The sequence below is a fragment of the Scyliorhinus canicula genome, chromosome 14 (assembly GCF_902713615.1).
Source record: "Scyliorhinus canicula chromosome 14, sScyCan1.1, whole genome shotgun sequence".
In the NCBI taxonomy this organism is placed as follows: Eukaryota; Metazoa; Chordata; class Chondrichthyes; order Carcharhiniformes; family Scyliorhinidae; genus Scyliorhinus; species Scyliorhinus canicula.
The window spans coordinates 67073136-67217314 of NC_052159.1; the positions used below are offsets into that span (position 1 = coordinate 67073136).

Below are 144179 nucleotides of genomic sequence, written 5' to 3' on the forward strand. Positions count from 1 at the left end.
TCAGATATTGTAGAAAATGCAAGCTGAAAATGTCAATTTTATGCTGATGGTGTAAGAGACTCCCGATTAATTGCCCAAACTGGTAAAATGTCAGGCTGTCGTCTTAAGAATATCTACTTTCTATTTCCCTATCTTATCAATCATTTGGGCAGTTACCAAATCTGTAAAATTATAACGGCCATTAGTAGACAAGGAGATGTCAAATTTTCTGCTGTACCACTTTGCTCATCCTATAGAAAATAAGACATTTTCAATTTGAGTCAAGTTGCCTCGTCAATTCTAATCTTGGAGAGCGAGGTTAATAAAGATCAACAATTTAGAAACTCAATTTTATGAAAGGTCTTCACCATAATACAAGAACATTTGTGGCTCATAATTTAATGCATCAACTTCTTTATGTAGCACAGAGTGAAAAGTTAATGGTTAATTATTACTTAAAGACACTTTTAGTAGTAAAAGCCACGGACACTTTAGTCAGAGGAACAGATCATTCAGATGTCAGAGGGGGTTTGAAATGCTGGTGGAGGTTACAGAGGTAAAGCCATGAGAAATTTAAGCAGGAAAATCAGAATTTAAATTTGGGACCAGAAAACTGGAGTATGCCAGTCGAACTTGGTGCTGTCTAACATATATGCAATAAGCAGCAGAGTTGCAAACAACATTACATATGTACAAGTTGATGAACAGGAGGTTCACCTGTAAAGAATTGGAGTAATGGAATCTGAAGGATTTCAGCAGGAGATAGGTAATATTACAAATACAAAAGGTGTGACAAAAATGACTGGGTTTGGGACATGGCCCCATGGCTGAAAATTATGCTGCTGCCTGAGACAGTGTAGAAGGAGATATATGGTAGTGAGGATGTAGGCATTTATGGGAGGGCGTGAAGTCAATAACTTATCTCTTATCCATTTTATCTGGAGCCAGTTGTGGCTCATCGAAGAATGGACAGCAGTCAATGGAAGGATTGTGTATATGTGGAAACAGACCTCATACCAGTAGATGATGCAGTCAAGGTGCAGCATGCGAGTTAATAAGTTGAAGGAGCTTTTCCCAGAGAGAAATACATTATACTTGAACTTGAGATTTTGAGGAAATGCACTCAAAGTTCATAAGTGGTGTATTATAACACTGCCCCTGAAATATATTACTGACATTACTACATCCCAAGACTACTTTTAAAATGGGGATCCCAAACCAAAATGTTCAGCTTGTTACAAGATTTGCAAATTACAGGTAAACATTCAAAAATGAAAACAAAACAAAATGCTGAACCATGAAACGGTTATATTTTTTTAAAAACCAAGAGTGCAATAAATTTATACTATGGACAAATTAATCAGTTTTATGTTTACACAATTAGCTGCAAAACCATTACAAAGAAAAAGCTACATAAAGCCAGCAACAAAGTTTAAGCTGTGATCGACAAATTAGTCTTCTGGGAAAATAAGAGTACAATTTTCGATGAGAAATTAGCAGAAAACTCTAATCTTTAAATTGCAAACAAAATTATCCTCATGAAAATAAACCAAAATAAGCACCAAAATGTTCACAGTCTATTGCTGGAAACATGCTGATTCTTTATTTCTTGCAGCTTCCTATAGTAGTCATCTCACAAACTGGAAACACTATGGGCGTGATTCTCCACAACGGCCGATGCCGGAGTGAAATTCGGAGTGTTTCACTCCGGCGTCGGAGGCCGCTCCTCGCCCCCTATTCTGACCCCCCCCCCCCCCCCCCCCCGGGGGCTAGGAGCGGCGTTGTGAGAAACTCGGCCGCCGGGCCTTGACGCTTGCGTCAAAGCGGCGCGCCGAGAATGACGTGGCCAGCGGCGCCTAAGTGACGTCAGCCGCGCATGCGCAGGTTGGTCGGCTCCAACCCGCGCATGCGCGGTTGCCGTCTTCCCCTCCGCTGCTCCGCAAGACGTGGCAGCTTGATCTTGCGGGGCGGCGGAGGGGAAAGAGTGCATCTCTTAGAGAAGCCGGCCCGACGATCGGTGGGCACCGATCGCGGACCAGACATGACGAGTACGCCCGTGGTGCTCGATCTTCTCTCCGCCCCCCACAGGCCCTACACTTAACTGTTGTGCGCTGTTCACGCCGGCAGCGACCAGGTGTGGTTGATGCTGGCGTGAAACGGTCGGGGTCGTCAGGCCGCTCGGCCCAGAGAATCGCTGGTCGCCGTGAAAAACGGCGAGTGCCGATTCTCTGAGCGGCGTGTCGTGTTTTCCATGGGGGGGGGGGGGGGGGAGAGAGAATCGCGTGGGGTGCCAGAGCTGCCCTCCCGCGATTCTCCCACCCGGCGGAGAATCGCGCCCTATGTGCTTCTAAATTTGTCAATGAATGCTGAATTTAAATTAACATATTCAAAACAAACTCCAATATTGTCATCCTCAGTACTCTGCTTTATATACAAGACACAAGTCATTATAAACATACAGTAGGAATATTATCTGCACCATAAGACAGACTGATTTCAATCCTGGCAGGTTTTCATATTACATAGGACATTCACTAAAAGTCTATGAATAAATAGTTGGCTTACAGAGACCATGTTGTCATGAAGACGGAGCGTGTTTTAACTGACTTCTTACAATACAGATTTCAAGATGAATAAAATAGGTAAAACATTGAATATTACTGGAGTCATCATGCCAAAGAAGTTTTTGAGTTGAATTCTAACATTCCACAAAATGTCTATATAGCAAAAATATTGGTGCATTAGAGTAACATTGTTCTTGTTTTATTAGAGAACCCAATAATCAGTGGCAAATCACAGCTGAGAGATAACTTGTTGAGTATGAGCTGATAAATGAATGTGGACTATAGAACAGAACAGCATAGAACAGGCCATTCGGCCCTCGATGTTGTGCCAAGTATTGTCCGAAACCAAGCTATCCCACTACGTCATTCTGGTGTGCTCCATGTGCCTATCCAATAACTGCTTGAAAGTTCCTAAAGTGTCTGACTCCACTATCACAGCAGGCAGTCCATTCCACACCCTAACCACCCGCTGAGTAAAGAACCTACCTCGGACATCCCTCCTATAGTTGAATATCTACTTACAAGCCTGCATAAGCACCAAAAAACCTTTGAGATTAATCTTCATGTTTCTTAATTTGGACATGTACAAACAGTATGCCCCTTCCCTATTCCAGTTGAGAGAGATGATCAGAGGTTAATCAGATAATAACTGGCTGTTGGGTATCAATTGAGAGTATACAATCTCAGAGTAAAAGTATGCCATCAGAGATGAAAATTGACTTAACCAGTAAATTAAGCAGAAGAAGGAAAAAATCAACAGGAGTCCCATCACCGTGTAATTATATTCACACACTTCCCAATTCTTTGATGCTGCCGATGACAGGCAGCAAGTTGAGCACATGACCTTTTGTCCAACATTAGCAAGTGGCTTATGGAAATCTGATAAAGGGAAAGTGAAATCAGATCGGCTTTGTATCCATAGATGAAAGCAATAAAAAAAATTACAGAACAATCTTTATATCCCAACTTGTGCAACATGAATGGATACATTTCAAGAAAACATAAAGGAATAATGTATGTGGTATATATTTTAAAAGTAATTAATTTGATCCCTTGACTGAAAAACTCAATGTATACTGGTATCATTTTTAAACAAACCCCCCCCCAAAAAAAAGTGTCATATAATATTTTTTAAATATATATTCTACAGGCTTTGAGGTACCAGAAACCCATTTCATCATTAATAGTGTGCAAACCCTTTAATTCTTTCAGTAAGCATCACTTTAATTGCTCCACATTTTCCAACATGGTTTACTTTTGGTATTGATTTATTCCATTTAGGTTACTGTTTTCCCATAAAAGTTAAATTAATTCAAATATACAGTTGATCCGAATAAACACATGACATGAATTACCAAGAAGCTCTATATATGATATATATAATCACGCTTTCATATACATATATAATGCTCAGGCTTAATTTTGAAATTGAAGTCTGCAAGTCTGAGTACAGATATATAAAGTCAAGAAGTCCTTGTAAGTTCAAATTTTGAATATCTACAAACAATATTTACATTCCAGTCACCTTTTAAACATGTTAAAGTATTTAGTTCCAGAAATCACAACTTTAGTTGAATAGCTCTTGCTATATGTAAATTAACGCTTCCAAAACATCATTTTATATAAGACAACTCCAAACATCATTAGACTTATAAACCTCTTTACAATAGCACAGAGATAAGTGGGCTTATCATGCTTATTTGTCATCACTGAATACTAACATTGCTTTCACGTTATTGGAATTAAATTAATCTTGAATTTAAACTTAAAGATAATAAACTTTCTGCACAAGTCACTTTATAATTTATCCTTCCAGTTGCAAGTTCTTCCCAATTATGTTGTAAAAGTTAGAAGAAAACAGTGAATGCTTAGTGAATAAGGGCATTTACAGGTAAAATAAGAAACATTGTAGATGAATTACTTTAAATAAGTTGGTCATAAGGCAGGTTTTCCCCTCCATAAGGTCAACAATGGTCTTCTCTTCTTGAAAAGGCTGGAATGTCAACTTAAATATTTTATCCCATTGATCTTTATCCAAGTCCAGACCAGCCATGAAAATACGAAACCCAACCTGATGATCGTGAAGCGCTTTCATCTTCTCCTAACAAAAAAACAAAACTAAATTAATGAACCAAATTATTATTAAAATTAGGAGGTGGAAACTATGCAAGTTGGTAGGGAAACAGTGCACAATTTCAAGTAGTTTTTCTTGACCAGGAAAAACTACTCAGCATGTACATCTCCCTTCAGAATGCAAAATCCTTGGTCTGGCAAGTGGGTAACGCACTTGCAAACAACCAATGCGGCTTTGATACTGGCTGATTGGAAATGCATAGTTACAGGACTCTCTGGCTGTCTCTCCCCCACTCCCCACCACTAAGGGGGCAGCATGTGATTTCTGCTTGATGTGTCACTATCCTTGGCAGCACAACTAACTTCAGGAAGTCATAGTAAATTATAATATTTTTACTGATGTACAAGTTACAAAACAAAATACTAAAATTTTATCAGCTTTTCCCCTGACTGCAAAATCTCCTCTGCCATTGACAAAAATCTCATACAAGTTACTTCTTCTGCTCTGCGGCCAGTGGATGAGAGAGATGTAAGTTGATTTGCCTTCTCATCATCTTCCATTTGGAGAGATGCGCCTCTCCAACAAAAGACTGAGAATTCACTGTATGGGGAACAAATGTGATCCTTTTTTAACAGTCCATGCACAACATATTGCATACTTTGCTCAAAGTTGACTTCTTTCAAGTCTTCAGTATTCATATTTTAGAGGGCAATGCAATCCTAGGTGATGAAATTTAGAATGTTTAGTATGTTCCTTCTGTATTAACATATTAATAAAATAGATTTTCTGCAATAATAGCACTTTGGGTAGCTGACATTATTTGACTGGACAGTAGTCCCTGGGATGAGTTAATGGTCTTGATGTTTCAGTAAAATCATCAGGTCCGTTGTGGTACCTATTCATTAATAATTCCATTCAAATTTTTTACTGTGATAAGTTTTGATTATTACCAAACTGCCTCTCTGGTACTGAAAATACACTTTAGTAAGTAAGGAGTTTCATTCCTCAGGTTTTAAAAATGGTACAAAAAATGCATTTAAAAAAATATTTTATTTCTTATTTCTCTTTCAAATGTAGTTTTCTTTACTGTTTTAATTTTTGTACATATTTAGCCATTGAATTGACCATCCTAACTTTCACTTTCTAATTCAGACATTACAGTGCTCAGTTACACTTCTCAAATCTGACTGTTTAAGGAGATACACAGTTGCTTGCTATGTTCACAAATCCAAGATCCTCATGAGAGGGCCGTGCACCCAACAACTTTCTCATTACTGCAGGTTTGAGTGGAAGAACCTATTAAAATTCTGTGGGCAAGTGTAAATACAACATATGGCTTGTGCTGCTGTTTCAATGCTGAGAGCTAACTGCAAAGTCCAGCCTAATAAGGCGCTGGAGAGAACAAATAGGAAAAAACTGTTTCATCAATACATGGGTCAATTACCAGAGGTCATATTCTAAAATAAAAGAGGGAAGTGGGAAATTCTTTCACACAGTGGATTAAGGGTGGTGAAAGCAGATTCTATAGCAATTTTCAAATGGCAATTGGACATGAGCTTGAAGTGTTCTCATTTGCAGGATTATGGGCCTGGCTAAGGAAATATTGTTGCTTGCCCTATTCACACAACAACCAGGTCCAAGCCTCAAATAACTGCAGCTTCGCATGCAAAAGCCCATAGAAAAGCTGTGAGCATTTGTGTAGTGAATAGCTAATGCAGTTTATCACTGAAAGTCCAAGCCAATATTTGCAAAGGCACTATAGATAGAAAAGTTTGAAATCCATTGATTTAATATTCAAATGATGGTTCAAGCGGCATGGAGTTCGTACTTATGGAAACATGCGATGTTAAGTTTCAAACTTTACCTTGAGCTATAGCAGCCAGCTTATTTTTCTCCTCTGGGCTCATTTGTAGCATTGTGTCAATTACTGGGAGAAGGCTTTGTTTCTCACTACCTGCATTTAGGAATATGAATTTTAACATAACATTCTTCAAATACTCCAGGTTTGCGATAGACTTCTCCCGTTCCTGGTTCCTTTCTAGCCTTCTCACTTCATTTTTCAGCAGCTATGTAGGAAAAGAACATTCTTTTAAACTGTACATTGAGTTGGAACACATCAGAAAAGAGCTTCCAAAGAACTTTATTCCTTGTTATAACATTTTCGGTCGCTTCACAAAGCACCATCACAGATTTCACAACCGTCTTTTTTCACACTGGCAGAAGTCCAACAAATGGGTTTATTGCTAGTGAATCTGGCAATCATAAAGGGGCAATTCAATTTTTATTCAGGACAAAGTTGAAATTAATACAAAATTATTTTATGCCAATTAATTAACTGAGCTCATTTCAGTCGAGGCAGCAATTGGGACTTTATAATTGGCCTCAATACCCCATCGTAGGAATCGGCCAGCATTTCCCACTAGCCTGTGACTCCTAGTGAAAAGTACTTGTGTGGATAGGAGGTGATGAAACATCCAATTTATTGATTCTGCCTGTGACCAAGAGAAAGCTTACCAAATTGTATAAAACAATTGCAAAAATAAAGCAGGTCACCTCAATTAATTGCAGTGCTCTGAACATCGGAAGACACCAGTGTAAATCCATTTCTAGTCTGTAGGTTAGCCTGAGCCAAAGCAATCTCTAAAACTGTCAAAAGCTCATCCATTCCTCAATCCAGGGTGTGCACCAATGTTTGGAGCACGATCAGGCATGGACTGACTTATATTGGGTGCTGCGGTCTCATGCCCAACTAAAACGTCAGGGGAGAGGTAGGGTGGTAGGATAGTCCGCCAAGCGGAAGAACCAATTTCCCGCAGTCATTTAATGACTTAAAGCCATTAATAGATTGGAGTTGGGAATTCTGCCCTCAAACACAGGTAATCCTGCCTCAGAGCTGCCAACCCAAAGCCAGCAGCTCTCAATATACCTGTAATACCAGCGGGGAGTGGTGACTAGCGCTGGTTCTGCACTTGGATGATGAGGTACGCTGTAAATGGATTGGAACGTTGCAAGTGTTGGCACCAGGGTTTGTGAAGCCTGTGGGGGAGGACACCTAGGGGTGGTTGCAAAAAATTAAAGTGGACTGAGCTGGCCAAGTGTAGGCAAGCTCACTCCCAAAAGGGGTGTGAAGAGCCCACCCTCAAGTTTATTATTCTGCAGACGGCTAGATTTTAAGTCATTTCTGAAAAGCTGCCATTTTGTGTAAAGTGATTCATAAATTTACTGCATTAAAAATCTGTGGCATGGAAGAACTTCTTACAAATAAACCGCAGCCTAAGTTCTTAATAATAAAAATAACTCCCAAGCACCAGAAGTTACATAAAATAAAGTCTATTTTATATTTTTGTTTTCTAGTGACATGAATTTTTCACCATGGTACAAAGCAAACATAGAAAAGCTGAGAGATTAATCCCAAGTTTCAGAGGACCAGTGATATAAAAAATTTGAAAATCATAAACTTGCCAGTCTTGAAGAGACTGATTAGGGATCGAAGAGTGAAAAACATAAATGGCTTAGAAATGAAACTAAGGCGACTTGATTCTTACTTAATATAAATCAAATTTAGGACTACTGTTGGGAAGATCTCCGCAAAAAGGGGGAATTTATGTGTGAAATGGATTACAAATAGGTGTGCAATGGATTACAACTAGGTTGGTGGAGGTGAAAACCTGAAAATCATTTAAGGAACACTTTGACGTTCAGTTAGAATGAATTAAGGTGGGATGAATGTTATTTCTTGTGGCTTGGGCAAAAGGCCCTTAGAATCAGCTGGATAATGAATTTCTCTGCAGGACAATCGGAGTGGGAGTCTGATGTTGCAACAAAAAGGTGAAATATCAGAACGAACAGGCGAAGCTGGAGAAGAACTGGATGGGTGGACATTATCAGAAACTGGATGGAGGGAAGAATGAGAGCATCAAGCAGAATTTCAGTCAACAGAGAGAGAAAACTATGACCCCTCATGGGCTGTGGCTCAATATAGGTGGATAGAATAGGAACATAGGAAGAATAGGAGTAGGCTGTTCAGCCTCTCAGGCCTGCGCCACCAATTGACTGATTGTCTATTAACGGCCATTTTCCGTCATGTACCCATATCCCTTGACGTCATCAGTCTCTAGAAATCTATTGATCTCTGTCTTGCACATACTCAAATTACTAAGATTCCATAGCCCTCTGGAGTAGAGAATTCCAAAGCTTCATGACCCTCCCAGTCAAGAAATTGCTTCTCATCTAAGCCCTAAATGGCTTTTACCCTATTCTAAGACTGTGTCCCCTGGTTCTAGGTCAAGGGAAACATCATCTGCATCTACCCTGTATAGCCTCTTAAGAATTGTATAAGTTTCAATGAATTAATTAATTTCATAAACAAATTCCACAAAATTAATAGATAATGCACCATTTAACCAGTGACTTTAGTTCTCCATCCCACTTTGTGCATGCACCCACCGTAATTTGTTCCATAAGAATGGCATTGGTAGCTTCAGTTTCACGTAGGAGCCCATTTAAATGGTCAATGCTCTTAGTAGCTGTGCTTAATTTCTGTGTTATCTCTTCCTTGGTTGGCTCTGGTTGCCACTGAGGAACATCTGCAAACCATCAATAGAATAGTAAGAACAGTTTTTCGGTTAACCTGGATATAAAAATATTTTAGTTGCTTTTTTAAACCTTTTTCCTAAAAGAGAAAACCAATAATAGTTTCCCTAAATCTTTGATTCCAAATCTGGTAAGATGAGCAGGTATTTTTAAAGTTGCAATTTTATACATTTCCCAATTTCCTCCCCTCCATAACTTACACCAATGTTGATTGAGGGAGAAAAGCAAGTGATGTGCTTCTAGACATCTCCTAATACCGTTCTCAATCTAAACTTTAGGAAATATACTAGGGAGGCCCCAAATGGTTCCTCCTGAGGTTTGCCTTTCCTTTTGTTGAGAAAATATTTGTCTTCTTTTGCAGTTTTGAGAGACAAAGAATACTGTTAGATACTGATAATTTTAATATATGAAATTCAGTGTATAAAAACTTGTGGTACCATTTAGTAGGTATTGAAGGTGGTTGCCCTTTTTGATACCATAAAAGTAATTAAATATGACAAACTAAAAATGTTGAAATAGTTTTCTGTAAATAATCACTAAAAGAGAAAATACAAGAATAAGTTCAAGGCCTTAAATCTTTTGATAATTTTTTTGTCAGACCTACACAAATATACAGGTCTAATAAGGCAAGTTAACATATTAACCAGCATTCTCGGTTAACCAAAATTCACAACTGTCAACTAACCTAACAGAGTCGCCGGGGAAGTGAGCAATTGCTCAAGAGATGCAACTTGGGTACCGGTAGAAGATACCGATTCTGTTTCAGTCATCTCCATTCCTTCTCCTTCTCCACGGTCAATGGAGTTTATATCTAACACTGATATGTCCATGTTTCTTCGGTCACGTAAAGTCTTCCCGGATGATGGCTCAAGTGATAGAGGATCTTCAGCAAGAGGAAAAAGAACAAAATCATATTGGCTCTTCCATATGTCAATGTGTAATATGAGGAAATGAACTATTGCTTGGAACACTAAATGGATACTATGGAAATTCATGCAAGATGTGTAGGTGACATTGTAAAGGAAGTGATGAAAATGATTCTCATCCTCTCAGGGGCATTCTATACAATCACTACAGTGTTTAACTTTAGTTTTTTGATCTAAAGTTACACTGGCCATTGAGTAAATGTTCTGATTTATATTAATTTAAACATTAAATACCTATCACCACATTATCTGTTCTTGGTGATATCTGCAACACTTAGTTGCAGACGCTGGCCATTGAATGGAGCATTTATTTTGTTTTGTCTTGGGATGTGGACATTGGTGAGAAAAGCCAACATTTACCACCCAACTCTCATCACCTTTTGAGGTGGTGGTGTGCTGACGTTCTGAACCACTGCAGTGCTTGTGGTAGGCATACACACAATGCTATTAAGGAAGGAGTTCTTGGAGTTTGTCCCAACAACAATGAAGGAAAGGGGATACATTTCCAAGTCAGGATGGAGTGCAAGATGCAGGGGTACTTGCACATGGTGGTATTCCCATGCACCTTCTACTCTTGTTCTTTTAAATGGTAGATCCTTGGTAAGCTGCTGCAGTGTATCTTGTAGATGACACATACTACTGCCACTGTATGTTGGTGGTGGATGGATGAGGTACTGGTCTAGTGGGCTGCTTGCAATAGATGATATTATGATATTAAGCTTTTTAAGTGTTGTTGGAGTTGCACTCATCCAGGCAAATGTGAAGTCCTCCATCACACACCTGATTCGTGTCTCTTAGATAACGGACAGGCTTTGGGGAGTCAGGAGTTGTGCTATACACCACAGATCCCCAGCCCCTGCTCTTGTAGCCACAGCATTTATGTGGCTGTTCCAATTAACATCTGGTCAATGGTAATCCCCAGGATCAGCAGTTTCGATATGCAAAGAATACAATTGCAGTTAGATCATTTTAAGATTATGCAATTCAGTTTTATAATTACTTTTAGAAATGTACAGCCCCAAATCATTTTAGATTTTTCTGTCAATTGCATACAATAAATGGATTAGTGTCATAAAGAAAGTTAACAAAATAACTACCATGTTAGCTAGGTCTGTTGTAAATTCACTACAGTCAACCAACCTAACTTAGCCTTAGGGGAAAACAGTGTGATAATGCTGTTAATGCCAAGGGGAGATGATTAAATATTCTTGTGTTGGAGATGGCCATTGCCTGGCACGAATATCACCTGTGCAGAGAAGGCGTTCGATTGGATAGAGTTATTCGATGGCGGTATTGGAGAAATTTGGGATTAGACCGAAGTTTGTGGCGTGGGTACAGCTGCTGTACAAGGAGCCAATGGCGAGCACGCGCACATATAGTATGAACTCTGGGTATTTTGCATTGCATTGAGGTACAAGGCAGGGATGCCCCATGCCCCCTCTTCTGTTTGCATTGACTACAGAACCTTGACCATTGTCCTTATACGCAGATGATTTGCTGCTGTACATTCTGGAGCAGAGCTCTACGGTGGGAAGGTTAATGGGACTGCTCCAGAGATTTGGGACGTTTTCAGGGTATAAATTGAATTTAGGGGAAAGTGAGTATTTTGTGGTCTCCCCTCCGGGAATGGGGGAGGGGGGGGGGGGGCTGCCAGTTCGCCTGGTGGAGTCTCATTTTAGATATTTGGGGTGTATGTAGTGTGGGATTGGGCAGGGCTTTGCAAGTTTAACTTCACTAGCTTGGTGGGGAGGATGAAGACTGATTTGCTGAGGTGGGACAATCGTTGGTGGTCCGGGTGCAGGCAGTAACAATGAATTTATTGCCGCGATTTCTGTTCTGGTTTCAAAGCCTGCCAGTCGTTTTGCCCAAGGCATTTTTTTTAGGTGGGTGAACAGGCTGGACTCACTCGTTTGTTTGAGCCAGGAAGGTGACCAGGATTAGGAAGATGATACTACAGGAGGCAGGCAGAGGGGAGGGGGGGGGAGGGGTGTTTGGCCTCCCAAATTTATTGTATTTATATTGGGCGGCAAATGCAGAGAAGGTTTGGGGTTGAAGGGGGGGGGGGGTGCTGCTAAGTGGGTGAGGATGAAGGCAGACTCTTGCAGGGGGTCGGGGTTGCAGACGTTGACAATAATTCACTCCCGATGACCCCAGGGAAGTATACGGCAAGTCCGATGGTGGAGGCCACTTGGAAGATCTGGAGACAGTTTAGACATCATTTTAGGTTGGGAGCTGGGGGCGGGGAGGGAGATCTGCTGATAATGGGGAATCGTAGGTTCGAGCCGGGATGGATGCAAGGTTTTGGGGATGGAAAGATAGGGGGATTAAGGAGATTAAGGATTTGTTTTTGGGAGGACAATTTGCAAGTTTGGAGGAGTTGGGCCAGCGCGAGGTACATCTTTAGGTATATGCAGGTGCGGGACTTTGAGGCAGGTCTTCCTGAACTTCCCGATAGCACCCACCTCCTCATTGTTGGAGGCAGTGCTGTCGGCAGGGAGCTGTCTCAGCAATTTACAAGAGGATCCTGGAAGAGGACGCGGTGTTCCTGGAGGGGGTTAAGGCAAAGTGGGAAGCGTTGGGCGTTGTGTTGGAGGACGGTTTGTGGCGAGAGGTGCTGTGGAGGTTAAATCTGATTTTCACATTCACTGTAACTATCTACTATTCTTTTTTTTTGTCTATGGTGTACATTTCTTAGGCTGAAGAAAAATACTTTCACTGTACTTTGGTCCATATGACAATAAATTAAATAAAATCAAAATCAAACTGTGTGGAGTTTGCACTTTCTCCACGTGTTTGCGTGGGTTTCCTCAGTGTGCTTCAATTTCCTCTCTCAGTCTAAAGATGTGCAGGTTAGGTGGATTGGCCATGTTAAATTGCCCCTTAGTGTCCAAAATTAGGTTGGGTTACTGGGATAGGGTGGTGGCGTGTGCTTAGGTGGCGTGCTCTTTCCAAGAGGCGGTGCAGACTTGATGGGCCAATTGGCCTCCATCTGCACTGTTAATACTGTGATTCTATTAAATGCCTCGACTTCATGCGGGAGACTGGGGCTGATGCACCTGAAGGTAGTGTACAGGGCACAACTCACAAAGTCTAAGATGAGCCGGTTATTAGAAGGGGTGGAGAGTTTCTGTCAATGATGTGGGAGGGGCCCTGCAAAACACGTGAAAATGTTTTGATCCTGCCCATAGCTGGAAAGGTTTTGGAAGACAGTGTTCAGCACCATCTCGGGGTTTTACATGTGGACGTGGAGCCTGGGCCCCTAGAAGCAATATTCGGGGTGACTTCAATTTTGCGAGGGCTCCTTGATGTCACACTTGGTTAAATTCTATTTTGATGCCAACGGCAGCCAATCTCACTGTACATTTACACTTCTAGGCTTCATTATTCCATTCAGAACACTATTTCAGGCAAATAGCATAGCTGCTTTTAAGGGGAAGCCATATAATCATATAAAGTAGACAGTGTGCAATAGAAACACTGGCATTGGCCAGTATATATATCTAATATACTTTTTAAAATTTAGAGTACCCAATTCATTTTTTCCAATTTTTTTTTTAGGGGCAATTTAACGTGGCCAATCTACCTGCCCTGCACATCTTTGAGTTGTGAACTGAAACCCACACAAATACAGGAAAAATGTGAAAACTCCACATGGACAGTGACCAAAAGTCAGGATCGAATCTGGGACCTCAGCACCGTCAGGCATCGATGCTAACCACTGTGCCACCCTCATCATATCTAATATAATCTTGGCATTTCTTCTCACTTTGACGGTGTTCCTGTTTGATCTTTCAATCACCTTATGGCTTTCAAGATAAGCATGTATCACCTCCCCACATCAAATACCTCATCACCTGCACCCTAGGGTATTAAGGGAGGTAGCAGCAGTGATAGTGGATGCATTGGTTAGAATATTTCAGAATTCCCTGGATTCTGGAAGTGTCCTGATGGATTGGAAATATGACGCCCCTATTCAAAAAAAGGGAGAGGCAAGAAGTAGGAAACTATAGAGCTGTTAGCTTAACCTCTGCAGTGGAGAAGTTGCTGGAATCGAGGAGATAACTGAACATCTGGTAAGACAAAGCTCAATCCACAAGTGTCAGCAGGGTTTTATGAAGGGTAAGTCATACTTGACAAACTTGCGCGAGTTCTTGCGGATGTAACCAGCAAGGTGGAGAATGGTGAACCTGTGGATGTGGTATATCTAGACTTTCAGAAGGCGTTTGACAAGGTGCCGCATAAAAGACCGATTCTGAAGATGAGATTGCAGGGGGTTGGGAGTAGAGTACTAGATTGGATTGAGGATTGGCTGACTGACAGATAGCAGAGGGTTGTGATAAATGGGTCCTTCTCTGGCTGGTGAACTGTAACTAGCGGGGTGCTGCAGTGGTCAGTCCTCGGACCTCAACTGCCACAATCTATATAAATGATTTGCAAGAAGGGACAAAGTTGGCCGAATAAATAGAAAGGCAAATTATCTAAATGGAAAGCCGATTCAAAATGCACCTGTGCAGAGGGAGCTGGGTGTCTTTGTTCATGAATCACAGAAAGTCTGCATGCAGGTACAGCATGTAATTAAAAAAGCAAATGGAATGTTAGCTTTTATTGCAAAAGGATAAGAGTATAAAAGTAGGGAAGTGTTTCAGTTGTATAGGGTGTTGGTGAGACCACATCTGGAGTATTGTGCCCAGTTTTGGTCTTCTTATTAGAGGAACAATGTGGTGGCATTGGAGGCATTTCGGAAAAGATTTACCTGATTGATTCTGGGGATGAAAGGGTTGATATAGGAGGAGAGATTAAACTTCAGCTTATACTCGCTGAAGTTTAGAAGGATGAAAGGGGATCTGATCGAGGAAAGATACGAAAAGGGTTTGATAAAGTAAAGGTAGACCAAATGTTCCCCCTTATAGGGCAATCGAGAATGAGGGGGTCACAGAAATAGGTTGAGAGGTGGTAGATTTAGAACTGACATGAGGATGAACTATTTCTCGCAGAGGGTGATGAATTTGTGGAATTCGCTGCCCCATAGTGGGGTGGAATCGGAGGCATTAAATGGTTTCAAGAAGGAGATTGATACATTTCCGTTAAAAAAATGGGTTCAAGGGATATGGGGAACAGGTATGGAGGTGGATTTGAGACAAGGAAGAGATCAGCCACGATCTGATTAAATAACAGAGCAGGCTCGGAGGGCTTAATTGCCCAATTCTGTTCATACGTTCCAGAAGAACAAATAGGTCCTCCTATGGTCAGTTGCTAGGTGACCCAAAGAATAATGACCATTTTAAAGCAATAAATAAGCTCTTACGTATATTCTGGTACTTGTCTTCCCTAACCTTGGTCCAGTTGAACCAAGCTCATTATGCACTGGGAGTCAAGAACAAGTGGGGTTACTATCAGAAGAAATTAACAGAGGAAGAGAGAGAGAGACAAAGGGTAGGATTTCCTGCACCCTTGTGGCGTGTTTCACAACAGTAGGCTGGCTGGAGGTGGGATCTTGTGTTCCTGCCATTGTCAATAGGGTTTCCTGCTGAATGCACCCCCTCTCTCCTCCCGGGTGGGGGAAGGCCCGAAAAGTACGGCCGAAATTCCTCGTACAAGAACTATTTTGAAACAGATTATATGATGGTATTATTTAAACAATACTGTAATGGTACAAAATTAATAAATGGATAAAGGCAATGAAAAATACTTTAGAGGGAGAAATTTGTCAGCTATAAATGTCAATTTCAAATAATGCTCTGAAAGACATGCAAAAATTAACACTGAAATCAACCTATAGGGAAATGGAAAGAGGCACATCATGGGAGCAATTCTCCCAAAGGGAAACAAACAGCTGACGCCGGAGTGAAACCCAGAGTGTTTCACTCTGGCATCGGAGGCCGCTCCTCGCCCTCTATTCTCCCTTCCCAGGGGGCTAGGAGCGGCGGCGCGTAAATTTTGCACGCTGGGCCTTGACGGTCAAAGTGGCATGCCCGGAATGACGTGGCCGGCGGCGACTAAGTGACATCAGCCACGCATGCGCAGGTTGGCTGGCGCCAACACGCGCATGCGCGGTTGCCGTCTTCCCCTCCGCTGCCCCGCAAGACATGGCAGCTTGATCTTGCGGGGCGGTGGAGGGTAGAGAGCGCGTCTTTTAGAGACGCCGGCCCGACGATCGGTGGACACCGATCGTGGGCCAGACACCTCCTGAGCACGCCCGTGGTGCTCGATCCTCCCTCTGTCCTCCACAGGCCCCACATGCAGCTGTCGCGCGACGTTCACGCCGGCAGCGACCAGGTGTGGTTGGCGCCGGCGTGTACCGGTCGGGTTCAGCAGGCCGCTCGGCCCATCCGGGACGGAGAATCGCCGGTCGCCGTTAGAAACGGCGAGTGGCGATTCTCCGAGCGGCCTGTCGCAAAACTCGACACGCCATTTGGGGGGGGGGGGGGGGGGGGGGGAAGAATCACGTGGGGGTGCCAGGGTGGCGTGGCGTGATTTGCCCAGCCCTCCCGCGATATTCCCACCCGGTGTGGGGGTCGGAGAATAGCGCCACATATATTTCAATTAGCTTGTAAAGAGAAACATATATCTAAATGATCTGTACCATTTACACAACTTTTAAAAAAATAAATTTAGAGTACCCAATTTTATTTCCAATTCAGGGGCAATTTTTTTTAGTGTGGCCAATCCACCTACCCTGCACATCTTTGGGCTGTGGGGGTGAAACCCACGCAAACACGGGGAGAAAGTGCGAACTTCACACAGACAGTGACCCAGAACCGGGATCGAACCTGGGACCTCAGCACCATGAGGCAGCAGAGCTACCCACTGCGCATCATGCTGCCACAATTTTCACAACTTAAGACAAATCAATAGTATGTTCTGTAACTAACAGATATTAAAATAGAAAGCATTTCTTACATTAGAACAATTTTGAAATAATTGCAAGAAGATGTTCTCTCTCCTTTTAAATCAGCAGAGTATGGTTTTTAAATTGATCAAAAATGATATGCTGTATAATGACTGCAATTTCACATTAACAGATGGTTGTTTTAATGGTTCTATATCGAGACTCACTTGCCAAATTGTTTTCAGATTGAAACTGGAGAATCTGTGCCTCCATTTTGGTTAATTGTTTCTGCAACGTTTCAACGGTCTTTCTGTGATCTTCTTGCAGGTGCCGGACTTGGTCACGGAAGCTTTGGTGCGCTGCTTCATTCTGGGCAATCATCTGACTCACGGTTTGAGCATGCTCTGATTTCAGCAGTACATTTTCAGACTGCACACAGCAAAGTCTGTAAAGTTTTAAAATGCAAGTGTCAACAAGTTCACCTTACTGCATTTGTGAAATGTTATATAAAATTTCAAGACTGTTTCCTCCTATCCCAGCTTCTGTTCATGTTCCTTGGAGTTACGATGTGTGTAACAGTGGAACATCTCTCCATTTTTTGTTTTAAATATTTTTTTGAATATCACACGCCTGGGACTTGGGTTCAATTCTGACCTCGGGCGACTGTGGAGTTTGTACATTCTCCCCGTGTCTACGTGGGCTTCCTCTGGAAGCTCCGGTTTCCTCCAAGAGACCAAAAGATGTGCAGGTTAGGTGGATTGGCTGTGCTAAATTGCCCCTAAATAGGGATAGAGCCTAGGTAGGCTGCTCTTTCAGAGGGTCAATGGCCTCCTTTTATACTGTAGGGTTTCTATGATTCTATGTTTTCTGGCTGAAATTGTTGGGTTGAATTGAAGAATTCACCATATTTAGATTTATCAACATATACTGCGGTATCATTAAACTCTAGCAAAGAATAAACAAATCTAGAATACTGGTAAGGTAATGTGTTGCGCAAGTAGACAAGAGAAGGGGCTGGTTTAGCACAGTGGACTAAACAGCTGGCTTGTAATGGAGAACAAGGCAGCAGCGCGGGTTCAATGCCTGTACCGACCACCCCGAATAGGCGCCGGAATGTGGCAACAAGGGGCTTTTCACAATAACTGAATTGAAGCCTACTTGTGACAATAAGCGATTATTATTATTACTGTTAGTTTAGACAATACAAAATATATAGTGTTAAAAATCTCAAATCAAGCATCATAATTTGATTATGATCTGGATTTAAATGAACTCAAAGCCGACAAAATTTGTACACTTGCATGCAACTACCACGAATACATATGTATTTCTGCATGAAATTTCATTTTTTAAACTGCATATTTCTGGAACACAATTACTTGTAATCACTTCCAAATGTATCAAATAGGTTGTTAATGCTCACTTTGAAATAAGTCACTATTAAATAATTCATACTTCAAATAACAGACTATTCACGTGCACACAGAAACATTATGATAATTCCGATTGTAAACAGTGGGACACAATGGGGGAGGACAAAAAAGGTCCAAAATTAGTTTCATGAAGTAGGTCTGAATATCCAATGTTTGCTTGTGAAGAGCAAAATGGACTAAGTTACTTGTAATTTATTTACATCAAGTTTGAGCTTGTTTGGATTAGTCTAGTTTGCAAAAATATTCCGTTCAGAGTCATTGAAATTAACTTCTTAAAATCTTGTGTGGTAGCACCTCAGTGCTTAAAATGATTTTCACAGTAATGTCATTGCAGTGTTAATAAGAACAAAGAACAATACGGAACAGGAACAGGGTCTTCGGCCCTCCAAGCCCACGCTGACCATGGCACCTGCCTAATCTAAAACCGTTTGCACTTACGGAGTCCATATCCTTCCATTCCCACCCTATTCATATATTTGTCCAGATAGCCCTTAAATGCCACTATCGTACCTGTGCCCACCACCTCCCCAGGCAGCGTGTTCAATATATTTACCACCCTCGGTATAAAAAAAACTTGCCTCGCACATCTGTTCTAAACTTTTCCCCACGCACTTTAAACCTATGTCCCCAGTACCTGACTCCCCTACCCTAGGAAAGAGCATCAGACTAATGTCAGCCTATTTGTGACAATAATAAAGATTATTATTATAAGCACAATAAAAGCGCCTGAAGAATTTTAACTGCAACTCCAGATTTACTGATATTTAACTACTTAACACTCCTCTCATATTGGATGTGCAAAAACATCAATTCATCTTCAAAGTTCAAGAGTGGTACTGACAGAATTTCAGCCCTATCGGTGAGTAATGGAAAAGTCTCTGGTTATAGAGTATATACAAGATGCAAAGGGCTGCATGTGGAAGCCCTGCAGTCTCATGGCTCCGAGGTCCCAGGTTCGACTCCGGCTCTGGGTCACTGTCGGTCTGGAGTTTGCACATTCTCCCCGTGTTTGGGTGGGTTTTGCTCCCACAACCCAAAGATGTGCGAGGTAGGTAGATTGAACACGCTAAATTGCCCCTTAATTGGAAAAAATGAATTGGGTACTCTAAATTTAAAAAAAAAATGATGCAGTATCAGAAAATTACATGAATTGTAACTGAACCAAAAGAATACAGTAAATACTTGAAACTACACAATCAAATGCAGCAAGAGATTTTATTTCAGAAAATTAATTGCAGTACTTATACCTACTTAAGAACTACTTGTGGAGCTTGAAAAACAATAAAAAGACATACTTTTCTCGAATCTCAGCCTCCTTGGACACAGTTTCCTGCAGAATCTTGTTATGTCGCTCCAGCAGCATATCATGCTCCAACTGTAGAGCCTGCAGCTCACCCACATTGACTTGTAAGTTGCACTGAGTCTCCTGCAACTTAGCCTTGAGTTGGTCAACCACCTTTTGGAGATGTTCTCTAAACCAAAAACATTTTACATTTATTCAGAACAATCACACTTCATTGGCACATCCATGTAATTAATTATTAATTTAAATGATCATAGTTAATAGTGTTTCCGCTCAATGCTGAAATGTTTTATTGGGATTCTTTGTGAATTTTGGATTATAAATTTGGCATCTCTTTAATTGCAAAATACTGTTAGGTAGTTTTAAGAAAGAACATATTTGGGCTCCAGCAGGTCTAGCTTTGCAGTAAAGAAAAGCCAAATGGACAATGTTGATGGGCCAGCAAAGTAGCTTCAGGTTAGATTGTTGTGGGGATGCTGGGAGCTCTCTTCTATTGGTCAAGAGCTGCAAATGTTGGACTCGAAGATGTATGAAAATGAGGGTGTATCGCTGACATTTTTGAACTTGCCCAGGGTTAGCATTTGTCACAGAACACTTGGGCATTTATCTGGAGTTAGGAGTAGAGTAGATCATTTGTCAGTAGGACACTTGCTAGCATTTGCATTGGACATTGCCAGTCATGAGTTTTTGTCACAGGCTGCAGGAACCATGCATTAGACCTAGTTAGTGACTAAAGTAACTACCACAGGGCTGAGGACTGCCTTAAGAACAAAGAACAAAGAGAAGTACAGCACAGGAACAGGCCCTTCGGCCCTCCAAGCCTGCACCGACCATGCTGCCTGTCTAAACAAAACTCTTCTACACTTCCGGGGTCCGTATCCCTCTATTTCCATCCTATTCATGTATTTGTCAAGATGCCCCTTAAACGTCACTATCGTCCCTGCTTCCACCACCTCCTAGGCACCCACTACCTTCGGTGTAAAAAAAAACTTGCCTCGTACATCTCCTCTAAACCTTGCCCCTCGCACCGTAAACTTATGCCCCCCTAGTAATTGACCCCTCTACCCTGGAAAAAAAGTCTCTGACTATCCACTCTGTGTCTGTCCCTCATAATATTGTAGACCAGGTAGAAGGAACCAAAAAGAGAAGACCCTAGAAGTCCCAGGATCTATGGGAAAGACAGGCAGACACGTGTTGAACTTAAGTATTGTGCCATGTCACATTTAATGAAATGTTACATATCAATGGGATAAATCTTTATTGTCTGATAAACCTCGATAGTTTGCATTTTAAATTAGTGATTGTCCTTTTTGCTAATATGGTTATACCTCAACAAGATTTTTCTTACTCTGGGGTTTATTATACAGTCCAAATCCCGACATCTGGGATACTATTGGCCAAGCAACCCCATATTAAGCACATTGCAATTTCACAAAACAAATCATGGAATAAAAGTCTTACTTTTACTAGGTTAATGATTGTGGCAAAGGCTGCTGCAACACATCCCCATACACTACAATTTCACTCCAAGACATGGCACAAACCAGTGAAAGGCAAGATATGACTGTTTGGCCTTTCACAATCTATCTTCAAACATTTGATCTTATCCAAACGAACAACCAACTGTATTTTGAAAAGCTCTGTCTGAATCCAATAAGCTACCAGTAGATTAAACAAAGTGTCTTTAATGAAATATTTTAGTGGAAAAAAGTTAAAAGGAAGATTATTCCAAATTATTTTCATTCTTTGAATATACGATCTATTGTAATTTACTCGAAATTACATTTAATTTCTCTGATCTTATTGGTCAAATTCACCATGAAGCAATATTCTGTTTTAACTTCTGTATCCACCTTGATGCCATCCCTACCCATCCTTGAACCTCCGTCTCTCTAGACTGCTCAACTTCAACTTTTCTCATGTTTGCCCTTGAAACTGGAGTCATTTTTTTTGTTGTTTTTTCTGTGAATCCACCCTGGTGCATGTTTTTTTTTAAAACATAGAAATCAAAATTGTAAATAATACTCCAGGTTGGTCTGGCACTATATTGATTCAGAATAATCTTTTATTGACTTAAAATATTTTAGATAGGTATACTTCCATTCTATTTACTTCTCCAATTTCAGATATGAGCCGACAGTTACTTCCTTGTCCCCATAAGCCACACTTATGTTGTTGAGGTTTGTTGCTCACTACTGAATGTAGTATGGTCTTATCCTGGTGAGTTCCACAACACTGTTCCAGGCAACTGTCCATACCCAATCCAAAGTCCTAACTTGTCTGATATGTTGATAATGAGCGTACCAGGAGCACTGCTGAACTTGTGAAATTATTATAAAGTATCCAAGCAGTAATTCTGAACTCAAATTCTACCTTTACAGGCATTGGTCAGAGTCATAACAGAGTAGAATGAGGCCTTTCAACCCACTCAGTCCATGCAAGCGGTCTGTATAGCAATCCAAAACAGATCCATCTCCCTGTTCGATCCCCATATCCCTCCCAGTTTATTTCCCTTCAGTGCCCTTCCAATTTTGAAATCATTCATTGGGGTGCATTCTCCCTTTGGGAGACTATGGCCATCGGGATTCTGCGTTTTGCCGGCAGCCCAGGGGTTTCCCGACTGCTTGGGGCTGCCGCAAAATGAATAACCCCATTGACCAGCTGGCGAAACGGAGACTCTTGCCCTATGTTCTCCTGGCGAAGCAGAATTGCACCCGATTTATATTCCCCCGGGAGCGCAAATTGGGAAGCAATTCTGTAACCCTTACCATGCAAATGAATCATGGCAAGGACTATGAGGGATTCCCTCGGGCTGACATTTTGAGTGAGTGGCCTGATAACAAAGTCCCGCAGCCAGCCACCGCGGCCCCGCCTGATTGCTCGGGTGCCCCCACCTTCCAGAGTATGGAGGTGACCCAACCCGCTAGCGCCAAGGGTCCCTCTTCATCAGGAGCACACCCCCCTTGCCAGGGTCTCCCTTCATCAGGAGCCCCTCCCCCTTCCCAGGGACCCCCTTCAACGGGAGCCCCTCCCCCTCCAACGGGAGCCCCATCCCTTCCCAGGGTCCCCATCAACAGGAGCCCTATCCCGTCCCAGGGTTCCCCTTCAACAGTAGACCCCCCCTTCCCAGGATCCCCTTTCAACAGGAGCCCCTCCCCCTTCCCAGGGTTCCCCTTCAACAGTAGACCCCCCCTTCCCAGGATCCCCCTTCAACAGGAGCCAGCTCCCCCCAGCGAGCCCTCCCACTCCCAGGGTCCTCCTCCTTCATAGGGAGCCCCATCCCTCTCAGGGTCCCTCTTCATTCGGAGCTCCCTCCTTTCCCAGGGCCCCCATCATAGGGTGACTCCCCCCTCCTCCAGGGACCCCATGCACAGGGAGACCCCCTCAGGGACCCCATGAATAGGGAGATCCCCTCAGGGACCCCAGGAACTTGCAGACCCCCCCCTTAGGGAACACATTAATAGGGGGGCCCCATTAATAGGGAGACTCCCCTCCATCTGGGACCCCATGAACAGGGAGACCCCCTCAGCGACCCCACAAATAGGGAACACCCCCCCCCTCAGGGATCCCACAAATAGGGAGACCCCCCCTCAGGGACCCAATGAATAGGGAGACCCCCTCCCTTCAGGGATCCCACGAATAGGGAGGCCCCCCCTCAGGGACCCAATGAATAGGGAAACCCCCCTTCAGGGACCCCACGAATAGGGAGGCCCCTATTCCCACGAATAGGGAGACCCCCCCTCAGGGATCCCACAAATAGGCAGACCCCCCCCTCATCGATCCCACGAATAGGGAGACCCCCCTCCAGGACCCTACGAATAGTGAACACCCCCCCCCCCCCCCCTCAGGGACCCCATGGAGAGCCCCCTTCAGGGACCCTATGAACAGGGAGACTACCCCCCCTCAGGGACCCCATGAATAGGGAGACCACCCCCCCTCAGGGACCCTGTGAATTGTGAGACCCCCTTCCCCACGCACTGTTTGGAATGCACTTAGTGATTGGAATGCACCGACCTCTTTGATGGGGTTGAGGTTTGTAAACATTGGAGTTTCAACACTTAAAGCCTCCGTTAAGTGTTACAACTGCAATCTTTTGCACTATCCCTGTCTAGACTGCTCTCTAACTTCCAGACAGGGGTCTCTATTCTGGGTGGGGGGGTCTCCCTATTCATGGGGTCCCGGAGGGGGGGGGGGCTTCTCCCTATTCAGGGGGTCCCTTACGTTAGGATGTCTGGGTGGAGCCTTCCTTCAGTTACAGGGTCCTGTGTCATTAAGACCCATTTGCATTCATTTACATCCTCCTGCATGGTCGTGAACCTCAATCTCTGCACCTGTGTGAAGTTGGACCATCGCGTTTGGATTGGCGCCATGTGCAGATCCCGATTTCCCCCCGAAGCCCGATTCTCCGTCCCATTGGGGAGTGAACTTTGGGCATTGCTGGACAGAGCATCCAGGTAATTATCTCGGATTTCAGGTCATTATCTCGACCTTTGTAGGCAGTGAGTTCAAGGCTATTACCAATCACTGCATAAAAATACCTTTTCTCACATCTTTCCAGCATTTCGTGCCGAAAACCTTAAATTTGCAACCCCTAGACCTTGTACTATCAGCTAGTGGGAACACTTCATCTTTGTCTACCTTATCTAAACCTGACATACTTTTTTTCACATCTATCAGATCTCCCCTTCAATCTTCTTTGCTTCAGGGGGAACTGGTGGGGCTTATAACAGCTTTTGACAAATGGGGATCTTGTGAAGAGAGTCCACTGGGCAGAGACAGGTAAATACAAAATACAGCCCAGATGGGGGCAGGTGATGCCCAGCCAGTATCCTGGCAGTGTCAGGAAGGGGGGCTTCAGTGTCCGTGGGGGGAGGGGGAATCTCTCTCATTTTTATTTTGTTGTTTAGATTGCGATACCCTTTAAAAACGGTGCCCCAATCTCTTGAAGGTTCATTCATCCAGTGGGACATTGTGGGACTCTTCTCCAAGGTTAGCCCATCCCTCCAGCATGACAGCGCGGGACCCATCTCCAAGGTTTTTTTGACTAAGTGCCAAAAAATATGGTGCAAAAAGCTGGCAGTGAAGCCACGGGCTGCACACCTGCTTTTCCTGCCTGAGTTGATATTTAGTCATAAAACACCAAATGCTTCTATTTATGAAACCAAAGATCCACTTGCATTGCTAAGTACTCTCTCAATATGTCCTGCCATTTTTGAAGATCACCTGAATCACCAGATCAGTCTGTCCATGCACACTCTTTAGAAATTTGGTCATTGAGTCTCCATTGCCTCTCCCTATCCCTTTTCACAAAATGCATCACCTCACGCTTCCCTGAATTAAATTCCATTTGGCCCTTGTCTGTCCATTCTGTTAGCTTATTTATGTCCTGTTGCAGCTGACTGGTATCACCCTCACCATTTGCCAATCCTCCAAGTTTGATTTCATCAGCAAATTTTGAAATGTTACTGTGTATTCTAATACCAAATTCCCGTACCAGCCTCCCCAAACAGGCACCGGAATGTGGCCACTAGGGGCTTTTCCTAGTAACTTCATTTGGAGCCTACTTGTGACAATAAGCGATTTTCATTTAATTTCATTCTGTCAAAAAAACTCTGTTCCCAGCACTGACTCGAGGGAAACATCTCCAATCTGAAAAAATGACCATGTACTATGACTCACTGTTGTCTGTCTTTAAGGCAATTCTTTACCAAACTGACACTGACCCTATTATTTCATGAGCCACAATTTTGTTAACCAGCCCTTCACGTGGTACTTCGTCAAATACTTTCTTAAAATCCATACAGACAACATCTATTGCATTCAACTTTCTATGCTGCCTCATCAAAAAATGTAATCAGATTAGTCAAGTACACGTTTCTTTTACAAAACCATGCTGGCCCTCCTTAGTTAATTCAAATCTCTCCAAGTACCATGTAATTTTTTCCATGTTTATTGTATCCAAAACCTTACTGTTAAATTGACCAATCTGTCGTCATTATGAATGGCCTTGCACCTTTTCATGCATGAATATATCATAATTACCACTCTCCCGTTCTCTGGCAACTCCCCTATAACTATGGAAGATTGGAGGATTTGATAAAGGCAGCTGGGCCAGACAGCTTGTCCACTCGAAACATAGCCTCCTTTCAAATGCATCCATCCTGTCAATCTTCAACCCATCCATTACCTCTACCATCTCAGCTTCTAGCAATATTATGTGAACACACGCCTAGTAAACAACAAGTACTCAGTAAGTCTCAGTAGCCATGCCCTGTGCCTCTAAGAATATCATAGAATCCATACAGTGGAGGAGGCTATTCAGCCCATCGAGTCTGCACTAACCCGCTGAAAGAACACTGTATCCACGCCCAATCCCCCACTCTATCCCAGTAACTCCACAATAGGGCAATTTATCATGGCCATTCCATCTACATCTTTGGACTGTGGGATGAAACCGGAGCACCTGGAAGAAATCCACGCAAATATGGGAAAAATGTGCAAACTCCACACAGTCAGCATATATCACAATATATCCCCCTCTTTCTCCCTAATAAGCCTTTTTATAGAATTTACAGTGCAGGAGGCCATTCGGCCCATCAAGTCTGCACTGGCCCTTGCTCATTACCATATACCCGCCAGTGGAGAGTTTTAATTTCCTTTTATATTAACTGCCACTCTATTTTCATCTACTCTCTTGTCCAGTATTATTTCCCTCTTCATTTTCCCTCTCAACTTGTGTATGGGTATAGGTTACCATTAAATAATTTATGTGACAAGCACCACACACACCCTCTCTTTTTTGCTTCATAATTTTTTCTATCTCCCTCATCATCTAAAAAGCTATGGTTCCCTAATCTTTCACCCTTGTTGGGATGCGCATAGTCTGTTCCCAAAAGACCTCCTCCTTAAAGATCATCCATTAGTCCATTACCGTTTTTCCTGTCAATCTTTCCACCTTACCGGGCTAGATCTCATTCTATTGAATTTAGCCGTCTTCCAATTTACAAGTTCTACTTTATTTTTTTTTAAAATAATTTTTATTGAAAGAATTTTTTACATGAAAAAATTTACCCCAACTAACTATAAAATATTACAAAATATTCCCTCTTAACAAATATCCCCCCCCCCCCGCCCGAACTCGCGCGCGTTGTCCCTCCCCCCCTCCCCCCCCTCCCCCCTCAACAAACAAAGCAACAATCAACATCAGACATGAACTGCGAGCAAATTTGCCCGTGTTTCAACCGTAAATAACCCACCACAACCGTTGTTGCCACCCCCCCTCCCCCCCCGGGTTGCTGCTGCTACGACCTCTGTACCCTATCTCTGAGTCAAAAAGTCGAGGAACGGCTGCCACCGCCTGAAGAACCCTTGTACCGACCCTCTCAGGGCGAATTTGACCCTTTCCAACTGAATAAAGCTTGCCATGTCATTAATCCAAGTTTCCACGCTTGGAGGCCTCGCGTCCTTCCACTGTATTAGTATCCTTCTTCGAGCAACTAGGGACGCAAAGGCCAGTACTCCGGCCTCTCTCGCCTCCTGTACCCCCGGCTCCACCCCAACCCCAAAGATTGCAAGTCCCCATCCTGGTTTGACCCTGGATCCCACCACCCACGACACCGTCCTTGCCACCCCCTTCCAGAACTCCTCCAGTGCCGGACATGCCCAAAACATATGGACATGGTTCGCTGGACTTCCCGAACACCTGACACATCTGTCCTCACCCCCAAAGAACCGACTCATCCTTGTCCCCGTCATATGGGCTCTGTGTAGCACCTTGAATTGAATGAGGCTAAGCCTCGCACACGAGGAGGAAGAATTAACCCTCTCCAGGGCATCAGCCCATGTCCCATCCTCTATCTGTTCTCCCAGCTCCCCCTCGGCTTTCAGCTCCTCTACTGATGCCTCCTCCGCCTCCTGCATTACTTTGTAGATGTCCGATATCCTCCCCCCTCCGACCCAGACCCCCGAGAGCACCCTATCACTCGCCCCCCTACTGGGGAGCAAGGGAAACCCTTCCACCTGGCGTCTAGCAAATGTCTTCACCTGCAAATGTCTAAACATGTTTCCCGGGGGGAGCCCGAATTTCTCCTCCAGCTCTCTCAGGCTCGCAAACCTCCCATCTACAAACAGATCCTTCAGCTGCCTGATGCCCACCCTGTGCCAGCTCTGAAATCCCCCGTCCATGTTCCCCGGGATGAATCTATGGTTCCCTCTTAACGGTGCCTCCATCAGACCTCCCACTTCCCCCCTGTGTCACCTCCACTGCCCCCAGATCTTGAGGGTGGCCGCCACCACCGGGCTCGTGGTGTACCTCGTGGGAGGGAGCGGCCATGGCGCCGTTACTAAGGCCCCCAGGCTTATGTTGCCACAGGACGCCCTCTCCATTCGTTTCCAAGCTGCCCCCTCCCCTTCCATCATCCACTTGCGCACCATCGATACATTTGCCCCCCAGTAATACCCCGAAAGATTGGGTAATGCCAGCCCTCCACTATCCCTACTCCGCTCCAAGAAGACCCTCCTCACCCTTGGGGTGCCGTGCGTCCACACGTAGCTCATGATGCTACTCGTCACCTTTTTGAAGAAGGCCCTAGGGAGGAAAATGGGCAAGCACTGAAATAAAAACAAAAACCTCGGGAGGACCGTCATTTTAACGGACTGCACTCTGCCCGCCAGCGACAGCGGCACCATGTCCCACCTTTTAAATTCCTCCTCCATCTGTTCCACCAGCCTGGAGAAGTTCAGCTTGTGGAGAGTCCCCCAGTTCCTTGCCACCTGCACCCCTAAATATCTAAAACTCTTTCCTGCTCTCTTAAACGGGAGTCTCCCGATTCCCTCTTCCTGGTCCCCCGGGCGTATCACAAATACCTCACTCTTGCCCAAGTTTAGCTTGTACCCCGAAAAGTCCCCAAATTCTGCTAGCAGTTCCATCACCTCCGGCATTCCCCCTTCTGGGTCTGCCACGTATAGCAGCAGGTCGTCCGCGTATAACGATACCCGGTGCTCCTCCCCGCCCCTTGTCAGCCCTCTCCACCCCCCTGAGCCCCTCGGTGCCATCGCCAACGGTTCAATTGCCAGTGCGAAGAGCAGGGGGGACAAGGGGCACCCCTGTCTGGTCCCCCGGTGGAGCCCAAAATATTCCGACCTCCTACCATTCGTCACTACACTTGCCATCGGGGCCGAATAGAGCAGCTTCACCCATTTAATAAACCCCTCCCCAAATCCAAACCGTGCCAGCGTCTCCCACAGGTACTTCCACTCCACCCTATCAAATGCTTTCTCCGCGTCCAATGCCACCACTATCTTCGCCTCCCCCTCCACTGCCGGCATCATGATGACGTTTAGCAGTCTCCGCACGTCCGTATTAAGCTGCCGCCCTTTCACAAAACCCGTCTGGTCCTCGTGTATCACCCCTGGCACACAATCCTCTATCCTGGTAGCCAGGATCTTTGCCAGCAACTTGGCATCCACATTCAGGAGCGAGATAGGCCTATATGACCCACACTGCACGGGGTCCTTGTCCCGCTTCAAGATTAGAGAGATCAGTGCCTGCGACATTGTCGGGGGCAGAGCCCCCCCCTCCCATGCCTCGTTGAAGGCTCGTACCAGCACAGGGCCCACCAAATCCGCATATTTTTTGTAAAATTCAACCGGGAATCCGTCTGGCCCCGGCGCCTTCCCCGTCTGCATATGCCCAATCCCCTTGACTAGCTCCTCTAACCCTATCGGCGCCCCCAGCCCCTCTACCAGCTCCTCTTGGACCTTGGGGAACCTCAATTTGTTCAAGAAGCCCTCCATCCCCCCTCCCCTCGTCGGCGGCTCTGACCGATACAGCTCCTTGTAGAAGTCTCTAAAGACCCCATTTACTTCTGGCCCCTTCTGCACTGCGTTCCCACCCCTCTCCCTCACTCCCCCAATTTCCCTAGCCGCCTCCCGCTTGCGGAGCTGATGCGCCAACATCCTACTCGCCTTCTCCCCATACTCATAAATCGCGCCCTGCGCCCTTCTCCACTGTGTCTCTGCCTTTCTGGTGGTCAACAGGTCGAACTTAGCCTGCAAACTGCGCCGTTCCCCTAACAGCCCCTCCTCTGGTGCCTCCGCATATCTCCTATCCACGTCCAAAAGCTCCCCCACCAGCCTCTCCCTCTCCTGTCTCTCCCTCCTTTCCCTATGTGCCCGTATGGAGATCAGCTCCCCCCGGATCACCGCCTTCAGGGCCTCCCAGACCATCCCCACCTGCACCTCCCCCGTGTCATTAGTGGCCAGATATCTTTCAATGCTCTTCCGGACCCTCTTACACACCTCCTCATCCGCCAGCAACCCCACATCCAGGCGCCACAGCGGACGCTGGTCTCGCGCCTCCCCCATTTCCAAATCTACCCAGTGTGGCGCATGGTCTGAGACCGCTATGGCCGAGTACTCCACTTCCCGTACTTTCGGGATCAGTCCCCTGCTCAGTACAAAAAAGTCAATTCTAGAATAGACTCTGTGGACATGGGAGAAAAAGGAATACTCCCTCGCCCTCGGCCTCCCAAACCTCCAGGGATCTACCCCTCCCATCTGCTCCATAAACCCCTTTAACACTACTGCCGCTGCCGGCCTCCTACTCGTCCTTGAACTCGATCTGTCCAGCACGGGGTCCAGCACTGTGTTGAAGTCCCCCCCCATGATCAGGCCCCCTGCCTCCAGGTCCGGAATGAGGCCCAGTAGGCGCCTCATGAAGCCAGCGTCGTCCCAATTCGGGGCATACACATTAACCATCACCACTTTCTCCCCCTGTAGCCTACCCTTCACCATGACATATCTACCCTCTTTATCCACCACCACCTCCGCCGCCACGAACGACACCCACTTCCCTACCAGGATCGCCACCCCCCGGTTCTTTGCGTCCAGTCCTGAGTGGAACACCTGTCCCACCCACCCCCTCCTCAGGCGGACCTGGTCCGCCACCTTCAAATGGGTCTCTTGTAGCATTGCTACATCCGCCTTCAGTCCCTTCAAATGCGAGATTACTCTCGTTCTCTTGACCGGCCCATTCAGCCCCCTCACATTCCAAGTGATCAGCCGGGTCGAAGGGCAGCCCGCCCCTCTCCCCTGCCGACTAGCCATATCCTGTCACCTGCTCGCCCCGAGTCAGCCCTCCCCTTCTGACCCGCTCCCCATGGCGATGGCGCCCTCCCCCCACCCCTCCGGTCCTCAACTCCTCCTCCCTGGCCTTTTCAGCAGCAACCCGGTAGCCCCCCCCTTCCCCCCTCCCCTTCCCCCCCACCACCCCCCCTCCCCCCCCAGGCTAGGACCCTTCCTAGCCGCGATGCACCCTCCATAGTACTTCCGTAAGTCAGCTGGTTTACGCTGACCCGGCTGCCCCTGCCACAATCCGACTCCTCCCGGCATGGGGGACATCCCCCCCCTTACCACCCCTCCTCGACTCCGCTCCAGCGCGGGAAAGGGAGCCATTGCTGACCCCGCCCCTTCCTCCCACCCTCCTCCCTCCTCTGCCCCGCGTGCGGGAAACCAGAGGAAAGCCCGCGCTTTCGCCCTGCCACTCCCCACCCCTCCATCTTCAGTTCCACCCCCGTCCCCGATCCCACCCCGATACAAAGAAAAACCCCACAAGAAACACATACCCCGGCCCTCCCCCCCCCACCCCGCCCCCCCAACATAACATTATAAATAACAGAAAAAAGAAAAAAAAACCTGGTAGAGAGAAAAAAAAAAGGGTCCAAAAATACAGCCAAGTGAAAATCCAACCAAAAGAAAGCCACGTGTCCAGCTTAAAGTACCAGAGCGGCAACGACCGCCAAGTATCCCCTGGTTCTAGTTCGAGTCCAGCTTTTCTTCCTGGACAAAGGCCCACGCCTCCTCCGGGGACTCGAAATAGTGGTGCTGGTCCTTATAGGTCACCCACAAGCGCGCTGGCTGCAGCATCCCGAATCTAATTCTCTTGGCATGCAGCACCGCCTTCGTCCGGTTGAACCGGGCCCGCCGCTTTGCCACCTCCGCACTCCAGTCCTGGTAGATCCTCACCGTCGAGTTCTCCCATTTGCTGCTCCTCTCTCTCTTGGCCCACCTCAGCACCCTCTCTCGGTCACTGAATCGCTGGAACCGAACCAGCACCGCCCTCAGGGGTTAGTTTGCTCTTGGCTTCCTGGCCATTACTCTGTAGGCCTCCTCCAGTTCCAGGGGCGGAGGGACGGCCCCTGCCCCCATCAGTGAGCCCAGCATTTCTGCCACATACCTCGGGAGGTCCGACCCCTCCAGCCCTTCTGCCAGGCCCAGGATCCTCAGGTTTTTCCGCCTCATGCGGGTATCCATCTCCTCCAGTTGGTTTTGCCATTTCAGGTGGAGTGCCTCGTGCACCTCCACCTTTCCCACGAGGACCGTGGCCTCCTCCTCCCTCACAGCCATCTCCTGCTGCAGCTCCCGAATTGACGCCTCTTGGGTCGCCTGGGCTCCCATCAGCCTGGTGGTCGTCGCGTTCATCGACTCCAGCAGCTCCACTTTCAGCTCCGTGAAGAAGCGCAGGAGAACGGCCTGCTGCTCCTCCGCCCATTTCCTCCAGTCCTCGGGTGCGCCGCCGGCCGCCATTTTGGATTTCTTCCCCCGCTTTTTTCGGGGCGCTGCTGCCGCTTTTTTTCCTGCCCCACTTCGGGTGATGACCATAAATTTCACAGGGTTCTCCTCTGGGGACCTTCCCCCACCGGGAATCGTCGTTCCAGCGCCGTTAGGGGCCCTCCAATCGGCCCGAAAACACCTTCCTCGCAGGAGCAGCCAAACGTGCGACTTAGCTGGTCATAGCCGCAACCGGAAGTCACAAGTTCTACTTTAGATAGTTCCTTGCTCTTCTCCCATTATTTAAAAAAAAAACAAAACAATTTTTAATGGGGTATTTTTGGCATAACAAACAATCACAGTACAAAAAAAACAACAGAGTACAAAGAACAGTAATCAAAAAGAAAGCAACCGCTGACATCCATCCCTCCAAGGCCCGCCTATTTAACCTCCTACTCTATACCCCCCCCCCCCCCACCGCTGATGATTAATTTCCCCGTAAAAAGTCAATGAATGGTTCCCACCTCCGGGCGAACCCGGACATCGACCCTCTCAAGGCGAACTTGATCTTTACCAGGCCGAGAAAGCTCTTCATGTTGGTTAACTAAGCCTCTGACTTCGGAGGCATAGACTCCCTCCAAGCCAGTAGTATCCGTCGCTGGGCTACCAAAGAGGAAAAGGCCAAAACATCTGCCTCTCACTCCTCCCGAACACCCGTGTCCTCCAATACCCCAAAGATCGCTACCCCTGGACTAATTTCCACCCTTGTCTTCCATACCCTGGACATGACATCCGCGAACACCTGCCAATATCCCCCAAGTTCTGGGCATGCCCAGAACTTGGGGACATGGTTTGCTGGTCCACCTGACACACTTGTCTTCCACCCCCAAAAATCTACTCATCCGGGTCGCTGTCATGTGCACCCGGTGCACCACCTTAAACTGGATCAAGCTGAGCCTTGCACATGTAGCAGTCGCGTTGACCCTGCTCAGCACCTCCGCCCATAGGCCGTCGTCCACCTCACCCCCCCAGTTCCTCCTCCCACTTACACATCAGCTCCTCAGTATGCATCACCTCCGTCCCCATTAATTCTTTGTATTTGTCCGAGGTGCTCCCCTCCCCCACCCATCCCGTAGACACTACCCTATCTTGAATCCCTCTTAGTGGCACAAGTAGGAAGGATGGTACCTGCCTGTGCAGAAAGTCCTGCAACTGTAGATATCTGAAATCATTCCCTGCTGCCAGCCCAAACTTCTCCTCCAGCGCCCTTAAGCTAGGAAAGCTCCCTTCCAGAAACAGGTCCCCCATCTTCTCAATCCCCGCCCTTTGCCATACCCGAAATCCCTCATCAAAGCTCCTCGATGGTTGTCACATATTGGGGACCAAACCGATGCCCTCGCTGCACCAACAAATCTCCTCCACTGACCCCAGATCCCCCAGATGGCAATGGTGCTGTTATCAGCGCCCCTAAGATGGTGCCCCTGCATCAGGCCGCTTCCATCCGCTCCCAAGCCGTCCCTGTCCCCACCACCCGCTTCCTTATCACTGCAATATTGGCCGCCCAGTAATTACTAAAATGTGGCAGGGCAAGCCCCCCTCCCCCGATTCCTCTCGAGCATCATCTTTTTTACCCGTGGGGAATTACCCGGCCAAACAAAGCCCAAAATGATTTTGTTGATCCTCTTAAAAAGACCGCAGTATGAAAATCGGGAGGCATTGGAACACAAATAAAATTCTCGGCAATATTGTCATCTTAACCGTCTGCACCCTCGCCTCCAGTGATAGTGGGAGCGCATCCCATCTCTGAAACTCGCCCCACATCTGCTCAACCAGCCGGGACAAGTTCAACTTGTGTAACCGGCCCCAGTCGCGCACCAATTGTATCCTCAGATATCTAAAGTTGTCCCTCACTAACCTGAACTGTAGCTCCCCCAGCCAACCCTCCTGGCCTCTTGCCTGGACTATATACATCTCACTCTTCGTCATATTCAGTTTGTATCCTGAAAACCGTCCAAATTCGCCCAGAATCGTCAATCTCCCTCATCCCTGCCCCTGGATCCGCTACATATAGGAGTAAATCACCCACATACAGCGATATCCACCCCCTCCGAACCAGCCCTTTCCAGCCCCTAGAAGCTCTCAGAGCAATTGCCAGTGGCTCTACGGCTAGCGCAAACAGCAGCGGAGAGGGGGGACATCCCTGGCTTGTCCCCCGGTACAGTCTAAAATAGTCCGAGGTAGTCTTGTTTGTCCTCACACTAGCTTCCGGGGCCTGGTATAGCAGCCTGACCCAATCGATAAACCCCTACCAAACCCAAATCGACCCAACACCTCCAATAGATAGCTACACTCTACCCGGTCAAACGCCTTCTCTGCATCCATGGCCACAACGACTTCTACTTCCCTTCCCTCCGGGGGCATCATAATCACGTTAAGCAACCTTCCAATATTGGCCACCTACTGCCTACCCGTGACAAATTCGGTTTGGTCCTCCATAATCACCTCTGGCACACAATCTTCAATCTTGGAAGCCAACACATTGGCCAGCAGCTTAGCGTCCACATTGAGCTGCGAGATCGGCCTGTGGGACCCACATAGCTCCGGGTTTTTGTCCCACTTCAATATTAACAAAATGGCGGCCTGTGACATTGTCGGGGGCAACACCCCTCTATCTCTCGCCTCATTAAAAACCTTCACCAGCAACGGCCCCAATATTCCTGAAAATTTCTTGTAAAACTCTACCAGGAACCCATCCGGCCCCGGAGCTTTGCCCAACTGCATTGCCTTCAAGCCCTCAGAGATTTCTTCGGCCCTAATCGGAGCCCCCAACTCACCCACCTGCTCCCTGTCCACCCTTGGGAAAGTCAGCCCGTCCAGAAAGCGTTTCATCCCCTCGGGCCGCATGGGGGCACCGAGTGGTAAAGTCCGCTATAAAAATCCCTGAACGCCCTATTTAGCGCAGCCGAATCCCCTACCAGGTTCCCATCCCCGTCGACCACCTTATCAATTCCCCTGGCCGGTTCCCTCTTCCTCAACTGCTGTGCCAGCATTCTGCTGGCCATCTCCCCATATTCATACAGCGTCCCCGTCCCCTTTCTAAGCTGTTCCACTGCCTTGCCCATGGACAGTACCCCAACTCAGCCTGCAGCCTCCGACGCTCCCTTAACAGTTCCACCCCTGGGGTCACCGCATACCTCCCATCTATCCGAAGAATCTCCTTGATCAGTCGGTCAGTCTCTGCCCTATCCGTCCTGTCTCTATGAGCTCGGATTGAAATCAACTCCCCTCTCACCACTGCCTTCAGCACCTCCCAGACCACCGCCGCCAACTGCCCGCCTCCAGGCAGCCCCCGCCCCCGACCTCTCCATCCCCAAACCCCTCCCTCGTCAGCAGAACAGCTCCCTGCCCCTAGCAACATCACCCTATAGCCTAACCCCTGCCCTGTATTGAACCAATATACATCCCCCATTGTGCTTCAGTGGACTAGCTCACCCAGCTAGCCTGGTGACCCTTGCCTCCGGTGCCACAAAGTCTCCCACCTATTGTTCCCAACTCCCCTCCCCCCAGCCCATCAAAACCACTTCCCTCATCAAACCAAGACCGAACAATCTCCTAATTACCATAGGAGACAACCCAAGACAGACAGAGACCCCCACAGCACACCCCTCAATAGTGCAAATTAAAGTAATATGAAATAAAATATAGAAATCTCCCACCAACCACCCCCATCAGAACACAGAAAAACCCAACAAAAACCAAATATCTTTTACTCCCCAGTCTTCACCAAACTTCAAAAACAAAAAAAAATGACAACAATCAAACCATATATACATCGTTCAAAAAAGAAAAGAAGAGAAAGACGCTGCCGCTTAAATCCAAAAAAAGTCTCAGTTCTGCGCCAGACCCTTCTTCTTGACAAAGTCCATCGCCTCTTCAGGCGACTCGAAGTAGTGGTGCTGGTCCTCATGAGTGACCCAGAGACGCTCCGGACAGAGGAACCCGAATTTTACTTTCCTCTTAAACAGGATCTCCTTCACCTGCCTGAAGCCTGCCCTCCTTCTGGCCACCTCCATACTCGGGTCCTGATAAGACACGCAGCTCCTGGTATTGCCGCGCCTGCAGCTCCTGGTATTGCCGCGCCTGCAGCTCCTGGTATTGCCCCACCCCCAGCTCCTGGTACTGCCCCACCTGCAGCTCCTGGTATTGCCCCACCTGCAGCTCCTGGTACTGCCCCACCTGCAGCTCCTGGTACTGCCCCACCTGCAGCTCCTGGTATTGCCGCACCTGCAGCTCCTGGTACTGTCCCACCTGCAGCTCCTGGTACTGCCCCGCCTGCAGCTCCTGGTACTGCCCCGCCTGCAGCTCCTGGTACTGTCCCGCCTGCAGCTCCTGGTACTGTCCCGCCTGCAGCTCCTGGTATTGTCCCACCTGCAGCTCCTGGTACTGCCCCACCTGCAGCTCCTGGTACTGCCCCACCTGCAGCTCCTGGTACTGCCCCACCTGCAGCTCCTGGTACTGCCCCACCTGCAGCTCCTGGTACTGCCCCACCTGCAGCTCCTGGTACTGACCCACCTGCAGCTCCTGGTACTGCCCCACCTGCAGCTCCTGGTACTGTCCCACCTGCAGCTCCTGGTACTGTCCCACCTGCAGCTCCTGGTACTGTCCCACCTGCAGCTCCTGGTACTGTCCCACCTGCAGCTCCTGGTACTGTCCCACCTGCAGCTCCTGGTACTGTCCCACCTGCAGCTCCTGGTACTGTCCCACCTGCAGCTCCTGGTACTGTCCCACCTGCAGCTCCTGGTACTGTCCCACCTGCAGCTCCTGGTACTGCCCCACCTGCAGCTCCTGGTACTGCCCCACCTGCAGCTCCTGGTACTGCCCCACCTGCAGCTCCTGGTACTGTCCCACCTGCAGCTCCTGGTATTGCCCCACCTGCAGCTCCTGGTATTGTCCCACTTACAGTTCCTGGTATTGTCCCACTTGCAGATCCTGGTATTGTCCCACTTGCAGATCCTGGTATTGTCCCACTTGCAGATCCTGGTATTGTCCCACTTGCAGATCCTGGTATTGTCCCACTTGCAGATCCTGGTATTGTCCCACTTGCAGATCCTGGTATTGTCCCACTTGCAGTTCCTGGTATTGTCCCACTTGCAGATCCTGGTATTGTCCCACTTGCAGATCCTGGTATTGTCCCACTTGCAGATCCTAGTATTGTCCCACTTGCAGCTCCTGGTCTCTTTGCCATTATTAATCCAAAATTTATAATAGCGATCACTCTCTCCCAAGTGTTCTTCACAGACACCGTGGCCGGATCCAACTGGGACTTGGCAAACAGAACCCACCAGAAGGCCGCACAATAGGTCACAGATCCTGGGTGGGCAGGTGTTGAAAAGATGGTCATGCCTAGGCCATACCCTGGCACTGCCCCTAGGCACAGAGAGCTTTGCTGAGGTTGCTGGCAGGATGGGCTTAACTAAGTGTCAAAAAATGGCAGGAAAAACCGGCAGGCAGCACACCGATTTTCCCGCCTAATTTGACAGTTTAAAAAATGAAATTCCACCGTTAATCCACGAGTATTCCAGATCCAGCATTGCCTTCTTTTTAATTGGATCAAAAATATTATGGTCAAGGAAGATCCCCTGAATAAATTTCAAAAATTCCTCCCCCTCCTTATCCGTTACTTGAACCTTACCCCCATCGATATTTGATAATTGAAGTTTCCCAATATCACCACTCTTTGGTTCTTGAACAGTACGCCACTCCACCTCTCTGTTTTTCCTTCCTTATCTTTACTGAACACTTTGTATCCTGGACTATTATGCGTCCAGCCTTGACCATTTTTAATTCATGCCCCACTATTGCCACTATGTCATATTCCCACACAGCTATTTGTACTTGTAGCTCCCCAACCTTATTTATTACATGTACCGCGTTTACATACATGCACTCAAAACAAATCTTTGCATCCCTCTTACTTCTTCTCAGTCTGCTCCTTTTTAATGCGGTATTACTTCCTTCTCAGTACTAACAAACACTCTAGCACCGTATCCCGCTTTCCTACTTGTAAATGCTGGTGCCCATCTCCCTGTCAATTTTGTTTAGACACTCCATAACCACACTATTGAGCCTCCCCATGAGGACATTGGTTTCAGTCCTGTTGAGTTGCAATGTTCCATGCCTCCTGCACCATGCCTCAAACCATGCAGCAATTCTTCCTATTTCTACTCACCAGCAGATGACACTGGGAATACTCCAGATATTATTACCAAAGAGGTCCTACTTTTTAAACTTTCTAAAACTCTGACCAGTGGATCTTAATACCTGCTTTCTCTGTGCCATTGATACTAATATTACTGTTTGCTATGGCCATAGAGCCATGTCGTTAAGAGCATCGAGGAACTGGAAAGGACTGGTTCGGTGGGTGGGTGGGTGGGGGGGTGGAGCACCAGGTCTCGCTTTACGCAGATGACCTGCTCTTGTATATTTCAGACCCGTTGGAGGGGATGAGGGAAGTAATGCGAATCCTAGGGGAATTTGGCAATTTTTCGGGGTATAAATTGAACATGGGAAAAGCGAGATGTTCGCGATCCAAGCAAGAGGACAGGAGGAGACTGGGAGAGCTGCTGCTTAGAATGGTAGGAAAGCGCTTTCGGTATCTGGGAATCCAGGTGGCCGGGAGGCACTGCACAAGTTAAACCTTTCCCTGCTGGTAGAAAAAATGGAAGGAGGCTTCAAGAGATGGGACATGCTCCTGCTATCACTGGCAGGGAGGGTACAGACCGTGAAAATGACGGATTTCTGTTCGTCTTTCAGTGCCTCACCATCTTCACCCCAAAGGCCTTTTTCAAGCGGGTGAATAAGGTTATTTCGGGCTTTGTGTCGGCGGGTAAAACCCGCGAGTGAAGAAAGTGTTGCTGGAGCACAGCCGGGGGGAGGGTGGGTTGGCGCTGCCAAACTTCTGCAATTACTACTGGGCAGCTAATACAGCCATGATTAGGAAGTGGGTAATGGGGGAGGGGTCGGCATGGGAGCGGATGGAGGCAGCGTCATGCAACGACACCAGTTTGGGAGCACTGATAACGGCACGTCTTCCGTTCTCGCCGGCCCGATACTCCACAAGTCCGGTGGTGGTGGCGGCTCTGAGAATCTGGGGGCAATGGAGGAGATATAAGAAAGTGGAGGGAGCATCGGTTTGGACCCTGATTTATAATAATCATCTGTTTGTACCGGGTAGGCTAGATGGTGGATTCCGGAGATGGCAAAGGACAGGAATTAGAAGGTTGGGGGATATATTTATAGATGGGAGCTTTCCCAGCTTGAAAGCCTTGGAGGATAAATTTGAATTGCCAGCAGGGAACGGGTTTAGGTATTTGCAGGTGCGAGACTTCCTGAGAAAACAGGCGTCGACCTTTCCGCTGCTGCCACCACGGGGGATACAGGATAGAGTGGTCTCCAGTACCTGGGTGGGAGAGGGGAAGGTCTCAGATATTTACCAGGAGCTTTCGGAGATGGAGGAGCTTAAGGGAAAGTGGGAGGACGAGCTAGGAGGAGAGATAGAGGCAGGTCTATGGGCGGATGCCCTAAGCAGGGTTAATACCTCCTCATCATTTGCCAGGCTTAGCCTGATACAATTTAAGGTAGTCACCGGGCACACATGACAGCCGCTAGGACTACGTTTTTCGGGGTAGAGGATAGATGTGTGAGGTGCGCGGGAAGCCCAGCAAATCATGTCCACATGTTTTGGGCATGCCGAAGCTTAGAGGGTTTTGGAGGGGTTTTGCTAAGGCGATGTCCACGGTGCTAAAAACACGGGTGGTGCTGAGTCTGGAGGTAGTGATCTTTGGAGTGTCGGATGAGCCGGGAGTTCAGGGTGCGAAAGAGGCTGGCATCTTGGCATTTGCCTCCCTGGTAGCCCGGAGACGGATATTGTTAATGCCCCCCCTCCACCCGAGTGTAGGGACTTGGGTTAGTGACATGGCTGAGTTTCTCAGTCTCGAAAAGATAAAGTTCGCCTAAAGAGGATCAATGGTCGGGTTCACCGAGAGGTGGCAGCCAATACATCGACTTTCTCAGGGAAAATTAAAATGTCAGCAGATGCAGTATTCCGGGGGGGGGGGGGGGGGGGGGGGGGGGGGGATTGTTGTTTTATGGTTGGGGTGTGTGAAGATTGGGATGGGATGCAGTGGGAAATGGTTATTACACCATGTTGATGTCATTGTTAATATTATTTTTATAAAGATTTTCCAAATACCTTAATAAAAATGTTTTTAAAAAAAAGATACTGATATTATCACAGTTTCTGGCTCGCTCCCTCCCCATGATGTCCTTTATCCTGGCACCAGAGAGGCGAGACACCAATGATAATGGTTACAGGAACGTTTGTCTGTTGCTTCACTATGGAATCACCTGTAACAACTGTATTTCCACTCATTCCTGTTTCCTCCTGTGCAGTCCCTTCCCCAGTGGTGTCATGGTCTGCGTTGCACTCCTTCAAGGTTCTCTCTCAGCTGTCTCCAAAGTTGAGTACTGGGTTGCGGGTGACACGCACCGAAAGATTCCTGCACCTCCTGCCTCTTCTTACTCTTCAAAATAGCCACTCTTTTACGATCCTAATCTCCTACTGTCCATGGAAGGAGCACCTCCTGGAACGCATGATCCAGGAATCTCTCATTCTCTCATGTGACTTCGGGAGCAAACCGGGACACCCGGTAAAATCGCCCGGGGCCTACAACAATTCCGCCCCCACCGTGTCCCGAATTCTCCGCCCCCCCCCCCCCCCCCCCCCCCCGATATTCGGCAGGGGCGGGAATCGCGCCACGCCGGTCGGCGGGCCCCCGCACCGGTCAGTGGGCCCCCCCGCGGCGATTCTCCGGCCTGTGATGGGCCGAAGTCCCGCCGCTGACAGGCCTCTCCCGCCGGCGTGGTTTAAACCACCTACCTGACCGGCAGGATTGACAGTGCGGGCGGGCTCCGGGCTCCTGGGGGGGGGGGGGGGGGGGGGGCGATCTGACCCCGGTGGCCTGGCACGCGATCGGGGCCCAACAATCGACGGGCGGGCCTATGCCGTGGGGGCACTCTTTTTCTTTCGCCTACGCCATGGCTTTCACCATGGCGGAGGCGGAAGAGACCCCCTACGCCGGTATGACGTCAGCAGCCACTAACGCTCCGGCGCATGCGTGGACTTACGCCGACCGAGGTCCTTTCGGCCCCAGCTGGCGTGGCGCCAAAGGCCATTCACGCCAGCTGGCGGAGTGGGAACCACTCCGGCACGGGCCTAGCCCCTCAATGTGAGGGCTTGGCCCCTAAAGGTGCTCCGCACATTTGGGGCGGCCCGACGCCGGAGTGGTTTACGCCACACCGGCATGCCGGGACCCCCCGCCCCGCCGGGTAGGGGAGGATCCCGGCCCATATTTTACAAATCACAATGATGTAATAGTAATAGAAACTACAGTGAGAACATTTACTGAAGTTCTATAACTCACTTTTCCTGCTGGGTCAACTCATGTTCATTCTGAGCAGCTGATCGGCTCTTCTGTTGTTTTAGGACATTATGAACACGAACTTTGTAACTTTCAAAATCCACAGCAGTTGCATTTTGCTCAGCCTGTTAAGAGCAACATGAAATCACTTATGGAAGAACATGAATTTCAAATAAACTCAACTTCACCATTTCTAAGTAATTTGTATAGCACATCAGAACAAATTCTCAATTCATAACATTCAAACATTCTCCCCTCCAATCAGGATGATTACTGGCGACTTCATTGTTTGTAATGCTGCAAACCTCCTGATCTATTCCCAAAGGCAGTAAACCACCCATAAGAATAAACTTTGCAATATGAGATTCCCAGCAGAGAGCCTCTTTTGACTGGTGCATGGATTGGAGAATTAAGGGCTCTAAATCATGCAAGGGTCCTTCCTGTTGATTTCCATTTTTCTGCCCGTTATTTTTGCTGTTATCATTTTGATCTATGGATGCTTAATGGACATATATCTTTAACACTAACAGAGAAAGTGGTGAACTCAAAAGTTACAAAAGAGTACACTGTGCTGGCCTTCAGACAGTAGAACTCAGACTTTGTGGTACCCAAAGAAGATTGGAGATACTTGGTTCGAGTGGTTGACTGGTAACCAATTAATTGACCAAAAGGCTGTAATCTGCCCGGTAACAGGCGGTGATTGGATCCTGCCCGAGTAGGATGATTTTTTTCAGAGAACCAAGAAAAGAATAGTTGAGTCCTGGATGCTGAGAGGAAAGGACCCGCTCTCTCTTTTTCTCCAGAAATGCTGCGTGGTTGCTTTATTTTTGAAACAGCAGAGACCTGATTGAATCTACTGAAATCCAGGAACATCGAACTGAAAGCCTAAATTGAAGGAAGGTGTGCTCGTAGACCACCATCGGAAACAAAGACTTTTATCCTTTTACTTATTATTTTACACACCTTTTTACTTGTCTGTATATAAATATATGTTATATACAAGGATGGAGTGAGTTTAAGTGGGGGGAGAGGGGGTTAGGAATTAGATAATAGTTAACCTGTTGCATTTGTTGCATATTTAATCATAGTTATTGATATTAATAAAATTAATTGAGTTTAAATTTGCAAACCTGGGCAGCCAAGGGCCAAAGACTTTGGGGTGTTTTTCTAAGAATTATTTATTCATTTCAATTGTGTTGCGACTCTGGGTCAAGTGGGGAACTGCCCACGCACTAGCCAAGGGGGGTCACAGTGTTGTGTGCCGAGAGTCGATGGAAGGAACATTCCTTGACACATGCCGTCATTGAGTAAATTTCTACTTACTAAGGCTTGGGAACAAAGCACTGCAAAATATGCCCCATAACTCAAAATTAAGTAGAAAATACATTCATTTACTTATAAGGAAGGGATATGAAAATGAGCATGTTAAAGTATTCATGCTTAGATGTTGAACACATCTTACCCCACAAAACAGACAAGAGTGAGGTAAAGAAGTGAAAGAGAGGGAAGGAGATGGAAGGAGAGAAATACAACTTACGAACGCGAAAAATGAGAATGAACCAAACAATGTAGATGTAAGTTAAAAGAATGACTAATCAATGCGAACACATAAATATGGCAGCTACCAGCTTAAACCCTTGTATTATCAATGGCACACAGTGAAAGTTAATTTTTCACTGATTAATTTTCCTAAAAAAGCTTTTAAATCTTTTTGTAACTTGTCTTTTCTTTTAAATCTCAATATCCAACTTGAAAACTCACATTATCCTCAGAAAATGAGAATATGTTATAGTTTTCACGTTAGAAAAGACTGGAATAGCAAATAATCTTCTACATCAACTACAGACAACTGAGAGACTGAGTTACAGGATGAAGAGACGCTGCATTTATAGCTCAAATAAAAACAGTAGTTATCTTGATGGTGCCAAGAGACTTCTAAACTTATAGCTCAAATCTACATTAAAGATAATGTTTCAGATCTGTTGAGAGACTTCTCTGGATGTATTCAAGATTGTACCTTAGCGATACTGCACTCTTCCTGAAGAGCTGCCATCTTTTGTGTAAATGCACTCATTGTACGATGATTCTGCTCATTCACTTGACGCAATTGTTCCTGAAACTTGTGGTTTTCAGCAGTTAACTCTGCCACTTGAATCTGCAACATTTAGCAATAAGAGTCTATGGCTTTTCTGCAATAATGGTGTTCTGAATTGCACACGTATAGAGAAACTTCAAAATAAGATACCATTTCCACATTTTTATCAAGTCGCTGTCCTAATTACAAGCCCCTAGTCACCACATTCTGGCGTCTGTTCAAATAAACAGAGGGAGAATTCAGAATGTCCAAATTACCTAACAGCACGTCTTTCGGGACTAGTGGGAGGAAACTGGAACACCTGGAGGAAACCCTTGCAGACACAGGGAAAAAAAGTGCAGACTCCACACAGACAGTGACCCAAGCTGGAATCGAACGTGCGAACCTGCAGCTGTGAAGCAACGGTGCTAACCATTGTACTACCGTGCATCTTTTCACAGTAACTTCATTGCAGTGTGTAAGCCTACTTGTGACAATAAAGATTATATTATACTTACATTGATTTAAAAAAGCAAAAATGCAGAACTAGATTTTGAAAAAAATTGTGTTACTCTAATGGTTAGTGTTGTATTATTGGCCCAAAATGGAGGCAGTTTAGATTTAATTCCTTGTAGTTGAGTTTGCTGATAGCTTCAGGGAGGTGGGTATTTTCCATTTCTTGTTGCCTGCAAGAGGTTTTCAGAGGGTCTTCCTAACTGCTGCAAGAGTTTCGAAACACTGGTTTGTTGACCTCTTTATAAGACAGTTAAAAGTCAGTCAATCACATTGCTATATGGCTAATTCAAATATAGGCTAGATAAGATTAGGATGACAGGTTGACAGGCTTCCTCAAAGAACGAACCCTTGAGACCCCTATCCTTGAAAACCACTGTCTAATTTACAATCTCCCTTGGCTCATTTAGCATGGCCAATCCACCTAACCTTTGGGTTGTGAGGGCGAAACCCACGCAGACACGGGGAGAAATATGCAAACCTGGGACCTCAGCGCCATGATACAGCAGTGCTAACCACTGCGCCACTGTGCTGCCCTTGCACATCCCACTTCTTAAAATCTGCTTTCATCTGCTCCACCAACCAAGCCAGGTTCAGCTTGTGCAACTACGCCAAACTCTGTGCCACCTGGATACCCAAATATCTTAAACTCACCCCCACCACCCTAAACGTCAACTCCCCTAGTCTCCATTCATGCCCTCTATTCTAAATTGGGAACACCTCACTTTTTCCCCACATTCAATTTGTAACGCAAGAACCGGCCAAACTCCCCCAAGATCCCCATGATGCCTTTGATGCTACCCACCGGGTTCAAAATATACAGCAGCAGGTCATCTACATACAATGAGACCCAGTCCCTCGACGCCCTAAGCATCACTGCCAGCGGCTCTAATGCCGAGGCAAAAAGCACCAGGGAGAGCGGGCACTCCTGCCTCATCCCACGATGCAGCTCAATGTACCCCAAACTCACTTGGTTTGTCCGCACACTCGCAACTGTCGCCTGATAGAGCATTCGGACCCAATCTTCAAATCCCTTCCTGAAGCCGAACCGCCCCAGCACCTCCAACAGATATGCCCACTCCACATGATCAAACGCCTTTTCCGCATCCATCGCCACCACTATCTCCACATCCTGCCCCTCCGAAGGTATCATTACATTGAGTAGCCTCCTCACACTTGCCGACAACTGCCTCCCCTTCACAAAACTCTTTTGATCTTCCCCATCATCCCCGGGACACGGTCCTCAAATTGATGTTGGCAAATTGCGATGCCAACATCTTCACCACCAAAAACTTGGCATCCACGTTCAACAGTGATGCTGGGCGGTACGACCCACACTGCTCCGGATCCTCATCCTTTTTTAAAGCCAGGGAGATGGAAGCCTGCAAATAATGTGTGTGTGCGTGCATCTCCTGTCCACCCTCAAAATCTCATCCTCCTGTCTAGCCCTCTCCTCCTGCTCCATTTTCTCCCTTTGCGCCCGGATTGATATAAACTCCCCTTTAACTACCGCCTTGAGTGCCTCCCACAGCATCCCCCATGTAATTTAGCTCCACATAGCCCCGAATGGCTGCGCTCACTCGCTCACACACCTCCTCATCCGCCAGCAACCCGACATTATGCCTCCACTGCGGGCGCTGGGCACCCCTCCGGACCACATGCAAATCCTCCCACTGCGCCGCGTGGTCGGAAACCACAATCGCCGAATACAAGTCGAAATGTGAACTAGCGTTCTTCTTCCTCTCCACTGGTCTGCAGCCTTTAACATAGTTGATCACAGCATCATCCTCAAATGCCTCCCCACTGTCGCCCAGCTGGATGGGCCTGCTCTCCCCGGGGCCCTTCTTATTCATCAAATTATAGCCAGGAAACTACTTGTAATCATTACTGTTCTTCTCAGGAACTGTAACCTTTAGTGTCCCCTAAGGGTCTCTCCTTGGCCCCCTCCTGGGCGCGATTCTCCGACCCCACACCGTGTGGGAGAATCACAGGAGTGCCGGGCGAATCACGCCACGCCGCCCTGGCACCCGCACGCGATTCTCCCACCCCCGCCAAAACGGCGTGTCGCGTTTTGCGACAGCCCGTTCGGAGAATCACCGCTCCAGTCGAGCGCCGATTCTCCGGCCCGGATGGGCCGAGTGGCCTGCCGAATCCGACCCTTCACGCCGGCGCCAACCACACCTGGTCGCTGCCGCCGTGAACAGCGCGCAACTGCTACGTGTGGGGCCTGTGGGGGGCGGAGGGAGGATCGAGCACCAGGGGCGTGCTCAGGAGGGGTCTGGCCCGCGATCTGTACCCACCGATCGTCAGGCCGGCGTCTTGGAAAGACGCACTCTTTTCCCTCTGCCGCCCTGCAAGATCAATCCGCCATGTCTTGCGGGGCAGCGGAGGGGAAGACGGCAACCGCGCATGCGCGGGTTGGCGCCGGCGAACCTGCACATGCGCGGGTGACGTCATTTAGGCACCGCCTGCCGCGTCATTCAGGTCGCGCCGCTTTGACGCAAGCGTCATGGGAGAATAGGGGGCGAGGAGCGGCGCATTCCGGGTTTCAGTCCGGCGTCGGCACTTTGTCTCCCTTTGGGAGAATTTCGCCCCCTATATCTCATCTACATTCTGCTCCTCGACATCATCATCCAAAGGTCCACTATGCTGTGGCAAGTCTTAGAGAGCCCTGCCTGAGCAGTCCAAACATCAGAAACTCATCTTCAGGAGGCCTATCATCTGCGCTTTCAGGTGCTCAAACAGGGACGTGGTGGAGGCATGTGGAGCTTTGTACTTCTCATCAGCAGCACTAGATGGATGGAGCATTGGCATTATCAGCCATGTCTTCCAGCAGTATCACTCTAAGGAGACAGCCCTTCAAATCGCTGAGGTCCTTCAAAAGACCTGTGGCACCTATCAGTGCTCCCTGGGTACCTAGCACAAACATATAGGATTTTCCTCCTGTGATCACAAATAGCTGAACATTTAACAAGTGAAGTCCTTTTCGATTGAAGAATCTAAGACTGATGCCAGGGAACTCTGCGGTCCGCATTCTGGTGAACAAATCAATTTGACGCATTTATTGGCATTTCTTTAGCAGGGTTTCCTCCATCTTCAAGCCAGCAGGACAGGGCAAAGTCCTTGCACCGGCCTCTGTCTAGACTTGGCACCTCAGCCTACCCATTTGAGGGGAAGGACATCTTGAAGGACCACAGATGGGTGTTCCTCCCATGCATACAAGGCTGCATATGCAGACATTGCACCTTGACCTGGGTGATAACAGCCATGTGCGAGAATCCTCCATCAGGCAATTGTCAGCTTGCCTCTATAACCGCAGACACTCTGTAGAGAGAATACAGCCTTGGCACAATGGAAATATTTTCTGCATTATCCCTAGTTAGCCATGACCATTTAGCTGACAAATGGATGTTTGGACTGTGTATCTTGCTGTTGCCCAGCAGATGTGACCTTTGAATGAATTCACTTCCACCCCTTCCTGCCTCTATCAGGCACATATGGCCAATAACACCGACTCAAATCCAGCTCCAAACCTTAATGCATTCTTGCAGGAATTCGGCCCATGAGTAATGCTCCTTCAATACATTTGAACCTCAAGATCAGTACTCAGCTTCGTTCTCAATGGCATGAGCAAATTAACAGGGTTAAGTGCCCAATTATTTTCTTTTCCAATTAAGGGGCAATTTAGTGTGGCCAACCCACCTAACCTGCATATCTTTGGGTTGTGGGGATGAAACCCACGCAGACATGAGGAGAATGTGCAAACTGCACACAGACAGTGACCCAGGGCCGGGATCAAACCCGCGTCCTCAGCGCCGTAGGAAGCAGCGCTAACCACCGTGCTGCCCTATAATTAACAGGGTTGCCTTCATCGGCCCAACAAAAGGAGTCATTAACTCCTCCCACCTGCTTTGAGACCCCTCCCATATCATTTCTTTCTGAATCTTCCTTTTTAAAAGGGCCAATTTAGTGTGGCTAATCCACCTATCCTGCACATCTTTGGGTTGTGGAGGTGAGACCCACATAAACATAGGGAGAACGTGCAAACTCCATACAGAGTGTCTCCCTCTCCCTCTCCCCCCCCCCCCCCCCCCCCCCACTCAAAAGGGACCAGTGAGCATGGCCGGAACCTGTCTATCCTCAGGTCCAATACCATATTCCAACCAATCCTCCCCAGTGGTCAGTATCCAGGTCATGTATAGCTGTCAAATTCTTCCTCACAAACCCAGCGTGGTCTCAGTTTGGAGCATATACGCTAATCAACACCACTAACATCTCCTCCAAGGCACCAGTCACTATCACGTCCCTGTCCCCTGGTCCGTCCCCACCTTCTCCATCTGAAACCTCACCTGTTTACCCACCAATATCGCCAACCCCCGTGCCCTACTATCAAAGCCAGAATGGAACACCTGACTCACCCAATCCTTCCTCAGCCTCATCTGGTCCCTTACCCTCAAGATGGGTCTCCTCCAACAGCACCACGTCCATTCTCAGGCCATTTAAATGCAAGAAAACCCTTCACCAGTCCCCCCAACCCTTGCATGTTCCACGCCACCACTCTGACTGGGGGTCTCTCGCCCCCACCCTTCCTACCCTCCATGACCATCCTTCCAGGCTAGGACCCAGCCCCCACTCTAGTCACCGTCACCCCCTCTCCCCAACAACTCTTTAAAATAACTCGAAAACAAAACCACACCTACCCCAACGTTCCCCTCACCCCTCCAAACTTCCTGTACCCTACTTCCTAACAAAACCCCCACCAACCTCGAGTCCCAAACCACACCGACCCAAACCCCCATTACATCAAAAACAGAGTTAACCATAACACCTGTGCAAGAAAAAAAAAACCAAAAGAGAAACAAAGTAAAACCAAGTCGAAATCTGTCAAAAGTCAAAATTAAATCCGATCCCAGGCCTTCAACCTTCACAAACAACCCCCCCCCCCCCCCCCCCCCCCCCCCGTCGTCTCCAAATAATAGTCTCTGCCATTGTGAGTGACCCACAGTTTCGCTAGGTAGACCACAACCAACTGCATGATGCGCTTGTACAGCGACGCCTTGGCCCACCCGCCTCTTTGCCAGCTCCACCATCAAGTCCTGGTACATGCGTAACCCTTGCTTTCCCACGCCACCTCACGCTTCTGCTTTTCCCATCTCAGCACTTTCTCCTTTATCTGCAAATTATGGAAACAGGTGATCTCCATGATCGGTGGTTCGTTTGCCCATGGTTTCAGCTGGAGCAACCGGTGGGCCCTGTCCAATTCGTACTGGGAAGGGCCCTCCCCCATCAATTTCGCCAGCATGTCGGCGAAGTATTCTGTAGGCCCTAGCCTTCCACCCCTTCAGGCACACCCAAAATCTTCAGGTTGTGTCTTCGCGACCCATTCTCCAGAGCTTCCACCTTGGCTCTCAGCCATCTGTCAATCTATGACACTCTCCGCAGCTCCACATCCATCGAGGTGGGCTGGTCACTATGCCCAGACAAGGGCTCATCATCCTTTTTATTTTCTCCCCCTACTCCTGCACCGCACAAGTTCTCACAACTCCTCTCTCACTGGGGGAAGAGTCTCACCCACCCATGCCTTAAGCAAAGCCATTATCACTGTCTGATGCTTTTCAAAATGCTTTGAAAACAACCGTTCGAACTCTCCAGCCATTACCTCCATCATCTTCGCCAATGTGATGGGCGCGGCCCCACCCAACAGGCTCTCTCCCACTATCATTCATATTACTGCCCCCCTCACCATGCTTGGCGGCGGACTTTCGCTCACTGCCTTCTTCCCTGGACTCTTCTTTCCGGTTTTTGACATTCTATAAATGCCCCAAATCTTCCCACAGATTCTCACTGACAAATCTTCCCCAAAAACTAGGCTTAGAGGGCAGAAAATACTAACATGCAATCTCCATTTACATGCTTCAAATGGCGACCTCATTATTACTTACATTGACATTCCTGCTTTCTGCCTGTTCCCTTCAATGCTAATGTCCCCATGCCCCTTATGAATCTGACCCCTCCGGTACTCGAGGCCAACTGCAGCCTTGCCTTCAAAGAACTCCCCCATGAGACCATCCACTACTCCCATGAGACTCGAATTTCCACCATACCGGATCCAACTGCCTCCCCTGCATGTGACTGCGATCTGCGTTCCAATACCATGCTTCCAATCCACAGGAGGAGAAAATGATGGCCCATGCTCTTTACACTTTTTCTAAGACTGTAACTGCCCAGAGAAGCCTTTCCCCACCAAAGACTAGGACAAAGACATGCATGCAATGCTGAGCCCTCTAACATGCCTCAACAGTCTGGCTTAATTCCCCTGCCAGTCTCTCTCTCTTCCCACTGGGCATTTTCCCACCACTCCTGCTCCCATCCCCCACTACCCCGTTCCTATTGCTGCCTCTGTCTCTGCCTTCTCCTCTGGTCCTTCGTCCCCCTTGGTCTGCTTCTGTCCCATCCCCGCCCTGCTGGTCATGCCTCCTGTACACAGCCTTGCCGCAGCTTGTGCTACTCGCACCAGATGTGAAAGAATTAATGGTTAACAGCAAGGCGAAAGCAGCTTCCACTGACCTCAAAAGTCTTACTTTGGAGAGGGAATTTGTTCCCATGAGGTGGCCGCTTAATGACCATTCTAAACATACTAATGCATGCAAATGGAGCTCTTGACATTCGTCGTCAGGAACTTGAACTTTAACCCACCTTTAAAGCAGGAAGAAAAAAATTCTGACAGCTTATCCTGCTGTCAGTAAACTGAACTTTTTATCGCCATGCCAACTTAATGCCGCTATCCGCCATAATTACTACTGCTAGCAAAAGTGGCAGATTCTGCCCAACATTCAGTAAAGTTCTGCTGTCAGCTCGGCTTCTTTAGGAACTCCAAAATAACTCCCTCCCATAGTTCTACGCTGATTCCCTTTGAACACACTGCACCTATATAGGTGTTCATTGTTTATTTTATCCGATGCCTTGAATACTTTTCCTACATCAGATCTTGGGCTCCTTGATCTGTGGTTTTTCGGATCCTCACTTTTGTGTTATTTTATACAAGAAAAATTCTGCAGACACACTAACAAGGTAAGGCCCATTATCTAATAATAATAATCGCTTATTATCACAAGGCTTCAATGAAGTTACTGTGAAAAGCCCCTAGTCACCACATTCCGACACCTGTTCGGGGAGGCCGGTACGGTAATTGAACCCGTGGTGCTGGCATTGTTCTGCATTATGTTATGGGCTAGGGTTTAGAGAACCCCAAAGGGTATCATGGAGTTTGCCTAACCCACAACTTTTAATAGATTGTGGTATGGGGAGCACACGGCCCACTCTACAGGTGTGGTACAGCAGAAATGGAAAAGTATTTTTTAAAGCAAAACAACGTTTATTCTATGAACTCAATTTAATCTTTTAAAACATACAATGAACATCTTAGCAACCATCAATTCAAATAAAACCCCCAAAGAATACAACACTAAGTAATCCTCAAACTGTCCTTTTAACAGCCAAAAGACTTTAAAAAAAAACCTTTAAACAGAAGCACATAAGGTTAAAGTCACTACTGAGAGCAGTTATTAGTTTTAAATCACCAAAGGATCAATTTACAGTCTTTAGATTAGAGAGAGACTCATACACATTCTGGCTGTGACTGCAGCTATCCAGCTCAGAAAACGAAACTAAAGCACACCCTGCAGCAAACAGCCTAAAATGAAAGTAAAAAGCTGACAGACAGCCCAACTCCCCCCACACTCTGACATCACTGATAAACACTCATTTCTTAAAGGTACATTTCTTAAACACTAATTTCTTAAAGGTACTCTCACATGACAATTACAAGCCAGCTGTTTAGCCCACTGTGCTAAACCAGCCCCATGACATGTAAAGGAAAACACTGTACAAATCTCAGCGCTACAAAAGTCACTTCCACTTCCCGAATCCGACGTATGGGACAGGAAGGTCAAATATTCCACAAAAGTAGAAAAAGTTGAACAAGGCCAAACTAATTGCTGTTCATAACAACTATTTTGAAAGGGTTCAATTCCAAGAATTTAGTTGAAAATTTTCAGATTAAAAAGGTACCTTGTAATTTTCCACTTGCTGCTGGCTTGCTTCCAGTTCACCTTTAAAAGAAGCTTGTAGAGCCGATTGTTCTCCTTCCTAAAACCATAATACCGTGTCAGTTATATAGATGTTTGTCAAATTACATGAGTCAAATTTAAAGGATAAACTCCTTTTGATGATGAGATGTAATTAAAATCTGTATAATGTGTAAGATTGCCTTTCGTATTCTACATTATTTAGTTTATACCAATATCCACTCCTCCCCACAATCTGCCCAAATTTTGCATTTTTAAAACATTTTTTTAAACACATATGCAGGGAAATGGTTTATACGTAAAACATGGTCAACTTTAGACGTCTATTATCTTGGAATTATGGTTAAATTGAATGTGAAATACTAATTTTTTGCTTTAGTTTTTCTGTGGTTGTGCCCAGTGTTTCACCTAATTGGGTATTCCTTTGTGTATTTCTTATAACCCCACTCCCCAAAGCCGCAAACTGCTTTTGCTTTCTTATAAACACCCACATTTAAGAATAAAGAAAACTTGTCATATATGTAAGAGCTTCCTGCAGAACTGTAGATATTCCAAATCTCAGCAACCATCCTATTGCAATTAGATCCCATTGCACAGATATAAATCACTTTCTGAAATGTGACCGCTTGGAAACTAAGATGCTATTTCTATATTGTACTTAACTATGAATAAATTTACAAGCAGTAAATTTCTGTAGTCAAAATATATTTTCGGTGATTAAGAGTGTGTTGGACCTATTCATGTTACTCACTGCTCTTTTTGAATCTGCAAGTTCCTTTTTTGTTTTCACTAGGATCTGTTTCATCTTGGTATTTTTCTCTTTGTGCTCCTCCAAGGTTGCCTGAAGAGATTCTGCAATATAACCATATAATCATACTTCTCTTACAGGGATCATATTGTGTCATCTGTTGAAAAGATTAACGTAGATCCTAAACAGGGCAATAGCTTATTTAATATAATCTGTCATGGGAATGTCACTTTAAGAAATGTTCGTCTTCTCAAGTGGCTGCAGTTGTGCCAGTGGAGCTGGGCTCTGGCTCTGCTTTTTACTTTTGTTTTGAGCTGGAAGCTGTTTTTGACTCCGAGTTTTAGTTTCTTTTTAAGTTGAGAGAGCTGCATTCAAACCAAGGAGGTGCATTTTGGTCTCTCTCTCTGCATGTTAAAGAATGTCTCCAGATTGCTTGATGATTCAAAGAAATACGTGTTTCTGTAAGGAATGCAAACCTACTGTCTTTGTTAAAAAGGGTCTTTGGCTTATGGATGTTGTTAGGAAAGTTATTAAGGGTTACCTATAGAGTATTGTATCTGTGTGGAGTATCAGTGTTGGTAGTTGAGAAGCTGTTTACTGTCGTGTTTATAAAATGTTAACTGGATTCATAGAATAAACATTATGGGGCTTGTTTAGCACAGTGGGCTAAACAGCTGGCTTGTAATGGAGAACAAGGCAGCAGCGTGGGTTCAATTCCCGTACCAGTCTCCCCGAACATGTGCTGGAATGTGGTGACTAGGGGCTTTTCACAGTAACTTCATTGAAGCCTACTTGTGACAATAAGCGATTATTATTGTTTTGTTTTTTTAGTTCTCTGTTGCATCACACCTGTAAAGTGGACGCTTGTGCTCCCCATAACCAAAATCTATTAAAAGTTTTGGGTCAGGTGAACTCCATGATATACTTTGGTGTTCACTAAACCCTGGCACATAATAAATCTTAAGTAATGATTTCTAGCAAACAGCGTTTTTGGAAGAAACATCAGAAATATTGTCAAGCTCCATGCACATTGCATATTTAGCCCTTTCCTAAAAACAAAATAAAATATTAGACTTTGCATAAAAATAAATTCATAACAAGTATAAAACTAAACGTTGAAGAAAAGTTCAGATTCACTACTCAAGGAGAGATCTGTTTGTGAAGCACCACTTGTAGTGGCACTACGCAGACTATGTTGATTCCCTGGGGAATCTGCAGCTCGCGTACCTGCCACCAGTTTTCCTTTATTTGACTTTGTCACTCAGTTTGCACTATTGCCAAAGACTAATTTCACCCATGCGTTTTTCCTAATTTTATATGGACTTGCTGTTTAGAGCATAGAAAATATCACAAGCTCAGAGGGGAAGTGAAAAATTAAGTAAAAGCAGCAAAGAGAGTATGTGCAGAGATTGACAGTCAACAGAAAACCATTCCAAAGCCTTCCATACACATATAATAAAATTGTACTTAAAGGAGTATGGCTGATTTCGGACTACAAATGGGATTTACCCATGGATGTAGATGCCATAGTTGAGGTACAAAATGTGCACTTTACCAAAGAAGGTGCTGCTGCTAAAGTCAGTGTGAAAATGGGAGGCAGTTAAGACATTCGATGGGCTAAATATTGATAAAAAGGAGGTATTAGAATGACCGCTGGTACCTAACGTTGTTAAGCCACCAGGACTGGATCAGATGTATGAGGCAAGTAGGGTGAAAATTGCACAGGCACAGGTCATAATTTTTCAATTCTGTTTAGATACAGGGGTGGTGCCAGAGGACTAGAGAATTTCAAAAGTTACACCTCTGTTCAAAAAAAAGATGAAAGGATAAATCCCAAAAATACAGGCCAGTTAGTTTAACCTCGATAGTGAGAAAGCTTTTAGAAACAATAATCGGAGATAAAACAAACAGTCCCATGGACAAAATGTGAAACAATTAAGGAAAGCTGATACAGATTTGTTGAACATAAATCACGTTTAACGAATTTGATTATATTTTTCAATTAGATAAGAGAGTGTTGACGAGGGTCATTGAGGATTCACGTCATTGCGGGCCACAGCCTAGGAACAGCCTGTGAATTGTTGAAGACATTTAGGTATTCTAATGCTCCATTATGATATACAAGTGGAAACCAGGAAAGTGTGTGAATGTAGCATGTTGTTCAAAGTTTCTTTTTTGACTTAATGTTTAATCAGTAAAAGAAAATGTTCAAAGTACTCAAACTACTGAACTTACTTATTTCACATTCCATGGTTTCTAGTTTCTGTTTGCATGATGTCATTTCTTCTACTACTTTGACAATCCGGTTGTCTCGATCAGTAATTTTCTGATTCAATTCTTTCACAAAACGCTCATAGTCTGCAATTTCCATGTCCATTAAAGTGCTTTTTTGAGCATCCTAGTAACACATTTGAAACAAAGAAAAGTACAGCACAGGAACAGTAAGTGTTTGATTGGAACATTCAGAATATCAGCTTTTGAATGGCATTTTTAGATTTCAAATCGTGTGTATTGCATGAATAGAGATGTATTGATGGATTTATTTCACAAATATGAAATTGAGCCCCATTAAGGAGTTTCAGCAAACAATCTAGATCGAGCTTTCAGTGCAGCCTATGGAGCACCAGAGGTACCAATTGGTGGATGAAATATTAAACGGAATCGTGGGTTTGAGGGGGGGGGGGGGGAAAAGAGAGAGAGAGAGATAGATAGTGTATGCAGGAGGCGGAGGGAAGTGGGGCTGGCCATGGTGACGAATCTGTATTTGGAGGAAGGGTTCGCCAGTCTGGAGGAACTAAAGGAAATGGTAGAGCTGCTGAGTGGGAGTGAGTACAGGTATCTGCAGGTTAGGGACTTTGCGCGAAAGGTGGTGGAGGGGGTTCCCCAGGTTGCAGGGATATACCCTGCTGGAGCAACTGCTGCTTCCGGATATGGAAGGGGAGGGAAGAATTGGGGACATATACAAGTGGCTGGGGGAGCAGGGAGGTGAGCGGGTGGTGAAGATCAAGGAGAAATGGGAAGAGGAGTTGGAAGGGGAGATCAATTGGAGAGTATGGACTGAGGCACTGCGAAGGGTAAACGGGACCTCCTCTTGTACAAAGATGAGCCTGATACAGTTTAAGGTGGTGCACAGGGTGCATATGACTCAGGCAAGAATTTTTTTCATATAATTTACAGTGCAGAAGAGGCCATTCGGCCCATTGAGACTGCACTGGCTCTTGGAAAGAGCACTCTACCCAAGCCCATACCTCCACCCTATCCCCATAACCCAGAAACCCCACCGAACACTAAGGGACAATTTGGACCCCGAGGGCAATTTATCATGGCCAATCCACCTAACCTGCACATCTTTGGACTGTGGGAGGAAACCGGAGCACCCGGAGGAAACCCACACAGACACGGGGAGAACGTGCAGACTCCACATAGACAGCGACCCAGTGGGGAATCGAACCTGGGACCCTGTGAGGCATTTGTGCTATCCACAATGCTACCGTGCTGCCCTAAATGAGTGGGTTCTTTCAGGGCGTGGCATATGAGTGTGAGAGGTGTGGACGGGAGCCAGCGAATCACGTGGACATGTTTTGGAGTTGCGAAAAATTGGTAAGATACTGGGTAGGTGTGTTCGCGGTCTTAGCCAGGGTAGTGGAGGAGGAAGGCCGATGTCGTGGCCTTCACCTCTCTAATTGCACGGCTGTGAATTTTGCATCACCACCGGGGGTAGCAGCATGATTGGGTGACCTGAATTACTTCCTGCAGTTGGAGAACATAAAGTACGAGTTAAAGGGGCTCAGCATGGGGGTCTGAGAAAAGGTATGGGATGTTTGTGACCGTGTTTGAGGAGCTGTTTGTCGCCGGGTCGGGGGGAGGGCGAGAGATGAGAGTGAAGAAGGGGAAAAATCTGTACAGACTGTATAGTTGATTGTTGGGAAGTGTTTATGTGCTGTAACCTGCTTTGATACATGTTTATGATAAAATACATTTAAAAAAAAAGAAATATTAAACTGAAGTGCCACTTGCCTGTTTAAGTAGACTTAAAAGGTTCCCAAAATACAATTTGAAGAGGAGCAGGTGGGCACCCATTATCCGATCAACACACCATTTAACCAATAGCACCCAAAAGGACAGATTAATCTTGGCTGTGGCTCAGCTGGCAGCATGCTTGCATCTGAGTCAGACAGTTCTGAGCTGAAGTCTCACTCCAGGAATTCAACACAAACGATCAATGGTATGGTAACAGCTCAGTCCAAGATCGCAACAAACTGCAGACTGTGGTGAACTCAGCCCAACGCATAACATAAGCTTGCCTCCCCCACATTGATTCTGTATACACCTCCCACTGCCTCAGGAAGGCTGACAGCATTATCAGAGACCCCTCCCACTCCAGCATTGCCTTCTTCCAGACCTTTCCATCGGGCAGAAGGTACAGAAGTCTGAAGACTCGCCCATCCAGACATAGGAACAGCTTCTTCCCCACAGCTACAAGACTCCTCAACGACTCCCCCTCGGACTGATCTGTTCCCTGTAAGAACACTATTCATGATGCCCTATGCTATGCTGCACTTGCTCATGTATTTGCTTTGTTTGGTCCCTTGTTCCGCACTGTAACCAATCACTGTTTGTCGATGTACCATTTGTCAATGTTCTCTGTTGATTATTCTTTTGTCTACTATGTACGTACGGCGTACGTTCCCTCGGCCGCAGAAAAATACTTTTCACTGTACTTCGGTACATGGGACAATAAATCAAATCACAAATCAAAATCAAAGGCTAACACTCCAGTGCAGTACTGAGGGAGCACTGTTGGAGGTCTTTCAGATGAGACGTTGAACCAAGAACCCATTTAGACATAAAAGATTCCATAGCCATAATTCAAAGAGGACCAGGGAAGCTGCCTTTGTTGCCTGTCCGATATTTATCCCTCGATTAATTTCACAAAAACAGACTGCCTAGTCAGTACAACATTGCTGTTTGTGGGAGCTTGTTATATACAAATATACTACCCTTTTTCCTAGAACAGTGATGCACACAGTGGGGGTGATTTTGAACCCGCTCTCTCCGTCCATGAGAAACTCAGCGAGTGCTCAAAAGCCAGAGAGAATCAAAAAACTGGATTCTCTCTGGCGTGATATTGGAATTCCCCTCCCGCTTCACTGTCAAAAGGGGTGGTACCAGGGGATTGGAGAGTGGCGAATGTCGTGCCCCTGTTCAAAAAAGGGAATAGGGATAACCCTGGGAATTACAGGCCAGTTAGTCTTACTTCGGTGGTAGGCAAAATAATGGAAAGGGTACGGAGGCACAGGATTTCTGAGCATCTGGAAAGACACTGCTTGATTAGGGACAGTCAGCACAGACTTGTGAGGGGTAGGTCTTGCCTCACAAGTCTTACTGAATTCTTTGAGGAGGTGACCAAGCACGAGGATGAAGGTAAAGCAGTGGATGTAGTGTACATGGATTTTAGTAAGGCATTTGATAAGGTTCCCTATGGTAGCTTATGCAGAAAGTATGGAGGCATGGGATAGTGGGGAATTTGGCCAGTTGGGTAACAAACTGGCTAACTGATAGAAGTCAGAGAGTGGTGGTGGATGGCAAATATTCAGCCTGGAGCCCAGTTACCAGTGGCGTACCGCAGGGATCAGTTCTGGGTCTTCTGCTGTTTGTGATTTTAATTAATGACTTGGATGAGGGAGTTGAAAGGTTGGTCAGTAAATTTGCAGATGACACGAAGATTGGTGGAGTTGTGGATAGTGAGGAGGGCGGTTGTTGGCTGCAAAGAGACATAGCTAGGATGCAGAACTGGGCTGAGAAGTGGCAGATGGAGTTTATCCCTGAAAAGTGTGAGGTTGTCCATTTTGGAAGGACAAATATGAATGCGGAATACAGGGTTAACGGTAGGGTTCTTGGCAATGTGGAGGAGCAGAGAGATCTTGGGGTCGATGTTCATAGATCTTTGAAAGTGGCCACTCAAGTGGATAGAGCTGAGCAGAAGGCCTATGGTGTGCTAGCGTTCATTAGCAGAGGGATTGAATTTAAGAGCCGTGAGGTGATGATGCAGCTGTACAAAACCTTGGTACGGCCACATTTGGAGTACTGTGTGCAGTTCTGGTTGCCTCATTTTAGGAAGGATGTGGAAGTTTTGGAAAAGTTGCGAAAGAGATTTACCAGGATGTTGCCTGGAATGGAGAGTAGGTCATACGAGGAAAGGTTGAGGGTGCTCAGCCTTTTCTCATTAGAACGGAGAAGGATGAGGGGCAACTTGATCGAGGTTTATAAGATGATCAGGGGAATAGATAGAGTAGACAGTCAGAGACTTTTCCCCCGGGTGGAACAAACCATTACAAGGGGACATAAATTTAAGGTGAATGGTGGAAGATATAGGGGAGATGTCAGAGGCAGGTTCTTTACCCAGAGAGTAGTGGGGCCATGGAATGCACTACTTGTGGAAGTAGTTGAGTCGGAAACATTAGGGACCTTCAAGCGGCTATTGGATAGGTACATGGATTATGGTAGAATGCTGGGGCGTAGATTGATTTGTTCTTAATCAAGGACAAATTTTCATCACAACATGTGGGCCGAAGGGCCTGTTCTCTGCTGTATTTTCTATGTTCTATGTGGTTCCGTGTTGTCCCAAAAATTGGGTTCTAAACCTTTCGAGCAAGTCTCAGGATCACCCCGCTACAGCAGGAGACCAAACTAAGTCAGATTGCAGGTCCAGTAGGTTGAGCTTCTAACATTGGCTGAGCTTTGCTGTGGTTTAGATCAAAGTTTATGTGTAATCAAATCAGTTCCAGTTCTAACTCTTCACTCCAGCTCAGCCAAATTAAGTTTTTATGGTAAACACTTGGGAGGGATGCACTTCAGTCATTGTCTGCTCTAAAACTATTGTTCACCCACTCTTGGTTGAAATAAAAAGAAAAATTACTGGAGATGTGTGCTGTAAATCTGAAATAAAAGGAGAAAATGCTAAAACCCAGGCAGCATCTGCAGAGAAAGGAAAAATGTTCATATTTCAGATCAGAAGACCTGATTTACAAAATGTTGTGACTTTTTGGACTTTGGTTTAGAGGAGAAATCCACCTTCAACCAACTCTCACTGCCCTCCTCCCACCGCTGCCCCACACCTGTTAACATTTATATTTCTAACATGTGGGTGACAACTCGACCTATGCATTTATCCAGACATGTGTAAAGCTCACTTCCAAACAAAACTAAACTCTAGTCAAGCAGAAGTCAAGTAATTGAAATGATGCTGTCTGCCCACTGACTGCAGTGGATGTGTTATTTGAAGTTTCCTACCTTTCTGACAAGTTCCAGTTCTTGCGCTGTTTGATGCAGCTGATGTTTCTCATTTTGAAGTTGCTTTTTAAGTTCTTCAACTTCTTTCAACAGTGCATGATTTTCCTGAAGAATACATTTGAACATACATATTGACAACTTGGGGCGAAAAAGTAAATCCTTGTGAAAATGACTTGGACAATTCCATACAATGCTTCTAAAAACATAAGGCATATGTCGAGATGATGTTTCCATTACCTTGGATGCCTGCTCCTTAAGATGCTTTAACACCTCAAGCTCCTTTTCGACAGCTACCTTGGCTTTCTCAGATTCTAATATTTTTGTTTCCAGTTGTCTGGCATTTGATTGCAAAGTTCCCAAATGAGCAACCATATCTTCCTTATCTGAAGCCAACTGTTTGTGCTGAATAGAAGGCATTAGAAAGATAACATTTGATTAATTCAGAAATAAGACAGCAGCTAATTTGTCTAACTTGTAGCCAGAAGTGTCTTTTGTAGTTTATTTATGCATTGTATCAAATCAGGAAGTATTAAATTAATTATACCTTTCTATTGTTGTCCCTACTGCAACTGTTTACTGCAAATAAACGTCTTGTTCAGATAAATTCCCCCTCCCAAATGTTGAGTAAATAGAATTTTTAAAACATCTATATATTCTACCAAGGCTGCAGGAGAGATAGATTAATGGGTCTTTTGGAAGAATTAGAATGGGTTAAGCAACCTTTCTGATCTGGAATGATCTGGAGCTGGATTACATAGCCTCAAACATCATTCAAGATGGACTGTTCATTTTTTGCTTCTCTTACCCACATAGTGCCACAGCATTTAGATCAGGGGTGGGCAAACTTTTCCGTGCAAGGGCCACATTCAGAAATTCACAATTCACAAAGGGCCGCATAGTATATTAAGTAAAATAATTACTTCACCCGGTTATGATTCTGGGCGCCTCATATAGAACATAGAACAGTACAGCACAGAACAGGCCCTTCGGCCCTCGACGTTGTGCCGAGCAATGATCACCCTACTCAAGTCAACGTATCCACCCTATACCAGTAAGTAACCCAACAGCCCCCCCCCCCCATTAACCTTTAAAAAAAATTTTACAAAAAAAAAATAATAATTTTTTAAAAAAAAAATTTTTATTATTTTTTTTTTTTAATGACTTGGTGGGCCGCAGAAATACCTTTGGCGGGCCGCATGCGGCCCGCGGGCCGTAGTTTGCCCACCCCTGATTTAGATACTGATATCAATTGCAGTGATAGAGGAAATTGTTCAAACAAAGATGAAACAAGATTTGTTGTATGGCAGGATATACCTCTTTTTCCAGCAGCCTAGAAAATCCTAGGAATGGGCAGTACACTACTACAATGTGTGAGAATCCAAGAAAAAAAGGTTGTTTCTCTCATTAACATTTCTAACTTTCTAAATTACTGCACCTTAAAATTAAAGAATAACAATAAATATTATCTATGATTTATTTCACTGCACGAAATGTGCAGTTGCCTGACATAGCACATGCATCTTAAAGAAGAAAGAATGTCGGAGTGCTTTTCACTATACAAAATTCAGGAAGGTTGATCTGCACATCGTACTTCCAGTGGGTAAGAGAATCCATCTTCACTAAAATTTGGAGGTCATATAATCCTGAAGATTGTTCCAGATAGATCACTTTGTCCACCTTAATTGATCCATTCTGACAGACCCATTAAACTCTCTCTCCTGCATCCATGAAATACCGATACATTTTGGGCGGAATTCTCCACTCCCGGGAAAAATCGCGAGGGCCGTCGTGAACTCGGCCGAGTTTCACGATGGCCTCGGAGACCGCTCCACGCCCCCTATTCTCCCCTCCCGGCAGCGCTCCGTAACTCTCGGCCGCCGGGCGGCTCGCCGAGAGTGACGCGACGGCGGCGCCTATGTGACGTCAGCCGCGCATGCGCAGGTTGGCCGGCTCCAACCCACGCATGCGTGGCTGACATCACGACGGCTGACAGCTCGAACCCGCGCATGCACGGTGGCCGTCATCACACTGTGCTGCCAAGATCCAACCTCCATAAATTGTCCAGAACTCCCTGGTTTACACCGTATATATATTTGCACTGAAGATATAAATCTTTATTAAGTTCCTCCGCAATTTCTCGCTATCTTATTCCACTCTGCCACTGCAACCTCTCACTCCCTACATCACGGCCTATGCCCTCCTTTCCTGTGCACCCTCTAATTTCTCTGTTCTGCTACTTCTGATCTGATGTGTCTTTCAACAATCTTAGTTTCATTATTTCTAACTCTTTGCCTAAATACTTTCCCCCTGCCACTTCTTCCCCCACCTCCCACGCTTGAAAAATCCGAGCATGTCAATCATACTTTGATATCTTTCTTAACTTATATGTTATATAAGGATGTGGATGCTTTGGAGAGGGTGCAGAGGAGGTTCACCAGGATGTTGCCTGGTTATGGAGGGTGCTAGCTATGAAGAAAGGTTGAGTAGATTAGGATTGTTTTCATTGGAAAGACGGAGGTTGAGGGGGGACCTGATTGAGGTCTACAAAATTATGAGAGGTATGGACAGGGTGGATAGCAACAAGCTTTTTCCAAGAGTGGGGGTGTCAGTTACAAGGGGTCACGATTTCAAGGTGAGAGGGGGAAAGTTTAAGGGAGATGTGCGTGGAAAGTTTTTAACGCAGAGGGTGGTGGGTGCCTGGAACGCATTACCAGCGGAGGTGGTAGAGGTGGACACGATAGCATCATTTAAGAGGCATCTAGACAGGTATATGAATGGGCGGGAACAGAGGGAAGTAGACCTTGGAAAATAGGAGACAGGTTTAGATAAAAGATCTGGATCGGCGCAGGCTGGGAGGGCCGAAGGGCCTGTTCCTGTGCTGTAATTTTCTTTGTTCTATATTGGTGCACATCCTCTGTTTTTATCTTTGTAAAAGCAACATCGCTTTTTTTCTATATGTTAAGGGGCTACAGAAATGTACATTATTGCTCTATCACCACTACTGACTAGATTGTACAAGATCTTGGGCACAATTTAACTATAAGGGAACAAAGTCCCATAGCAAGCACGTTTAATAATAATAACCATTATTAGTGTCACAAATAGGCTTATATTAACACTGCAATGAAGTTACTGTGAAAATCCCCCAGTCGCCACACTCTGATCGGGTAAGCCGAGGGAGAATTCCGAATGTCCAATTCATCTAACAAGCACATCTTGTAAGACCTGTGGGAGGAAACCAGAGCACCTGGAAGAAACCCACGCAAACACAGGGAGAACGTGCAGACTCCTCACAGATGGTGACCCAAGCCGGGAATCGAACCTGAAACCCTGGCACTGTGAAACAACAGTGTTAGCCCCTGTGCCACCATGTCTCCTGCGACATGTTTCCCAGAGCTCGCAGCAGCTACAAAAACATGGCTACAGAACACCATTCGCGTTAGACAGGGGCCCTCAGAGGGGAATGGGTTGCCGTGGCTAGACATAGCCTCGTTTGTGCACTGAGGAGCTCTGGTCGCAGCGAGAGATCAGGACGGCATTTTAAAAATGGTGTCCTGATCTCCAAGGACTCTGACACAACCCCCAACGTACTATGGGAGGATCTCCCCCCCCCAACACCCGCGCAGAGCTTCCTCGGCCCGATCACTGGCACACAAAAATGCCAGCTTGGCAATGCCAACCTGACACCCTGGCAGTGTCAACCTGGCAGTGCCCCTGCCGATTATCAGTGCCAGGGTGCCCAGCTGGCACCAGCAGTGCCAGGGTACCACCCTGCTGAAACGGCATGCACCTGGGGGCCTCCGAACGCCTGAAGACCAGGACTGAACGACGCTCACCCGAGGTCTCCGAGGCGAAGGAGATTGATCCCATGCCTCAGGTACCTTAGGAATCTGCACAAAGTGAGACTAGCTATTTGTCTTTAATATGCAGATTTGCGAAAAAGTGATTCCGCCCACAATGGGTGGGATTTACATCGCAATGTCTTGTGAGATAGTGCTAAATCATGCGAGGCATGTGAGCCAGGTAGATCCCGGGAGCAAGGTCGCCCGGCTTCTATCAGCCACGCTACGCCGTGGCAAACTGCTTTTCGGGTTCAGCGTGGCCATTCGAATGCGCCTCTTGTTATTGTTTCACAGCAGTTCTTTGAATTTCATAATCATGTGGTTGAAATAAATGAAGGTGCATTGTGAACGTCTATATTTTACCAATGAAAAAATGTTGCTCAGTAGGCAGCAGCACAGGAAAACAGCATCACACCTGTTGAACACATCCATGTAGGTGTTGTGTAAGCTCTTCCACCTGACGTTCACAGTTATTTGCTCGCTCCTTTTCTATATCCAGTTTCTCTCCTTGTTTCTCATATTCTAGCAAAAGGTTCTGAGCCAAAGAAACATTATCTTTAATAAACTGCAGCATTTGAAGAGGTTAAAGTTACTCTGTACTATAAACATTATTTTTTTGTCAATTTAGTTGTCTGTTATTTTAAACAGCAAATACTTTACTAAGCTTTGCTGCTGAGTAGCTGAGTCATAGAGACAAGGCTCGAAACTGGTCTGACTTAGCAGTTCCTATTGGAGCAGTGGTAAGAGTGTCTCAGGGTCGTGTGTTGGGAAAATAAATACAAATAAAACTAAAATGAAAAATCAGGCAAACCTTCCGACTTTGATTTCTATTCAGTTGGATGCACATTTGTAGGCGTTGTTGAGGACAGAATATTTCTGGCTGCTCCTGACCCCAGGTAGGCTGCCATTCAAAGTTTATGCATGGCTAATTACCATGTAGGTGAGGCACCAGACTAACTGGCATGTGTGGGATCGTGGCTCAGTAAAGAGTTAACAATTAAAACATTTTTGGAGAAGATTAGTGAAAACAAAAAGTAAAATAGCAAGCACTATTTCTTTACATGGAGAAGGTACCTTTCGAAGTAGTGCAAAGCTGAGACTGTGTTACCATGTGCAAGCCTCAACACACTTGTGATACTTTAAGTATCTCATACCCTGAACAATGTATGCTAGAAAACATGCAATTAATCATCAGCAAGGAATATGTTTCAGGGTGAAACTGACATTCGGAGCAATATAAGCAATATAAATTTAAATTGAAATAAATGAAGGTGTATTGTGAATGTCTATATTTTACCAATGAAAAATTGTTGCTCAGTAGGCAATTTAAAATTGGCCATCCCAGTGAAATGTCTTGGAATGATGACTATCTTTATACCCAGTGAATCTTCCAAATTTCTTCAATTATTATAATACTTATCCTTCCAACAATTATAGCAGCTGATGAGATTATGGCTAACTTGGTATTTTTGGATCCATTGCTAATACAGTAAATAACAGCTATCCAGCAGTGATTAGAAGTAGGAAATTTACAGTGGGGCTCAAATCACTATCATTGGTGAGATAAAAGCTGCCGTGAGCTGTAACTTTAAATCTTGGAGGAGAAATTACTTAAATAAATTATGCCCTTTTATTAATTGTCGTAACGGAATTGGTAGGGGTGCTTTTTTAATTCTCATTCTTTTAGACAGCGCATGCCATGGGAATTTTAACAATCTCAATTAATCAGTTTTCAAATTTAAATAATTGATCCAGATCAGAAGCAATTGGAGAACCCTACTCAGTATGTCTTCTCAGTTGAACTACTACCTGTGCTTACTCCTTTTGAGTAAATTCCATAACCATCTCTAAGTTGTACTTTATGTGCTTCCCTAAGCTTACATAACAGCAACTCATGGGGAGGCAGTGGTGTAATGGTGTTGTCACGGGACCAATAATCCATGAGACCCAGGGCAATACTCAGGGGACCCGGGTTTGAATCCCACCAGGACAGATGGTGGAATTTGAATTCAATAAAAAAAATGTGGAATTTAAAAAAGGTCTAATACAGACCATGAAACCATTGTCGATTGTTGTAAAAACCCATCTGGTTCACTAATGTCCTTTAGGGGAGGAAATCTACCAAATCTTCTGGCCTACACTTGACTCCAGACCCACAGCAATGTGGTTGACTCTTAAAATGCCCCCAGGATAGACAATAAATGCTGGTCCAGCCAGCGACGCCCATATCTCATGAACACATTTTTTTTTTTTTAAATGTGGAAATGTATTAAAGGCTTTCTGAATGCCACTCTCTCAAAAAGGAAATGCAGTTAGAGACAAACAGACTCGCTCTGTCACTTGCCATTTTCCCACCCACAATTTTAAGTAATTAATCACGTACCTTGTAGCTTTCTGCTCCTTGCATAATGTCTTTTACGGAAGAAGACAACCTGTCTCGCTCTGATTTCACAATCTCTATTTCTTCTGTTAACTGTAGAACCTAATTGAAAATAGACATCCCTTTATATAAAAAGCATACTGTGCAGACACTAATTTTAAATGGAAACAGAAAATTTGGACTGGATACTTTACCTGTTTTTTACTTATATCAAGTTCTTTTTTAGCTTTCACAGCGACAGCTTTAATCTTGTTTATTCGGTTTTCTTTGTCATTGTTTACTTTTTCCAGAGCAACTGTTTAAGATTAAAGCATTACAAATAAGCCAATTACAATTTTTTTTTGAGTTCTATTTTGTTACCATTACTCTTAGAAAATCACTTTCACGGGTTTCTCAAATCAAAGTAAATATTGCTGCAGGTCAAGAGTTTGCTTTTGGGCCACACAGAGAGGTCATAAATGGAGTGCAAAGTAAAGAGAGTGTAAGAGTTGGGAGTTTGACAAGTGGGGAATTTGGTTCAAAGAGTGAAGGGGGTATTTTTTTTTGCCTCCAATGCTTGCAATTTAAACTTGAAGCTGTATGTAAACATTTTGTCTAGAGTTTTAATGCTTAGTGGAAGTAAGTGTATAGTTAAAAAACATTAACTAAAAATAATAAATCTAGACCGAGATATGGCAGTGCAGATTGCATGTCTAGACTGTAGTATGTGGGTGTTTTCAGGCAGTGAAATTGTTCAAAGTGAACATGACCGCAGTAGATGTCTCTATCTCAAATCTCTGGCTCAGAAGCACTGAATTGGAGTGTGTACTCTGAGGCAGTCTGACACAAGGGAGGGGAAAAGTATCTGGAAAGCGTGTTCTCGACATTGGTCACAACTTGTAGAGGGGTGCAGGTTCAAAGCAGGGTTCGTATGATCTATATTGTACAAAAAAGGCTGAGGTAAAGAATGTGGATTGGCAAAAATGGATTTGGTCCAACAGGTATAATTTATTTTCCACCTGTGATGTTAAGGATGAAGGCTGTCAAAAAGACAATCAGAATGTTGACCATGATAAAGACACAAACACAGAGAGAACATAAGAATTAGGAGAGTAGGCAATTCAGCCCCTTAAGCCTGCTCGGCCATTCAATACAATCATGGCTGATCGCCTCTTGGCCTCAACTCTACTTTCCTGCCCGTTTTCCATAACCCTTCAACCCATTATTAATTAAAACTCTGTCCATCTCCTCCTTAAATTTACTCGTGTCCCGCCATTCACCGTACTCTGGGGTAGTGAATTTCACAGATTCACGGTCCTTTGAGAGAAGTAATTTCTCCCCATCATGGTTTTAAATCTGCCAATCCTCAACCAAAAACTAGATTGCCCCACATGAGGAAGCATCCGCTCTACATCTACTTTGTAACTACCTTTTATCATCCGATATCTCTATTACATCTCCTCTCATTCTTCTAAACTCAAGAGAGTATAGGCCTAAACTGCTCAATCTCTCTTCTCAAGATAAGAGAGCATTGTAGATAGAAGCAGAAAATTACAAAGAGGTATGAACTGAAAGGATTAAACTGTGGCAAATGGATTGCAATGTACACAAATGTGAGGTCATCCAGCTTGGGCCCAAAAAGGATAGAACAGAGTACTTTCTGTAAGGTAAAAGCTAGAAACAGTGGGAGACCTGGAGATCAATGTACAGAAATTAGTGTCAGCCATGTCACCTCTTAAGTCGCAAGGTTCTGGGTTCAAGTCCCACTCCAGAGTTTGAGCACTATAAACAAGGCTCACACTCCGATACAGTACAGGAGTATTGCAATATTGGAGATGCCACCTTCTGGATGCGATGTTAAACTGATGCTGCATCTGCATGTTTCATTGGATGCAAAAATATATCACAGTCCAATTTTGAAAGACAAGTGAGATACATCTGTTGTCCTTCGGCCAGAATCAACTTGCCAACCAATCAACACTCTTTTCTCCCGTAGTATAAATTGTTGTGATCATTTGAAATTTGGCAGTCTTGTGTTTCAACTGATGAGGTAAAAGAAAAAGCTTCGGCAACATATCTCGCCTTTCAGCAATATTTAACCAAAGATATTGGGCGCGATTCTCCGCCCCCCACGCCAGGTGGGAGAATAGCGGGAGGGCCTCCCGACATTTTTCACGCCCTCCCGCTATTCTCCCCCCCCCCCCCCCCCCCCCCACGCCCGAACCACACCACGGCAGTACCATGGCCGTGCCAAGGGGGCATAATAACGGACGCACTCTTTTCCCTCCGCCACCCTGCAAGATCAAGCCACCACGTCTTGCGGGGCGGCTGAGGAAAAAGACGGCAACAGCGCATGCGCGGGTTGGCGTTGGCCAACTTGCGCATGCGCGGCTGACGTCATCGACCGCGTCAGCCGGCGTGACGCTTGATGTGCGGCCTTGATGACCGTCGTCAAGGCCGCGCCACCATGACGCACGGGGCCGTGCTCCTAGCCCCGCCCGGGGGGAGAATCGGCCCCGGAAGTGGGCGTGAAGGCTGCCGTTGGTCAGCCTTTACGATTCTCCACATTTGTGGAGAATCTCGCCCATTAAGCGGGATGTGGTAAAGACAGATAAGTGGAGTTAGTTTACGGATATGGGGGGTGGGGGGCTGCAAATTTAAACTGTGCTAACTTTCAAAAATGTTTTCCTCCTCAATTTTCCAGTCAAATTAATTTGCCCATTATCAAATGTAAATTTCATTAAAAGTGGTAACCTAGTGCAGTTTTATTATTGTATATCATACAATTTTTAAAAATTGGTGCCTGGTTCATTACTTGTAAGTAATACAATGTTAAATAACTGAAAATAACTTTAAAATTTAGCCAGATTGCCATTTACTAGTTACAGAGGTCAGTTTCTCAGTAAATTAAAATATATTTGAAAGCTTTTAAAATTGATCTATTGGTGTTCTTCTGCCTAAATAAGTTCAATTCTAAGAATCTCTTTGAGGGAAAACAGGTACAATTTGTGGAAACCCGCCATGGTGGTTAACTTGGTCTGGGAGTATGGCCAAATTTGCAGAGTGTCAATGTGATGTTTCTAACCTAGTGCAATGGATTGCAGAAATTCTATTTGTGTGGAATATATAATTTGTGCTTTGAATTCCTCCATCTTAATTCCGGTCAAATTACACTAAAAGATCCATCCCATGCCAGCGGAAACTTCTGTCCAATTTGAATAGTCATAGCTTGTTAAACTTAGTAAGACTGAAATAACAAAGTTGCATTAACAGAAGGTTCACACAAGCCATTTACAAATCTCTCCACACAAACTAGATATTGTAAATTCATTAAAAAAAAAACTAATTCTCAATAAAATATATTTTAGTGACTATGATTACTTTTAGACTGCCAGAAGAGGGCACTCAGTAAAGCACACAACACCACCCCATTGTGTTAACTGAATGTTCCAGAGCTTGAGCCCAGGTAGCTGAAGGCACAACTACCAACAGTACAGTGATTAAAATCAAGAATGCTCAAAAGGTCAGAATTAGAGGCAGCACGGTTTTCTGAAGGGGAGGTTGTGTCTCACTAACTTGATAGAGTTTATAGAGGAGGTCAAAAAGATGATTGATGCAGGTATAATAGTGGATATTGTCTATATGGACTTCAGTAAGGCTTTTGACAAGGTCCCTCATGGCAGACTGGTACAAAAGGTGAAGTCACACAGGATCAAAGGTGAGCTGGCAAGATGGATACAGAACTGGCTAGGTCATAAAAGGCAGAGAGTAGCAATGGAAGGGTGCTTTTCTGATTGGAGGACTGTGACTAGTGGTGTTCTGCAGGGATCAGTGCTGGGGTCTTTGCTGTTCGTAGTATATATAAATGGTTTGAAGGAAAATGTATCTGGTCTGATTAGTAAGTTTGCGGACGACACAAAGGTTGGTGGAATTGCGGATAGCAATTAGGACTGTCAGAGGATACAGCAGGAGTTAGATTGTTTGGAGACTTGGGTGGAGAGATGGCAGAGGGAGTTTAATCTGGACAAATGTGAGGTAATGCATTTTGGAAGGTCTAATGCAGGTAGGGAATATACAGTGAATGGTAGAAGCCTCAAGAGTAATGACAGTCAGAGATATCTAGGTGTACAGGTCCACAGGTCACTGAAAGGGGTAACACAGGTGGAGAAGGTAGTCAAGAGGGCATATGGCATGCTTGCCTTCATTGGCCGGGGCATGGAGTATAAAAATTGGCAAGTCATGTTGCAGCTGTATAGAACCTCAGTTAGGCCACACTTGGAATATAGTGTTCAATTCTAGTTGCCACACTACCAGAAGGATGTGGATGCTATAGAGAAGGTGCAGAAGAGATTTACCAGGATGTTGCCTGGTACGGAGGGCATTAGCTATGAAGAGAGGTTGAATAAACTTGGTTTGATCTCACTGGAACGACGGAGATTGAGGGGCAACCTGATAGAGGTCTGCAAAATTATGAGGGGCACAGGCAGGGTGGATAGTCAGAGACTTTTTCCCAGGGTAGAGGGGTCAATTACGAGAGGGCATAGGTTTAAGGTGCGAGGGGCAAGGTTTAGAGGAGATGTACGAGGCAAGTTTTTTTTTTTAAACACAGGGTGTAGTGGGTGCCTGGAACTCGCTACCAGAGGTGGTGGTGGAAGCAGGGACGATAGTGACATTTAAGGGGCATCTTGACAAATACATGAATAGGATGGGAATAGAGGGATAAGGACCCCGGAAGTGTAGAAGATTTTAGTTTAGACGGGCAGCATGGTCGGCACAGGCTTGTAGGGCTGAAAGGCCTGTTCCTGTGCTGTACTTTTCTTTGTTCTTTGTAGAGAGGTGCAGATATTTCTGAAGGTGGTAGGGCTGGAGGAGATCATGGAAATAGGGATAGACCAGGATATGGAGGAATTTGAAAACAAAAAGGTGAGAATTTTTAAATTGGGGGAGTGCTTAGCCAGGAGCCTGGGCAGGTCGGCGAGCACAGGGACAAATGAATGAACAGGATTTGGTACACATTAGGACACAGGTAGCCGAAGTTTGGATTTCCCACTTTATTCGCACTGTAAAAATCCCCACAGTAATTCTTAGCTTTGACAAGCGTTTTTTGGCCCAACACATCAAAATAACAATAGATACAGAAAATATGATTCTGATTACGTCAAGGAGTGCATGGATGCCATTCCATTCTCCCAGATTCCTCCATTGCACCTATCTTCAAATGAAAAATCCTGTCCAGTGTAGTTGACAGGGTCCTCTACCACGCCCAATCCATTTTGTGCACTTCTGCACACATTCTTTCATATTTCTTCCATCCCACTATAGCGTATAGGAGCAAGAGAAGGCCATTCAGGCTACCGGGCATGCTCCAATATTCAATATGGAATAAGGAATCCACTTCAATGCCTTGTTCCTCACACTATCCCCATATATCTTTATATTAGTGGTATTTAAGAAATCTGCCAGTATCTGCTTTAGACATACACAACAATTGAGCTTCCACAGCCTTCTGGGGTAGAGAATTCCAAAGATTCACAATCCTCTGAGTGAAAGTATTTCTCCTCATGTCAGTCTTAAATGGCTTCCTCCTTATTTTGAAATTGTGTCCCCTGGTTCTAGACTCCCCAATCTGGGAAAATATCTTCCTTGCATCTACCCTGTCTATCCCTTTAAGTATTTTGTAGAATTTCTTTCAAATTCTGTGGATACAGGTCCACTTTTCACAATCTCTCTTCATTGGATAGTCCTACCACCCTGGGAACAAGTCTGGTTAATCTTGATTGGACACCCACTGAGGCAATATTTTTTGTAAAAATCCCTCATAACTATAAGTGTCACAATTAAAAGACAAACATGAAACCAAAGGGGTTGTATCATAGAACAGTACAGCACAGAACAGGCCTTTCGGCCCTCGATGTTGTGCCGAGCAATGATCACCCTAATTAAACCCACGTAACCCAACAATCCCCCCATTAACCTTACACTACGGGCAATTTAGCATGGCCAATCCACCTAACCCGCACATCTTTGGACTGTGGGAGGAAACCGGAGCACCCGGAGGAAACCCACGCACACACGGGGAGGACGTGCAGACTCCACACAGACAGTAACCCAGCCGGGAATCGAACCTGGGACCCTGGAGCTGTGAAGCATTGATGCTAACCACCATGCTACCGTGAGGCCCCAAATGGAACATAGCACAGGAAACTGCTAAATACTATGTTTTATTTGCTCATGAAAAATCCTTAAATCTACTTGTTTTTTTTTCAATTAAAGTTTCTTCCAAAGTAAAAGTGCATAAAAGGATAAATTGCACTACTCTAACAAGATTAGACATATTGGACACAGAGTGCGGTTTATTACAGTTAGATCAGTTCACCATGGCTCAACGTCACAGAGTAAAGTTGCAGGACAACTGAACAGCCAAATTTAGCTGTTAATGGGGAAAAATATTAAATTCCCATGATACAATATTGAAACCTTACACTTTAAATGTCAATGCAAGTTCTATGAACCAAGAGGAAACCATACCTATTTTTTGATTCAGTTCTACAATAGTGCTTTGTAAGCTATTTTCCTCATTGGATGTTTCTTGCATCAAATCCTGTATTAAATACAAGAAAACAAAGCTTATCCCCATTCTTTAGCTGTTTCATAGTTCAGTATTAAAACATTATGAAATTTCCTGAACAAGCAAAATATCAGTGCAATTATCCATCAAACGGCAAGATGCTAACTATTTTCCTCTATAAGATATAACATTTACTACTCAATATTCAATTTCAAATGTGAAAAAAAATGATTATTCAAGTGTAGACCAACAACAGCTTCAAAATGTCATTTGGTTGAAGTGAAAGAAAACTAACTTTATTCCACATTAAATTAATATAGCAAGGCCAATTCCTTATTTAAATATAGATCAAAACAAATTGCATTTAACAGCAAATTTATTTGTAAATGTTTTTGTCCGGTAGTTGCAGGCAGACTCAGATTCTTAGCAAGTCAGACTCAGATTCAAAGTTTCCAAACAGACGGCATTTTTCATCTTTGGAGAAATTCAATTAATTGATAAAGTTAATCTGATACACTGACATGACTTGGGGGTGGCAGTAGGTGGGCAAAGGCTTAAATAAAATAAAAAATCATAACAATGCAAACAAACAATGAGCGACAAAGGGTTTTGAATCTGAAATGAATCATTTAAATTCTATCAAAATTCCTTTTACCGTCTAAGTTATTAAATAAAGGAAAAAAACAAAACTTAAGAAGAAAATAGCTTCAAATCAATTTGGCTATTGTGCACAGATGGTTTACTAACATCTGCTTTCCAAACACAAAGAGAGTTACTCACAGTATGAACTAGATTTCAATGAAAATTTAAACATATGCCTCCTGCAGTTACAACATCATGGCATGACACTCTATTATATTATTGAACATACCTGAGCAAGATATCTTGCGATGTTTGAGGATGTACATATAATCATTCCAAGTTCCCAGTTAGATAACACCATAAGACATAGAAGCAGAACTTGGCCCATCGAGTCTGCTCCGCCATTCAATCATGGTTGATATTTTTCTCATCCCCATTCTCCTGCTTTCCCCCCATAATCCCTGATCCCTTATGGTAAAAAGCATTCCACACTTCCTGGATGCTCAGCTTAAACCCAGATTCTCAGGTAACAAAAAGACTTTAACATTTATAATGATAATAATAATCAGACCCCACAAATTTGTGGAGAAAGAGAAGATTCTGCATCGGCCAGGGAGAAGCGTACCTGCGAGTGGGAAGGGAACAAGGTCCGAATTTATCAGGACATCGGAGACAAGTTGGCAAAGCAGCGGGCAGTGTTCAACATGGCCAAAGTGGTGCTGTATTAGCAGCAGATCAGGTTTGGGATGCTCTACTCTGCAAAATTATAGTGATGATCGGAGGCATTATTTTGAGACCCCAGAAACGGCCGAAGAATTCATTAGGAGCATAAACTAGGGGAGAACTGAGTGGACAATGTTTGGAAACCAGGGTACTGACATTTTGTAATGGTTGGGAACATGTTCGAAGCGGAGGTGGGGATTGGGGGATTTTCGTCCCCTCTGGTTTGGAGGGGGTCCTTTTTTGGGTTTGTTGTTTACTGTCGGGATTGTAAGGAGTGAAACGTTTCTGTGGGGATGGATATTCCAACACCCCCATTCTGATTTAGGAGACTGTTTGTGTTTAGCATTTGTTTGTTTGCTTTTGGGGGAGGCAGCCTGGGATTCAGGAGAAGTTGTTTGATTCGGTTGGGGGTGTCAACAGGGAGCCTTGTTCCTTGAGCTGAGGAGTAGGGGGAGGGATAACTTTGGGAAGGAGCTGCCACGCTAGCAATTGATGCTAGTGAACGGACGCGAGTTGGTGGGGGAGATGGCTGAGAGGGGTGGCCGAGAGAGGGAGAGGGGGGGGGGGGGGGGGGGGGGGGGGGGGGGATTGTTGCAACGTGGCAGGGGGTGAGAGATGACATGGTCAGGGGTGGAGAAGGGAACTATCTGGGAGGGACTAGGTAAAGGGCGGCTTTTAATGAGCAAGCAAATGGGATTTGACAGTGCGAAGAAGGTGAGGGATCCAGGTGGGAGATATGTGATTGTGAGTGGGGTATTGGAAGGGGCACCGGTAATGTTGGTAAATGTGCATGCCCCAAATTGGGATGATGTGGGTTTTATGAGGGGATTGCTGACAGCGACCCCGGATTTGGCCACGCACTAGTTGATCATGGATGGAGACTTTAAGTGTAGAGCCGAGGGTGGATAGGTCGAGCCTAGATCGATGGATAGGCTATGAAAGGCAAGGGATCTGGACGGGGGTTATGGAGAGGATAGTATGGTGGATCCATGGCGCTTTCAGAACCCTGAGGGGAGGGAGTATTCCTTCTTTTCACAAGTCTAAATGGTGTATTCGGGGATTGATTACTCTCTCGTGAGTCGGGGGATTTTGGTTGGGGTGGAGGGGGGCAGAGTTTGCGGGGATAGGTATCGAGGACTCCGCAGGCTGGAGATTTGGTTTAGATCGGGCGAGAGCAGAGGCCAGGGTGGAGGTTTGATTTGGGTTGTTGGCGGATGGAGGTTTTTGTGATAAGGTGCGGGGGGCAATTAAGTAGTATGTGGAGTTGAAGCAGAATGGGGAGGTATCGGCAGCCATTTTTGGGAAGCACTGAAGGCAGTGGTCCAGGGGAAATTATTTTGTTTACAGGTCGTGCGGCTCGGGAAAGGAGGGAGGAACATGACCGTCTCGTGAGTGAGATAGTGGAGATTGACAGGGAGTATTTGAGGGTGCCCACCGTAGAGGGATTAGCCAGGAGTAAAAAGTTGCAGGGGCAATTTGACAGGCTGACAACGGGGAGGGCGGTAGGGCAACTGCGTAGGGCAAGAAAGGTGCAATATGATTATGGGGAGAAGGTTAGCCGCATGCTGGCGCACCAGCTGCAATGGTAGGCCACATCCAGGGAAATATTTCAGATACGGACTGGGGCAGGAGATGTGGTGTCGGAGTTGGGGAAATAAAACAAGGCGTTTACGGAATACTACCAGGGACTGTACAAGGTGGACCCAGGCCCGGGGTGGCGTGGGAAACATGGCGCGGTTTCTGGAAGAGCTGAATTTCCCCAGGTGGAAGAAGAAAAGAGGCAGGCGTTGGAGGACCACTGGGTCTGAGGGAGGTGCTGGATAGTATCAGGAGTATGAAGTCGGGGAAGGCCCCAGGGCTAGATGGGTACCCGGCCGAAATTTAAGGAATTTGCGATGGACCTGCCACCTCATCTGTTGGGGGCGTTTAATGAAGCACTGGAGATTGGGGAGTTGCCGGATAAGGTGACACAGGCAGTAATCACGCTAATCCCAAAAAAGAGGGAAGGACCCGGTGGAATGTGGGTCGTATAGACCAATATCACAATTGAACACGGATGTGAAAGTATTGGCTAAGTTGTTGGCGGGGAGGATGATTGTGTCCTGGGTGTGGTTGCAGAAGATCAAATAGGGCAGGCAACTCGCGAGTAATAAAAGACAATCTGTCAGGACCTCTGGTACCGGAGGTGATGGTGTTCATGGATGCCGAGAAGGCATCAGATTGGGTGGAATGGCGGCACTTGTTCGAAGTTTCGGGAAGGTTTGGCCAAGGTTTATGGCATCGGTGCAGTTGCTACATGTGGCACCAAAGGCGAGTGAAAGGACAAATAATATGAGTTTGCAGAGCTTTGACTTACACAGGGGTATGAGGCAGGGGTGGGTGCCCACTGTTGCCGTTATTGTTTGCACTGGTGTTAGAGCCTTTGGCGATGGCTCTCAGGGGGTCGGCAGAGTGGCAAGGGATTATGAGGGGACAGAGGGAGCATCAGATGTCGCTCTATGCCGATGACCTTTTGCTATATATTTCCGATCCGCTGGAGAGTATGGGAATGATAATGGGCCTGCTGGGGACGTTTGGAGGGTTCTCGGGGTATAAACTGAATGTAGGGAAAAGCGAGGTTTTCCGAGTAAATGAGCTGGTCGATGGGCAAATTCAAGGATGATGCCATTTACGGTAGCTTGGGATAGGTTTAGGTATTTGGGGATTCAGGTAGCGAGGGAATGGACGGGGCTCCTTAAGTGGAACTTAACGAACATAGAACAGTACAGCACAGAACAGGCCCTTCGGCCCTCAATGTTGTGCCGAGCAATGATCACCCTACTCAAACCCACGTATCCACCCTATACCCGTAACCCCCCCCCTTAACCTTACTTTTTAGGACACTACGGGCAATTTAGCATGGCCAATCCACCTAACCCGCACATCTTTGGACTGTGGGAGGAAACCGGAGCACCCGGAGGAAACCCACGCACACACGGGGAGGACGTGCAGACTCCGCACAGACAGTGACCCAGCCGGGAATCGAACCTGGGACCCTGGAGCTGTGAAGCATTTATGCTAACCACCATGCTACCGTGCTGCCTACCGAAGCTGGTGGAGGAAGCCAGGGAGGATCTTAAGAGGCGGGATACACTGCACTTAACATTGGCGGGGAGGGTCCAAGTGGTGAAAATGAATATTCTGCCGAGGTTCTTGTTTATTTTTCAGGCTCTCCCGATCTTTATACAAAAGCCCTTTTTTCGGAAATTGGACAGGATCATTTCCGATGTTGTATGGGCGGGGAAGGTGCCGAGGGTGGGGAGGACCCTGCTATAGAGGCAGAGGCAACAGGAGGGATTAGTGTTGCCGAAACTGCTTCATTATTATTGGGCGGCAAATGTGGATAAGGTGCGGCGATTGTCGGAAGGTGAAAGGGTATAGTGGATTAGGATGGAGGAGAAATCTTGCAAGGGGTCTAGTTTGACGGCAGCATTATCAATGGCTCCGAGTAGGTATTCAGGGACCCGGTGGTGCAGTCCACGATGAAGACATGGAATCAGTTGAGGAGGCATTTTAGGGTAGAAGGGATGTTGGTGTTAACACCACTGTGCGAGAATCATTGGTTTGAGCCAGGGGAGGGATGGATAGGGTATACAGGAGGTGGAGGGAAGTGGGGCTGGCCAAGGTGACGGATCTGTATTTGGAGGAAGGGTTTGCCAGTCTGCAGGAGCTAAGGGAGAGGGTAGGGCTGTCGAGGGGCGAAGTGAGTTCAGCTATCTGGTTAGGGACTTTGCACAAAATGTCTGCAGGGAGTTCCCTCGGCTGCTGGGATACAGGTTGCTGGAGCAACTTCCAGATGTGGAAGGAGAGGGAAGAATTTGGGATATATACACACAAGTGGCTGGGGGACAGGGAGGTGAGCGGGTGGTGAAGATCATGGAGAAATGGGAAGGGGAATTGGGAGGGGAGATAAACTAGAGAGTATGGAGTGAAGCACTGCGTAGGGTAAACGGGACCTCTTCCTGTGAAAGGATGAGCCCGAGACAGTTTAGGGTGATGCACAGGGTGCATATGACTCGGGCAAGAATGAGTGGGTTCTTCCATGGGGTAGCAGATGAGTGCAAGAGGTGTGGGCAGGGGCCAGCGAATCACATGCACATGTTTTGGGGTTGCAAAAAATTGGGAGGATTCTAGGCAGGAGTGTTCGCAGTGTTAGCCAGGATAGAGGGGGAGAAAGTGGACCCGGACCCTTTGGTGGTGATATTTAGGGTTTCAGAGAAGCCGGAACTCCTGGAGAGGACGAAGGCCGATGTGTTGTGGTCTTCACCTCTCCGATTGCATGGCAGCAAATTTTACTGGCGTAATGGTCGGCATCGCCACCGGGGATAGCGGCATGGTTGGGTGACCTGTACGACTTCTGCGGTTGGAGAAGATAAAATATGAGTTAAGGGGTTCTGCAGAGGGATTTGAGAAAAGATGGGGAATGTTTGTGACAGTGTTTGAGGAGCAGGGTAGGTGGGGTGGGGAAGAGAGTGAAAAAGGATAAATTTGTACAGACTGTATTGTTGATTGCTGGGAAGTATGTTCCCTGGGCTGTTATGTGTTGTAACCTGTTTTGATACATGTTTGTAATAAAATACATTAAAAAAGTAATCTTTATTAGTGTCACAAGCAGGCTTACATTAACACTGCACTGAAGTTACTATATTAGACTATACCACACACTATTCAGACAGGTCAATTATATACTTTAGTCTCATTTAATATAGAAGTTTAATATAAATGCTCACCTTCAATTTTTGAAGCTCCTCTTTTAAATTTGATAGCTCAGACTCTTTTTCATTCAACTGGCACTTTAACTGTTCCTCTTTTTCTTCTGTTGCTTCTTTTCCAGTTTTCTCATCCTGTTCTTGCTTTTCTGTGTCCACGTTCTCAAGTTTCTCTGTAACATTCTGAATTTGAATGAGCAGATTCTCATTTTCCTGGGTGATTTTTTCACTCAGGTTCTGTAACTCTAACAAATCTCTTTGCAATCCTTCCTTATCTAATAGTGCTTCATCCAGATGCTTTTGCAAAAGAGCCCTCTCTTTTCTGAGGTCATCAATTAAACAACTGAGTTCAGCCTGTTGATCTCTATATGCAGTATTTTGTAATTCCAATTCTTGTTGCAAATGTAGTATGCGCTCATTGCACTGCATCACTGCAGATTGCTTTTCTTCCCTAATTTTTGTCACAGATTTCTCCAGTAATTGCACTGCCTCAATTATGTCCAACTCAGGACCATCGTTTGTAAAACTAAAGACTTCTTGTTCAATAATATTAATTATTGCAAGTCTAACATCACAAAGTTTCTGTTCAGCAATTTTATCTGCCAGTTGGAGATCATCTCTTTCCCGAGTCAGAATTTGTAGCTGTTTATTGAGATCTTGAAGTTTTTCTTCATTTTCGCCCAAATTTTCATTTTGTAAATTGAACATAGCTACATCTTTTTGTAAAGCTTCCTTTTCTTTTTCTAACTTTGTAATAAAGTCTTCCAGATTCTGTGTTTGGGAGTCCAAATGTTCTTTCTCAGTTATAAGAGCTCCTAGTTTGTTTTCCATATCACCTAACTTTTGGAAAGTAGACTCCTTTTCGGAAATTGCCTCTTCCAATTGACATGCAATTTCATCTAATCTTTGCTGCAATTCATATTTGCCCTTATCAAGTGCTTGGATTTGCTGTTGAAATTCTGCACATTTACCTTGTTCCACCACAAGAGATTGTTTCAAACTATTAACTAACTCTTCAGAGTCCTTCCTTGTTGTGACTAGTTCCTCTTTCTCTCTGATTAAAGTGCCCACTTGTTCATGCAAGTCATTTAAGTTTGCCTCCTTCGTCTGAATTAAAGATGTCAACTCTTGATTCTTCTCTTGAAAGTTACTTACAGTTTGCTTCAGTTCTTCAGCTTCCTCAACTTCAGCTTGCAGCCTGTTTTTAGTTTCCAGGAGGGAATCATTTTCATTAAAAATTCTTCTCAGTTTCTGCTGCAGGTCATGAATTTCATCAAATTGTTGCTTTTTCATAGCTTCAAACTCATAACTGATCTTTGAAGCAGATTCCCCTAATTCAGTCTGCAATATTTCCATTGTTTTCCGCAAGTTTTCATATTGGTACTGTATCTCCACTTTCTCCTCCAATAATGCTTCACACTGTTTATTCAGATTGTCTATTTCAAGAAGCAATTCTACTTTCTTTCTTTCAGCTGCAGTAGCTAAATTTAGCTCGAGTATTGAAATATCTTGTTCATGTTGTTCTGTGATCATCTGCATTTCACAGGAATGCTGAGCTACTGCCATTTCACAACGGTCATTCGCTAATTGAAGTTCTTCTGTCAATTTTGTAACCATATTCATAAATTCTTCTTTGGTTAGTTGAAGTTCATTTATCTTAAACTCCCAGTCTTCTCGCTCATGGAAGAACTCCTCTTTAGTGTGGTATAGTTCCGTCTCTAGTTTCTCTTTTGTTTCTTTTATGTAGGAAAGTTCATCCTGTAGCAAACTTTGCTGCAATTCTAATTTTTTCACATAATTCTCAAGATACTTCATTTGTTCACTTGATTCAGAAGCTGTTTCATTTGGGATTTCTTTTCGGACCTCATTTTGCTCTTCTATCATTTTTCTTAACTGTTGCTCCAGTCGATTCAGCTGATGTTCATAGTTGGTCCTATTAGTGATTGCCTCATTCTCAAGACTTTTTTCTTTTATTGTATGTTTTTTTGTTAAATCTTGTTCCAACTTCTTAAGTTCCTCATCGTGCACTTTGACGGCAGATTCAAACTGTTGCTTCAACGTTGTCACTTCTTCATGACGGGAGACTTGGGTTACTCGCAACTCCTGCTGAAGTTCCTTCATTTCACTTTCCATTTTCTCAACAGAATCCCCATTATTTTCTTGTAGACTTCTGATTTCTTCCTTTTGCTTCTCAGCACTAGCATCTAATTGTTTTTTCAATTGTAATATCTGATCCTCAGAGGCAATTTTAACTGCATCTAATTCTTCCCTCAGTCTCTTTGCTTCGGTTTGCTGAGCTGAGTAGATTTCAAGTTGTTGTTCAAGTTGGCCAATGTGGGCATTATGCTTCACTTTTGACGCTTGAAGCTCATTTTCTAACCTGGTTACGTCCTCAGTGTGTTTTGCACAAGCAGCTTCCATTTCCCCATACAAAGCTTCAAGTTTGTTTAAATGCTGATTTTTTAACAATTTCATCTCCTCCTGGAATTCTGTTGCTCTTGATATTGCATCCTTAAAAGTATAAAATATGTTTCAATCACAGTTTATGGAAATATGCTCTGTTCACCTCAAACAGAAGTTGTATTAATATTCATCTAAACAGTTTCAAAATATAGAAGAATATGATATTCCATAAGATTAAAGTAGAAGGCTATTTTTAATATTACACAGAAGCTACAATGATCCTCACGGGTTTGGAGCTCTTAACATACACACACTTGATTACATTGGTAACCACAGAACTGACTAACGTTAAAGTCTACAAAGTGTAACATTTTGCCACGAAATGCAAAACAAAAAGGCAATACTTTTCTCCGTCAAAGAGAAACTATGATATTTAAAAGTGGAATATTTCTGTTTTAGCAGGGATAGTCACCAACATCAGAGCATGCACAAGATGACGTTACTGAGCCAAAACAAGCTACAGCAGTATTCATCTAAACCAGTTCACTTAATGTGGTAACCACTTAGTAACAAATGCATGAAATACATGTCCCAGCATTTTCAAAGATGGACTAAAACTGTCTCTAGATCCTTTGAATGATCATTTGTCCTTTTCAGATGCATTGTGACATTTTCTAAAAGGACACAATAACAAAACTTGCGCATCAGAGACAGAAAGACAAAAAAGGATGTTACATTTTAAAAATCTACTTGTTTTTAAAAAAAATCTTGCTCGAGACAGAATTACAGTTGCATTTTTTAGGATGGGAGGTACACTGACAAACTCTCTTTGGCAGCAGTAACATAGTGGTAAAGTTACTGGAGTAACATCCAGAGGCCCGGCTAATGCTTTGGTGACACAAGTTCAAATACTACCATGGCAACTGGTGAACTTCAAATTAAATAAATAACAATTTGGAATAAAAGTCTGATCTCAGTTATGGCAACCAAGAAGCTACAAGACGGTTGTAAAAACCCACTTGGTTGACTCGTGAACCTCAGGCAAGGAAATTTGCTCTAAAGCCTGGTCTGCTTTGCACATGATTCATAGCAATATAGTAGATTCGTCATTGCCCACTGAAATGGCCGAGCCCAATCAAGCAGAAGAACAGCCAGATAGCCAAGAACCAGGGGAAAGTAGCCAAAGCATGAGAGGGAGCAATAGAACAGGAGAGGGCGGGGGTCAGCTAAATCCTTCCCCCCCCCCCACACAAACAGATGCCTACTTATGTGTGTAAATAATTTTGCCAAGTGTACAGAGTTGCTGCTGTTGAGCGGGTGCATAATACCCTACCAGTTACTTTATTTGATTTTGTATTTCTCTCGTGTTGTTACTTTTTTTTCCCCTTTGTGATTTGTGTGTGTGCGCCCTTCTCATGTCCTGTGTACATAACGGCAATATGCTTGGTTCAAAACCCAATAAAAAACATTTATAAAAAAAAAGAAATGGCCGAGCCAGTCACTCAGTTGTAGCAACACAAATACAGAAAAGTTGAAAATGAATAAAACCGAAAGGCAGCCCGGCATCAACCTAGACACCAGAAACTGCAACGGCATACCTTACCTTTTGATCATGCAAAGCCCACCTCACCAACATTTGGGCAATTGTGTCTAAATTGCAGACAGCCCACAGACAGACCATTCCTAGATATATCCTGTCCCATGGGCAGGGCAGATCCACCGGAGATGATGGCACAGTAGTTTACAATTCTCCACACTGACTCTGAACTTCATGATGTCTCATTGTACCAGGTCAATTATGGGCAAGAAAATCTCCAACTATGTACCACTCTCCGTCGGCTGATGAATCTGTACTCCTCCATGTTGAACACTACTCAGAGGAAGCATTGGGGGAGCAAATGCACTGAATGTGCTCTGGGTGAGGTAATTCATTCTCCACCACTAAGAGAGGCTCAGTAGCACCAGTACTGACCAAGTCGATCTAGTCCTAAAGGGCATATCTGTCAGACTGGGCCTGAAGCAGGTGAGAGAACCAACAAGAGGGAAAAAAACTACTTGACCTCATCAATCAACTGTCATAAATGCATCCACCATGACAGCGTTGGTAGGAGCGACCACTGCACAATCTTTGTGGAGATAGATTCAGTCTTCACATGGAGGATGGCACTACCAGTGTGCTGAATGGAATAGATTCAGAACAGATCTAGCAGCACACAACTGAGCATTCATGAGGTGCTGGAGGCCATTAGTAGCAGAATTGTATTCAACCACGATCTGTAATCTGACATATTGTTTACTCTACCATTCCCATCAAGACAAGGGTTAAATCCTTGGTCAATGAGGAATGCAGAAGAGCATGTCAGGAGCATCAACAGACATATCTAAAATTGAGGTACCGGGCAGCACGGTGGCACAGTGGTTAGCATTGCTGCCTATGGCGCTGAGAACCCGGGTTCGAATCCCGGCCCTGGGTCATTGTCCGTGTGGAGTTTGCACGTTCTCCCCGTTTCTGCATGGGTTTCACCCCCACAACCCAAAGATGTGCAGGGTAGGTGGATTGGCCACACTAAATTGCCCCTCAATTGGAAAAAATAATTGGGTACTCTAAAATTAAAAAAAATATTGAGGTACCAACCAGGCAAAGCTAACACACAGAATTACACATCCACTAAACAGAACTCAATGGATCAGATCAAAGCTCTGCAATTCTGCCACATTTAGTCGTGAATAGTGGAGGAAAATTAAACAACTAACTGGAGGAGGAAACTCCACAAATATTCCCATCTTGTATGATGGGGAAGCCCCGGGTCTGGAAAAAAATCTGGAAGTTGTACTGAAAACCTGTTTCCAGAATTAGCCATGCCCCTAGCCAAGGTATTCCAGTACAGCTACAACACTGGCATCCTCCCAACAATTTGGAAAATTGCCCAAATGTGGCCTGTTCACAAAAAGTAAGACAAATCCAATCCGGACAATTACCACCTCATCAGGTTACTTCCAATCATCAAAGTCATGGCTGATGTTGTGGACAATGCTATCAAGTGGCACTTACACAGTAACTACCTGCTCGCAAGTGCTGAATTTGGGTTTGGCAAGGGGCACTTGGTTCCTGACCTCATTTGGGAGCCTTGGGTCAAAAAAAAAAGAGAAAAGTGTGGAATTTTGGTGAGAATGAATGCTCTTGATATCAAGGCAGCATTTAACAAGGGTAGCGTGAAGGAGCCCTAGAAAAAGTGAAGTCAACTGGAATCACAGGTCGGAGTCACATCCAGGACAAAGAAGTTGTAATTGTTGGAGGTCTATTATCTCAGCCTCAGGACGTTGCTACAGGAGTTCCTAGGCCCAAAGAACTTCAGCTGCTTCATCAATGACTTTCCTCCATCACAAAATCAGTAATAGGACAATGTACTGATGATTTCACAATATTGAGCATCATTGGAGACTCCTCAAATACTGAAGTACTCTGTGCCCATATGCAGCAAGATCTGACCAACATTCAAGCTTTGAAATGAAAATGAAATGAAAATCGCTTACTGTCACGAGTAGGCTTCAATGAAGTTACTGTGAAAAGCCCCTAGTCGCCACATTCCGGCGCCTGTCCGGGGAGGCTGGTACGGGAATCGAACCATGCTGCTGGCCTGCTTGGTCTGCTTTAAAAGCCAGCGATTTAGCCCAGTGAGCTAAACCAGTCCCTGGTTGATAAGTGGCAAGTCACATTCATACTACACATGTGCCAGGCGATGACTATCTTCCACAAGAGTAATTCTAAACATCTCCAATGGTTCAATGATATCAACATTGCTAAATCCCCCAATATCAAAATCCTGGGGACCACCATTAACTAGAAACATTGGACCAGTTATATAATACTTCTGCTGCAAGAGATGGTCAGAGGCTGGGAATTCTGAGGGGTGAAAGTTGCCTTCTGACTTCCCAATGTCTGTCGACCAACTACAGGGCACGTCAGGAGTGTGAAGGCATTCTTTCCAATTTTCTCGACTAGTGCACTCCAACAACACTTAAAAACAAAGCAGCCTGTTTAATCAGCAACCAATCCACCAATTTAAAACATACTCCACCACCAGAGCACAGTGACAGAAGTACGTACCATCCACACGGTTTGTGGATTGCAACATGCTAAGGCTCCTTCAACAACACCTGCATGATCTGTACCACCTTGAAGAGTCTGGGCAGCAAACACATGGGAACACCACCACCTGCAACTCCCCTCCAGGTTGCACATCAACCTGACTTGGAACTACGTTGCTATCCTTTCACTGCTGCTGAAGGTCAAAAACCTGCAACTTCATTTCTGACAGCACTGTGGGTATACCAACAACCCATAGACTGCAATGGATCAAGGAGCTCATCACCATCTTAAGGGCAATTAGGGATGGACAACAAATGCTGCCCTTGCCAGTGATGCTTAATCTCAAAAGAAACAAGAAAAAAAATTGCCAGGCAAATCTTTCTGAATGTGCGGGCAAGTAGTCAAGATGACAAAAGTACGAAAAACATTCAAGCAGGTAGATTTGAACTCACTCATAACACCATAGACAGGAAAGGGGTTACAAACTTGCAAGTTAAAATCCTGCTACCCTAGCCACCCTACTATTAACAGGAAGGATTTAGGAAATCAACAAGGCTCCCACTAAAAAATGCCTAGTCTACAAAAGATGCTGAAGTCATGGCCTGATGAGATCATTGACATAACATAAAATTAAGGTTGCGCCAGGAGCTGTTCACAGCAGAATAAGGGTGGCAGCAATCACGAGAGGGCTTCCAACACAACCTGATGAGGGAAATCCCCCATTCTTCATCACGAGGGAAATCATCCTCACATCGCCCCCCCATTCCCCAATGATTGACAACACTTTTAAAAATATTAATTCATCGGATGTGGACATCGCTGGCTATGCCAGTATTTATTGCCTATTGCTAATTGCCCTTGAGAAGTTACCTTCTTGAACTGCTGCAGTCTCTGCGGTATAGATACACCCACAAGTTTGATTATGAAGGGAGTTCCAGGATTTTGATCCAGGGAGTGAAGCGACAGCGATATACTTTCACGAGTGGCTTGGAGGAGAACATCTAGTTGGCGGTGTTCCCATGTGTCTGCTGCCCTTGCCCTTCTAGGTAGTAGTGGTCATGGGTTTGAAAAGTGCTCTCTAAGGAGCCTTGATGAGTTTTTGCAATGCATTTTGTAGTTAGCATGATTGCCCATGAGCTCCTCCTTCCACTTGCAGCTGGAACCACTCTCAGTTTCTTGGGTGTAACCCCAAGTGCTGCCGAATTTGCGATATTGCTTTCTGGCCAGGTAATTACTCTGGACAAGTGAGAAACCAAGACCTTTCATTTAACTGAGGCCCTGCAGTGGACTTTATACACACATCACCTGCCAACAGGCGAGTATGCACTTATCCCACCCTGGCCCCTTCCCAACCAGTCACAACAATGGGCCGGGACTAATCACTTGGAGACACGAGTTAAAATTCTAGTACAACCGGTGAAATGAAATTCAAAAGAATTCTGCTGACCTTTCCTGGTCTGGCCGATATGTGACTCCATATCTAATGTGGTTGGCGTTCCCTTGAATTAATTAAACAGGGTCTGTTGTTAGACCTTCAACCAGTCTGGAGCCAAACGAGGAGCATTAATGTGAGAGGCAGAAATAGCTTCAGTACAGAAGAGGAGAAATGCAGTTAACTATTTTAGAGGCAACACTGTAGAATTACAGGATAGGAGAAAGTGAGGGAAGCATAGTCAAGGCAGGATTTCCTGCATTGTATGTTAGGAGGGTCAATTAAAAAGTTGGTCAAAGATGTAAATTTTAAGGAGGGTGTTCAAGAAAGAGGACTTGGGATGAAATTACAGAACTCAGGGAACAGATAGACAATTATCACTTTCTTAAAAATAAACATTCAATCATCAGTCACTACCTTCAATTCTTCTTTATTTTTTTCAATCTCCTTTTGAAGAGAAACTGCACTTTGCTGAGCTTCTGCTTTTTCCAAAAGCAAGGAATCAAGCCTAGTTGTCAGTTCCTGGTCAAATAAGCAGAATAGTATAAATTACAATAATGAATCAAATTTAAGAAACAAACATTTTAAAACGTTATATAAAAAGTTCTGATTTATTATTGCATTCAGCTAGACAGAAGTAATTTCCTAATCACTAAAGAAATGAAGGTCACTTGTTGCATAATACAAAGTCTTAAAAAATATAAACAGATACTTAATCCAAAAATTAATTCTGTGCAATTTCATTAGTCAAAGTTGCTTACTTACAGAATATGCACTTAACGTGTGTGAACAGCACACAAATAAAAAGGTTAACATTATCCAATTATGATAGGGCAGCACGGTAGCATTGTGGATAGCACAATTGCTTCACAGCTCCAGGGTCCCAGGTTCGGTTCCGGCTTGGGTCACTGTCTGTGCGGAATCTGCACATCCTCCCAGTGTGTGCGTGTGTTTCCTCCGGGTGCTCCGGTTTCCTCCCACAGTCCAAAGATGTGTAGGTTAGGTGGCTGGCCATGATAAATTGTCCTTAGTGTCGGGTGGGGTTACTCGGTTATGGGGATAGGGTGGAGGTGTTGACCTTGGGTAGGGTGCTCTTTCCAAGAGCCGGTGCAGACTCGATGGGCCGAATGGCCTTCTGCACTGTAAATTCTATGATAATCTATATTATTTACTCAGACTATGTAAATAAAGCTCTTTAACAACTTTATAAAGCAGCCAACACCATGATAGAGCATAGACAAATTTTCTCCCACAATGTGATTAACTACTATTTTTCTTATATTATCCATATTTAAACTCTTACTGCCCTTCAGCCAATGTAGTATTCAATGAACAGTAATGCCTATTTATTTTCCTCTGAGCACATGAAGGCACAGCACAATGAGCAAAAGCTTAAAGAAGTCTTGATGCCATTTTGAAAACTCCGTGAAAGATTGCAACTCTCTTGATGATTCAATGAGTAAATGCACATTGTGATGTGGCACTATATCATCCAGACGAGAAGGACTATAATCTATCCTGCATCCTGTGCTATAGTAGTGTAAACATCAGTCACATTTTGCATTCCCGACACTGCACTATAAGTGGACACTCAGCAAGAACAGGCTTTGAGTACTCGGATGACATTTGCTATCTAAGCTCAAAGAACAAGAATGGTTAACCAGACAAGTGTTTAAGGGCCACCTGCACCAAAGAACTATATTTTGGCAAAGATGTCTGAGGGAAAGTGGAGGAATGAAAATAGGCACAAAATACAGATGATGGAAAATAATGCTGGCAAAATGCTACAAGTCATGAAAAGGAAGAGCCATTTTCACTATAAAATGACCAGGACAAATGATTTGGTATAACCCATCATTTTACAACAAATCACATTCACATCTACTTATTGCAAACAAAACAATTTGCAGTTGAAGTACTGCAATTTTATAGGGCAGCACGGTGGCGCAGTGGTTAGCAGTGCTGTCTCACGGCGTCAAGGTACAAGGTTCGATCCCAGCCTTAGTTAATTGTCCGTGTGCAGTTTGCACGTTCTCCCAGTGTTTGTGTGGGTTTCACCCCCCGCAACCCAAAAGATATGTAGGGTAGTTGGATTGGCCACGCTAAATAGCCCCTTAAATTAGAAAACATTTACTGGGTACTCTAAAATTTTTATTTTTTTTTAAACTGTAATTTTACAAAAAAAGTCCGAAAGACAAAAATCTCGTTTTGGATGGACTTGTGCAACTACCAATCATTTTCTTTACAGATGATTATCACTCAAAACAAAATTAAAACAATCATTGATCTGCTTCATGTTTATTACCTGGAGGACTGCATCATTAGTTTCAATAGTTGATTTTGTTTTGAGCTGTTCAATTTCGTTTTCCAGTGCTGAAATGATAATATGCATCGTAAAACCATTGAAAAATAAACTGCTCGATTAGATCTAAATCTGCCAAAGTAAAAATTAAACAATACATGCATATTTATTGGATTATCAGTAATTAAATATACTCTCCGGCGCCTGTTCGGGTACACTGAGGGAGAATTCAGAATGTCCAATTCACCTAACAAGCACATCTTTCTGGACTTGAGAGAGGAAACCGGGGCGCCCGGAGGAACCCCACACAGACACAGGGAGGACATGCAGACTCCATACAGACAGTGATCCAAGACGGGAATCGAATCCGGGTCCCTGGTGCTCTGAAGCAGCAGTGCTAACTACTGTGAAACAAGTGCACAGCTGCCACTCTCTGCAAACTAAACTTCGCAAGTGATCATATTTTCAAGGAAAGAGCACGGATTACCAAGAGCAAGGTTGTAAGTTTTTACTTAGGTATGCTTATCGGAGTGTACAATCCGAATCATGTGCCATCTTAGCACATTACACAGGCAGCTTGTACTACAGATGTTATTGAATTTATTACTGCATCCACAATGCCAGGTGATGTGGAGTTAAAATGACAGGAGGCGGGACCACTAAAATGGAATGATCAGTTCCTTATTTAGAATTAAACTATTCAATGAAGAGGAACAAGAGTACAAAATAATAATTGTAATTTTCAGCTTCCCATGCAATGGGTAGCGTAGCCCTTCCTATATAGCCTTGTGAACCAGCATTCACTATATAAGCGAATAAACAATGTACATCTTAATTGTTTTTAAAAAAGGGGGCTAATAGTGAATTTTCTATTCAAAGATCTGTATTGACTATATACATTACCAGTGCATTTTGACTTTGTCTTCTGTAAAAGCATAACCTGTTTCTTTGCGAATTTTATGAGGTCTTCCTTTGGTAGAGTGTCGAGCTGTAAATACAGTAAAACATAAATTAGTATGGACTCAACATATTGCAATGTCAATTCACAATGAATTTTTAAAAACAAGTTCTGAAAAATTGTGTAGCTTGTTATGAATGCGAGGTTTTATAAGATGGTTATGTTTTGGACTATCTCATCAAACTCATGGTAAACAAATGACATTTTTAAAAGGGTCATGTGATCTGCTGCTAGTTATACCCGAAGATAAGCTGATGTGACCTGTTTATCATGGGGACAGGTGGTCCAGGGCAAACTGCATTGAAATCTACATGTCAGCTTTAAGAGCTGAACACAAAGGACAGAGCATCTGGCTTTGTCATGGGTAGACTTCCAGACTCTGAGGCAGCTGTTTCTGCTTTGTGTAAACTCCCAGGAACTCTGAAAAATACCCTTAACGAAGAGAGGGAGACAGCAGCTGTTGCAAGCCGCAGGAAAAAGCATATCTTCACTAGCTACCATGCAGAATGCTAGTGAACGCTTGTCTTCTGGGTAAAGAGAAGGAACCTGAAGAGATCGAAGGCATTTTTCCTGGCAAGGGGAGGAGAATAAAACACTAGAGCGAACCTTTTTGCTGGAGGATGGTTTGGGAATTTTCAGAAGTCTGAGGAACAAGGCCCTACCGATCATTGGACATTATGACTCAGCAAAACAGACGTGAACTCACGGGAAGCTGGGACTGTTTACTGCAAAGACTGCAATTCTGCAGAGAATATGATTTACCTTATTTATGTATGTAAATGGGGTTATCTGTCGTGTTAAGGATTATCTGTTCTGTAGTTGAAAGTATTAGCTGCCTACTAAGTAATGGTCAGTTGATATTGATTTTAATTTGTTTATTGCAGTAAAAGATTTAAAATTTTTCATGTGACTCCTTTAAGTCGGTCATTAAGAATTCAAATCTTTTTTAAGTTATCAGTGATGGGTATTGTAACAAGTTAATATTTAAGAAAATATATTTTTATTTCAAACCTTAGATTTTCCTGTTCCAGGGGTTGCTGGTGAAGGCACACCATCCTGACTGCTCTCCTGTTAAACAAAAACAGAAGCGTTACAATTTAAAAGTTGGTTGCTGTGTTTTAATATGGCATCAATAGTCACAATAACCACAACCATATGTCGTCAATACCTCATTTTTGCACCTCTAACAGATAACTGGGAAATCCTAAACTAAAGTTCAAATTCAGCATATAAATATCACATTTCTTATTCCAACTAATCCAAATTAGCCCCGGGGTTTCTCGGGCTAGTTTAGCACAATGGCCTCATACTCGGCTGCAAGGGTGCTCTTTCCAAGGGCCAGTGCAGACTCGATGGGCCGAATAGCCTCCTTCTGCACTGTAAGTTCCATGATTCAATGATGCTTTAATAATAATTATACACTTCATTACCAAAATCAACTGGCCGAACTACAGTTCTACTCAACTTAAACAATACAGAGGAGAAATTCAAGCAATACATTTTATACTGAGAGGGCATTCAGCAGAATGCATTCCCACGTCACACTGTGTTTACCCAGCTTTATTACAATTATGCAGCTTTTCCTCAAGCTTAATCCTGCCTCACTGATGCCCTGTAACTAAAAAGCTGAAAAACGAAACCTTATTAGCTTCCATCTCAGGAGGCTTCAGGCCAATTCGTATCCAACAAACCATTCTGAAAACTCTGCTCACATTATGACAGCTGTGGTAAATTGTCCCACAGCAACTGGCACAATTCACGACACTCTAAATCAATTGAAGAGCGCATACTCTGCCACACTGTGTTAATGCAACATTATTACAATTTTACAGCTTTTCCTTGATGTTTTCCCTGCCTGGTTGATGCTCAGTAATTATAAAGCTAAGAAAGGATAATATTTTATTAAACGTTTTTATCTTACTGAGGAGGCTTCAGGCCAATCCACATCTAACAACCTGCTCTGAAAAAGCTGCTCACATTTTGACAACTGTGACAAATTACACCACAACAGCTAAGACAAGCCACACACGTAAAGCAAAACAACTCAACATTCTAACAAAAAGTCAATTCACCCTATCTCCTAATGTTTCTATGCAACCCGGTGCTTTATAATTCAACATTATGCAGATTTGCGATCCTTTATCCTGGACCCGTGTTCTTTCTCGGTGACTAAAAGATACTTTTACTTGGATAAATGGACAGTGTGCACTTAACTATCAGGCAAACTGAATTTCTACCTGTGGAGAGTTTTAGTGATTTATTTTGGAAATTCGTAAGAATGGTGATGTAGCTTATATCAGACACAAGAAAGTAATATTTAAAAGTCCTCCATGCAACAGTGGGATCTTTTTGCAGCATATCCACCCCATGGCAATGGAAATTTAAAATCCACCATGGGCCAGGTTTGTTCAATTCCAACCTTGGGTGACTGTATCAAGTTTCCACATTCTCCCCATGGCTGTGTGGGTTTCCTCTGGAAGTTCCAGTTTCCTCTCACAGTCCAAAGATGCATAGGTTAGGTGGATTGGCCATTCTAAATTGTCCCTTAGTGTCCAAATGTTTAGGTAGGATTACGGGGATAGGGTGGGGTGTGGGCCTAGGTAGGATGCTCTTTCAGAGGGTCAGTGGCAGGATGGCCTCCTTCTGCATTGTAGGAGTTACGACTCTATAAATAAGAGCAAATGATACCCATTGGTTATTTCACAGAATCATGCTGTAGGATATGAAAACCTGTAGAAAAGCAGTTCAAAGTAATTTTCTGCTTCCTTTTACAGCTGATACATGAAGAAAATCTGTACGCTGCAACTCCGGCAGAATACATCTAAATGATTGTTGCTGTAGCAACATTTTTTCCTTCGATACGATTTTCAGTATTTCGTTTAGTTAAAGCAGTAAAAATAACTGAAGACTGTACTATGCCTTGTCAAACTCCTGCTAGTATACAAGTATAGCACTTTGTGCATTCATCCAAATTAAACAACATCTAACTATTAATCCTTACCCTACATCCTGAAGTTGGTTAGACAGCTCCAAAACATACCTTGGCATTCGTTACAAGAAAGTACTGTGCAGCACAGTCCTTTATATAATGCAATCTTTGAAATACATGCTTAAGGGTTATCGTGAAAAATATCACGCTTTCTTAGTTGATACAGAAACTTCTCAGGTTACAGAGATTAACCATTTACATGCTACATTTTTCTTCTTTTATGCTACATATCTGAGCAGTGTTATAGCAAAAAATTGAACTTTCTTACAAAATGTAAAAGATACTTTTGAAATTTGTCCAAAACAATAGTTGATCGACTTTTCCCTGACTGAGACTGCCATAAGTTGCTTTATTCACTTGTAAAAAAAGTACAAAAAATAACGTTACATATCAGCCAACATAAGTCACATAATTTACCTCCATTGCCCCATCTTACTGTGTATTGTAAAATGTTGATGGCGACAGAAAAGGAATTGGCTGCCACTGTTATCGGTTGATTTCAACATTGCTGCCACAACATCTTTTTAATAAATGGAAGATTCAAAACACAAAGAACGAGATCATTTTGCACTGTTTTCCCATCTATTAATAGTTTGGCTCATTTGTCAACACTCTCAGCAGAATCAAAAGGTTCGGGATCCCCCCACTCGAGGATTTGATTGCATAATCTAGACTGACACTGGAGATACAACTAAAGGTGTGCTGCATGGTAAGAGGTGCCATCTTTCAGATGAGATATTAAGCCGCATCTACCTTTCCAGGTGACGTACAAATTCCCATTCCATTCTGTGAAGGGCAAAAGGAAAAATCTACTCAGGCCAGATCCTTGCACTCATTATCAACAGTGAAGCAGGATTCCAGCAGCAGTTGAGACTGGAGTTCATCATTGGCATACAACACCAGCGTAATGGCCTGGTACTGAAGCTTTCATCTATCATTATTATATGTTGTACCTTACACTTACCAACATCATAATGAGGAACCATAAATTCTGCATTATCTGGGTGACAAGATCAACTTAAACATTCAATATTGGTCTACCACGTGGGTTGGTTCTCCCATTGGCACTTTCCAGTATGTTTGTGGTGGATATGACCTGTACCAAATTCTGGAAGCTCATCTATTCCAATAACATAACACTGATGATGCAGGCATCAATGCCAGACGCCTGGATCGATTGGAATGTCACTTCCAGAGCTGACACCTTTGTCTCAATCCAGAGGAGACATCGGTGTCAACATCTTATCTCAACAACAATGCCGCTGGGAAAGAACTCGGTTTTCTTCTGTGGAGGGCAACTTGCTTATGCTCACCGCAGGAAATACCCGGTCAGCCGTATCTCATCAATACTGGTAAAGTAAAAACCAGCGTAAACCACGCTGGAATTTCATGGGGGAATGCAGTCAGGACATTTTGCATTGCGGAATTGAGACTGGAGCGAAGTTGGTCAATGTTACTTCAAAACCAAATAAGACAGCCCATTCTAAGACTCGACCTTCATATAAAAGCAGTAGTGATATGAGTGAAAGGAGTTTTCCCAGTGTCATAACCAACACCAAGCTGGTGGCGGCATTTGCTGACATGGTTGATATCCCCGACACCTTTGTCAATCTCTCCCCAGCATCCTTCAATCACTCCCCAGCATCCATCTATTGCTGGCCCACTATCCAGCCCTACTGCTCAGCCTGCACACCCCCTCCCTCAAAACAGTATAAATCTCACCCTATTTCCAGTCCTATTTAGCTCTGATGAAGAGTCATCCAGACTCAAAACGTCAGCTCCCTTCTCTCTCCACAGATGCTGTCAGACCTGGTGAGATTTTTCAGCATTTTCTGCTTTTGTTTCAGATTCCTGCATCTGCAGTACTTTGCTTTTCTAATTGATAATTAGTTAGCTATGGCACTGTGCCATGTAAATGTAAGTATATTCCATCTTTAATTTATAACGCAAATGGAGAATTTTACATGAGATCACAGTAAGCTGTAATGCATAACAAAAACCTTACTGCTTGATTAATATTGCAGAATCACCCTACATCCCTATAGCGGTGGGATTCGTCGTTTGTATTGCAAGAGCAGTTTCCACAACACCAACAACACGTTTTTGTAACCTGTTCGATACAATTAATTTTTCAGTTTATTATTGATTGACTCAGGAAATACAAACTGAACAGGAAGTAAAACGTAGTCTGCTCTGTAGACGTGTGCGGAATGCCTATAGATCAGGAAGATAACTTCAGCCTCTGGAGTTTGCTACCAGAGGCTATGAACTACCTTGAGAAACGACCTGGTACCGCGAAAGATAGTGATATCGAATAAAGATGACTGTAAATTAGACATCTGATAGCTGGCCAGAGTTTGCTTTGTAAACATCCTGCTTGGTGCTGACACCGCGAATAACCACTACAAATTAAATATTTACTCGTGATTAATGTTTCAGCTCACTTTGTTACACGGCAGCTTTAGAAACTAGATTTAATGACCATAATAAAGAAGTTCATCAGGGCAGATCAACATCGATAAGTGATCTGTTTAGTTTTTCCGCTTATTCTCAGTCAAAGCCTTTACTGGGCTGCAAATTAATTATAAATAACTGAATGAATGATCGCTAATTTCGTTCGCCCAAAAGTTTCCATTTCACACCGTTTAGGTAGAGTCCAGGGCCCAGTGACACCATCCACTCCACTCACCTCCATCCTCTCAATGCTCCGGTCTTCTCCTCACTGCAATCAAACCAACTGCGCAAAACAAGCAAAGCGGCAGCGACTTCCTTCCAATCACCTCCTCTGGCCTCGACCTCCAATCACCAGCTCTGGCCCCTCAACCCCGGCCTCCAATCACCACCTTTGCCCCCTTCAGCCTCGGCCTCCAAGCACAGCATCCGCCCCCCTCAGCCCCGGCCTCCAATCAGAGGCTCCGCCCCCCTCACCCCGGCCTCCAAGCCCGGTCCCGCCTGTTCCGGTCTCGTGTTCCTGCTGACGTCCCCTACCGGAAACGAAGATTACCATGGCGACGGGCCTGCTTTCTGAACCAGAGCCTCCTCATTTTTTCTGATGTCTGAATTCTGATCAGTCCAAACAGTGTTTGGAAGTACAAAGCTCCCATTGTACTGTGGTGCTTTGACCACCACCAGAAAATGTCAATTCCACAGTTAGGGAAGGCCATCCATTCCATTCCACCTTGGTTCACGTACATAAAAAGCAAGAGGGTAGCCAGGGAAAGGGTTGGCCCACTGAAGGACAGGCAAGGGAATCAATGTGTGGAGCCAGAGGAAATGGGTGAGGTACTAAATGAATACTTTGCATCAGTATTCACCAAAGAGAAGGGATTGGTGGATGGTGAGCTTGGAGAAGGGTGTGTAAATAGCCTGGGTCACATTGAGATCCAAAAAGACGATGTGTTGGGCATCTTGAAAAATATTACGGTAGATAAGTCCTCAGGGCCTGATGGGATCTACCCCAGAATACTGAAGGAGGCTAGAGAGGAAATTGCTGAGGCCTTGACAAAAATCTTTGGATCCTTACTGTCTTCAGGTGATGTCCCGGAGGACTGGAGAATAGCCAATGTTGTTCCTTTGTTTCAGAAGGGTAGCAAGGATAATCCAGGGAACTACAGCCCGGTGAGCCTTACGCAGTGGTAGGGAAATTACTGGAGAGAATTCTTCGAGACAGCATCTACTCCCATTTGGAAGCAAATGGAGGTATTAGTGAGAGGCAGCATGGTTTTGTGAAGGGGAGGTCTTGAGAGAGTTTTTCAAAGAGGTCACAAAGATGATTGATGCAGGTAGGGCAGTGGATGTTATCCATATGGACTTCAGTAAGGCCTTTGACAAAGTCCCTCATGGTAGACTGGTACAAAAGGTGAAGTTACACGGGATCAGGGGTGAGCTGGCAAGGTGGATACAGAACTGGCTAGGTCATAGAAGGCAGAGAGTAGTAATGGAAGTAGTATTCTAATTGGAGGGCTGTGACTAGTGGTGTTCCGCAGGGATCAGTGCTGGGATCTTTGCTATTCGTAGTATATATAAATGATTTGGAGGAAAATGTAACTGGTCTGATTAGTAAGTTTGCAGACGACACAAAGGTTGGTGGAATTGCAGATAGCGATGAGGGCCGTCAAGAGGATACAGCAGGATTTAGAACGTTTGGAGACTTGGGCGGAGAGATGGCAGATGGAGTTTAATCCGGACAAATGTGTGGTCATGCATTTTGGAAGGTCTAATGCAGGTAGGGAATGTACAGTGAATGGTAGAACTCTAAAGAGTATTGAAAGTCAGAGAGGTCTAGGTGTACAGGTCCACAGGTCACTGAAAGGGGTAACACAGGTGGAGAAGGTAGTCATGAAGGGATACAGCATGCTTGCCTTCATTGGCCGGGTCATTGAGTATAATAATTGGCAAGTCATGTTGCAGCTGTATCGAACCTTAGTTAGGCCACACTTGGAGTATCAATTCTAATCGCCACACTACCAGAAGGATGTGGAGAATTTAGAGAGAGTGCAGAAGCGATTTACCAGGATGTTGCCTGGTATGGAGGGCATTAGCTATGAGGAGCAGTTGAATAAACTCGGTTTATTCTCACTGGAACGACGGAGGTTGAGGGGCGACCTGATAGAGGTCTACAAAATTATGACGGGCATAGACAGAGTGGATCGTCAGAGGCTTTTCCCCAGGGTAGAGGGGTTAATTACTAGGGGGCATAGGTTTAAGTTGCGAGGGGCAAGGTTTAAAGTAGATGGACGAGGCAAGTTTTTTTACACAGAGGGTAGTGGGTGCCTGGAACTCGCTGCCGGAGGAGGTGGTGGAAGCAGGTACGATAGTGACATTTAAGGGGCATCTTGATAAATTCATGAATAGGATGGGAATAGAGGGATACAGACCCAGGAAGTGTAGGAGATTGTAGTTTAGTCGGGCAGCATGGCCGGCACGGGCTTGGAGGGCCAAAGGGCCTGTTCCTGTGCTATACTTTTCTTTGTTCTTTGTAATTGTTCTGGGTGGAATGTGCCTCCCAACCCTCTGGAGAGCCATAATATTGAGAAAAAAACAGAATGCAAGTCTGGCAGCATCTGTCGGTGAGTGAAAGGTGTGGATATAGATAACTGCTTGGGCCCCAGTTATGCCTGTCTTTGTGGGTTATGTAGAACATTTATTATGGGCGGCATGGTAGCACAGTGGTTAGCACAGTTGCTTCACAGCTCCAGGGTCCCAGGTTCCATTCCCATCTTGGGTCACTGTCTGTTGGGAGTCTGCACGTTCTCCCCATGTCTGCGTGGATTTCCTCCGGGTGCTCCGGTTTCCTCCCACAAATCCCTAAAGACGTGCTGTTAGGTGAATTGGACATTCTGAATTCTCCTGCAGTGTACCTGAAGAGGCGCCGTAGTGTGGTGACAAGAGGATTTTCACAGTAACTTTTTTTAAAAAATAATTTTTATTGGGGATTTTTACAGAAAATATAAAATATAACAACAAACAATGAAATGCAACAAAATAACCCATAACAACTGTAACACCCCCCAGACCGTATCAACGCATGTATCACATCCCCCCCCCCCCCCCACCCCAACAAGAGAACTTAAAAATAAATTAAAATTAAATAAACAAACATAGTCATCGTCTCCCCCCCCCCCCCCCCCCCCGGGTTGCTGCTGCTACTGTCCAAGTACCCTATCGTTGAGCCAGAAAGTCGAGGAAAGGTTGCCGCCGCCTAAAGAACCCTTGTACTGATCCTCTCAGGGCGAATTTGACCTTCTCTAGCTTAATAAAACCCGCCATGTCATTGATCCAGGTCTCCACGCTTGGGGGCCTCGCATCCTTCCATTGTAGCAAAATCCTTCGCATGGCTACTAGGGACGCAAAGGCCAGCACACCGGCCTCTTTCGCCTCCTGCACTCCCGGCTCCACCCCAACCCCAAAAATCGCGAGTCCCCATCCTGGCTTGACCCTGGATCCTACTACCCTCGACGCCGTCCTCGCCACCCCCTTCCAGAACTCCTCCAGTGCCGGGCATGCCCAGAACATATGGGCATGGTTCGCTGGACTCCCCGAGCACCTGACACACCTATCTTCACCCCCAAAGAACCTACTCATCCTCGTCCCAGTCATGTGGGCCCGGTGCAGCACCTTGAATTGGATGAGGCTAAGCCGCGCACACGAGGAGGAAGAATTAACCCTCTCCAGGGCATCAGCCCATGTCCCGTCTTCGATCTGTCCCCCCAGTTCCCCCTCCCACTTAGTTTTCAGCTCCTCTACTGCCGCCTCCTCCACCTCCTGCATAACCTTGTAGATATCAGATATCTTCCCCTCTCTGACCCAGACCCCCAAAAGCACCCTGTCACTCACCCCCCTCGCGGGAAGCGAAGGGAATCCCTCCACCAGCCGTCTAGCAAATGCCTTTACCTGCAGATACCTGAACATGTTTCCCGGGGGGAGCCGAAATTTCTCCTCCAACTCCCCCAGGCTCGCAAACCTCCCATCGATAAACAGGTCCCTCAGCTGTCTGATGCCTGCTCTGTGCCAACTCTGAAATCCCCCATCAATGTTTCCCGGGACGAACCTATGGTTCCCCCTTAACGGAGCCTCTATCGAGCCCCCCACTTCTCCCCTATGTCGCCTCCACTGCCCCCAAATCTTGAGGGTAGCCGCCACCACCGGACTCGTATACCTCGTGGGAGGGAGCGGCCACGGTGCCGTTACCAGGGCCCCCACGCTTGTATCTCCACAGGACGCCCTCTCCATCCGTTTCCATGCTGCCCCCTCCCCCTCCATCACCCACTTGCGCACCATCGACATATTGGCCGCCTAGTAGTACCCCGAGAGATTGGGTAATGCCAGCCCCTCCCATCTCTACCCCGCTCCAAGAAGACCCTCTTACCCTCGGGGTCCCATGCGCCCAAACAAAGCTCATGATGCTGCTGGTCACCCTTCTAAAAAAGGCCCTAGGGATAAAGATGGGCAAACACTGGAAGAGGAACAAGAACCTTGGGAGAACCGTCATTTTGACGGACTGCACTCTACCCGCCAACGATAGCGGCACCATGTCCCACCTTTTAAATTCCTCCTCCATCTGCTCCACCAGCCTGGTAAAATTAAGCTTATGGAGAGTCCCCCAACTCCTGGCCACCTGCACCCCCAGGTATCTGAAACTCTTCACTGCCCTCGTAAACGGGAGCCTCCCAATTCCCTCCTCCTGATCTCCCGGGTGTACTACAAATACCTTGCTCTTGCCTAAATTTAACTTATAGCCCGAGACGCCCCCAAATTCCACTAACAGCTCCATCACCCCCGGCATTCCCCCTTCTGGGTCCGCCACGTACAACAGCAGGTCGTCCGCATACAGCGATACACGATGTTCCTCCCCACCCCGCACCAGACCCCTCCATCTCCCTGACTCCCTCAACGCCATAGCCAGAGGTTCAATCACCAGTGCAAAGAGCAAGGGGGACAGGGGGCACCCCTGCCTGGTCCCACGGTAGAGCCTAAAGTACTCTGATCTCCTTCCATTTGTAACTACACTCGCCATCGGAGCCGCGTAGAGCAGCCTCACCCATTTGATGAATCCCTCCCCAAATCCAAACCGCTCCAGCACCTCCCACAGGTACCCCCACTCAACTCTATCAAACGCTTTCTCTGCGTCCAGCGCCACCACTATCTCCGTCTCCCCCTCCACTGCCGGCATCATGATAACATTTAGCAGTCTCCGCACATTCGTGTTGAGCTGCCGTCCCTTGACAAATCCTGTCTGATCTTCGTGTATCACCCCTGGCACACAATCCTCTATCCTGGTGGCCAGGATCTTCGCCAGCAACTTGGCGTCAACATTGAGGAGCGAGATAGGCCTGTATGATCCACACTGCAAGGGGTCCTTATCCCGCTTTAGGATCAGAGAGGTCAGTGCCCGCGATATCGACGGGGGCAAAGCCCCCCCCTCCCATGCCTCATTGAAGGCTCGCACCAACAGGGGGCCCACCAGATCCGCACACTTTTTATAAAATTCCACCGGGAACCCGTCCGGCCCCTGGGCCTTACCTGACTGCATTTGTCCAATCCCCCTGACTAGCTCCTCCAACTCTATCGGCGCCCCCAGCACCTCTACCAGCTCCTCTTGAACCCTTGGGAAACATAGCCTGTTCATGAAGCTCTCCATCCCCCCTCTCCCCATCGGAGGTTCCGACCGGTACAGTTCCTCGTAGAAGTCCCTAAAGACCCCATTTACTTCTGTCCCCTTCTGCACTACATTCCCACCCCCATCCGTCACTTCACCAATTTCCCTAGCCGCATCTCGCCTATGGAGCTGATGCGCCAACATCCTGCTCGCCTTTTCCCCATACTCAGAAACCGCGCCCTGCGCCCTCCTCCACTGTGTCTCCGCCTTTCTGGTGGTCAACAAGTCAAATTTGGCCTGCAAACTGCGCCGTTCCCCCAGCAACCCCTCCTCCGGTGCCTCCGCGTATCTCCTGTCCACATCCAGGAGCTGCCCCACCAGTCTCTCCCTCTCCTTCCTCTCCCTCCTTTCCCTATGGGCCCGGATGGAGATCAGCTCCCCTCGGATCACTGCTTTCAGAGCCTCCCAGACCATCCCCACCCGGACCTCCCCCGTGTCATTGGTATCAAGATACCCCTCAATACTTCTCCGGACCCTCCTACACACCTCCTCATCAGCCAGCATCCCCACATCCAGGCGCCAGAGCGGGCGCTGGTCCCGCGCCTCCCCCGTCTCCAGATCAACCCAGTGCGGAGCATGGTCTGAAATCGCTATGGCCGAATACTCGGCATCCTGCACCCTCGGGATCAATCCCCTGCTCAGGACGAAAAAATCTATTCGGGAATAAACCCTATGGACATCAGAGAAAAAGGAATACTCCCGCGCTCTCGGTCTCCCAAACCTCCAGGGATCCACCCCTCCCATCTGGTCCATGAATCCCCTCAGTACTTTGGCCGCTGCCGGTCTCCTACCCGTCTTGAACTGGACCGGTCCAGTGGGGGATTCAGCACTGTGTTAAAATCTCCCCCCAAGATCAGGCCCCCTGCCTCCAGGTCCGGAATGCGACCCAACAAACGCCTCATGAAGCCAGCATCATCCCAATTCGGGGCATATACATTAACCAGCACCACCTTCTCTCCCTGCAGCCTACCCTTCACCATAATATATCTGCCCTTCTTGTCTGACACCACCTCAGCCGCCTCGAACACCACCCTCTTCCCCACCAGAATCGCCACCCCCTGGTTCTTCGCGTCCAATCCTGAGTGAAAAACCTGCCCCAGCCACCCATTCCTCAGACGAACCTGGTCCGCCACCTTCAAGTGGGTCTCCTGGAGCATAGCCACGTCCGCCTTCAACCCCTTCAGATAAGAAAATACCCTAGTTCTCTTAACCGGCCCATTCAGCCCCCTCACGTTTCAGGTAATCAGCCGGATCAGAGGGCAACCCGCCCCCCTCCCCCGCCGGCTAGCCATGGCTTATCAACTGCTCGCCCCAGGCCAGCTCGCCCCGCCCGACCCGTTCCCCATGGCGATAACGCCTCTCCTCTACCCCCCCGGCCCACACCAGCTCCTTCCTGGTCATTCCAGCAGCAACCCGGTACCCCCCCCCCCCCCCCCCCCCCCCCCTTACAGGCTAGGACCCCTCCTAGCCGCGACGCACCCTCCATGTACTTCCGTGAGTCAGCTGACTTCTGCTGACCCCGGCAGCTCCCGCCAAAACCCATCCCCTCCCGGCATGGGGTCATCCCTCTCTTGCCACACCTCCTTGGCACCGCTTCAGCGCGGGAAAGAAAACCAGTAGAGGCCACGCCCCCACCGCCAGCTCCGCCCCCCCGCCCCGCAGCGCGGGAAACCAGAGGAAAGCCCGCGCTTTCACACTGCCACACCCCACCCTTCTGACGCAGCTCCCCAAAATCCAGTTTCACCCCAACCCCCAGTCCCGTACAGAAGAGAACATATAAAATACAAACCCCCAACATTCCCCACATACCCCACATCCATACCCAACAGACAGACCCACCCGGAAACAGAGCAAAAAGAAAACCAGCATAAAAACACACATGTCAAAGTTGAAGAACAGCAACAGCGAAAACAGCAACGGCCATAGTGTGTCCCCAGACCCTAGTTCGAGTCCAGCTTCTCCGCCTGTACAAAGGCCCACGCCTCCTCCGGGGACTCGAAGTAGTGGTGCCGGTCCTTGTATGTCACCCACAGGCGCGCAGGCTGCAGCATTCCAAATCTGATCTGCTTGGCATGTAGCACCGCCTTCGTCCAGTTGAACGCGGCCCGCCGCTTAGCCACCTCCACACTCCAGTCCTGGTAGATTCTCACTACCGAATTCTCCCACTTGCTGCTCCTCTCTTTCTTGGCCCAGCGCAGCACACACTCCCGGTCGCTGAATTGATGGAACCGCACCAGCACCGCCCTCGAGGGCTCATTTGCCTTAGGCCTCCTGGCCAGCACTCTGTGAGCTCCCTCAAGCTCCAGGGGCAAATGGAAGGACCCCACCCCCATCAACGAGCTCAACATCGTGGCCACATACATCGGGAGATCCGACCCCTCCAGCCCCTCCGCCAGGCCCAGGATCCTCAAATTCTTTTGCCTCGTGCGAACGTCCAGCTCCTCCAAGCGGTCTTGCCACTTTTTGTGAAGTGCCTCGTGCAACTCCGCTTTCCCCACGAGGACCACGGCCTCCTCCTCCTGCTCAGCGGCCTGCTGCTGCAACTCCCGAATGGACGCCTCCTGGGCTGCCTGGGTCCCAAGCAGCTTGTTGGTAGTCGCATTCAGGGAGTCCAGCAGCTCAGCCTTCAGCTCCGCAAAATAGCGCAGAAGAGAGGCCTGCTGCTCCTGTGCCCATTTCCACCAGTCCTCGGGTTTTCCGCCGGCCGCCATTTTGTCCTTCTTCCCCCGCTTTTCTTGGGGAGCTGCTGCAGCTTTTTCCTTTGCCCCACTCCGGGTGAGCACCATAAATTATAGGGAATGCTCCTCTAGACACCTTCCCCCACCGGGATTCGTCAAAACAGCGCTGTTTGGGGCCCTCAAATTGGCCCAAAAGTCCTTAAGTAGTGGGAGCTGCCGAACATGCGGCTTAGCTCTGCATAGCCGCAACCGGAAGTCCCTTTCACAGTAACTTCATTGCAATGTTCATGTAAGCATACTATTGACAATAATAAAGATTATTATTAACACTCCTTATTCTAGTCCTACTCAAGCCTGCTCTTGCAACCCTTTTCTGTCACGTCGATGACTATATTGGTGCCGCTCAAATATCCCGCGTAAAAAGAGCTACTCAACTGGCACCTTACAGCTAACCTGGCGTCAACTAACAGGCCAGAGCCACAAAACACCCACAGTGCCTGCTCTGCCTCAAAATCCACCATAGTCAGCACCTGCGAGGGGCCATCTGGTTCTCAACCAGGAAGCACCAAGACTAGTTCAACAAGAACGATCAGGAGGTCCAGGATCTCCTTGACCGTAAGTGCAATGTGTTCTTGAACTGGCAGCGCCACCAAAATGCGAGTGAGAGGAAACAAGCTTACAGGCAACTGAAGGCCAACGTGAAACCAAACCCGCGACCTAAAGAACAGATGGTAGTTGGAAAGAATGCAGGAAACTTAACAATTTGCAGACAACCACGATGTGCATGGCTTCTTCAGCACAATCAAAACCATCCATGGTCTGAGTACCCATGGGTCCATCCCACTAAGAGCCAAAAACGGATGGTGCTCATCAAAGACAGAGAGGAAGTCAATGCCCGCTGGACAGAGCACTTCAAGGACCCACTCAACCAAGACACAGCCTTCGCCACAAGCGTCCTCGACACCATCCCACAGCAGCTACCCGCCACCATCTCAGTGCAACCCTAGCTCGCCGTGAGGTCAAAAAAGCCACCCGACAGCTGAAGAATAACAAGGCCTCTGGCGCAGATGGAATCCCCGCACAAGTACTAAAATGCGGCAGAGATGCACTCTTGACAAGAATCCACAACCTCATCACCCTCCTCTGGAAATGAGAGAGCATACCGGAGATGCCTTATTAGTGACCATCTTCAAGGAAGGAGACGGGTCCGACTGCGAAAATTACAGAGGGATTTGCCTATTCTCCGCCACAGGAAAGGCCATCAAGAGAATACGCCTCAACCGCCTCCTCCCCTGGCTGAAGAACTTCTCCCTTAGTCTGAGTGTGGCTTCAGCCCATCAAGCGGTAAAAAGGACATGATCTTCAGCACGCAACATCGAGGGAATGTGTAGGGAGAAACATCAACTTCTGTACATGACCTTTGATCTCGCAAAGGACTTCAAATCTGTCAACTGTTCGGGATTGTGGAGCAGCTTCCTCAAATTCTGCTGCCCGCAGAAATTCGGCACCATTCTCTCCCTGCTCCACGATGACATGCAGGCCGTGGTCCTCACCAACGGAATCATCACTGACCCAATATGTGTGCAAACTGGGGTCAAACAGCTCCAATGCTCTTCTCCAAATTCCTTACAGCAACACTCCACCCTGTCACACTGAAGCTCCCCTCTGGAGTGGAGCCACCGACCGGACTAGCTAGAAACTGTTGAACCTCTAATGTCTCCAGGCCAGAACCAAGACCACCCCACCCTCACATTCAGAGGCCAAGCTACAAACCATCATCGGCAGCACGATAGAATAGCACTGGTGATTCACAGCTGCAGGGTCCCAGGTTCGATTCCTGGCTTGGGTCAGTCTGTGCGGAGTCTGCATGTTCTCTCCGTGTCTGCGTGAGTTTCCTCCGGGTGCTCCATTTTCCTCCCACAGTCCAAAGATGTGCAGGTTAGGTGGATTGGCCATGCTAAATTGCCCTTAGTGTCCAAAAAGGTTAGGTGGGGGTTACTGGGTTACTGGAATAGGGTGGGGGGGTGGGGGTGGGGGCTTAAGTAGGGCCAGTGCAGACCCGGTGGGCCTAATGGCCTCTTTCTGCATGTAAATTCTATGATGTATTCAGTGAGGCATATGAGAAATGTGCCTCAGACTGAACATCCGGAACATAAAGGTTCTCTACCAGCCCGCTCCTGCCACAACTGCCCTCCAACCATCAAGATCCACCGCGAGCCCTTGGACAATGTGGATGGTTTCCCATACCTCAGGAGCCTCCTCTTGGTGCGAGCAGACATTGACGACGAAATCCAACATCAATTCTAATGCGTCAGTGCAGTCTTTGGATGCCCGAAGAACAGAGTATTCAAAGACAAATCCAGCACCAAGCTCATGGTCTACAGAACAGCTGTGGTCCCTGCCCTCCTGTGTGTATCAAAAACATGGACAATGTACAGCAGACACCTCAAACCCTTGGAGCGATATCACCAACGCTGCCTCTGCAGAATCCTGCGAATCCACTGGCAGGCTAGGCGTACCAACGTGAGCGTCCTCTCCCAGATCAATATCCCCAGTTTTGAGGCACTGGTCATGCTCAACCAGCTGCAATGGGTGGGCCACATTGCCCACATCCCCGACACAAGACTCCCTAAACAAGTGCTCTACCCTGAGCTCCGCAATGATCACTAGGAGGGCAGAGGAAAATGCTACAGGGACACTCTGAAAGCCTCCCTAAATAAATGCAACATCCCCATTGACACGTGGGAATTGCTTGTGTTAGAACACACAAGCTGGAGAAAAAAACATCTGCAAAGGCATTAATCACCTTGAGTATCGTAAGCTGGAGCATGCGGAGGCCAAGCGTAAACAGCGGAAGGAGAGCACGGAATACAGAGGGTCCCACCCGGGTCCCACCCACCCACATCATCAAGTACCCCCTGCCAAACCTGTGGCAGACTCTGGATCCAGGATTGGAATTTTCAGCCACCGCAGAACCCATCTCCCTGTGGCAGTGGAAACAAGACATCCTCAACCCTGAGGGGCTGCCCAAGAATAGAAGATTGGTGCCACTTCATGATCTTGTCTGGACCTGGAAAATTCTAATGATTTTGCTTTCGATTTCCACTCCTCTGTCACCTTCACATGGTCCATCTCGAACACTTCTCTTCTCTTCCTTGACCTCTCTGTTTCCATTTCCGGTGATAGACTGACCACAAATAATCAGTACAAGCCCACTGACTTCCACAGCTACCTCCGCCAGAGCTCCCCTGCTTCCTGTAAGGTCTCCATCCATTCCCCCAGTTCCTCCCTCTCTGTCGCATCTCTTCTAATGATGTCACTTTTGAAAATGCTGCTTCTGACATGTCTGCCTTTTTCCTTAACAGATGTCGTCCCCACCGCACCTGCCCCCGTGGTAACAGGGCACTCAACCGGGTTCAATCCATTACCCGCAACTCTGCCCTCACCCCTTCCTGTCCCTCCCAGAGCCATGATAGGCTACCCCTTGTCCTCACTTTTCTCCTTACCAGCAACTGCATTCAAAGGATCATCCTCCGCCATTTCCACCAACTCCAGTATGATGCCTCCACAAAACACATCTCTCTCCCCCCCCCACCCCCAATCATCAATCCGCAGGGACCACTCCTCCATCACACCCAACTCCTCGCCCCTTCTCACAGCGCCTTCCCTTGCAATCTCAGAAGTTGCAACAACTACCCCGCTACCTGCTTCCTCCTCGCCATTAAAGGCTCCAAACACTCCTTTCAGGTGAAGCAACATTTCACTTGCATCTCCTTCAATTTGGTCTACTGTAACGGCTGCTCCCAATGCAGTCTCCTCTGCATTGGGGAGACTAAACATAGACTGGGTGAAGTTTTGCGGAGCACCTTCGCTCAGCCTCCCCCGCTAACATGACCCCAACCTTCCTGTTGTTTGCTATTTTAATCCAGCATCTTGCTCTTATGTCCACATACTACAGTGAGGCCCAATGCAAATTGGAGGATCAGCACCTCCTCTTCTGATAAGGCACATTACAGCCCTCTGGACTCAACATTGAATTTAATCACTTTTGACTGTGACCTTTCTTCTCCAACTTATCCTTTTCTTATATCCCAAATATTTTTTGTTTCGCCTGCTTCCCCACCGGCCTATCTGCCACCTGTTCTTAAGTTTTGCTAAATTTTAGTTGCAATCTCTCCCAGATACCACTAATCACTGTTCAAGCAGCACCACCCGCTCTTAAACAGTAGATAATCCAACTCATTTTCCCCTCTCTTTAGTTCTGAAGAAGTGTCATGCCGACTCAAAACGTCAATCCTGTTTTCTCTCTGCAGATGCTGTCAGATTTGCTGAGTTTTTTCAGCATTTTATTTCAGGTTCCAGCATCCACAGCATTCTGCTTTTATTGTTATGGAATTGATCTTTGTTGCAATGTTGGAATTCAAGGCTCCTGCATAAGTGTAGATGATATTGACAGAACATGATGATTGATACAGAGAGAGGTAAGGCATTCAGATGTTGCTAATGGTGGCTCAATTGACCATGTCAATTTGTTGCTAACTGCAAAGATTACATCATGCTCATTGTGGTGTGGGTTTTTGACATGCCAACTGAAGGTGTAGTTAGCCTCATATATTGAGCTGATGACATCTAATCTGCCTTTCCTGCAGGGTGGCAATGTTGACATTAAACTTTCATAGCGCACGGTCAATGAATGCTGTCTTGCATAGTGGAATGTAGGTCAATGTTCATGCCAGGATATATTGACCTGATATTTCAGCTTCCAAGCTGGAAAATTTCTTTTTCCTCTTTCTTTGCTGTGAATCTTACACATGGTGTTTAGAGGTGCAGACCTGCTCGGCCTCTGAATCTCCCACCCAGCTTGACCTTGTGAATTAATATCAAGAAGAAAGACAAAAGCTTATATGTAGGGGGAAATTGCTGGAAGGTACTTGATTGAAGGAAATGCCAACGTCCTTCTGGAACTCAGGTCCATATTTGGGGCATTTTAACAATTCTTTCACGGGATGTGGGCATGAATGACTAAGCTGGCATTTACTGCCCACCCCTTAATTGCCCTTGAGGGTGATGATGAGCTAACTACTTGAACTGATAGAGCCTATGTGGTGTGGATACACCCACAGTCTGTTAGGAAAGGAGTTCCAGAATTTTGACACAGTGAAGGAACAGCAATACAGTTCCAAGATGGTATGTAGGTTGGAGGGGAACTTGCAGGTGGTAATGTTCCCATACATCTGCTGCCTATGCCGTATTAGGTGGCAGAGGTTGCAGGTTTTGAAAGGTGCGTTTGAAGAAGCCTTCACGAGTTGATGCAGTGCATCATGTTGATAGAATCCCTACAGCTGTAACCTCGTAACCCCAGCTAACCTGCACATCTCTTGACGCTAAGGGACAATTTTTAGCATGATCAATCGACCTAACCTGCACATCTTTGGACTGTGGGATGAAACAGGAGCACCTGTAGAAAACCCACACAAACACCGGGAGAATATGAAAACTCCACGCAGTCACCCAAGGCCTGAGTCGAACCGAGGTCCCTGGTTGTGAGGCAGCAAAGCCACCGTGCTGCCCCAAGATGTCGTCTTCGTTGATCACTCGCTAAGGAGTATGATTGTCCACCTAAGAAACTCCATGTGGTCATGGGTTCTGGCCAACATTCTAGGTTCCGAAATTGAGTTTAACTTTGATTTTCTGACCGCAGGTAGATGAGCCTGTTGGATGCAGTTTTCCAGGCAGATTGGGGGCGGAATAGACTATCTTTAGGGCATCTTTTCTAGTCCTTTCCCCCCGTAGGGTGAGAAGAGTGTGTTCTGAAGAGGGCTGCTCAATCGCGAAGAAAGCTGCCTTTTTCCTATTCCTATTCCAAGAGCGAGACGACTGAATCAAACTCCAATGCCTACATACTGGTCCGAAGTTAGGGACTTCCAGACCTCACGGTCCTGTCCCCATCACTTCTCGCCGATCACAGCGGGGCTTGTCTTTGTGTGTGTGGGGGGGGGGGGTGTTGGTTTCTTCTAGGTAGACGCCTGGTGTGGGACATCTTTTAACATGGTTATACTATTGTTCATGGACACACGGTTCTTGACAGAAGGTAGGTCCAGTTCCTGTGGCAAGGGAACTTCAACGACTGGGGATCTCCCTACTGCTGCAGCCTTCATCCACCATTGAGGACTTGTTTTGGATTGCACTTTGTCTGGTTTCTTCCCTCTGACCTTGCCATCATGGATCTACCCACACCTGTTTGCCTGTCAAGAGTTTAACACTCCTGACGGCATAATTTCTCTCGGAATCAATACACCGCTGCCACTGTCCGTCAGTAGTAAAAGGAGTGAATGATGATAGTGGTGGAAAGGATACCAATCAAGTGGGCTGCTTTGCCCAGAATGATGCTGAGGTTCTTGAGTGTTGAAGTTGCACTTATCCAGGCCAGTGGAGAATATTCCATCATATTCCTGACTTGTGCCTTTTAGATGTTGGATAGGTTTTGGGGAGTTAGCAGGTAGGTTACTTGCAATAGAATTCCCAAGCTCTGACCTGCCTTTATAGTCACAGTATTTATATTGATGATCCAGTTTACTCTCATTGTCTCTAACTCTTGATGATGTTGTTAATATTAAAGGCACCGTTTAGTAGTCTGGACTACCAAAGCTGCATGTCCGTTGTTTGAAGTAGATGGAAGGATACCGATCAAAATCTCTCTCATGGGGGAAATCACAAGATGTGAGAGCCAGAGCGGTTGCGTTTTTGTGAGCTCCAGCTCTGCTCATCTTTCAATCTTTGTTTTTATCCTTATGCGCGTGTCTTTTATGTCTTTCTTCGGTTTACATGGCTTTTACTATGTACCGACATTTGTTGGTCTATGTTTCAGCACTTTTGAGTCGAGACAATATGCTTTAATCCTCATTGATTTGTGGTGGCTGGAGGGAGTTGGGGTGGGGCCTAGTCTTTAGTGGCACAGCTACCTTTGAGAGTTTTCCTGCCCTGACGATATGGTGCACACCGATGGAAGATGGCTGCTAGCAATGAGGGTCTGATGGTCTTTGCTCTGTGGTGCAGGATGTTAAAGCCCAATTTCAAGAGTTGTGAGGTATCTTTATAAAGGCGGTGGTGGCGCACAAGAAGGTTCTTGGAGCAGAAAGAGCGTTGTCTCTGTTTGAAGGAATCTGGGTAGCTGTTGAGGAGTTCGATCATGTCTGCTGTCTCCAGTGAGGTGGTGGAGATGTTCCCAGCCATATTTAAGAACTGGCTGCCATTCCTTGGGAATCTTGATCAAGGGCAGCATGGTAGCTCAGTGGTTAGCACTGTTGCTTCACAGCACCAGGGTCCCAGGTTCGATTTCGGCATGCGTCACTGTCTATGTGGAGTCTGCACATTCTCGCCGTGTCTGGGGTTTCCTCCGCGTATTCCGCTTTCCTCCCACAAGTCCCAAAAGACGTGCTGTTAGGTAATGTGGACATTCTGAATTCTCCCTCCGTGTACCCGAACAGGTGTCGGAATGTGGTGACTAGACGCTTTTCAAGGTAACTTCATTGCAATGTTAATGTAAACCTACTTGTGACAATAAAGATTATTATATTATTATAAGAGGTTGGGCAGCTTCGATTCAGGAAAAGTGCTCTCCATTTCAGAACCTGCTTTATCCTGGATCTACTTTCTTTGTGCGCCAGTGGAATGGACTTTATCCTGATGTCTGCCTCTTCTCTCAATTGTTATCCTGGACATTACCCCCTGATAATCATGTTGTTGTCCATTAATTTTACCAATTTATTAATTTGCAGGGAAGTAAATATTTTGAATGTGATGTCCTGCACCATTGGTTATCATGATTTAATAAGGTTTTATCGTGTCAAGCTGAGTATTGATTTTGGGATTTGTGTACAGTTTCTTTACCTTAATATATTCTTTGGGGAAGGATGAGCAGAGCCGGAGTGATGGAGTGTGTGGGAGGTAAGGTTAGACTTGATCTTGCTACGTTTGAGGAAGGCCCTCCCATTGGTGGAGTAATTTTTGGCTGTGCTTTTTCTTCTTCAGGCTGAGGTGTATTTTCCTGTTGAGGACTTGGGGTTTGTTACACTCCCTTTGTTTTGGGGGGGGGGGGGGGGGGGGGGGGGGGGGGTGGTGAGGGGAAGAGTCGGTAATTTCTCTTGATGTATGTCTCCCTTTTAATTGTTCTACATGCTGTCAGAGCTCTTGTGAGTGAGGCCCGTCTGGGTATCCTTTATTGGGTGGTGTGTCTCGTGGGATGTTCTGTCCTAAGATGGGTTCTTTTTCTCTTCTGTTCTCCTGTTGGGAGCGTGGGGTGTTGGTCCTGCTGTTGGTTTGTGTATTGGATGGTTTTGGGGGTGGGGAGTGGAGGAGTGGTATTGTGTCCTGTGCGGGTCCGAACTGGAAGGGTACAGGGATTGGGGTGTCATGTGAGTCCTTGGAGCCAGTTATCTGATCTTTTTTATTCTTTATGGCGGTGCTGGGCTAGGCCAGGCACGGCATCACGGTCAGTATTCTGTGGCTCCTTGGATGGGAGTGCCTCCCTTGGCGGTGTTTTGGAGGAAACTGGTGTGGGTAGGCCCACATCCAGAGAGGTGAAGATTTACTCTTTTCGACCTTGGGAGTTGGAAGGGACCCACTTGTGCATTGGTTGGGGGTTTTCATCCAGTTGTAATACCTTAAGAGAGGTTAGTTCTGACAGTCCTTCTCTCCTCTTCTTCTCTCCTCTTCTGACTTTCAGAGGTTTGGGCAGCGTTGTTTCTACTTCTCTCTTCATATATGAGGCTGGCTGAGGTGTATTTGATGGTGCGTCTTGGTGTCATGGACATTCAGATATGGATCTATGATTGCTTTTGGGTGTCCCGATCCTTCCTCTTTTTCTTTTGAATAATCCAGATTGTGAGGGGGTGTCCCACAGTTCCAAGGGGTGGTGGGTTGACCCTCCCTCCCAGGGCACTCCTAAGTTTGGGGGACGGCCTTCCCGACCTGGAGAGGGTTACACCCCTGTTTAATGATTCTCCTTTTGGTTTTTTGGCTCCATGTTATCCTGTTGTCCTCTCGAAGTTGGTACTGCTGCTGGTGGTCCCGTAATCTGATTTGTCCTTTGACCTGCGGCCGAGAGATGAAATTGTGAAGATTTGGCCTCTTGCTTTTGACTCTTGTTCTTGCTCTCGTTTTACTTCTTCTATGGGAGGCCTTAGGCTGAGCATTAAGGTTCGGTTGTGCCTGATCCTCTCTTTGCCTTTGTTTTTGTCATTTTACCATCTCAGAGGTATAGGATGGCTGCCTGTTCCAGTCTGGATCTGGAGGAGAGTTTAAAATGTGCTTCTGGGGTTCTCGGTTTTTTCTTCTGTCACTTTGTTTTGTAGCTATGGGTGTGATGTAGGTCTATATTGTTGCCTATCTCCTATTTGAGTGCAGACAGGTCATTTATCTGTGGAAGGAACATGTTGGGGATTTTGCTCCTGACTCATCTGGTCTTATTTGTTCTCAATTATGTAATGACTATTGCTTTGTGCTGTATCCGCTGTACATTGATACCTGTAGCTGTCTTTCTGCTTTTATTTGTTTGAGGCAATTTAAAAAATAAAATAAAATCTCAACAAACAGACATTAAAAAAGCCTCTCTTCCACTACCCTGGCTTAGTATTGTCATCTATTGGGCAGAAGATGGTCAGCTCAAACCCTGCCCTCGGAGTTCAGCACATAACCTCAACAGAATATTTGGAGAAAGATGAGAACAGGTGTTCCTGTTCAGAGGGCCTAGGTATCCTTGTACACAAACCTCAGAAATGTCAGTTATTGGCACTATTGTGAACTTAAGGACAGGCATAAACTTCAAGAGGACATGGCTGGTGGAATGATTGGATAAGTGGCAGCAGCAATGTAATACACTGAAGTGATTTATTTTGGTGGGAAGAACAAGGAAAGATAATATAAAATAGAGCAGGTGCAGAGATAGAGAGACCTTGGGGTATCTGCACAAATCAGTGAAAGTGGAAGGGCATATGAGCTAAAGGGCTTTATAAATAGGTATAAAAGTAAGGTCGTTATGATAAACCTGTATAAAACACTGGTTCAGCCTCAGCTGGGGTACTGTGCCCAGTTCTGGGTTCCATGCGTCAGGAAAGATGTGAAGACCAGAAGATAGTGTACAGGAAAGATTCACAGGAATGGTTTAGGGGATGAAGAACTTCAGCTATGAGGATAGATTGGAGAAGGTGGGGCTGTTCTTGGAGAAAATTTGATTGAAGTGTTCAAAATCATGAGGGATCTGGGCAGAATGTATATGGAGAAACTATTCCTGTTGGCAGAGGATTGAGAATCAAAGGATTTTTTGACTGGCAAAAGAAGCAACGGTGATGTGAAGGAAAACGTTTTTACACAGTGAGTGGCTAGAGTCTGGAACACACTGCCTGAGAGTGTCAGGAAGTCAGATTCGATTGTGGCAATTTATGCCTCCTTTGATCCTGTTCCTATTTAAGGGAGCATAAGTTAATGTCTGCCATCTACAATTAAACAACATTAATATGCAGTCAACAACTTTTGCGTGGGCCCACGGGCGAGGTGAAGGTGGGGGTAGTCTGGGAGGCCCTGAAAGCAGTGATCAGAGGAGAGCTGATCTCCATAAGGGCACACAGAGAAAGGAAGGAGAGGCAGGAGAGGGAGAGACTGGTGGGGGAACTTATAGAAGTGGACAGGAGATATGCGGAGACACCAGAGGAGGGGCTGTTGAGGGAGCGGCGCAGTTTACAGGCCCAGTTTGACCTACTGACCACTAGGAAGGCGGAGACGCAATGGAGAAGGGCACAGGGCGCGGTCTATGAGTACGGGGAAAAGGCGAGCAGGATGCTGGCACACCAGCTGCGCAAGCGAGATGCAGCCAGAGAGATTGGGGGAGTGAGAGAGAAGGGAGGGAACGTAGTGCAGAAGGGGCAAGAGGTGAACGGGGTCTTCAGGGATTTCTACAGGGAATTGTACCGGTCTGAACCGCCCAGGAGGAGGGGGGGAATGGAGAACTTCCTCGATAGATTGAGGTTCCCAAAGGTCCAGGAGGAACGGGTGGAGGGGCTGGGGGCGCCGATAGAGCTGCAGGAGCTAGTTAAAGGGATAGGCCAGATGCAGGCGGGGAAGGCGCCGGGGCCGGATGGGTTCCCGGTGGAATTTTATAAGAAGTATGTGGACTTGGTGGGTCCAGTGCTGGTGCGAGCCTTCAATGAGGCGCGAGAGGGGGGGGTTCTGCCCCCGACAATGTCACAGGCCCTGATCTCCTTGATCCTGAAGCGGGACAAAGACCCTGTACAGTGCGGGTCCTACAGGCCTATCTCCCTCTTGAATGTAGATGCCAAACTGTTGGCAAAGGTCCTGGCAACCAGAATAGAGGATTGTGTGCCAGGGGTAATCCATGAGGACCAGACGGGGTTCGTAAAGGGACGACAACTTAACACAAATGTCCGGAGACTGTTGAATGTGATTATGATGCCAGCAGTGGAGGGGGAGGCTGAGATAGTGGTAGCACTGGATGCGGAGAAGGCATTCGATAGGGTGGAGTGGGAATACCTGTGGGAGACGCTGGAACGGTTTGGGTTTGGGGAGGGATTTATCAAGTGGGTGAAGCTGCTGTATTCGGCCCCGATGTCGAGTGTGGTTACAAACGGGAGGAGGTCAGAGTATTTTGGGCTCCATCGAGGTACCAGGCAGGGATGCCCCCTATCCCCCTTACTATTTGCATTAGCGATCGAACCGTTGGCGATGGCACTGAGGGGTTCAGGGGGGTGGAGAGGACTGACAAGGGGAGGGGAGGAACATCGGGTATCACTCTATGCGGATGATTTGTTGTTGTATGTGGCAGACCCGGAAGGGGGAATGCCGGAGGTAATGGAAATACTAGCAGAGTTTGGGGACTTTTCGGGATATAAATTAAATGTGGGTAAAAGTGAGGTCTTTGTGATACACCCGGGAGATCAGGGGGAGGGAATTGGGCGGCTCCCCTTTAAGAGAGCAGTAAAGAGCTTCAGGTACTTGGGGGTGCAGGTGGCAAGGAACTGGGGGACCCTCCACAAGCTGAACTTTTCAAGGCTGGTGGAGCAGATGGAGGAGGAGTTCAAGAGGTGGGACATGGTACCGCTGTCGCTAGCAGGGAGGGTGCAGTCAGTCAAAATGACGGTCCTCCCGAGGTTCTTGTTTCTGTTCCAGTGCTTGCCCATCTTTCTCCCCAGGGCCTTCTTCAAGAAGGTAACTAGCAGCATTATGGGCTATGTGTGGGCACATGGCACCCCTAGAGTGAGAAGGATTTTCTTGGAACGGAGTAGGGACAGTGGAGGATTAGCGCTACCCAATCTTTCCGGATACTACTGGGCGGCGAACGCATCGATGGTGCGCAAGTGGGTGATGGAGGGGGAGGGGGCAGCTTGGAAACGTATGGAAAGGGCGTCCTGCGGCAATACAAGCCTGGGGGCGCTAGTAACGGCACCATGGCCGCTCCCCCCCACAAGGTATACCACGAGTCCGGTAGTGGCGGCCACCCTTAAAATCTGGGGGCAGTGGAGGCGACACAGGGGGGAAGTGGGGGGTCTGATGGCGGCGCCACTGAGAGGGAACCACAGATTTGTCCCGGGGAACACTGGCGGGGGATTCCAGAGCTGGCACAGGGCGGGCATCAGGCAACTGAGGGACATGTTCATAGAGGGGAGGTTTGCGAGCCTGGGAGAGCTGGAGGAGAAATTTGAGCTACCCCCGGGGAACACGTTTAGATACCTGCAGGTGAAGGCATTTGCCAGACGACAGGTGGAAGGATTTCCCTTGCTTCCCGATAGAGGGGTGAGTGATAGGGTGCTGTCAGGGGTCTGGGTCGGAGAAGGGAAGGTCTCGGACATCTACAAAATAATGCAGGAGGTGGAGGAGGTATCGATAGAGGAGCTGAAAGACAAGTGGGAAGCGGAGCTGGGAGAGCAGATAGAAGATGGGACATGGGCGGATGCCTTAGAGAGGGTCAATTCGTCGTCGTCGTGCGCAAGGTTGGGCCTCATCCAATTTAAGGTGCTGCACAGAGCCCATATGACGGGGACTAGGATGAGTCGGTTCTTCGGGGGTGAGGACAGGTGTGTTAGGTGTTCGGGAAGCCCTGCGAACCATGTACATATGTTCTGGATGTGCCCAGCACTGGAAGAGTTCTGGGAGGGGGTGGCGGGGACGGTATCGAGAGTGGTGGGAACCAGGGTCAAACCAGGGTGGGGGCTAGCGATTTTTGGGGTTGGGGTGGAGCCAGGAGTACAGGAGGCAGGGGAGGCCGGAATATTGGCCTTTGCGTCCTTGGTAGCTCGGAGAAGGATCTTGATTCAGTGGAGGGACACAAGGCCACCAAGTGTTAACACCTGGTTAAACGACATGGCAAGCTTCATCCAATTGGAAAGAATCAAATTCGCCCTGAGAGGGTCGGTACAGGGGTTCTTCCGGCGGTGGCAGCCCTTCCTTGACTTTCTGGATCAGAGATAGGAACTGGAGGCCGAAACAGCAGCAACCCGGGGAGAAAGGGGGGGGGGGGGGAAGGGAGGGGGGGGGGGATAGCAACGAAGGGAGCACGTCAGCGGGGGGTCGCGGGCAATGACTGCCCGAGGCCATCAGTAGAAAGGGAAAAAACGGTTTGGTTGCTAGACTGGTAGCGCGGGGGGGGGGGGGGGGGGGGGGGGAGGGTGGGGGGGGTGCGCGCGGGGGAGGGCGTGGGGAGGATCTTCCAGGGGGGATTTGTTGTGTTATAATTTAAAATGTAGTAGGGGTAAATGTTTGTATCGTGGGCCTGATAGCTGGTAATTTGCAGCTATCTTTTGCTATTATGTAATGTAAAAGACATTTTAAGGCATAGAAGTTTCAGCTGTACGTGCATCTTACATATGCCAACCATTTTCAGCTGATCTGCAGCAGCTAATGGGAACAACATGAATGTAGGCTGGAAGCATTGAAAATACTTGTGAAAATCATACAGCCCACAAATATATGTGTCTATTCACAGGCTGAATTTTTAGAGCTCCTTTTCTGGAATTATTTTTAGGTCTGACTTACAAGGGGAGAAAGGGGTCTTTATTCCATGTTTCAAGTAACATTCTCATTTCTTTTTATCTGCTTTCTGTAGAAATTTGCAGTAATACATGAGGATGATCTCATTACTCTATAATTGAGTAGGATACAGTACTATTTTTTTCTGTGATATTTAATCTGTGATATTTGCAACATTAAATTAGGATGATCCCATTACTCTATAATTGAGGTGGATACAGTACTAATTTTAATATTTGAATCAGTTGAGAAAGAGTTATCATTATCAAACCAGTCAATCAGGATTTAGTACAATCAAAATAATGGGATGTTGAGGTTAATTATTCTAACAATAGTGAGGGACGTTGCATATCCACCCACTATGCAACTTTAGTACAAAGGACAAAAATGTAGATTAATAATCAAGCCAGTTGTTAAGGAATAAGAGCACCATAATGATCTCCAGAAAGCATTTTCTCTTACAAAGACAACAATATTAAAATTGGTATTGAAGAATTTTCAAATTCAAAATTGAGTACCCAACTTCTATTGGAAACTTTTTTACAACAAATCTATCATGCAATGCTTCACATTTTCCAATCGTTGAGCCTCATTCATGCTTTCCTGGATACAGCTGGCAGAACCTGCCCCATAATATATCACGGGTCGCCTTCTATACATATGCTTCATTGCACATGTACAGAAAACACACTGATTTATGAAGAAGTTTAGACCTTCCAAAAATAAATGACTATTTTGGTCCAGTATGAGTGCCATGAATCTGGATGCAAAAGATGAATGTCCATGTGAAGAGCAGATATCTGCCAACCATGAAAGTAGAATAGACTATGTAGAGCTATGCCTCTGTCTAAATAGAACACATTACCCCTATGTTTCACGTAAAAAAATTTAATTTTAAAAATAAATTTAGAGTGCTCAACTCATTTTTCCAATTAAGGGGCAATTTAGCGTGGCCAATCCACCTACCTTGCACATCTTTGGGTTGTGGGGGCAAACACGGGGAGAATGTGCAAATTCCACACGGACAGTGACCCAGAACAGGGATCGAACTTGGGGCTTCAGCACTGTGAGGCAGCAGTGCTAGGCACTGTGAGGCAGCAGCGCTAACCACTGCGCCACCATGCTGCCCTGTTTCACGTTAAATTAATTCAAGCAGTTTTATGTAAAATTTATTTATTGGGATTGTGATTTTACAAATAATTGAAGGATTGTGCTGGACCTTTTTGTCTCCCAACCTGCTAATACCCCTGTATTTGAACAAGAACAAATGTATAAGATCACAGACTCCCAGCTCAATTATGTGATATCATAAACATGTAATATCTGCATGGAACCTGTTGCGCACATAACTCATGTCATCGCATTGTTCCCCGTTCCCCAGCTAGTACTGGAAAAAGGGGCATGTCCTTCCTTGCTGCACCCCAATTATACCACACTGCTCAGCCATGTGTGCTCTTCACTGTTCCTGGCTTACTCAATCTGAATGAGAACGGTCGTACAAAATAGGGGCTTTGCAATTACAGTGAAGGTAAATCCCTCTGGAGTGGCAATCCACCGGTGATTGCCACTGCAAGGAAGTTATGGTGTGCCACATCCTATTTTTAAAATATACATTTAGAGTACCCAATTCATTTTTTTCAATTAAGGGGCAATTTAGCGTGGCCAATCCACCTAGCCTGCACATCTTTGGGTTGTGGGGGCAAAACCCACGCAAACATGTGGAGAATGTGCATACTCCAAACGGACAGTGACCCAGAGCCGAGATCGAACCTGGGACCTCGGCGCTGTGAGGCAACAGGGCTAACCCACTGCGCCACCGTGCTGCCGTGTGCCACATCCTATTAAACTCTACAAATTTATTTGCTGCAGATCAGTTAACCCTTGGAAGAGCTGAGGCCAGAAAGCAACCCTTTTCTCTATATTCTGCTCATGCCTGACATCCAGCCATTCTGAACAGCAGTCTAGGAATCCCATAGAGAATCTCTGAAAAGTCACCACATACAGAGTCATAGAGTCATAGAATTTACAGTGCAGAAGGAGGCCATTCGACCCATCGAGTCTGCACCGGCTCTTTGAAAGAGCACCCGACCCAAGCCCACATCTCCACCCTATCCCCATAACCTAGTAACCCCACCCAACACTAAGGGCAATTTTGAACATTAAGGGCAATTTAGCATGGCCAATCCACCTAACCTGCACATCTTTGGACTGTGGGAGGAAACCAGAGCACCTGGAGGAAACCCACGCACACACAGGGAGAACGTGCAGACTCCGCACAGACAGTGAACCAAGCCGGGGATCGAACCTGGGACCCTGGAGCTGTGAAGCAATTGTGCTAACCACCATGCTGCCGTGCTGCCCAGACAGGTCCATTTCACATTTAAACATCACAGCCATGCTCCAAGTTCCAAATGATCTTTGAAAAGACCAAGTACTTTGAACAATTATTAGTACTTTAAAAGCATTAAATCTGCCATCTAGTATCTTCAATAACAGTCTCTATAACTACTGATAGGACACATTGCTTCACTCACAATATTCAGCAACATAAAATCTCTATACCCATAGATTCATGATAAAAGTCAAGAGACTATTTTAGTTTTGATTTATTAATGAAGAGAGCTATTATTTCAAGGCAGCCTTCAAATTTCATTCTGCTTTGCAATCTGCATTTGTAATGAAATACGAAAGTTATTTTACTTGTAAATCTTATCAAGCCGTTGACATTTAACTTTATTATGATCTGATTTGGGGGGAAAACATTTTGGAACATATATTTCCTATTTTTAGATTGAATGTCATGAAATTAATGCAAAAGATTGGTGAATGAGACAAATATCCTACAGGCATTCAGAGAACCAGTGCTGCTTCATTTCTTGTATAAATTACTTACCTGTCAAATTGACAGCAACCTTCATTTTTGCCATTTATACAAAGCTGTCTTTCTTTGATAATTTGAAATTCAAATATGCTTCTTTAGAAAATTAAAGTTGTGCATATTGCGCACACCAAAGGTCTATGAAGAAAGTGTTACTTGCCATATTGATTGCTTCAGTTTGAAGGCAGAGAATGAGCTGCTTTCACTAGTGCAGTAACATCCTTTCCTCTCCCAATCTCATCTGTGATAAGGCCTCTATCTGATGCTCTGTCACAAATAATTGTTTTTGTCAGTCATTGTGTAATTGGAGCTGGCACTGTGCCTATTTGCTCATTTGTTTGCGAAAATTCAACATTCATGCACTAATCCCATATGGGTTGATTTTAAGAGGCCAGCTAAAACGGTTAATCAAATCTAGAAACAAGTATTTCATACAAAGTACTGTGCTCTCCCAGAAGGCTATAGCTGCAAAGTTAATTGAGGTTTTTAAGTAAGTATTTACTTGGGAAATAAAGGTATTAAAGGACATGGAAACAAGAGACATCACAGTATGCTGAATGGTCTATTCCTGGTCCAATGAAAAAGTAGTTTGTTAGTTTGTCCTTCTTGTATATTTCTTAGGGGTAGCCTAGGGACACCAGTAGCAGAAACTTGGGATCATGTTAACTATCTCTGCCTTGGCTAAAAGAGACATATGATTCATGTTGAATACCAATTAGAAGTACTGAGGGTATCAAGGGTGCAGAGTGTACTCTTGTCGGCAGGACATCAAAATGCATCATCAAGATTGATTTCATAGGCCACTAATGGCTGCTGAAATGTGAAGGACATATCTGACATACTGGGATCATGGCAGGTAGGAAGAGAACACACACAAGGGAAAACCTACTTGACCACATCCTAACCAGTTTATCTGTTGCAGATGCATCTATCCACGACAGTTTTGGGAGGAGTGCCAGCTGGAGAATCCTGTAGAGACAAACTCCACGTTCGCATTGAGGACACCCTTCTGCATGGCACTACTACCATGCAAAATGCATGATTCAGAACTGATCTGGTGGCTCAAAACTGTGAGCCATCAGCAGCAAAAGTAATGTATTCCCCCACAATCGGTAATGTCTCAGCATATTCTTCACTTCACCATTACCCACAAAAATTAGATGAGGTGAAAATACTGTGTAATTTCAAGAAGGAATTAGATATAGCTCTTCGGACTAATGGGATCAAGGGGTATGGGGTGAAGGTGGGATCAGGGTATTGAAATTAATGATCAGCCATTATCATAATGAATGGAGGATCAGACTCAAAGAGCTGAATGGGCTCCTTTTTTCCATGTATGTTTCTGTACTATCAAGCCAGGGACAAACCCTGATTCAGTGAGAAGTGCAGAGAACAGTTCAGAAACAACAGCAGTTGTACCTAAAAATGAGGTACCAAATTGATGAAGTTACAGCACATACATAAACTGCAGTGGCAGGGGGGTGGGAACCCGGAGCAATAGGTCAGAAGGTGAAATAACTTTGCTGCTGGATTGGCCAGGGAGGGGCTGGTGTGGGTTGGGGTGAGGTTCTATCGCCGTGGGAAACGGGCCGAATGGGTGTTGGCCAGGGGCGAGCAGTCGATGGGCCATGGCTAGTCGACGGGGGAGGGGGAGGGGTGCCCCCTGATCTGGCTGATCACATGGAACGTGAGGGGGTTGAATGGGCCGGTTAAGCGGGCCCGGGTGTTTCGCATCTGAAGGGGCTGAAGGCGGATGTGGCCATGCTCCAGGAGACTCACCTGAAGGTGGCGGACCAGGTCCATCTGAGGAAGGGGTGGGTGGGGCAGGTTTTCCATTCAGGGCTCGACTCGAAGAACCGGGGGGTGGCGATCCTGGTGGGGAAGAGGGTGGTATTTGAGGCGTCTGAGGTGGTGGCTGATAGTGGCGGCAGATATGTGATGGTGAGCGGTAAGCTGCAGGGGGAGAGGGTGGTGTTGGTAATGTGTACGCCCCAAATTGGGATGATGCTGGTTTCATGAGGCGTATGTTGGGCCGCATTCCTGACCTGGAGGTGGGGAGCCTGATCATGGGGGGGGACTTCAACACGGTGCTGGATCCCCTACTGGATCGTTCTAGTTCAAGGACAGGCAGGAGGCCAGCGGCAGCCAAGGTGTTGAGGGGGTTTATGGACCAGATGGGAGGAGTGGATCCCTGGAGATTTGGGAGGCCGAGGGCTCGGGAGTACTCTTTTTTTCTCCCATGTGCACAGGGTTTATTCCCGTATTGATTTCTTTGTCCTGAGTAGGGGACTGGTCCCGAGGGTGAAGGAGGCCGAATATTCGGCTATAGCGATTTCGGACCATGCTCCGCATTGGGTGGATCTGGAAATGGGGGAGGTGCGGGACCAGCGTCCTCTTTGGTGTCTGGACATGGGGTTGTTGGCTGATGAGGTATGTAGGAGGCTCCGGGGATGTATCGAGAGGTACCTCGAGGTCAATGATACTGGGGAGGTCCGGGTGGGCATGGTGTGGGAGGCTCTGAAGGCAGTGATTAGGGGGGAGCTGATCTCCATCCGAGCCCATAGGGAGAGGGGGGAGAGGCGGGAGAGGGAGAGACTGGTGGGGGAGCTGTTGAGTGTAGATAGGAGGTATGCGGAGGCCCCGTAGGAGGGATTGCTGGGGGAGCGGCGTAGCCTGCAGGCTAAGTTTGATTTATTGACCACCAGAAAGGCGGAGACACAGTGGAGGAAGGCGCAGGGAGCGGTGTACGAGTATGGAGAGAAGCAGAGCAGGATGCTGGCGCATCACCTTCTCAAGCGGGACGCGGCTAGGGAGATTAGTGGAGTGAAGGATAGGGGTGGGAATGTGGTGCGGCAGGGGGCAGAGGTCAATGGGGTCTTTAGGGACTTCTACAGGGAACTGTACCGGTTGGAGCCGCCATTGGTGGGAGGGGGAATGGAGAGCTTTTTGGACAGGCTGCGATTTCCAAGGGTGCAGGAGGAGCAGGTGGAGGGACTGGGGGCGCCGATCGAGTTGGAGGAGCTGGTCAGAGGGATTGGCCACATGCAGTCGGGGAAGGCGCCGGGACCGGATGGTTTCCCGGTTGAATTTTATAAGAAATACGTGGACCTGTTGGGCCTCCTGTTGGTTCGGACCTTTAACGAGGCATGGGAGGAGGGTGTTTTGCCCCCGACGATGTCACGGGCGCTGATTTCCCTGATCCTGAAGCAAGATAAGGACCCCTTGCAGTGTGGATCATACAGGCCAATTTCACTGCTGAATGTGGACGCCAAGTTGCTGGCGAAGATCTTGGCCACTAGAATAGAGGACTGTGTGCCGGGGGTGATACATGAAGATCAGAAGATCGGGTTTTGTGAAGGGGAGGCAGCTGAACACTAACGTGCGAAGGCTGCTAAATGTGATAATGATGCTGGCTGCAGAAGGAGAGGCGGAGATTGTGGTGGCATTGGATGCGGAGAAGGCCTTTGATAGGGTTGAGTGGGGGTACTTGTGGGAGGTGTTAGAGAGGTTCGGGTTTGGGGTGGGGTTTATTAAATGGGTGAGGTAGCTGTACGAGGCCCCGATGGCGAGTGTAGCGACAAATGGGAGGAGGTCCGAGTACTTCAGGCTCCACTGTGGGACGAGGCAGGGGTGCCCCCTGTCCCCCTTGCTTTTTGCGCTGGCAATTGAGCCTCTTGCCATGGATCTCAGGGAGTCGAGGAGGTGGAGGGGTTTGGTGCGAGGTGGGGAGGAGCACCGAGTGTCGCTGTATGCGGACGACTTGCTGTTGTATGTAGCAGACCCGGTGGGGGGGAATGCCAGAGGTGATGGAGATTCTTGCTGAGTTTGGGAGTTTCTCGGGCTATAAATTGAACCTGAGCAAGAGTGAGCTGTTTGTTGTACACCCGGGAGATCAGGAGGAGGGGATTGGTAGGCTCCCGCTAAAGAGGGCAGTGAGGAGTTTTAGGTACCTGGGGGTTCAGGTGGCTAGGAGTTGGGGGACTCAGCACAAGCTTAATTTTACTAGGTTGGTGGAGCAGATGGAGGAAGAGTTTAAAAGGTGGGACATGCTGCCGCTGTCGTTGGCGGGTAGAGTACAGTCCGCTAAAATGACGGTGCTCCCGAGGTTTTTGTTTTGGTTTCAGTGCCTCCCCATTTTCAATCCAAGGGCCTTTTGTAGGAGGGTGAACAGCAGCATTCTGGGATTTGTTTGGGCGCATGGGACTCCGAGGGTGAGGATGGTCTTTTTGGAGCGGGTTAGGGATAGAGTGGGGCTGGTGCTGCCCAACCTCTCTGGGTACTATTGGGTGGCTAATGTCTCGATGGTTCGCAAGTGGGTAATGGATGGGGAGGGGGCAGCATGGAAACGGATGGAGATGGCGTCCTGTGGAGGCACGAGCCTGAAGGCACTGGTAACGGCGCTGTTGCCGCTCCCTCCAACGAGATACACTACAAGCCCGGTGGTGGCGGCTACCCTCAAAATTTGGTGGCAATGGAGGCGACAAAGGGGGGAAGTGGGGGGCTCGGTGGAGGCCCCGCTGCGGGGGAACCACCGGTTTGTCCCAGGGAACATTGATGGCGGGTTCCTGGGGTGGCACAGGGTGGGCATTAGGAAGTTGGGAGACCTGTTTATTGACGGGAGGTTTGTGAGCCTGGGTGAACTGGAGGAGAAGTTTGAGCTCCCCCGGGGAATATGTTCAGGTACCTTCAGGTCAAGGCGTTTGCTAGGTGGCAGGTGGAGGGGTTCCCTTTGCTGCCCCCGCGGGGGGTAAGGGATAGGGTGCTTTCAGGGATGTGGGTCGGGGATGGGAAGGTGTATGACATCTACCAGGTGATGCAGGAGGTGGAGGAGGCATCAGTAGAGGAGCTGAAGGCTAAGTGGGAAGTGGAGCTGGGGGAGCAGATTGAGGAGGGGACATGGGCGGACGCCCTGGAGAGGGTGAACTCCTCTTCATGCGCGAGGCTTAGCCTCATCCAGTTCAAGGTACTGCACAGGGCTCATATGGCCGGGACGAGGATGAGCAAGTTTTTTGGGGGTGAGGACAGGTGCATTAGGTGTTCGGGGTGCCCAGCGAACCATGGCCATATGTTTTGGGCATGCCCGGCACTGGGGGAATTCTGGCAGGGGGTGGCGAGGATGGTGTCGAGGGTGGTAGGATCCAGGGTCAAGCCAGGCTGGGGACTCGCGATATTTGGGGTTGCGGTGGAGCCGGGAGTGCAGGAGGCGAAAGAGGCTGGTGTTTTGGCCTTTGTGTCCCTAGTAGCCCGGCGGAGGATCTTGCTGCAGTAGAAAGATGCGAGACCTCCGAGCATGGAGACCTGGATCAATGACATGGCGGGATTCATTAAGCTGGAGAGGGTCAAATTCACCCTGAGGGGGTCGGTACAAGGGTTCTTTAGGAGGTGGCAGCCTTTCCTCGACTTTCTGGCTCAACAATAAGGAACTAGGTCAGCAGCAGCAGCAACCCGGGGGGGGGGAGGGGGGCGAAGGGTGGGGGGGTGGGTGGGTTGGTTGGGGTGGGGGGGTCTCAGGGGGGTATTGTTTAAGTTAATTTGTTTATTGTTAATTTATTTTGTTGTTTATTGGGTTTTGCGGGGGTGGGTTGGGGGGGGGGGGGGGGTTCGGTACATGCGTTGTTATAGGTGCCGGGGGGTGTTTATTATTGTTATTATTATTATTGTTCTGTTGCTATATAGTTTTCAAAAAATTCCAATAAAAATTATTTAAAAAAAAAAGAGGGTGAAATAACTGAGGGGGAACTAGAGAATAGGGCCAGTAAGACTCAGAGAAAGGTCAGGCAGGGAGATTTTGCAAAACACAGCAGGACTGGTGGTCTGAAGTGCATTTGTTTCAACGTGTGAAGTATAACAGATAAGGCAGATGAACTTCGAGCTTGGATTAGTACTTGGAACTATGATGTTGTTGCCATTACAGAGACCTGGTTGAGGGAGGGGTAGGATTGGCAGCTGAATATTCCAAAATGTTGATGTTTCAGGTGGGATAGAGGCGGATGTAAAAGGGGTGGGGTAGTTGCACTACTGGTTAAGGAGAATATCACCGCTGTACTGCGGGATGACACTCCAGAGGGCTCATGCAGCGAGGCAATATGGGTGGAGCTCAGGAATAAGAAGGCTGCTATCGCAATGTTGGGGGCTTATTACAGGCCTCCCAGCAGACAGTGAGAGAGAGAGGAGCAGATATGTAGGCAGATTTTGGAAAGGTGTAAACACAACAGGATTGTTGTGGTGAGTGATTTAACTTCCCCTATATTGACTGGGACTCACTTAGTGCTAGGGGTGTGGATGGGGCAGGGTTTGTAAGGAGCATCCAGGAAGGCTTCTTGAAACAATATGTAGATAGTCCAAATAGGGAAGGGCCGTACTGGATCTAGTATTGGGGAATGAGCCCAGCCAGGTGGTCGACGTTTCAACAGGGGAGCATTTTGGGAACATTGACCATAATTCACAAGTTTTCAGGTACAGTTGGATAAAGATAAGAGTAGTCCTCAGGTGAAGGTGCTAAAGTGGAGGATGGCTAATTATAACAATATTCGGCAGGAACTGAAGAATCTAGAGTAGGGGTGGATGTTTGAGGGTAAATCAACATCTGGCATGTGGGAGGTTTTCAAATTTCAGTTGAGATGAATTCAGGACCTGCATGTCCCTGTGTGGAAGAAGGATAAATATGGCAAGTTTCGGGAGCCTTGGATAATAAGGGATATTGTGAGCCTAGTCCAACAAAAAAGGAAGCATTTGTAAGGGCTAGAAGGCTGGGAACAGAGATGAACCCCATGAGGAATATAAGGAAAGTAAGAAGGAACTTAAGCAAGGAGTCAGGAGGGCTAAAAGGGGTCATGAAAAGTCATTGGCAAACAGGATTAAAGAAAATCCCAAGGCTTTTTACACACGCATAAAGAGCAAGAGGGTAGGCAGGGAAAGGATTAGCCCACTCAAGTACAAGGGAGGGAATCTATGTGTGGAACCAGAGGAAATTGGTGCGGTATTGAATGAGTATTTTGCATCAGTATTCACCAAAAAGAAGGACTTGGTGGATGATACGTCTGGTGAAGGATGCAGAGATAGTCTGGGTCACATTGAGATCAAAAAGGAGGAGGTGTTTGGTGTCTTGAAAACATTAAGGTAGCTATGTCCCCAGGGCCTGATGGGATCTACCCCAGAATACTAAGGGAGGCAAAGGAGGAAATTGCTGGAGCAATCTTTGTATCCTCACTGGCTACGGGGAGGTTCCAGAGGACTGGAGAATAGCTAATGTTGTTCCTTTGTTTAAAAAGGGTAGCAAGGTTTGTCACACTACCAGAGAGGTAAATTCATATCAACTGACATTTGAAAACCTCCCACATGCCAGGGGCGGAAATCTCCGACCCCCCGCGATGGGCCAAAGTCCCGTCGCTGACAGGCCTTTCCCGCCGGCGTGGTTTAAACCACCTCTGGTACCGGCGGGATTGGTGGCATGGGCGGGCTCCAGGGTCCGGGAGGGGGGCACGGGGCGATCTGACCCCGGGTGGTGCCCCCACGGTGGCCTGGCCCGCGATCGGGGTCCACCGATCGGTGGCGGGCCTGTGCCATGGGGGCAATCTTTGTCTCCTGCCCCGCCACGGCCTTCACCATGGCGGGGGTGGAAGAGACCCCCTCCCCTGCGCATGCGCCGGTATGACGTCAGCAGCCGCTGACGCACTGGCGCATGCGCGGACTTCCGCCATTCGGCCCCAGCTGGCGGGGCGCCAAAGGCCGATCGCGCCGGCTGGCGGAGCGGGAGCCACTCCGGCGTGGGCCTTGCCCCTAAAGGTTGGGGAAGCCCGACGCCAGAGTGGTTTGGGGCCTCACGGTAGCATGGTGGTTAGCATCAATGCTTCACAGCTCCAGGGTCCCAGGTTCGATTCCCGGCTGGGTCACTGTCTGTGAGGAGTCTGCACGTCCTCCCCGTGTGTGCGTGGGTTTCCTCCGGGTGCTCCGGTTTCCTCCCACAGTCCAAAGATGTGCGGGTTAGGTGGATTGGCCATGCTAAATTGCCCGTAGTGTAAGGTTAATGGGGGGATTGTTGGGTTACGGGTATACGGGTTACGTGGGTTTAAGTAGGGTGACCATTGCTCGGCACAACATCGAGGGCCGAAGGGCCTGTTCTGTGCTGTACTGTTCTATGTTCACTCCGTCCCGCTGGAACCCCCCGCCCCGCCGGGTACGGGAGAATCCCGGCCCAGATATTGATTTACCCTCAAACATCCGCCCCCACTCTTGCCCATTCTCTCTTTTTAGATAGCAATCCAATTCCTTTTTGAATACCTCGATCTAATTTGCCTCCATCATCCTCTCAGGAGATTCGTTCTGGGTGAAAAAGCTTTTCCTCACATCACTTCTACTCTTTTTGCTCATTTTTTTCAATCTGTCAAGCTGAGGAAATCACGTGCTGACTTGCCAGCGTGAAATTTGATTAGAGAGCGGGCCCCGGATGATGGATGGAAGCGTGTGTGGATAGGAAGAGGTTGGGCATCTGAAAATGATCAGCTGGAGACGGGGGTTTTAAAACAAATGAATGAAAGGATGTCGATTAGGAACAACTGTGGGAGAGGGTGGCAAGAAATTTGAAAGTTAAAGTTTAATCTGATGAAGTTAGGAGGAAAGCATGCAAGAAAGATGGCAATGTCGAGCTGGAAGCCATGGAAGAATGCGTAAAAATGCCCAAAGCCAAGCAACCCCCCCCCCCCCACTTCTCTGATGTTTTCATGAAGATTCACATCAATGCTGTCAGGGATCATCAGGAGACATTGCTGCCGCATGACGGCAAGTGGAAGCCTCTGGGCGAAATTCTCCCCCCCCCCACGACGGGTGGGAGAATAGCGGGAGGGCCTTCCCGACTTTTTTGACGCCCTCCCGCTATTCTCCCCCCCCCCCGCCGAAATCCCGACACGAATCGCTGCCGCCGTTTTTTTTACGGCCGGCAGCGATTCACAGCTGTTAGAAGGGCCGAAGTCCCAGCCCTTTACGACCTTTTTACGAACGGCAAACACACCTGGTCCTGCCGTTCGTAAAAACGTCGTGACCACCTGGAAAAAAATAACCATGGCACCGATTGGCACGGCAGTACCACGGCCGTGCCAAGGGTGCCATGGGCCCGCGATTGGTGCCCACCGATCGCGGGCAGCGGGCCCGATGCCCGCGCACTATTTGTCCTTCCGCCGCCCCGCAGTATCAATACGCGGGGCGGCTGAGGGGCAACCCGGACCGCGCATGCGCGGGTTTCGCGCAAAAACGCGATGACGTCACCCGCGCATGCGCGGGTGGAGTCTTCCCACATGCGCATGCGCGGCTGACGTCATATGACGCGTCAGCCGGCGCTAAGTCCGACAAGCGGGCTTAACGATTTTCGTTAAGCCCGACTTGTCGGAGCCTCCGACGTCGGGCTGCTAGCCCCGACGGGGGACCAGAATCGGTCCCCCGTCGGGAAGGGGCGCGATGCCGTAAAACCCGCCCGGGTTTTACGGCAGTTTGACGATTTCTCCCGTTTTGGGAGAATTTCGCCCTCTATGTCTCACCAAGAAGGCTTAGTCAGAGGTGACAGCAGCTCGGGGGGGGGGGGGGGGGGGGGGTCACCCCAAGGATCTGGAAGCAGTCCCAGAAGAGGGTTAATGACCTTCTCTGTTCTGTTGTTTCGAATCACTAGCTTTCGGAGTGCAGCTCCTTCATCAGGTGATGAAGGAGGTGCGCTCCAAAAGTTACTAATACTGAGAGAGGAGGAAATCCTGGAGCTGGCTTGCGAGTGTCGAGCCAGGTCAACTGGTGGTGGAGAGGTAGGTGTCTCAGTGGAGGATAAGAGTTAAGTGGATACAGATTCAGTTGGGGACGGTATGAGAGGTGGAGGACAATGGATGAATGACTGTCAGGCGAAAACGACTAATTAGTTATGTTGGTCCATTATTATTGTTCAGCTGTATTCCCAATTTTAGAAGATAGCAGAATGCACCCATTCTGAAACTTAAGTGCTCATGGATACTGTGGTGGCTTGGGACATACACTGAAAGCTTCCAGTAGTAAACAAGGGAGTTTAATTGATGAAAGGTAAAGGCAGTTAGATAACAGGCACAGAACACTATATAACAGGTCTTTACACTTCAGCTCCGTTGTCCACACTGGTTGGGGTCCTGCTCTCTAGTCTCCTGTAAACTCTCCTTTGCTGGGGTTCACTCGCTCCTGTGAAATTAGTCCTTAGCCGGTCACGTGATCCGCGGAGCCCCCTCCCTTAAAGGGGCAAAGCTACCGCATCCCTCCCCCATTAAGTCTCTTAATACACTACCCCAAAACTATATACAAAAGTTACAATTGCTTACAGGGACGACCAAGGAAAAAGAGTCAATCAAAACGTCAATTAGTCCAGAGACGTCCGGGTCCCTCTGTACCTCAGCCAAAGTCTTAGTAATCTTTTGGGCGAATAAGTAGTCCACAGCCGATGCCAGCTCAAGAGCGACTACTTCAATGACAGGAGAACTGGCCTTAACAGACACAGAAGGTTGAGCAGAAATGAGAGTCCCTGGTTCGGCTAGGCTGGCCCGAGTTACAGGAGTATTCATGATACTTGCTGGACTTGTTGACTCTGCGTCAGGAGTCAGCACCCCTCAACTCCTCAGGTCGGCAATGTCCTTTTTGACAGTCTTCCCGTTAAATCGACCATATAAAACACTATCCTTGACTGGACCACAACCCGTCATTCTAACCAAGGCAAACCGGCAGCAAGGTTTCAGCCCACCCAGGATGACCTGTCACCTCTCTGCTCTGGTCGTTGACTTCTGGATGGCCACCCTCCCTGCCAAATCTGGTTAGAGAAGATCCAATCAGGTTATCAACCAATGGCCCATGAGCAGCTAGCTCAACTGGTGTGACCCCCATGGTTGAATGAGGGGTACAACAGCAAACAAATTAACCAACCTCTGGCTAAGTGGTTTATTGGATTACTTTTTCATGGCATTCCTGAACGTTTGATGGCGCTCTCAGCCAGGCTGTTCGATGCTGGGTAGTAGGGGGCTGCCCCGTGTGTCGTATGTCATTTGCTCTCACAAAACATTAGAAATTATCGCCGATGAAGGGAGTGCCATTGTCCAAAACAATTGACTCGGGAAGCCCATTAATGGCAAATAGTCGGCACAAGACATCTACCGTGGCTGCCAAGGTAGTGGTCCCCACCTCTTGAACTGATAGCCAATTCAAGTGGGCATCTAACAGCACCAAAAACATGTTACCCAAGAATGGGCCCGCATAATCAACGTGGACTCTCGCCCACAGGAAATGTAGCCATCCCCAAGGCTGAAAGGTGGCAAGGGTGGCATTGTTCTACTAGTTCTTCAATGATGTTGTCTATGCCTGGCTGCCTAACGTAACTACATGCCAACATCTTCATTTTTGTCTGCCCAAGGTTAGAGTGTATCTCTTGAAGGAGGGGCCCCCTGGCCTGAGGTGGGACACCACCCCACAGAATCACGCCTTCTTCACATATCAACTTGTCTTGATGAGTCAAGTAGGGCCTCACCTGATCAGCCTTCTCTTAACGCCAGTCAGACTGTATCATTTGTTTAACCTTTGAAACAATAGGATCGCTTTAGATCTAGCTGCAAATGTGACCCACGCACATGGTCAGAGTGTCTAGGAGGTTTAGGGCTAGAATGATCTCCTGGGGTACCGGTGGTGGTGGAATGCTCTTGGGTAGGGGCAGACGACTTAATACATCCACGTTAGCAATTTTCGTCTCAGGCCGGTGTTGATTGTTATAAAACATAGCTGAGGTCAAGACCTGAATGGATGCATGTGACTGACTTGTTTGAAGCTCCATGGAGGATGGAACTCTTTCTTTCGCAAATGGTCTCGCAATTCCCCAAATGACCAATCCACAATAATTGAGTTGGACTCCTGCATCTGCTACACTACTAAAGAATGATGGTGGAATATCTGTCAGTAACTTGCAAAGTTGCCGATACAGCTCTAGTATTTTACTGCTTATTGATAGTCCTCAGAGTTTAACACCCATGTTCTCCTGGGTAGAGCTTGGAGAGGATTACACTCCCCTTCATGCTGACATTCCACAGCTGTTCCTGCCACCAGTTTCTGGACATGATCATTTGTGAGTTGTGAACCAACAGGTGGAAACCCAACAAATTGTCCATGTGGACCCACCAATGTGTGAATATTTGCATTGGTGCATGGCTATAAGTTCTGCACCCTTAGAAGGAATGGGGTCCACTGAGGAATTTTCCTCATGAATGTTGTGTAAACACTTGCTGTACACATGAAGACCCTGAAAAACACAAGAAAGGGATGTAATTTAGTCAAGACAAATTCACATTCTTGACAAACACCATACTCAGTTTTTTCATAGTTCAAAGATGAAACAAAGATAGCATTTGTGTTTCAATGATATTTGAATTTCTGTCACCAGCTATCTGTTAGCACCTTGCCTCTTCACCTTCGATGGAGATGAACACATATATGGTACTCTTCTCTCTGGCTTTCTTTGCATCTGTCAGATGCACATTGTCGGGTGGAGTGAGAAGACCTCTGGTCCTCTCTTTGACAAAGGACAAAAAAGAGATCTGTTTGTGCCTGTCGGTTACATTTTCACCTACTAGATACATTGCATTTAGTAAAGGTGAGACAATCTGATTTTTATTCTTTTTATTTTATGGTTTTAAAAATTTAGAGTACCCAACTATTTTTTTCCAATTAAGGGCCAATTTCGTGTGGCCAATCCACCTAACCTGCACAACTTTGAGATTTGCGGGTGAAACCCACGCAGACACGGCGAGAATGTGCAAACTCAACACAGACAGTGACCCAGGGTCGGGATCAAACCCGGGTCGTCAGCACTGTAGGCAGCAGTGCTAACCACTGCGCCACTATGCCACCTGAGGTGACTGATGTACTCTGGGTACTCTGGATCTGTGGAGACTGCGTTTACTTCAGCAGTAACACATACAGGCTACCAACACTTGAAATAGTACAACACTATTTTACTAAGCTAGAAACTGTTGAACATACTTTCACTGTTGGTCGACACTATGTTAGATTATACTGAAGACCTATGCCTATCCTAACCAGTCTATACTATCAGCACATGGTAAAGATCTGTGCTACAAGCTGTGAGCACTGTCCTTCCTAGAGGTGCATCCCGAATGAACGGAAAAACTCGTGCCCTCTGTCTTTATAGTGAGTGTGCTCTGACTGGTGATTGGCTGCGGTGTTATGCATGTTGATTGGTCCTACTGTATGTCCATCAGCGTGTGTGTCTGCACCATGATATACTGATGTGTATATTATGAGAGTGACAATCAGATAGTGCATCCTGTGGTAATGGAAGCAGGTTGACAAGCACTTAGGATGAAGGGGATCAAAGATTATGGGGGGAAAGCTGGATCAGGCTATTAAGTTGGATGATCAGCCATGATCATAATGAATAGGCTCAAAGGTCTGAGTGGCCTCCTCCTGCTCCTATTTTCTATGTTTCTAAGACAGGAACAGAAACTGCCACATGAGACCCTGGTGGAATTGATACCGGCCGTCTGCAAGAGCACTCGAGTCAACACATAAACTCATTATTGCTTTTTGACTTTGTGACTCACAGTTACACAAAAGAACATGACCATGCTATGAATTTGTAAAAAAAAACTTTCAGACACAGGTGATCAGCTTTGTAGCAGGACAAAAGCACCGCTCCCAATGGCCCAGAGGAAATATTCGGGGAGTCCAGTAATAATAGCTTCATTGAGAATTTGGAGGCAGTTTCGCCAACACTTCGGGTTGGGGGCAGGGTCAAGGGAAATGCCGATTCAGGGGAACCACAGATTTGAGCCAGGGAAGTGGGGTGGACATTTTCAGAAAAGGGAGGAGAAGAGGATTAAGACATTAAAAGATTTGTTTCTTAGGGGTCGGTTTGCAGGATTGAAGGAGCTGGAAGCGAAATATGGGCTGGAGCAGAGGGAAATATTTAGATACATACAGGGTCGAGATTTTGCCAGAAAGGAGATACAGAGCTTCCCGGTGGAGCCGGCCTCCACATTGCTGGAGGAGGTGCTGACGACAGGGTGACTGGAGAATGGGGTAGTGTCGACGGTTTACGGAGCTATTTAGGAAGAGGAGAAGGCGCCACTGGAAGGGATCAAAGCAAAGTGGGAGGAAGAGTTGGGAGAGGTTATAGAGGAGGGGTTCTGGTGTGAGGTGCTCCGGAGAATGAACACTTCCACCTCGTGCATCAGGTTGGGGCTGATACAGCTGAAGGTGGCATACAGAGTGCACCTCACGAGGGCGATTCTTTGAAGGAGTAGAAGATGTGTGTGAATGTTGCGGGGGGGGGGGGGTTGCTTATCACGTTCATATGTTTTGGTCCTGTCCAAAGCTGGAGGATTACTGGAAGGAGGGTTTTAGGGTAATTTCTAAAGTGGTGCACGTGAAACGACCCGGACCCCCGGGAGGCCATTTCGGGATGTCGGACCAGCCAGGGTTGGAAATAGGTACGGAGGCAGATGTAACCTTCGCCTTGTTGATCGCCCGAAGGCGGATCCTGATGGGTTGGAGAGCAGTCTCTCCGCCCTGTGCCCTGGCGTGGCAGGGGTGCCTGTTGGAATTCTTGACTCTTGAGAAGGTTAAGTTTGAACTGCGGGGAAGGATGGAGGGGTTCTACAATTCATGGGCATTATTCATTAAGCACTTTCAGGAACTGGATAACACCAAACATTAGTTGGGGTGGGTGGGTGAGAGGGTTGGGGGGGAGGGGGCTGTGTGAGTTAATGGTGACTATGGGTGATTCCTTTTTGTCATTTGTTTATGTGAACATGCGGGCTAATGTTTGGGGTTTGGTGGGAGGATGGTATCTTTGTTATTGATATGGGGATTGACATATTTGTTACTGATTATTGTTTATTATTGGTGGGTGTAAATTTGGGAGAAATATGGGGATTGACATATTTGTTACTGATTATTGTTTATTATTGGTGGGTGTAAATTTGGGAGAAAATGTGAAAAAGGAGGGGATTAAAAATATTTTTAAAAAATTTGTAGCAGGACAAACAAAAGATGCCACCAGACTCCATAATGGGCTAATAGCTGGTCAGACAAGAGTGTTTCAGAGGACTTTGAATCACGCTGGCTGAGTAGGAGCATCCTGTTTATTCCCATCAACGAGTTTATGTCTGGATGGGACAATAGAACTCAGGCCAAGTGTGGCCGTATACCTATGGCTCAATGCTAGCAGACTGGAATAAAAGTAAGAACATCGGAACAGATCTTCAGCAAAACCTGGGAGTTCCCCAGGCACAACCATCGCAAGAAGAAGGAGACCTGGGTTCCCAGCCCAGAGAAGATATCCACATTGAGTGATCCAGCTGGCCAGCCTTCTTCACTAAGTGCGGGTACTACCTAGAGCTCAGCTGTGAGTCTGAGTCATATTTTTTGTGAATGAGAGAATTGTGAATAAAATTGCATTAAAGCTTGAACATGTTTTGTCCTTTGTTCATTTCACAAATAAGGACACTTGGGTAAAATGTTTGAATAATAAACTGGTCGAAGTGTCTGAGATTTTACAGACACAATAATCCTGTTGTATCAGGATTAGTGATGGATACTTGAAGGGGGGAAGAACTATGTAGAAAGTAACGGATCAGTGATGGCACTGAAAGCTACGTGGGTGTGAGGAATGATGATGCATTATGCTTGGCAAGATAGAGTGAGTGGGATATCTATCACAGGATGTAGGTAAATCAACAAATGTACTCACTTTCCTGAACTAATTAGGTCATTAACAATTTCCACAAGAAGGATAGCGTGCTCCTGCTATTCACCTTTCCATCCATCTCTAACCATAGCATCTTGATGACAGCAACAGGTTTCTGCCACCCATCAGTACTGTGTAAAGAGTGTGTCTTCTGCTCCTCACTGCACAAGGCATTAATTCAAGGGAAAAATTATTGAATCTGAGTAATGACTTTCTATTTGTGGACCTAAGCTTAAACACCTCTTGGAACCCCCTAAATTCAATTTATGCACTGACTCTTTAAATGTCGACTTCATATCTTGCATATGCACATCAGCAAAAAGATAAAACTCCAGAAGGAAATATGTAATAATTCAAACAAGTCAGAATGAGAGAATTTGAGGCACAAACTTTACTTCAAGGTTTCGCAAGTTCAATTTTCTCTTCTCCTCCTCCCACCCCCATCCCCACCACTTGCATACAATTTGACAAATTAAGGAAAATGTTTCTCAACAGGATGTTTGACATTCTCCAGAAATATTTTTACAATTCTACACCAGGGGTTTAAAGCAATACATGAAAATGAAAGTCCCCATTGTTGTGTTACGCTACTTTGGATAACACAGGCTGCTACTTGATGCAGTCTTAACTAAAGGATGCTCCACACTCTGAAATGAGTTCAACGTGTTTATTGAACTATTAACACAGTTGTCAAATGAGTTTGACTCTCTGCTAATCTAATTGTAGTAACTCAGAGTCTAAGCCACGTGCTGGGGTGTGATGCTGCTGATCAACCCTGTCTAACTCTCTAGATGTCTGTCTATAGAAAGAGGCAGGGTGTGAGTGCCTCATCCCTTTTATAGTGTGTACGTCATGCCCCCTTGTGGTGATGCTACCTCTGAGTGTTCTGACTGCCCATTGGTTGTGTCCTATTCTGAGTATTCATTGGTTGTATGTTTGCATATCATGATATCTCCCCCTTTTTTTGTTTTTTTCCCGATGTATATACATGTGAATGTGTCTGTCTAATGTGACTGAGGAATACAGAACAGAACAAACAAAACAAATGCTCATAAGTCCAGTCTCTGAGGCTTGTGTCTGATCCTCGTCGACCGCCGGAGAGGTGGTGGACGGGATGTCGGTGTCTTGACAGGCGAGTGGGAGGCACGACTGGTGGTCTGGTGGTTCGAGGTGTCTGGAGGTGGCAATTCGACATGTGGAAATGGAGGGGAAAGTGGTTGTGGGCAAGCAACTTTTCGCAGTGCCCTTCAATTCCTTCGCACAATGGAGCCATCAGCCATATATAGGACATAGGATCTGGGCACGGCCTGTCGAACACGACAGCCGGAGCAAACCACCCACCATCCGGTATCTTGATCCTGACCATGTCTGCCGGGGATAGCACATCTAGATCGGTGGCATGTGCGTCATAGCCCTGCTTCTGGCTGTCGCGAAGCTGCTGCATCTTCTGCAGCACTGGGAGGTGATCAAGGTTGGGCAGGTGTATGGCTGGAAGCGTGTCCGCAGGTCCCTGTTCATCAGCAGTTGAGCTGGCGACATGCCAGTGGACAAGGGAGTCGCCCGGTACGCAAACAGTACAAGGTGTATGTCAGAAGCTGAGTCCGAGGCCTTGCGGATGAGCTGCTTAACGATGTGCACCCCTTTTTCGACTTTGCCATTGGACTGCGGATAGTGCGGACTGGAGGTGACATGCCTGAAATTGTAGCTCTTGGCAAACGTGGACCATTCTCGACTGTGGAAGCACGGGCCATTGTCGCTCATGACGGTGATCGGGATGCCATGCCGTGAGAATGTCTCTTTACACGCTTTGATAACTGTGCGTGAGGTGAGATCTGGCAGCTTCAGCACCTCAGGATAGTTCAAAAAGTAATCGATGATTAAGATATAGTCGCGACCATTCGCGTGGAATAGGTCAATGCCAACCTTGGACCACGGAGAGGTCTCTAGATCATGTGAAATGAAATGAAAATCGCTTATTGTCACAAATATGCTTCAAATGGAGCCCCTAGTCACCACATTCCGGCGCCTGTTCGGGGAGGCTGGTACGGGAATTGAACCGAGCTGCTGGCCTGCCTTGGTCTGCTTTCAAAGCTAGCGATTTATCCCTGTGCTAAACCAACCCCTGGATTTGGTTGGACGTCTCCTTGCTCTGCGCTGGTTGGAACCTCTGAAAGGTTTCGCAGTTCAGGACCATGTCCGTGATGTCCTGGTTGATGCCGGGCCAGTAGACAGCTTCCCGGGCCCTGCGTCTGCACTTTTCTACGCCCAGGTGTCCCTCATGAATCTGCCGCAGCACCATGCTCTGGAGACGTAGCGGGATGACTATCCTGTCCAGCTTGAGCAGGATGCCGTCGATCAGCGTCAGGTCGTCCTTGATGTTGTAGAATTGAGGGCATTGCACTTTCTGCCAGCCATTGCTGAGGTTGTCGATGACTCGCTGCAACAGGGATCTTTGGCTGTCTTTTCTCGGATGAGAACGATCCTCTCATCTGTTGCCAGGAGAGTGCTTGCCCACAGTTTTACCTGCAATTCAATATGCTGGATGATCTCCAGTGGTTCACTGGGTGAGTTGACGGAGCGGGACAATGCATCGGCGATGATCAGCTCCTTGCCAGGTGTGTCCACCAAATTGAAATCATACCTCCAGAGTTTGAGCAGAATTCTCTGCAAACAAGGCATCATGTCGTTCAGGTCCTTTTGGATGGTTTGGACCAGTGGTCTATGATACGTCTCAACAGTAAATGTTGGCAAGCCGGTAACATAATCATGAAATTTGAGGATGTTGGTGAGAAAACCTCAATCTGCGCACATCTGGTCTCAGTGGGTGCCATTGCCCGTGACGGGTATTCTACTGGTACCCAGGATGACGTGTCGTCTCTTTGAAGCAACACCGCCTCAATGCCATCCTGACTCGCATCTGTGGATACCTTGGTATCTCGGTATGGGTCAAAGAATGCAAGGACGGGTGCAATCCTTGGCTTGGCTTTCAGCTCCAGCCACTCTGTTCGGTGCTCCGCCTTCCACTTAAAGGCGGTTGATTTTTTCACCGGGTTGCGTAGGGCCGTGGTGTGTGTGGCCAAATTCGTGATGAACTTGCCAAGGAAATTTACCATTCCCAGGAAGTGCAGTACTGCCTTCTTGTCCTCGGGGACTTTCATTGCCTCGATGGCTTTAATTTTGTCTGTGTCCGAGCGCACACTGTCGCAAAATCTGACCGCCCAGGAACTTCAGCGTGGATGTCCCAAAACAGCACTTGGACCTGTTTGGCTTGAGGCCCTGTTCATGTATGCGTCGGAGTACTTTCTTGAGTCACGACACATGTTTCTCTGGGCGTTGTGGACCAGATTATGATATCGTCAACGTAGACACAAACCCCTTCTATTCCCTCCATCATCTGTTCCATGATGCCGAGATGATGCCAAATGGCATTCGGTTGTAGCAGAATCTGCCAAAAGGCATGTTGAAGGTGCAGAGCCTTCTGCTGGATTCTTCAAGTTCGATTTGCCAAAATCCTTGGGATGCATCCAATTTTGTGAAGAAGCGCGTGTGCCATCTCACTCGTGATTTCTTCCCTCTTCAGGATGGGGTAATGTTCCCACATAATGTTTTTGTTTAGATCCTTGCGGTCAATGCAGATGCGTAGGTCCCCTGAAGTCTTCTTTACGTACACCATCGAGCTGACCCAGTCGGTTGGTTCAGTGACCTTGGAGATGATGCCTTTTTGTTGTAGACTCGTGAGATCTGCCTTCAGGCACTCTCTCAGTGGAGCAGGGACACGTCGTGGTGCGTGGGCCACTGGCTTGGCATCAGGCCACAGCAGAATCTTGTACTCGTACGGCAGTGTCCCCATCCCGCTAAATACATCTGGATACTGGGTTAGAATGTGGTCAATGCTGGCCTGAAGATCCGAATGGGACAGCGTCATGGTGTAGTCCCTTTGAATGAGGTTCAGTTGCTTGCAGGCATGCACACCTTGCAGAGACGCCCTTTCTGCTTTAACAATCTCAAAGCGTAAGCTTGCTCGTGTGTGTCAGCTGGACACCTGCAGATGGCAGGACCCCAGTGCCTTGATTGCGTATCCATTGTAGTCCAGGAGTTTGCAGGCAGCTGGAAGGATTGTGGGGGGCTTCCTGATTCTCTTGAAGTCCACCTGCGAAATCAGGTTGGCGGAGGCACCTGTGTCCAGTTTGAACTGGATGGGGCAGTGGTTGACCTTCATCACTGCATGCCATTCGTCCTCGGAATCCACGGCCAGGATTGATTGGACTCGCGATGTGTCCGGTGTGGCGTATTCGCACTTGGTAATAATGCCCACTCGGTAAGTGTTGTCCAGGTATTCATCATCTGGATCCGTCGCACTGCCTGGATCAGAGTCAAGCATTCGATGTTGCACACTTCTGATGCGCCGCTGTTGGAATTGGGAGCGCTGGCTCCTGGCTGGTGGTGCAGATCTGCACAGGGCTGCATAGTGGTTTGGTTTCCCACAGTTTAAACCGCGTTTGCCTCTTGCTGGGCAGTTTTTAAAAAAACGGGTGATGCCGCAGTTCGCGCACGTCATGACGCTCAGTGCGTTGTTGCACATGCGCGATGCGGTTCTCGGACGTCTGCACAGTGCGGTTTCCGGCCGCTTTGTGTTCCTGATCGCATTGCGCATGCGTCGGGCCCTGGGAAGGGCGTGCAAAATTGCCGCTTTCATCAATGTGGAGGCGCTGTATCCGGGAGATGGCCTGAATATTCGCCACCTTGTGGGAGGCTTGTTTTTCACTTTCTGCCGTTTCGTACTGTGAATAGCAATTTTTAGAGCGCTCATGCACAGTACACGTTTCAATCGCGACTGGCAGGGTCATATGCTTGATTTTCAACAATTGCTCTCGTAGAGGATCAGAGTGGATTCCAAAAACGATTTGGTCTCTGATCACAGAGTCATTGATATCACCGAAGTTGCGGGATTGCGCTAGCAGTCTAAGGTTAGTTAGACAGGAGTTGAAGGATTCGTCTTTACCTTGCATCCTCTGCTTGAAGATGTAGCGCTCGAAGATTTTGTTGGTGTCCACCTCGCAATGGCTGTCGAATTTGTCCAGGATGGTTTGGTACTTCGTTTTATCCTGCCCTTCGGAAAGGTGAAAGGAGTTGAAGATCTCTATCGCATGGTCACCCGCAGTGGTGAGTAGAAGAGCTATCTTTCATAGATTTCATAGAATTTACAGTGCCCATCGAGTCTGCACCGGCTCTTGGAAAGAGCACCCTACCCAAGCCCATACCTCCACCCTATTCCCATAACCCAGTAACCCCACCTAAAACTAAGGGCAATTTGGACCCTGAGGGCAATTTAGCCTGGCCAATTCACCTAACCTGCACATCTTTGGACTGTGGGAGGAAACCGGAGCACCCGGAAGAAACCCACGCACACACGGGGAGAACGTGCAGACTCCACACAGACAGTGACCCAAGCTGGGATTCGAATCTGGGACCCTGGAGCTGTGAAGCATTTGTGCTACCCACTATGCTACCGTGCTGCCCTAAATGATGATCTTCCGAGCATCGGTCGCGCCATTGAGGTCGAAAGCTTCCACGTATTGTTGAAATTTCTGCTTGAATGATCGTCAGTTGGCACTAAGATTGCCGATGGTCCTGAGCTGATGAGGAACCTGAATCTTGTCCCTTGTGCCTGTGTTCAGTAGCTGGTTGTCACGGATCTTGCTGAGTTGAACTAAATAGATTGAACAGTCACCCCTGGTATCATGTTGTGTTATGCTGCTTCGGATAGCACAGGCTGCTACTTGATGCAGTCTTAACTAAAGGATGCACCAGACTCTGAAATGAGTTCAACGTGTTTATTGAACTATTAACACAGTTCACAAATGAGTTTGATTCTCTGCTAATCTTACTGTAGTAACTCAGTCTAACTGTACAAGCTTGCTCTAAACCACGTGCTGGGGTGTGATGCTGCTGATCGACCCTGTCTAACTCTCTAGATGTCTGTTTGTGGAAAGAGACAGGGTGTGAATGCCACATCCCTTTTATAGTGCTTATGTTATGCCCCCTTGTGGTGATGCCACCTCTGAGTGTCCTGACTGCCCATTGGTTGTGTCCTATTCTGAGTGTTCATTGGTTGCATGTTTGCATATCATGAATCCCATAGTCCCCGAGGACTGTAGATACTCTCCCCTTTTGAGAGAGAGCTGAGGGTCACTACATATGTGACGAGTAGGGAGAAGATTTTTCACATAATTTATTAAAGCTATCTTCATGTTTTAGAAGATATAAAAAGATATTTTCATGCAAAGATGTGATTTGGAATCCAGCCCATATAGAAATCTCCTGTTGAACTGTAATTGCTTGTTTATTGTAGCAAGCAAGAGTCATCTCAGCAAATATAACAACCCAATTGGCTCAATTTGATTCCTATCTATAACACAAAATCCAAATAAGCTGAATTATCTAAAACATCTCTTTTTTGGTTAGTTTCAGACAATAGGCTGTTCCCATTATTTTACAGATGCCTTAACTTTTGGCAGATTTGACTGAAGCTGAAAGAGCAACAAACATTTTATGGCACACCTATTTCCGATCCTTCTGCACTGTCCGTGATGGTACTTGAATCATTTCTTGGGACCTACATGAGAAATGGCTTCGTATTTTTATAATTTAAAAATAAACTTTGTGTAACCGCATTTTAAAAGGCCTCAATGTAACTGCAATGTGCTGCAAAGTACGACTGACTTTTATCATCTCTGCTTTTAAGCACAATGAAAAGGAACCAAGGGCTGGATTGTACGGTCGCCCGCCAGGCACGTATTTTAGTGGGGGTGGGGCAGTCTGTGGCATGTAAAATGCAATGGGTGGCAAGCACACCACCTTCCTGTCCCAAAGTTGCAACACAATTGAAATTAGATGTTATTTTAAATTACCTGAGGACCTTGTCTGAGCCCCTTAAACCGTAGTCACCAGATTTGTAACTTGAACACAAATAACCTTATATTATTTAACAGTAATATAATTAAACTGACAAGAATATAACTGACTACCTAATATCTCTTCCTTAAGCCAGCCCCCTTTTCCAACTCGCCCCATTCTACAAACATACAGACGGAGAACATAGAGGGAAAGGGTGGTGGAGAGGGAAGGTCTGATTTGATTTGATTTATTATTGTCACATGTATTAGTACACAGTGAAAAGTATTGTTTCTTGCATGCTATGCAGACAACACATACCATACATAGGGAAGGAAGGAGAAAATGC

General features: G+C 46.5%; 1 protein-coding gene across 3 annotated transcripts; it reads right to left on the bottom strand.

The window, feature by feature from the left end:
- Positions 1 to 2383: 2383 nt before the first annotated feature.
- On the bottom strand, positions 2384 to 96310 carry LOC119977083 (GRIP and coiled-coil domain-containing protein 2). Of its 3 annotated transcripts, none has more exons than XM_038817662.1 (23): positions 96130 to 96310; positions 91463 to 91519; positions 90397 to 90481; positions 89497 to 89564; positions 87609 to 87713; positions 79288 to 81777; positions 73174 to 73246; positions 66861 to 66961; positions 66670 to 66768; positions 64702 to 64821; positions 60682 to 60846; positions 60445 to 60549; positions 55387 to 55549; positions 53155 to 53255; positions 52387 to 52464; positions 43747 to 43884; positions 41733 to 41854; positions 19694 to 19870; positions 17193 to 17410; positions 9896 to 10096; positions 9064 to 9203; positions 6482 to 6683; positions 2384 to 4644 (listed from the first exon to the last, which is right to left on the bottom strand). In XM_038817662.1, the coding sequence occupies exons 1-23, from the start codon at positions 96133 to 96135 to the stop codon at positions 4574 to 4576; spliced, it is 5085 nt and encodes a 1694-aa protein (XP_038673590.1). In that variant the 5' UTR covers positions 96136 to 96310; the 3' UTR covers positions 2384 to 4573. The 3 variants fall into 3 exon arrangements, with proteins under 3 accessions (XP_038673590.1, XP_038673591.1, XP_038673592.1); XM_038817663.1 differs by having other exon boundaries at positions 9896 to 10093; positions 96130 to 96309; XM_038817664.1 differs by having other exon boundaries at positions 90397 to 90483; positions 91466 to 91519; positions 96130 to 96307.
- Between the last annotated feature and the right edge of the window lie 47869 nt (positions 96311 to 144179).

What these genes read in the sequence shown, in the direction of transcription:
- LOC119977083 (XM_038817662.1), bottom strand. An exon ending in AAAATAAAGAAGAATTGAAG is followed by an intron (nt 81,778 to 87,608) that starts GTAGTGACTGAT and finishes TATACTTTTAAG; the next exon opens with GATGCAATATCAAGAGCAAC. An exon ending in AACTGGAACTTGTCAGAAAG is followed by an intron (nt 55,550 to 60,444) that starts GTAGGAAACTTC and finishes ATGTGTTACTAG; the next exon opens with GATGCTCAAAAAAGCACTTT.